Below are 120,679 nucleotides of genomic sequence, written 5' to 3' on the forward strand. Positions count from 1 at the left end.
CAATGCAGGGCTCAAACTCACAAACCAGGAGATCATGACCTGAGTTGAAGTCAGACTTAGCCACCCAGGGACCCCAATGTGTTGAAATTTTAACCTCCAAAGTAACCTATTAGGAGGTGAGGTCTTGGAGAGGTATTTAATTCATGACGGTAGAGCCCACATTCATGAGATTAGATTAGTGCTCTTATAAAAAAGACCCCAGGAGGTTCCCCACCCTTTCAACCATGTGACTATAGCTAGCCGGTGCCAACTATGAACCAGGAAGAGCATGTCCCTTGATCTTGAACTACTAGTCAGAACTGTGAGAAATAAATTACTTCTATAAGCTACCCAGTTTGCGCTATTTTGTTATAACAGCATGAATGGACTAAGACAATGGGTGTGCACATGTCAAAACAGATCAAACCAGACTTACCTGCTTTATCTATATGCAGTGTAGTGTTTCTAATTTAAATATGAATGGTTAATTTTTAATGAGGAATAATAGTAATATCTTCAGGCTGTTGTAGGAGTCATTGACTGTGCTAAGCATTTTATCATAATACCTGGCTCCCTTAGTTTGGTGCTACTGAGACTTAGACATTAAACGTCAACCTCTACTGAGCTCATTAAATTAGAGTCTAGGGGTAAATGAGTGTTTAAGACTAGATCATATGTTTTAGGGAATTTTTATTTATTTTATTATTTTTATTTTTTAATTTTACTTTAAGTAGGCTTCATGCCCAGCACAAACGGAGCTCAAACTCACAACCCTGAGATCAAGATCTGAGATCAACAGTCATACCTGGAGCTTGCTTAGGATTCTGTGTCTCCCTCTCTCTCTGCCCCTCCCTGCCTCCTTCTCTCTCTCTCTCTCTCTCTCTCTCTCTCAAAATAAATAAACATTAAAAAAAAAAAAAAGCCATTCAACTGACTGAGCCACCCAAGCACCCCCATATAGTAAGGAATTATTAAAACATCACAGAATTTGGGGGGTACCTGGGTGGCTCGGTCAGTTGAGTGTCTGACTCTTGATTTCTGCTCAGGTCGTGATTTCACGGTTTGTGAGTTCAAACCCCATCAAGCTCTGTCTGTGTTGACAGTACGGAACCTGCTTGGGATTCTCTCTTGTGCTATCTCTCTGCTTCTCCCCTGCTTGAATTCTCTCTCTCTCCCCCTCTAAATAAATAAACAGTAAAAAATAAAAAAGATCATAGAATTTGGCAATTGGGAGTGTCACTAGAAAAATTCAATAAACTTATTATCCAAACAGAAAAATACCTGTCTGCCTGGCTACCTAATTCACTAGAGCATGTGACTCTTGAACTTGAGGTTGTGGGTTCGAGACACATGTTGGGTGCAGAGATTGCTTAAAAATAAAATCTTTAGGGGCATCTGGGTGGCTTTGTCAATTAAGCGTCTGACTTCGGCTTGGGTCATGATCTCAGTTTGTGAGTTCAAGCCCCTGGATAGGCTCTGACAGTGTGGAGCCTGGAGCCTGCTTTGGATTCTGTGTCTCCTCTCTCTCTCTGCCCCTCCCACCATTTGTGCTCACATGTGCACGCGCTTTCTCAAAAATAAACATGAAAAAAAATTTTTTTAAATAAATAGAATCTTTAAAAGTAAATAAAAACAAAAAGGAAAGAAGTCTTAAAAAAGGAAGAAAAATACACGTAAAGGAAAAACTGGGTTCAAAATTCTTTTTCTTTTTAAAAAAAATTTTTAATGTTATTTAATTATATTTATTTGGGGGGGGGGGAGAGAAGGGACAGAGAGAGAGGGAGACCAAGGATCTGAAGCGAGCTCTGTGCTGACAGCAAAGAGCCCAAAAAGGGGCTTGAACTCAAGAGCTGTGAGATCATGACCTGAGCTGAAGTCAGAGGCTTACCAGGCACCCCTCAAAATTCTTTTTAATTGTATTTTTTTATGTTTATTTATTTTTGAGAGGGAGAAAGAGAGGAAGAGTGCGAGTGGGGGGGGGGAGGGGCAGAGAGAGAGGGAGACAGAATCAGAAGCAGGCTCCAGGCTCTGTGCTGAAAGCAGGGCTCGACCTCATGAACTGTGAGATTGTTACCTGAGCCAATGTCAGATGCTTAACCGACTGAGCCACCCAGGCACCCCTTTTCCGTTGTATTTTTAACTTGGTAATTCATTAGAGATTGAGATCATCAGTTTTCCTTGGAGAGTGCATTGGTATAAACTAATGTATAGAAAAACAAGATTTACTAGGAAGTGAAACCCGCTTCTCTCAAAGCTTCATTTCTTTAATGTAAAATAAAGGATGATCATTCATGTACTGTCTAACTCTATTAGTCACTCCAACCCTTCATTTATCATTTATCTTTCCTTGCATTGTCATATTATGGTCTCCCAGTTTACCTCCTACTGCTTTATCTTCGGTCTCCTGCTGGTTCATCTTCAACCAGGTGTGGATTTTTCCCAAGGTTTCTCTCTTACCCTTTCCCCTCCTCAGTGTCTAGGCCACTGAAAGTGAAGATCTCCACTTTCAAACTTCCAACCCCAATAGTTTCTAGGAAAGAGTAAATGATAAAAAGTGCCACAGGGGCTCCTGGTTGGCTTAGTCCAAAGAGCATGAGACTCAATCTTGGGTCCTGAGGTCAAGCCCCACGTTGGGTATAGAGATTAAACAAATAAAACTTAAAAAAAAAAGTGCCACAGAAATCATATAGGATGAAGAATGAAAAAGTCATTGAATTTTGGCAATTGGGATGTCACTAAGTAAGCCATCCAAGGTTTTGAGGAGGGGTTTTGTACTTTTGTAACAAAGAGTCTGGCAGTACTCTGAAGAGTACTGAAGAATGGATTGGAGCCAGAGAATATTAGGAATATTAGCATCTAAAAGTAGATTTAGGGGTTTAATTATGTAGCCCTTGGATTTAAACATCATTAAATTCCTAATGTTTCAACTTGGCATTCCAGGCACTAAACAGTGGCCCAATTCCAACCAGGCCATTACTCTCCCTCCCATAAGCGTTATTTCCCTGCTCCTGTAACTGGGCTATTTTCGCTCTAACAAACCTGATCTTTCCTGCTTCTACATATCCTCAGGGTGATCTCTGCTGATAAAGCTGAGCAGCCTGACAGCATCTGTAGAAACTTAAGTGCTTTTCGCAGCTTTCTCTTAACTCCAAATACCATTAATCTCTCTAGGTTAACAATAGCTTTTGAGAGACAAGACCGATTTCTGACTCATTTTTACACCTCCCTCCTCCTCAACCCCATCCCCCACCCCGTCAATGCCTCGCCCAATGTTTACCACTCAGAATGCATCCGCATAATGAACTAACTCGAGTAAAGAGGAAAGAAAAGGCACCTAACACATACTTGGAGTACTCTACTAGTCGCTACAAGTACCGTCTCTCTTTTAATGTTCAGATGTTTTAACAGCCCAGCACATTTTCCAATCTTACAGCTGAATAAATTTAGGTTCAAACAATAAATCCTCCGGTCGTACCCTACAGCCGGCAGACAGAAAGATGTAACAATTGCATCGGAATCACATGGAGGAATAAAGTCCTGATCATCCTTCCTTACAGAGAATCTTAAAACTGAACTCAAGAGACGAAGGTACTTCGCAGAAGTCAGAGTCACGAATTCGCAAGCATATATCCATGCGAACCCTTCTTTGAAGAGGAGAAACTGGGCCCGCAGCCCAGATCCTAAAGCATAGGAACTGAACCTATAACCCCTTCCCCTGACTCCTAGATTCCCAGGGGAAATCTCCCGAGTCGGGAACCGGTAACCACCGAGGGGACCTCAGCGTGCACGGAACGTGCGGAACTAGGAAGAGGAATTTCCAGCCCAGCTGGGCGTCTCTGATTGGCTCCCGGCTCATCTTGGAACGCTGGGGCGTGAGGCGTCACTTCCGCCGGGCCCGCCATCTTGTTCCCAGGGGCAGTTGGCGGAAGAGATCGCGCTCCGTGGCCGCCGGCTCGCCTTCTGCCGGGAGTTCTCGCAGCTCGCGTCTCGGCGTTTGCTCTCGATCCAGCGTCCATTCGTCGGCGTCCTCGTTGCCCTCCCTCACCCAGCCGGGGGACAGCGAGGCGGTCCCCTCTCCCGACGGCGTTCCATGGAGTAGGGTCCCGGACCGTTGTCCCGAAGAGCGAGATCGAGCTTGGCCCCCCTCCCCCTCCCTTCTCCCTCCCTCCTTCCTTCCGCCGCAACATGGCTAACAACAGCCCCGCGCTGACAGGCAACTCGCAGCCGCAGCACCAGGCGGCCGCAGCCGCGGCCCAGCAGCAGCAGCAGCAGTGCGGCGGCGGTGGCGCCACCAAGCCGGCGGTCTCGGGCAAGCAGGGAAATGTGCTGCCGCTGTGGGGCAACGAGAAGACTATGAACCTCAACCCCATGATCTTGACCAATATCCTGTCGTCGCCTTATTTCAAAGTGCAGCTCTACGAGCTCAAGACCTACCACGAGGTGGTGGACGAGATCTACTTTAAGGTACGAAGAGTCTTGGCCTGGGGGGCCAGGGGGCGGTCGGGTTAAGCTCGGAGGAAGGTATACGGTTGGGCGGAGGCAGCCCTTGAGGTCTGAGCATTTGTAGGTGCGGGAAGGTGGGGAGGGGGAGCGGTGGCCAGTAGCCTGCCAGGGAGGGGTCAAATGGGGGCCGCCCTCTCATTTCTTTTTCAGATTTTTAGGGCTGGGAGAGCCCGCCGCTATCGAACTCTCCTCCCGCAACCTCCTGCCCACCCCTGGGGGGAGTTGGATGGGAGGGTAGAAAAGAGTAACCATCCTCTCCAGTTTACAGCTTTAAAATTATTCTTTTTGACGTGCATCTACTCAGCACCAACTTGTTGGTGCTTCTCCCGCTCACCCTGGGCCAGGGCGTGTATTGACTACAGTGTTGGCCTCGTGTTGTTGGTATTCTCTATCCGATCCAGACAGGGAAATGGTCAGTGCGTGTTGCGGGTGGGGGTGGGAGGGTTGAGGGTGGAGAGGAGCCAGTGCAAGAGGTGTGCAGAAGAAGGCCTGGAAATTTTCCCAGCAGGAAGTCAGGAGTAAGTGGTCTCAGTAACTTGTGCATTGGGCTTATTTAGAATTATCTGGGCCCTGGGCTTCTGCGGCAGGGTCGGTGCTGGCTTGGCTGTGCTGGGGAGCTCACCTGGCGCCTCCTCACTGCACTCTTGTCTCAGTTCTTGTTTCGTTAGCAGGATTGACTCAGTCTTGCAGCGAGGCTCGGAGCAGCCCAGGGTCGCAGGTAGAGGTATGCACTATTAATCATGCTCAATCGCCATAAATGCATTTCCCTGGTTAAATGAACGGCTATTTAGGTATTTTTTGGCCATTGGTTTTGGGCTTTTCTTCACCAACTAGATAGGTTTCCTCCACTTACCTGCAAATTATATAGTTTAAAAATATCTTCCAGGCCTTTTACGGTTAATTAATATTTTAAGGAATATTAATAATAGAATTAATGACCTTTAAATATTTTAGCTAGAGCATCTAATAAAATACCATCCATTTTGTTTATTTGACTCTGAAAACACTTGACAGACCACATAAAGTATTTTCTGTGGTCTGAACATATCTGTAGAGGTGTTAACAAAAGGAAATTCTCTTTATTTGCTTTTAGGTTATATTTTATCCACAATCTACCCCCCCCCCCCCCTTAAGTGATTAGGTTATCAAAGGATTTGAGATAGTAGTTTTTTTGTAGAAAACATATTTTGAGAATACAGTTCAACCTTGGGTATGTAAAATACACTGAAATTTTGTTATCCTTTTACAAGAGTATTGTAAGTAATTGTAATACTGTGAACTAGGTTTTTTTTAGCTTTTAAAAAGGTAAGGCCTTTTTCAGCATGAATACAGTATGGCGAATATTTAATTCTTAGCTTTGTGTAGTAAACTTCAAACAATTGAAAATTGGGTTCCTGCCCTTTTTGTGGCAGGTTCTGTTTAATAATACAGGCAAATGTTACTGTGATAGAGGAAAAGTTTGTTTTCAAATTTCAAATACTGTGTTTTGAAAACTTAAGATTATAGTAGAGATAATTTAAATTTAGTTGTAAAATTAAAGACCCAGGTTTTGTTATCAAGATGTCCAGATCAAATAATTACTGAAATATGTATGCTTCTAGTTTTAAGTCGGATTTTGTCTTGCATCCACCCCTTTGGCTAGCCGGGAAGGAATTGAAACATCTTTAATATAGCAAACTGGGGGAAACGAAATGAAATAGTAAAGCAGTGCTGAGGAAAATAGTGTAGAGCTCTAAATGCGTGCTTTTGTGTCTGAAGCCACTGAAAAAGATTATAAAATGTAATCATGGATGGGTAAAAATACAGTTTTAGAAATGCATAGTGAAAGAACAGGGTTTAATTTTGTTTTTATTTTAGACTAAATATGGATCTTATTTTTCCAAAACACCTTGAGTTATATGTTATTGAGTTAATATTCGTTCTTTGCTATTTTTAGGTAAAATATGTGGTTTTTATAGGGTACTCACTTCAACAAAGACGATATTGTATCGATTACACTTAATATAATGAATGACTAGTCACACTCAAGTTTTTTGGCAGTTTATATTATGGGGAAAATTGACTTGGTTCATGTAATTAGGCTGAAAATAAATTACACACTAACGAGAATGATCTGTGTAGGTGTGGTCCTTGTAATTTCATCTTTAATCAGGAATGAACATAATGCCTGTTCATGGTAAAAAAAACCCAAAACATACAAAGTTCCTTAATTTTGCATTACAAGTAATTTGTTACTGTTTTAACGTACATACTTCCAAGTCATTTGTTTTATAATGTAAAATTTTAAACCGCCATAAAATTATCAAGGGTGTTGAAGAATTTTTTTTGAAATAAATACTAAAACTTCATTGATTCTATTTATGTATTTATGTATTCATTTTATTTATTTATCTTGATCCTTTTTATTTAAATTGGAGCCTTAAATCCAATTTAAAATGAGAATTTTTATTTTTTTAGGCAACTCATAATAAGATACAAAGTTGATCTGTTATCAAATATTTTTTACAAGTATATGAGACTACTAGAAATCTCTTGGCTCCACACGTATCCACTCTCTACAAAGCTATTTTAATGGGATCTCTGCTCGTAAAGCTGTTGAGGTTTTGTTAAGCCCTGGCAGTTTTATTGGTGCTCTTTAAAATCTAAGCAGTTTTTAAAAGATGTTTTAAAGTTTAAAAGATTTTAAACAAAATACATGCATCATGTCAGAATACCCAACTTCCAAACATTTGGAAGAAGCTGCTCTGATATGGAATTGGGTTTACTTTAATCGTGGTTTAAAAAAAAATTCAAAGTATGAATGTTTGTTGTGTTCCTCTTTTCTATTTCAGGTCACACATGTTGAACCTTGGGAGAAAGGAAGCAGGAAAACAGCGGGCCAAACGGGGATGTGCGGAGGGGTAAGTAGAAGTACGTGCATTTTTCAGTTTTTCTGTGTCTGATAACTAAGTTGATATTTAGGAAACTAAAAGTCTGACAGTTACCCAAATGGCAGTTGACAAAGCTTAGAAGTTTGTTTTTTTGTTTTGATCTAAATTCAAGTGTCTGGTGAATGGGGTTAGAAAAGTTACTATTTATTAAAGCTCCATTCTCGGTTCTAGATTATATCTTGTTATTAATACCTAATGGGATGAACCATTGGTGTCAAATGTCTCTGTTAATTTACTATTTTATCTTAACTGTTTCTCCTAAAGGTTCGAGGTGTTGGAACAGGAGGAATAGTTTCTACAGCTTTCTGCCTGTTATACAAATTATTTACCCTGAAGTTAACTCGCAAGCAAGTGATGGGTCTCATAACACACACGGACTCTCCATATATTAGAGCTCTTGGATTTATGTATATAAGGTAAGCATGCATTTATCTACGTTTCTGTTAAATATGTCATTTTAAATCACATAGCCTAATCAATCTTTTGTTATTCTAGGTACACACAGCCCCCTACAGATCTATGGGACTGGTTTGAATCCTTCCTTGATGATGAAGAGGTATGTCAACAAGGGTAATAATTAGCTTTCTTCTGATTATTCTCATGTTTTTAATATCTTTTATTTATTGGAGGCTTAGTGTTTTTCAGAATTTTCTGTAGTTAAATTTATTTTACTCATACTTTTGGAATGAATGTCCTTTTACTAAGACTTCGTGGACTTTATATACCTTAGGTTAAGTTTCTTAAATTTATTTTTCTTATTTCTCAACTGTTTAAGTGTGTTTTGGTAACAATTGAAAATTTATTCTTTCTAATTACGTTTTGTATATTGCATTGATTTGACCTGTGCAGTTGATAGTGACTTTTTAAGTAGGCCATGCTCAAGATTGAGGCGTTAAGACCTGCGCATACAATACTAATTATAGCACTTTCTTCTCCTGGAACTTTTCAGTTCTTTATGCTCTAACTTCTTGCACATGTCAATACTCCCACTTGCATAGAAGTGCAGAGTCAAAGAGCTGAGTGGGAGTTAAATAGGGTGAGAATTTAGATGACTTATTCAAGATGATCAAAATATTTGAATTCTAGCTTTCTGACTCCTGATATACTATGCATATTTATAAAGCCAGAAAAAAACCCTTTTTTAAAATTTGTACTTTAGGGTTTTTTTTGTTTTGTTTTTTAATTTGTTTTTTCAACGTTTATTTATTTTTGGGACAGAGAGAGACAGAGCATGAACGGGGGAGGGGCAGAGAGAGAGGGAGGCACAGAATCAGAAACAGGCTCCAGGCTCTGAGCCATCAGCCCAGAGCCTGACGCGGGGCTCGAACTCCCGGACCGCGAGATCGTGACCTGGCTGAAGTCGGACGCTTAACCGACTGCGCCACCCAGGCGCCCCTAGGTTTTTTTAACTAAAAAAAATTTTTAAAGCAAGCTCTACACCCAGCGTAGGACTTGAATTCATGAGCCTGAGATCAAGAGTTGCATACTCTTCTGACTGAGTCAGCTAGGCGCCCCTTTTTGTTATTTAATTATAAATCTAGGTTACCATTCAAGCTTAACAAGGTTGAGCTTGTTACATACATTCAGAAAGTAAAAGTTACTTTGGGAATCGTAATTATGTCAGATTTAAATCATATATATGTGTATATATATATTGATATGCTTACACAGTGAAGTCCAAGATCTCAAAAGGTACTTAAAACATACCTGTATTGTCTATACATAAGCTCCCACCATTTTGTATTTTAAGGTCCATAAAGTAAACTTTGAGTGCTATGTTCCAGTAGTCCTATTTAAAACATTTATTCAAAGGGTTTATTAAAGGGTCATTCTAATAGAGATTTTTCTAGTGTGTTTTGTTAATTCGTGCACACCTAAAAAAAATCTCACTAGTGTAGATAGACAATGAGAATTTTTCTCTGCAGTTTTTTGATGGGGGCTGTTTACTGAATTGTTTGTATTTTTGGAGAAGCAAAAAACATACTAGGTGATAAATCACAATCTTTAAAATTGTTTTTCTTTTTAGATGAGATTTTTCAGGCCAAAGCACTTCTCCCTTCCATATTTAAAAAGCATGTTCCTCTTTATGATTGGTATTGTATTAGGTTTGTTTCTGAATGCTTCTATTTAATCTGTTTTTTATTGTATTTACAAACCTGAGGATCTCTATTTAAGCTAACTTATTGTTTTCTTCCTTAGATATCTGCAGCGATTATATTTGGAAATACTGTATATCTGAACACTTAAATGTGTGTGAGTGCAAGCAGTTTTACCTTTAGCTCTTGTTTTCCTGTTTAGATAACAAATCTCACTTTCCTTGTGTGCTTGCACTATAGGTTTGGGACTGACAATAGCTGACTAACATGTCCTGAGCTGTGAGAGGGCATAGCAAGAAGGCCTTCATGCGGTAATGACCCTTTTCAGAGACAATGGTCATCATGGATTATGCGTTTCCAATTATTTGTTCATTTATTTATTTTCTACATAACTCTAAATTAGAAACCTCACTGCTTCATGGCAGTTGGTTTGCTATTGCTTCCAGTTTTATTAGGGCTTCATTTTATATTAGAGCTGTTAAAAGATATCTTTAGACATGATTGTCTGAAGTAGTTCATACGTGTAGTTAGGCTACAGTGCTAGGAATGATGTGTGCAGACGTGTCCACAGAAAGAAATACGTACTTAGTAGGTATGTGGAATATTAGTTTAAGTTTATTGTTCCACGGAGTTTAGTAATCTAAGGGGCTGTTTCATACTCCTTTTAACTGAGTGAGCTCAGTGCTCTTTATGCCCACGAGGCTGCAGGATTTGTTCTCACCTGCATGCACACACTAAGCCCAAATATTTCTCTGTATCGTTCATTGCCAGATTAGTAGGGTACACAAATTAAAATTTTTCTGTTAGAATTTTTTGTATTTGAGATTCCAAAGATGGTAATATTTTTATAGTATTCACATACGTATTGAAATTATTATTTTTTTTGACGGCTAGGGTATCTTTTGTGTTTTTGTAGGACCTAGATGTGAAGGCTGGTGGAGGCTGTGTAATGACCATTGGAGAAATGCTACGGTCTTTTCTCACAAAGCTGGAGTGGTTTTCTACCCTGTTTCCAAGAATTCCAGTTCCAGTTCAGAAGAATATTGATCAACAGATTAAAACTCGGCCTAGAAAAATCAAAAAAGATGGGAAGGAAGGCGCTGAGGAAATAGACAGACATGTTGAGCGCAGGCGTTCGAGGTAATGTAACTCCTTGAATTACTTTAAAAATAGGCTTTATACAAAGGTCCTTGGAAATCAGTGGCAAATTCGTAGGAAATTTTATGCTGTTCATGTTAGTCAGCTTTTATGCTGTTCATTTTATGGGTTTGTCACTTTTAACCCCAAAAGGTCATTTTCTGCCTTTCAAGGCCTTTAATTGTTCCTAACGTGTTTGTGTAAGTCTGGGGATGTAAATAAATAACACTGATGAAAGTTAAAGTTTTAGGATACGTTTTATTCATTGAAATGTTTTTCTTTCCTTTTTAAAATATTAGGTCTCCAAGGAGATCACTGAGTCCACGGAGGTCCCCAAGAAGGTCAAGAAGTAGAAGTCATCATCGAGAGGGCCATGGGTCTTCTAGTTTTGACCGAGAATTAGAAAGAGAGAAAGAACGCCAGCGACTAGAGCGTGAAGCCAAAGAAAGGGAGAAAGAAAGGCGAAGATCCCGAAGTATCGATCGGGGATTAGAACGCAGGCGGAGTAGCAGAAGCAGGGAAAGGCATAGAAGTCGTAGTCGAAGTCGGGATAGGAAAGGGGACCGAAGGGACAGGGATCGGGAAAGAGAGAAAGAAAATGAGAGAGGTAGAAGACGAGATCGTGACTATGATAAGGAAAGAGGCAATGACCGAGAAAAGGAGAGAGAGCGATCGAGAGAACGGTCCAAGGAAAGGAGAAGTAGAGGTGAGGTAGAAGAGAAGAAACACAAAGAAGATAAAGATGATAGGCGGCACAGAGATGACAAAAAGGATTCCAAAAAGGAGAAAAAACACAGTAGGAGTAGAAGCAGAGAAAGGAAACACAGAAGTAGGAGTAGAAGTAGAAATGCAGGGAAACGAAGCAGAAGCAGAAGCAAAGAGAAATCAAGTAAACATAAAAATGAAAGTAAAGAAAAATCAAATAAACGAAGTAGAAGTGGCAGTCAAGGAAGAACTGACAGTGTTGAAAAATCAAGAAAACGGGAACATAGCCCCAGCAAAGAAAAATCTAGAAAGCGTAGCAGAAGCAAAGAACGTTCCCACAAACGAGATCACAGTGATAGTAAGGACCAGTCTGACAAACATGATCGTCGAAGGAGCCAAAGTATAGAACCAGAGAGCCAAGAAAAACAACATAAAAACAAAGATGAGACTGTGTGAAAATTTTTTTGTAAAAGTGGATCACATTGAATCCTATAAATGTTTGATTAAATCTGCTTTCTTTTTCTTCCTCCCAAGTTGAGATTGTGCAGTAGTTATGCACTCTTCAAGCTCCCTGTAGGCTGCATTTTCATTTCCTCTTTTGTGTAGGGAAGTGCCTTTGTAATCCCATTTATTGCATTGATGTTTTCACCCAGTTGTTGAGTTTGATACATGATGCACAGATTGTTCTTGCATTTTTATTGTTTAATTGTTTTTTGAGATGTACAGTCTGTACATACGTCCTGAAAATGTTTTAATTCCTTTGGCATGGTTGCCATGTTGGTTAAATTTGTATAAGGCAATAAACTGCCACTAATTCTATTTTTGTTTTGTAGGTGTGGGATTATGGTTTGTGTACTGAAGTTAGCATGGCTGTGCTTTCCATAATAGAATGCTAAAGACTTTGAGAATGGATCTTGGATGTCTTTTATAGGAGAATTTTGTGCTTTCAGTGTATATGAAGGCAGCAGTTGTAGGATTAACATTCTTGTCCACTGTATATTATCTTGGAAGGCTCTTGTTACTATGTTACACTTAATATTCTCCACAGTTAACTTTAGAGAGATTCATGACAAGTTTGTTTCTGATGCAGAGGTTTCAATTAGGCTGTGATTTGATCAAAAGTCCTTTTAGCATTCTACCTCAAAGGGACACTGTTAGTATGCCTAAAGTTTATTCACTTAGCTTTCCTTTTTTATTTGAAAAAATACATGACATGTAATCTTTTTTTTCTTGAATTTATCAGATTTTAAAGTACTATATTAAAGGAGAAAAATAATGTCTAAAGCCTAGCATTCTTGCAGCAACCCTGTACTAACGTGAAATTGGGAGAGGGTGGGGCAGATGAGTAGAGAAATAGATTCAAGCCTGAAGCTTCCAAAGCATTTTTATAAATGGGAAATACTTAAATTATGAAACCGCTTGATATAGTGTCCTTTTTTTAAAATTCAAAACTTTTTTTATTGATAATGAAGATTGCTGTTTGAGTTTTTAAACTTAATCTAGAACAGAGAAGTATTCAAAGTAATGCTATGCTGCATTATTTAAGATTATCAACAAACTATTTGATAGATTGTTCTTATGACTTGTATTCTGATTACAGAGAACGATCATGAGTGTGGAATAAATACTGGATTAAATCCTTTATTCTGGGTGTTGGCTTTCGCCCCACTTGTCAGCATTTTTTTAAGTATTTTTGTTGTGGAAATTGAAACAGTGTTAAGAGTCCCATTTTGTGTACAGGGCTAGATATCTCAGTGCCCAGATGACCAGTGAATTTTAAACGTGTAGACTAGAATTGGACATACCTGATAGTAACCCTTACTAGGTTCTAAATAACAGCGGTTCCCTTTGTCATTGGGTGTTCTCTGTGTCACTAGGTGGTTCCTTGGATTGGAGGATTACTTAGTTTTCACGTCAAAGGTGCTTATTGAGATACTTTGCACTTGGATCGCATATTAGAATCCTTTAAAATTTGGACTTGAAGTAACTTTTATAAGATTAACTCATCTAGTTTTTCTTAGAACAAGAAATGGAGGTGCAAGGTGATTTGTTCAGTCAGTGCCAAGACTAAAAGTGAGTGTATACCATATTAACATGTTTTATCTCACTGTTCATATTGGCCAGCTTGATGGGCACTCAGAAGCCACCTTGCAAAAGTGTTAAATGGGGCAAACAAGTACATTTCAATGTACAAACAAGTCCCTTTATGTATCGGCTTAACATTTGTACCTACCTAACTCCAGAAAAATCTCATTAAATGAAGGAATTCCTTTCTGAAAAATGCTATACTTTTTTCTTTTAAATAAGTTGTCATGCCTTTTCAATTGAGCTTCAAGTAAATTGGCATGACATAGAAATTAAAAAAGTATTTTCAAGTAATGAAAGGAGATGTACATTGAAAATATTTTTAGCATACCTAAATTATGGTGCTACTCCTGAATATAGTTCCTCCTGAAATATTAATTTAACCTTGTATTTTAGGTAAAATATGGGAAGAATTTATTTCAGATAGAGATAAAAGTACTATCAAGCTGTATTTGATTTCATATGATTTTTAATGTTAAGTTTACTCTTGAACACTTTGATAAGTGGTGGAACATGTTAATACTAATTGCTGCCAAATATGATGATTTAATTTGGAGAGAGGCTTCCTGAAACACTGGGGAAAAATGGCTGTGAAAAAGACCTCTCAAAATTTTCATTTTTTTAATATTTATTTTTTAGAGCGTGTGAGCAGGGGAGGGGCAGAGAGAGGGAGACACAGAATCTAAAACAGGCTCCAGGCTCTGAGCTGTCAGCACAGAGCCCAACGTGGGGCTTGAACCCACGGGCTGTGAGATCATGACCTGAGCCAAAGTTTGATGCTTAACGGACTGAGCCACCCAGGTGCCCTTCAGAATTATTTCTTGGAACATGAGCAAACTTGAAAAGCTTTTGATAGAATTATAAATAGCTTCCATCCAGTGTTCTCAGCTTACTGAAATGATTTTACCTTTTCATGTATTAACGTCTTTCACCTGTTTTCTAATGTTCCATTTGCAATTAAATACTATACATGGGCTAGTATATTCTCAGTCTTGAAATTTGAATGTAAAATCTTCATTTTGATGATCAGTTTATAATGTTTGGTGGGTTTAGTGCCTTAGCTCCTCTAAGGCAGTGTGGTTTGGGGGGAGGGGTTGGTTTTTGTTTTTGTTTTGTTTTTTGTTTTGTTTTGTTTGGAGAGAAAAATGAGCATGAGTTGGGGAGGGGCAGAGAGAATCCCAAGCAGGTTCCACACCCACAGCACAGAGCCAAAACCAAGAGTTCAACAACCTGTTAAGCCACCCACGCACTGTCCCTTTAAGGCAATGGTTCTTAGCCTTTGAGTTATGGGTTCCTTTTTAGGAATATAATGAAAGCTACAAATCCTGTCTACAAAAATAAAAGTACTCTTAAAACTTGCTTGTAATTTCACAAGAACTAAATTGCCCTAGGGCTTTTGTGATGTTTTCTTTTTAAAAAAAAACTGATCAGGTGAACAGTAGTTGGGAAGGAATAGTAAGTTTAAATTCCTGAGAGTCTACCAAAGGCAATAGCTTTGGGGTTGTTTTGTTACTTAAAAGGTAAAACGGAAAAAAGCTAATGGTACTCCCCCAAAGAGTTGTCAAATATGAATATAAATAGTTTTTAATTTGGGCAGGGATGAGCCCAGACAGCAGTTTATAATATTTTCAACTGATTCCAATGTGCAGCCTTGATTACACAACTGACTTAGTTGGCCAGTTCTCACTGGTTCTGTTGACCAATTAATGGACTTTAAATTGGTTCTGGTCCCAATCTGATTCCGTCATGGAAATGATGAAGTCAGCCTTGAGTAATCCAATTACAGGAAGAGCGTATTTTTATGGAGAAGGAAACACTTTCCTGATAGTCTCAGTCTCTGAAATTCCTTCACTGCATCCTGTGAGATCTTACAGCACTTTGTGAATACTATCGAAGTGGCATTTTTTCATTTTAGGATCACTGGCATTTGTTACTGTTGGAAGCATGACAGCATGCATTAAAGAAAATGTTATTCTCATAGCCAACTTAAAATCCATTGTTGCTCAGAGCATTCATAGTCAAATTTCTGTTGCACAGGTGGAGTATTCGGGTTAGGGGAGGTTGTCTTTTCAGCCTGTTGAAAGAATGAGTTATATTTGTTCAAATTGAACAGTTGACCTTAAAGCATTTCATATACACAAACCATGAAGTTTTGTTTTTTTCTTTTTTTAATCACAAGTACCAGGAAAAGAAAAGCCATCACAAGGAAATCTTCACTTAAGCTTCCCTGACATACAAATACCAAAAATCCACTAGTCTAAAGCTAGTTTTCCTTGGTCAGTACTTGTTCTGGCCATTCTGAAGCTGAATTATTTCTCCATTGGGTCCCTGAATTTAGTGGCTCCCCCACAAATTCCACCAGTCCTGGCCTCCCAACATCCCTAGTAAATATACAATTAAAGTGAGAAAACATGCTTGCTGAGCAAATGCAAGAGAAGTTCTCTTGCCCGCTCTACTTTCCTCCTATTCAGAAATTCTGAAGTCACAGATCAATGTTTTCACTCATATGTGGAACTTGAGAAACTTAATAGAAGACCATTGGGGAAGGGAAGGGGGAAAATAGTTTCAGAGAGGGAGTCAAACTATAAGAGACTTTTAAATACAGAGAACAAACTGAGGGTTGAAGTGGGGGGAGGGGAAAATGGGAGATGGGCATTGAGGAGAGCACTTGTTGGGATGAGCACTGGGTGTTGTATGTAAGCGACGAATCACAGGAATCTACCCCCAAAACCAAGAGCACACTGTATATGCTGTATGTTAGCTAACTTGACAATAAATTATATTTTTTAAAAAATTGTGAAGTCACCAGTGTCCTTAATAATAGTAAATAGATGACATTTCTTAAATGCTGGACTCAATCAGCCAGTCCAGCTACTGGGTCAGTGAGCATTCCTTCCTGAATGAAATGCTCTGATGTCTGACCCCAGTTCTGGGAAGTTGAGTTATGCTGAGCCTTGTTCAGGAACTGCACGGATTTGTGGTTGTACCAGTTACCAGTTTATTTCTTCTCAGTTCCTGAATCTCTGCTTGATGATACTGGGGCTCAGCGCTCCAAACATTTCTTTTTGCCTGCTAGCACAGTACTAAACTTGTCGGTAGAGGATACTAGAGGGATGCTGCAGAAGAAAAGCTTCTCATCCTGATTGTGTGTGTGTTCTTGCTTCGGCAGTGTGTGGGGCCAGTGGCACCTCGTGGGAGGGCGTTTCCCAGCGAGTGCACTGGTCCCCCAACCAGCTTCCCAGCAAATCTTAAGTGGGCCACTTGCCAGCAAGTCTCAGTGACAGCCTAGTGGGTTGCGTCTGAACTAGTTTTGTTGACACCCTCTCCTCTCCAGCCCTGGGCTTCAGTAGCAAACAGTGGGTCACAGCCACGCCCTCTCCAACAAAGTCAGACTCTCAGTCTTGCAAGGGAAACTGTTCCAAATTTGTTCCTTACTTGGGTCACTTGACTCAGCCCTAGACATATCGGCTTCTCCTATACCCACTACTGCTGTATTCATGAGCTCTCCTTACCCTTACTAATTAATCCCCTGTTACTAGGTACTAGTTCTCTATATCACACTTTCTCAGTTCAAATTCCCATGTCTCCTTTTTGGACTGGACCCTGAATGATACAATGGAATAAGATAACAGTCATAAGGGTGCCCACCTCATTCATTAGGTTGGTTGATAACCCCTAGTATAAGGGGCTCAGCCCATTAAGTTTGCTGGGAAGTTTCTAAGTGAATCAGACTGACTCCTTACAGAATTTTGACTGAGAACTAAGAATTGTCCAATCCTTAGAATGGATAAGACTTGTGTAGCTGTCATATGAGGATGAAATGAAAAAGATGAAAATGATGGCACACTAAATACCCTGAAGCACCCTTACTTTCTGCAGACTCCAGTTGGATTTTGTTTTTGCTTTTTTTTTTTTTTTTGGGTCTGGTCATTGGCTATCCTTGCAAATTCTTTTCCCCTTAAGATGGCCTGAGTTTCTCTACCTTGGAACCCACAAGCCTAACTCTGGTTTCTTTTATCATAACCATCAGAGATCCCTGATCAGTGGATGTCTACCTGACATTTCCTTGACATTTAATTCTTATCTGTGCTTGGCACCAGTAAGAAAATATCATCTTCTTGATTGGACTTGGCAAAGAAGTCAACAAAGCAGCTCTAAGTGCAATTGCTTTTCCTTGGTAGAAATTGTCTGCCCGGGGGCAGAAGGGGGATATATAGGAAAATGAAGTATGAACTAGGGCCACTGTAAATCTCACAGTGTCCAGTTTTTTCCTGTTCGATTAATCCTACTCCATGTCCCTTCTCTATCATGAAACAACTTTTTAATTTCTCCTATAAAGGCTATTTCAAATCCTCACTAGTTTCTTTTTAAAAATTTTTTAAATTATTGTTTTTTAATTTACATCCAAGTTAGCATATAGTGCAACAATGATTTCAGGAGTAGAGTCCTTAATGCCCCTCACCCATTTAGCCCATCCCCCCTCCCACAACCCCTCCAGTAACCCTCAGTTTGTTCTCCATATTTAAGAGTCTCTTCTGTTTTTGTCCCCCTCTCTGTTTTTATGTTTGCTTCCCTTCCCTTATGTTCATCTGTTTAGTATCTTAAAGTCCTCACATGAGTGAAGTCATATGATATTTGTCTTTCTCTGACTAATTTTGCCTAGCATAAAACCATCCACATAGTTGCAAATTGCAAGATTTCATTCTTTTTGATTGCTGAGTAATATTCCATTATATATATACCACATCTTCTTTATCCATTCATCCATCGATGGACATTTGGGCTCTTTCCGTACTTTGGCTATTGTTAATAGTGCTGCTATAAACATGGGGGTGTGTGTGTCCCTTCGAAACAGCACACCTGTATCCTTTGGATAAATGCCTAGTACTGCAATTGCTGGGTCGTAGGGTAGTTCTATTTTTATTTTTTGAGGAACCTCCATACTGTTTTCCAGAGCGGCTGCACCAGCTTGCATTCCCACCAATGATGCAAAAGAGATCCTCTTCCTCCGCATCCTGGCCAACATCCATTGTTGCCTGAGTTGTTAATGTTAGCCATTCTGACAGGTGTCAGGTGGTATCTCATTGTGGTTTCGATTTGTATTTCCCTGATGATGAGTGATGTTGAGCATTTCTTCATGTGTCGGTTGGCCATCTGGAGGTCTTCTTTGGAATCCTCACTAGTTTCTTAAGTCCCCTTCTCCACCTCCATACTCATTCTCCCTTCATCTACAGAGACTATCAGATTAAAAAAAAAAAAAATCCCTCAACTTGCTGTCCTCTCTTCCTCAAATGACAACATTAGCTGCAGTCACATCTATCCTGTTTTCCTCCTTACCTCTCTCACTTTTTATTCTTTGGTTAAATGTAAATTCTGCCCTAGACTTACACTTCTACATTCGTGTGGCACAGACTGCCAAATGTCCCATATCCATTCTTCCTTTTTCCACAGTGATAGAATTTTTTGACTGTGTACGCCTCTTTTTTCTTTCAGTTTGATGTAGCCATGAAACCAACTTTCTGCCCAATGGGATGTAAATGGCAGCAGGAACCTTCCTTAAGAGCTTGTTGGCATAAAGTTAATCTTTTTTCCTCTCCCCCTTTACTGAATTTTGCTGCTTAGAATTTTGATATGATAACTGGAACTTTAGTTTGGACCCAGAAAAGGAAGAATTCATCCTCAGAATGGCAAACTAAAAAACTGAAAGGATCCTGGGTCTGGTAGACCCCATGAAACAGAATTGCCATACCAGCTCTCAATGCTCTGCCTCCACTATTTTATATCAGAAAGAAACTTGTTGGGGCACCTGAGTGGCTCAGTTGGTTAAGCATCCTTCTCTTGATTTTGGCTCAAATCATGATCTCTAGGTTTGTGGGTTCGAGCCCTACATTGGGTTCCACACAAACAGTATGGGACCTGCTTGGAATTCTCTCTCTCTCTTTGCCCCTCCCCTGCTACTAAGCATGTTCTCTCTCTCTCTCTCTCTCTCTCTCAAAATAAATAAATAAACATTAAATAATAAATAAATAAATAAATAAATAAATAAATAAATAAATAAAAAATGTTAAACATCTGACTCTTAATTTCCACTTAGGTCATGACCTTACAATCCTAAAATAGAGCCCAATGTCACACAATTTCTCTAAGAAACGGAAAAAAAAAAAAAGATTTTCTCTCCCTCTGCCCCTGCCCCACTCATGCGTTGTCTCTAAAATAAAATGAAAAAAAAATTTTTTTTAAAGAAACTTCTGTTTAAGCTACTTTCTTTATATGTTTTTTTTTTGTCACTCTCAGAAAAGCATGATCCTGACATTACAGTTTTTATATCTGAAATTATATACCAAGTAACAAAGCCTAAAATATGTAACATTAGCTCCACAAAGGAGGTCGGATGTCAGGAGGCATAGACACAGGTATCATGGGCAAGAAAGCTGATGTCTTTTGATATGCAGCATCCTAACATTTTCTCTCTTTCATTCCAGACTTTTGTCTTTATTTTTTATTTTCAGCTCCTCTCCAGGCCTTTGGATTATTGGCTAATTTAATTTTCCTAGCATTACCCAACTGGTACACCGAGAATGTTTAAACAGACTCCCTCTTGTAGCCATTCCCCCTCTAGATGTCCTGGCTCCATACTCCTCAGGACCTAAACTCCAGCATGTACTGCTTTGCAGAATTCTGGCCCTGAAAGGAGAATTACAGACAGTTGGCAAATTTAGAAATGTGAAGTTTTAAAGTACATTTATGTTACAAAACAATGGCTTTATTGGCATTGTTTACCAGTGGAGTGTTCAGCAGTAACACTCATAACCCATTTCAACAACAATCAAGAAGTTGACATTAGCCAGAACCCAGTTGGTAACATAAAATCATTGTACCTCCAGATACCGTTTCTCCCTCTTGGAACCTCCTAGCTTCTCTCAAGTTCATGTCATCAGATTCTACCATCCACTATCCCTCAGCTTGTGTCATCCACAGACGTTGAGAGATACTCCCCTAGAATTTTAACACTTATGGTCTAACGTGTGTCTCGATACCTCTTTCCTCACTACTCCTGCCATGATTCTTAGTGATTCCAGTATCCACTGACCAATCTTTCCAACACTCAGGACTCTCAAGTTCTTGATCTCCTGGCCGCCAGTGGTTTTTCCCTCCACCCAACCTCAGCTGCCGATTCCAACATTTGCATCCAAGAACTGGCCATTATCAGTAACTGAAATTTCTCCGCAGCTTCCATTTCAAACATCCCATTCTCTAATTACCAACGCCCAAATTTTCTCCTTGCTTTCCTCTAATACCCTTGCCAACAATTCTTTGACTCCACTGGGGCCTCCTATCTGTTGTCCCTGCCAGCTCTTCACTCTCCACAGCACCCCCTTCAGCCTCACTTCCTCGGCTGCCACAGTCTGATATCATGCGTCATTTCCTCATAAACGCCCTCCTTTCCCTTCCTGCAGTCTCTCTCCATCATACTTGCCTAGATATTTCCTACTCCTAGTTGGATACAACCCTCAGTCTTCTCTGTTACCGAGCACCAGTGGCTGGACATGACTGGAGAAAATTTACGATCATGCTGACTGGTGTCTCTTAAACTCATGACCATAAACCTCTGGAACCCGGGGCTCATGTGAACCTGAGAGCGAGTGCCCTTCCAACCTCACCCTCGCCCAGCCCTGGGGGATGCTGTAGTGCTCCATTGCCGTCTCCCCTCCAGATATGTCCTGAATTCAGGCAAGGGGCACTTCTCTTCCTTCATCTCCCAGTTCATTGGATGTGGCTGCCCCAGAAGAAGGTGTGACTTTGACTTTTTTGCCAAGGGCAAGTCTGAGAGACTGAGCCTGAGCCGTGATCACAAACACTCCCTACAGCCAGAGGGATGAGTGCTCGCTTTGCTGTAGCCTAGCGCTCCTGCTCCTCAGGTCCTTTGCCCTTCTTTTGCCCTCTGCCTGGCATACTCTTTTCCTAGGTTTCCGAAGGGCTCATCCTCACTTCCCGGAGGCTCTGCTCAAGCGCCTCATTGTCAGAGAAGTCTTCCCTGACCACAGTAAACAAACTCTACCCCTCAATTTTCTTTCTTGTTGCTCTGCTTTATTTTTCTTCATAACATTTGGCAACACCCGAAATATTAGACATTTATTACTTTAGCTGCCTATTTTGGTCTTTCCTACTAGAGTGTATGCTCCATGAGTATAGGGCTTTGGCTTGTTAATGTTTATATCCTCAGGGTCTAGAATAGATCTTGGTATACAGTAAGTAATCAATATATCCTTGTTGAATGCACAAACAAAAATGCCTTGAATTCAAAGTAGCCAACTTGTAGATGGCAGAGTAGTTTAGGGGAAGGATCTCAGAGTGTTAGAGTTAGACTGGTTCTTTTTTTTTTAGTGTTTTTATTTTTGAGAGAGAGAGAGAGAGAGAGAGAGAGGGACAGAGAGAGAGAGAATGCAAGTGGGGGAGGGTCAGAGGGAGAGGGAGACAGGCGCCCTAGGCGCTCCCTAGACTGCTTTTTTGTAAAAAAAAATTTTTTTTAATGTTTATTTATTTCTGAGACAGAGAGAGACAGAGCATGAGTAGGGGAAGGGCAGAAGAAGAGGGAGACGCAGAATCCGAAGCAGGCTCCAGGCTCCAAGCTGTCAGCACAGACCCCGACAGAGGGCTGGAACTCACAGACCGCGAGATCATGACCTGAGCCGGTGTTGGACACTCAACCGACTGAGCCATCCAGGCACCCCCAAGACTGCTTTTTTAAACAACTTTATTGAAATATAACTCGGCTCTTCACTCAGCATAATTTTGCTGAAGTTCATCCAAGTTGCTGCGTGTATCAAGTTTATTTATTATTCCTTCTTATTGGTGAGTAGTATTCCATGTTTAATCATTCATGGGAAAAGTTTTTTTTATGTTTCAGTATGAAGTAATACCATGTCTTAGTCATATTCAGGGAATACCTGTATCCTAGTAGCCACTTATGGTATGCATCAAATAAACACTAAGGGACATACTTTTCCCAACTTATCTCTAAACATTGGAAACTTTTTCAACTCTCAAGTTTTCACAGTGGCAAAAACATGGGTTCAATTATGCCACAGCCGGTTTCGTTAAAAAAAAAAAACTAAAAACTTTCAAAATTAAGATTCCTATTAACCTTAAATAGTTCACTGGCCTCTTTAAGAAAGAAAATGTTGGTATCTGTGAAATTAAGTTTGCATAAAGAGAAAAGAAATTCTGGTAACTCCAGGAGAACTTATACCTGCTGGAAAACTATGAACTGTCTTGTAATAAAAGCTTTCTGCTTGATGTATGAGCTCACTTAAATAGGAATTAGAACAATCCCAGGTTTCTGGTAAGATGGGACACATATAAAAAGATCCACTCTCAGATTAATAGAACTGGATGGCAATTTTCACAAAAACAAACAAACAAACCTTTGTACGGTCATGCATCATTGTTAGAGGAGCTATCTTTTTTTTTTGATGTTTTATTTATTTTTGAGAGAGAGAGAGAGAGACAGAGCGTGAGCAGGGGAGGGACAAAGAATAGGGAGACACAGAATCTGAAGCAGGCTCCAGGCTCCTAGCTGTCAGCACAGAGCCCGACGCAGGGCTCGAACCCACAAACCATGAGATCATGACCTGAGCCAAAGTCAGATACTCAACTGACTGAGCCACCCAGGCACTGCTCCTCTTTCTTTCTTTTTTTAAAAAAATTTTTTAATGTTTTAGAGGAGCTATTGTTTCATAAATAAAAAGGAATCATACAGTTTTTCCCCTCACGAAATGCTCTTCCTTTACTTTCAAACAAAACAAACCCCAACTATCTCCTAGGCTCAGCTCCAGACCCTTCTCTACAATTCTTCCAAACACACAGCCCACTGTTCTTTCTCCAACTCATGACATCTGTGAGACAGCACTTCTCATGTACTGCCGCGTGAAAATTCTATTTGAGATTCTTATAGCTGAGCATCTACACTGAGTTCCAAGTTTCTATCTGTTGTTTATTGCCAGCTTGTTTATAAGAGCAAAATAAACCTGGGAGCATCTTAAACTCCTATAATGTAGCATTTGGTACATAAATTATAATTAGCACTAAAGAATGATAATATAGGCATGTAATTAATGTTGTAGAAAGATGTTCACAGAACATACTAATGTCTATTATTGTATTGTCACTGTCAAGCACAAAAAATCAGCATTTTCTGTATATGAAATTATGACAATAACAACAAAATATACATAAAGGAGAGAAATTAAAAGTTAGCAATCCAGGGTTATGTATTTTCCCTTTCTTTTTATTTTCTATTTATTTGGTTTTTTTTTCCCCAAAAGTTTAGTGATAAACACAAGCAATAAAAACAACAGCCAAAAAAAAATGCTTGTTTGTTTTTAATTTTTATTTATTTTTGAAGGAGAGAGAGAGAGAGAGACAGCATGAGTGGGGGAGGGACAGAGAGAGAGGGAGACAGAATCCAAAGCAGGCTCCAGGATCTGAGCTGTCAGCACAGAGCCCAATGTGGGGTTTGACGAGCTGTGAGATCATGACCTGAGCTGAAATCGGATGCTTAACCAACTGAGCCATCTAGGTGCCCCTCACCCCAATGCTACTTTGAATATTTGTGTGGAAGTTTTTGTATGGACATATGCTTTACTTTTTCTTTTCTTTTAATTTTTTAAAAGTTTATTTCCTTTGAGAGAGACAGAGACGGCGTGAGGGAGGGAGGAGCAGAAGGAGAGGGAGAGAGAGAATCCTAAGCAGGCTCCTCATGCTGTCAGCACAGGGCCCAATGTGGGGCTCGATCTCACCACCGTGAGATCACGACCTGAGACAAAATCAAGAGCCGAACACTTAACCAACTGAGCCACCCAGGTGCCCTGCTCATTTTTTTATTGAGTTGTTAGTTTTCTTATTAGGTTTTGAGAGTATATACATACATACATATATTTTTTTAACTTTTTAACTAAAAATTAAATATGTGATTTGCAAATATTTCCCCCCAGTCTGTGGTTTGTCTTTTCATTCTCTTACTAGTGCAGAACTACTTGATTTTATGAAGTCCTACTTATCAATTTTTTAAATGGATCATGCTTTCAGTGTGGTATCTAACAAATCTTTGCCTGATCTATGGTCACAAAGATTTTTCTTTTCTTTTTTTCTTCTAGAAGTGTTACAGTTTTAGGTGTTATATTTAGGTCCATAGTCCATTTTGAGTAATTTTTTATGTGGTGTAAGGTATGGATCAAATGTAATGTTTTTTGTGTATGGTTATTTAATCATTCCAGTATCATTTGTTGAAAAGACTACCCTTTCTCTCTTGGATTGCCTTTTTGCCTTTGTTGAAAATCAATTGTCTATCCATGTGTGGATCTATTTTTGGACTCTCTATGCTGTACTATTGATCTATTTTGTTCCATTGACGTATCTGTTTTGATGCCAATCCTTGTAATTATTTAATCCTGTCTTAATTATTGTGGTTTTATAATAAGCTGAAGTTGGGGGTGGTAAATCCACTCCATTTTACTCTATTTTCGACAGAAGCAGATGTCAGAGTGATGAGTTTTAGCCTCAGATCCACCATTTAATACTTGTGTGATTCCATACAAGTCAATTAACAATGTTGATTACTCATTTACATACTTTTTATTATTAGAATTAAATATTACAGTGTTTGGATTAAATGCTTATCGGGAGTTTGAACTAGATGATGGCTCTGGAAATAGGAAGTGCTGGAACTACAGGGTGGTGCTGTGGATAAATGAATGGTATTCATTCAGGGTATCTTTCTCTGCACAGGGACATCCTCCTGCCCTTCCATCTTTTTATTTATTTATTTATTTATTTATTTATTTATTTATTTGGGGGAGAATACAATCAGGGGGGAGGCAGAGAGAGGGGCTAGAGAGGATCCTAAGCTGGTTTTGCGCCAACAGGAGTGGGCCTGATGTGGAGCTTGAACTCACGAACCACGAGGTCGTGACCTGTGCTGAAGTCAGGTGTTCAACTAACTGAGCCACCCAGGTACCCCCCTCCACTTTTTTAAAGATATGATTGACATATAACATTGTGTAAGTTTGAGGTGTACGATGTGTTGGTTTGGTACATTAATATATGGCAATGTGATGACTATAATAGCATTAGTCAACACCTCTATCACATCATATACTCATCATTGTTGTATGCATTATGAACAATTAAGATTTAGTCTTTTAGCAACTTCGAAGTTCTTTAATACAATATTATTGACTATAATCACTATGTTGTCCATTGTATTTCCAACACTATTAAGTTTATATCCTTTTTTATGTTTATTTATTTATTTTGAGAGAGAGAGAGAGAGAGAGAAAACAGAGGAGGGACAGAGAGAGAGAGAGAGAGACAGAATTCCAAGCAGGTTCTGCATTGTCAGCACGGAGCCCCACGTGGGGCTCGAACCTAGGTTGAGATCATGACCTGAGCCGAAACCAAGAATTGGACACTTAACCGACTGAGACACCCAGGCGCCCTGTAAGTTTACACCCTTAAACAACATCTCCCCGATTCTTCTGCCCCTCAGGCCCCTGACCTTTCATCCTAGATATTGAAGCTTTGCAGCAAATTGCTCCTGACAGCAGAACTGATCACTTTGTATTGCAACAACCACAATAAGAACAACAAATAAAGATGAAAAAGAGTGAATAAAACCGGTCAGGATCCCCCAGTTTAAGATGATCATTCCCTTATATCAATAGTTTTCTATACAGCTTTGTAAAATTTTATTTAGAAAAAAAATTTTTAGGGGCACCTGGCTGGCTCAGTCGGAAGGGCATGAGACTCTTAATCTTGGGTTTGTGAGTTCAAGACCCAAGTTGGGTGTAGCAATTACTTTAAAAAAAGCTTTAAAAAAAAGTCTTTTAAAGAAAAAGAGAACATTCTACATATACCTCGGAACACAGATTACAGTAGTTTTTTGGCCAGTTTGGTGTGGTTTTTCAACTCTTCTTTTTTTCAGTCTTCGAAACACCTGTCCCTGCCAGCCTCCAGGTGCCCCCAGTTACGGGTCTGCTCGCACTAAAGGGGAGGAGCTACTTCCCAGAATCTGCTCCTAACGTTGCTGCCCAACAGCCCAGCCACTGGCAGTGCTGCCCTCCTGGGGACCAAAGAGGACCCTGATCACTCTGCTGTGTGCCATGTGAGTCTTATATTCACCAGGATGGCTGGCGGACCCAAGAAATGTTTGTCTTTCATTGGATTCAGCCTTATCTGTCTTAAAATGGTGAGTTCACCATTCCAACCCACCTGCAACTATTTAGGGGGGAACAAAGACATTTATTATCACTCTCTCTCTCTGTCTCTCTCTTTTTGAGAGATTAGTGGGTGGGGAGATAGAAAACAAAATAGTTTTGGACCATACCAAGATTGTATATGCTTGCATGTTTGAAATTTAATGCAATGTACTAGAGAAAGAAAACAAGATTATCATTATATTTTAAGAACAAAGATTTCTGAAAAATCTGTCAACAGCTACTGACTTAGTTCAATAGGCAGATTCAGGGAGAAAAATGAAATAGTAATGTGATCTGTTTCCAGCCTCTAAATTCTATTTAGGATTCCTTTGGGGTAGATTTGAGTTTGGGAAATAATTTGTGCAAATAAATGCTCTGTATGGATTCAGATATTGCTCGCATTACGAATGAAAATGTTGTGATACACTTATTACTGCTCCGATTTATGTTTTACATTTCCCCAAATGGCATTTTTCTTCATGGTTCTAATTTTTGTAAACTTTTCTTTTCAGGTTGCTTCAGCAAATACAGGTAAAAGTTTTTAAAACACAAGTTTTCCCTCCCCATGTTTGATTTTAATTTCCACTGTTAATTCTTGGGCTACCCTGAAATAGAAAAGCTATCTCGGAAAAATATTCAACATCTCCTGAGTGTTCACACTGTGAGTGTAACTGGTAAGACAAATACATGGACCAAACTTACAAGTCCTCATAAGACCTTCCTATTGAGTACTGAGATGTATAAAAAGTAATGTAGTGATGGATTTCTCAAATTCAGTTGTCATTAGTAAAATATTATGGTGATTATCATTCTAGCCAAAGAAATAAAGTTTTAGCCACAAGTAGTGAAAAGTCTAATTTATATAATTTTTCTTATTTGTATTCTGAAGAACTAGAGAAGAAAACTAGACATGTTTTTGAGTAAAAGCTTAGGATTCTCTACTTTTATAAGAAAGGATTTTACACTTGTAATAGTGCATCCTTAAAATACAGAAAATGAAAACTTAGGACTAGAAAAATTCTTTCTTTTAAAAAAATTTTACTGTCATTTTTGCTGAATAAATGACTAAAGCCAAGGATAATTTCTTTAGAGGAAATTTATAGTCAATGAGATTTCGATTATTTAGAGGACCCATGTAATATTGATCATATCACCAATAAGGTCTCATAGCAATTCAATGTAAATGAGAACAATTTTTATTTATTATTTTGTCTGCCACAGAAAAGGAAGTGCAATTAAGGCCATTTAAAAATTGGGCGGATTTTTAAAAATATTTTTAAAAATTTTATTTTAGAAAGTGGGAGAGAGAGAGCGAGCATGAGCAGGAGGGGGGGGAGGGGGGACAGAGTGGGGGAGAGAGGTGGGAAGAGAGAGGGAGAGGGAGAGAGAATCTCAAGCAGGCTCAGGGTGGAGCCCCACACAGGGCTCAATTCCATGAACCTTAAGATCATGACCTGAGCCAAAATCAAGAGTTGGACATGTAAAAGACTGAGCCATTCAGGTGCCCCAAAGATTTTTATTTTAAAGTAATGTCTACACCCAATGTGGGGCTTGAACTCACAACCCTGAGATCAAGAGTCACATGCTCTATCAATTGAGCCAGACAGGTGCCTCAATTTTTAAAATAAAATAGGGGCACCTGGGTGGCTCAGTCAGTTAAGCATCTGGCTCTTGGTTTCCGCTCAGATCATGATTCCCATGGTTCACTACTTTGAGCCCTGCCTCAGCTCTGTGCTGACAGTGCAGAGCCTGCTTAGGGGTCTCTCTGCAGAGAGAGAGAACCCTCTCCCTCCCTCTCTCTCTGCCCCTCCCACTCTCTCTCAAAATAAATAAATAAACAAAATAATAAAAATTTGACAGTGTTACAGATGGCTGACCCATAAAATCCGTGCATGTGCAATAAGTTTCCAAAAATTATCTCATGTTTTATTTGTATCCTTTACCTATTCTTGAGAAACCTTCACGATCACCAGGAAGCAATGAAAAGGACTGGTTGGCCATATACAAAGTGACTTTTTTTTAGAAGTGGCCTTTGGGTGAACAAAGAACTAGAACAAATTCTACTTCTGTGTCCTTAGAAGGTCGCAGGAGACACTGAGCCCTCAGGGCGGGGCCCTTTTTAGTCCCACACTATCCACAGTATTTGAGAGAAAGAATGGGGCAGGCTGAGATACCAATGATGCTATTAATTGATTCATCCTGGTTTTTCAATAAATGGCATGTGCTTTATTGATACTATGTAGGAGGTTCCATTTTGGGTCTGTGTATTATGATTCTCTTTGGGTTCTGGAATAGGTTTTTTATCTGTGTCTGGCCACTGGGGCTGCCTGAGCTAATTTAGATCTCTATGAGTTGGTGGAATGCACAGATACTGAGAAGCAAAGGGTCTCTTTCACTTTTGACTGATCAGAGTGGTTGATTGCAAATCTAGAGAATACAGTTATCTCTTTCGTCAGAGCAGTAAGTGGGCCAAACACAGAACTGAGAAAGAGGGGAGAACTCCTGCTAATTTATGGAGCCTTACACATCCCAGTCAGGCTTCTCATTTCTTTAAGGGAAGCGTAGTACAGAGGTGTTGATCTTTCACTGCTGTTACTGGTCAGATCCCACCCAGTGAAGCAGGCAATCTGTCTCTCCTGTGCTTACCCAGACTCCCCAGGATTTCACCTTCTAACACTTGTCCATGGCAGTGCCATGTGGTCTGGCTCTTCTAAACCTAAAAATTGCTCATCCTAGTACACACACACACACACACACACACACACTAGCCCTTTCCACCTATCAAAGCCCCCTCGCATGCAAAATTTAACTTAATCCTCACAACAATCCTGAGATGTAGATATTTTACATTTCAAAGTAAATCTTAAGATGTAGAAATTATTGGAAAAGGAGTTGAGAGACACAATCAAGTTAGTTAGAGGAAAGAAGACCTATAACACAGGACAAATAGCTGATAGCAGAAAGGGGATGATTGGGGGGTGGGGGAGGGGTGAAGAGGGGGGCCCTTGATGGGGCTGTCTATCCTGCCGTGGGGGAGAGCAGACATGGGTGCTTCCTGCAGTCACCTTCTGCTGGCCAATGGCTAAGATGAGCAGGTCTGCGACTTTTCCCCAGCATATGTAACTTTCAGAGTTTTCTTTCGGTGGCAAAAGAGACAGTCCTGGGTGACGTTCAAGGAATGTCTGGCCAGTGCACAGTGGAGACTTTGTTCAGTCTTGCAGATTGGCTATTTCTGAGTTGCTGCCAAAGCCAACCCTCTGGGCTATTGGTGCAGAAAGAGAAGTTGTCTATGCACATAGGGATTTGGCAGGTGGGGGTCTGCCGAGGAGAGGGAGTCGATACCAGTAAATCACACATTTGGTCTATAGTTACTCTTTCTCCTCTTTGCCCTATAGTTTCGTTTTGCCCTTTAGTTTTGAAGTTGGTCTATAGTGATTTTACCCGGCAAGTGAGGTACATTGAACATAAAAGGCTAAGTGCCAGTTCCAAACTTAAAACCGGCTATTTCTGTTTGACCTTTTCTTCCACTTGGACCTCCTGCACCCAGGGCATTTTTGTGCCTGTGGAGTTTTACAATGTTGTAAATCTTGTTACCATGCTGTATCTCTTACCCCTTACCCAAAGTGCAGGAATGCCTTATATAAACTCATGACATAAGCATTGATGTCCCACAGACAAACCATGGCCTAGCCCAGGTGAGGAGAGACCACGGCACCTCCTTCTTATGCTGGGGCAGATGTTTTGATGCAGAGTGGGACAATAATGTTTATTTTTGTTTTATATAGAAGAATCTAAAAATGGTTCCACTCTGATAACATGAAAGAAAGTACGATAGAGCAATCATAAAACAAAGAACTCAATGTTCCCTCTTCCTCCATTAGATTAGATACCTTGTGGGAAATGTGCAAGTGCACAAGATGGAGACATAGCCACAGCAGAGGTGAGACCCTGGCCTTCAGGTGGAGGCAGTGGAGCATAGGTGAGGGGCTGGGAGGGGAGATTGGTGGCAGCAGAGAAGGCCTGGGAATTCACAGAGTGCCAAACCAGTGTGGAAGCCTCTGGAATGAAGCCCCTCAATGACTCTCTCCTTCCTCTCAGAGTTCTTTCCCACAATCATTCCCTGTTTTGTTTTTTTTTTTTTTTAAAGTAGGCTCTATCCCCAATGTGGGACTAGAGCTCACAACCCCGAGATCAAGGGTCGCATGCTCTACAGACTGAGCCAGGCAGGGGCCCCACTCCCCACTCTGATTTCACCCTTTGAAAAGTACAAAAAATACAAATTATCCCAGAGGCAACTGGGAAAAACCTCTTTGAAATCCCATTCTGAATGAGAAGTTTGAGCTTTCTGGCTCTCTTTTGGAGAGTAGCTTTGCATTTCTTTTTCTCTGTTTTGTCTTGATCTTGAAAATGAGGGCAGGGGCGCCTGGCTGGCTCAGTCAGGAGAGCATGCGACTCTTGATCTCAGAGTTGTAAGTTCGAGCCCCACATTAGGTGCAGAGATTACTTAAAATAAAATTTCTTAAAAAAGAAGAAGAAGAAAAAGAAAACGGTGAAAGAAGTAATCTTCATAGATATCCTAGCTAATGTACAACTTCAAAATCTCTTCCAGCTCCTGAAATACCCACTATTGATCAGGCATATTCAAAAATCAGCACCAGCATCACTGTGGAATGGGCCACAGTGCCAGGGGCCACCAGTTATCTTCTCACGGCTGAAGATGGAGACACTGTCATTGAAACCATGGTGGCCAATTCCCCAGGCACTGTGACAGGCCTGAAGGCTGCAACCTTGTACCAAATCACTGTCAGATCCGTCAGTGCCACTGGGAGAAGCCCAGCATCGCTTCCAAAGCAGGCAAAGACAGGTAGCTGGATGCTTGTCCTCTGTCGGGCTATTGTTTGTGACCTGGATTCGTTATACTGAGGCTGCAAGTACATGATACAATTTTGTGTCATTTGAGTGCCTACGATTCAGGGCCCAGAGGTGAAAGCCACGAAATGTTTTGGGAATTCAGATATCTGTGGAGGTGGTGGTATTTAAATTCCAGATGCTTTGGAAAATAAAACCCATTTTGGGCGTCTTTACAAACATCCCTGCTTTTAAGGGCACCTGGGTGACTCGGTTAAGCATCAGACTTCGGCTCAGGTCATGATCTCACAGTTAGTGAGTTCGAGCCCCACATTGGGTTCTTGACTGACAGCACAAAGCCTGCTTCAAATTCTCACTCCTCTCTTTCTGCTCCTCTGCCCCTTTTCAAAATAAGCAAATAAACATAAAAATTTTCTAAAAAAATATTATAAACCATCATTTCCCCATATTATAATTACAGAGATATTTTGTATAATTTCTTATAAACCTCCAGTTGAAAGTCATGCCTAATATTAGAATTATTCTGTTCCCCATTCCTTTGCTGAGTCATTTATGATTAATACACATTTAGATAGTCACATTATTTATATATATTATATATTTTATTATTTTATAATAATGTGTATTATAATACACATTATTTTTGTTTGTTTGTTTATTTATTTATTTATTTATTTTAATGTTTATTTATTTTTGAGACAGAGAGAGACAAAGCATGAACGGGGGAGGAGCAGAGAGAGAGAGGGAGACACAGAATCTGAAGTAGGCTCCAGGCTCTGAGCTGTCAGCACAGAGCCCAACGCGGGGCTCGAACTCACAGACCATGAGATTGTGACCCGGGCCGAAGTCAGACGCTTAACTGACTGAGCCACCCAGGCGCCCCTATTTATTTATTTTTGAGAGAGAGAGCGCAAGTGGGGGAGGGTCAGAGAGAGAGGAGACAGACTCCCAAGCAGGCTCCATGCTGTCAGCTTGGAGCCCAGTGTGGGGCTCAAACTCACCAACTTCAAGGTCATGACCCCAGCCAAAAGCAAGAGTTGGACGCTTAACCGACTGAGCCACCCAGGTGCCCCTAGATAGCCATTATTCAGTGGAACTCTACCTACCATAAATCCTTTTGCAAAGCAAATAATTATTTCATAATATGGATGATCAACCTCAAATTATTTATTTCTAAATCTGAATTATCCTCTATTGGAGTTTCCTAACGCAAATGCATGTGTTTTTGTCTTCATAGTGTTGGCTGCACCAATTCTAGAAGTAAGCTCTCCAAGTCCAGACTCTATTCTTGTGCAGTGGGAAGCTGTATATATGGCAATTGGATTCTCTGTGTCCATTATGCGAGCCAATGGTTTGGGTAGAATATGGAAAGAGAATACCACAAACACCTCCTTGACATTCACCAGGTTAGATGCTGGGACTCTCTACACCATAAAGGCCTATGCGTGGAATGCCAATGGAACCCCTGGGGACGACTCCACCTGCAATCAGAGAACAAGTAAGGACTTCCCAGCTCAGCCTCAAGCAATCTCCCTTTTGATTAATGAGAGGCTATGCATCGTAGCCGTTGGAAGCGGGTGTTAACTGATAAGTACAGAGCAGCTGGCAGTAGATATTTAAATTTATTATGAGTTTATTTATAGTGCGGTAGTTTAAACGCTGACTGCCTGTATAAAGAAATGCTGCTCAGAATACACAGAGCATGGCTTCTCCGTCTCTGATATCTAACTTATTTCAAGCATACACATGCCGTATCACACAACAGGAGATGATTTTTGCTAGGTTTATGAGTCTCCCCGACCCTTCCTAGCTTCAGACCAACAGCATAAACAGAAAGAACTGGGACAAACAGGAATTCATTTTATTCAGTAGCCATTTAGTGAGTGTGAGCCAACTTTGAGCGAGCATTGCTCTAGAGATCCAGCAGCAAACGAAACAAAGTTCCTGTTGTTAGGGTACTTTATGCTGTGCTGGGAATCAGAATTTCAGATATATTGCCCCAAACCTCAGCTTAGGCCTGCTCAGCTTAGGCCTACTGCATAATATGTGGAAACCCAAACCGATCTGCTGGAGTAAGCCAAAAAGAATGAGAGGGAGAGGGAGGGAAGGAGAGGGATTTTTTTTTCCTCTCAAGACAGAGTAAGCCACCCACTGACAATGTGGCCTAATGCCAGACTCTCACCAACCAGATAAGCTGTTTCATCCCTTGGAGAGGACCAAGGAAAGGGAGGAAAGAAACCAGAGCTGTTCTTTCCAACATACCCTAAGTTTGAAGGGTGGGATGGAAGCCCCATTATCTGTGAGTGAAGACAGAAATTCAGGGAGAAAGGGTGTGCCTTTTGTAATACTTCTCTAGAGCAACATCATAGCAAGGTGGCCTTAAGGTGATTCTTGATGGGCCTTGTGAGTCAGGATGTCTGTGATAAACCAGTCTCCCCCGGCCTTTTTCTATGCATTCATTCATTCTTTCTTTCCACAAACGTTAACTGAGGGCCCACTATGTACTGGGCATCATTTAGCTGATGGGGACACAAAATCAATTAAAGTGTAATCCCTACACTTGGAGAACTGATTGTGTCTTAGGGGAGACCAATGCATAAATCAGTGGTTACAGTTCAGTGTAACAAGTGCTTTGAGAGAAGGATTTGCAGGCACAGAGTGGTATGAGAGGAAACCTCTCCATCAGGCTGGGGTCAGGGACAGCCACCTCCAAAGGTGACTGTTTTCTTAAAGCTTTCCTTTTTCATTTGTTTCTCATGTTTAAACATATTTTAGAGTATTGGGGTGCCTGGGTGGCTCAGTCGGTTGAGCGTCCAACTTCGGCTCAGGTCATGATCTCCCAGTTCACGGGTTCGAGGCCCGCATCTGGCTCTGTGCTAACAGCTAGCTCAGAGTCTGGACTGAGACAGAGTCAGTCTCGGATTCTGTGTCTCCCTCTCTCTCTCTGTCCCTCCCGTGCTCGCTCTCTCTCTCTCTCAAAAATAAATAAAACATAAAAAAAATTTTTTTTTTAATTTTTTAGAGTATAGATTTAGCTTCTCTATTAGTTTGCTAGGGCTGTCTTAACAAAGTGCCACAAACCTACTTAAACAACACAAATTTGTTGTCTCCCCGTTTTGGAGGCCAGAAGTCTGACATCAAGGTGTCAGCACAATTGGTTCCTTCTCAGGACTATGAGGGAAGGATTTGTTCCAGGCCTTTCTCCTTGGCTTATAGATGGTGCCCTTCATAATCACATGGCATTCTACCTTGAAGTGTATGCCTATGTCCAGATTTCCTCTTTTTATTTTTTAATTAATTAATTAATGCATCATGAATTTGCATGTCATTCCTTATGCAGGGGCCATGCTAATCCATATCATTCCAATTTTATTATAAAAAAATTTTTTTTTGATATTTATTCATTTTTGAGAGAGACAGAGACAGAGCATGAGCAGGGGAGGGGCAGAGAGAGAGAGGGAGACACAGAATCCAAAGCAGGCTCCAGGTTCTGAGCTCAGCACAGAGCCTAACGTGGGGCTCCAACCCACCAACTGTGAGATCATGACCTGAGCTGAAGTTGGATGCTTAACCAACTAAGCCACTCAAGCGCCCCGTGTATCATTCCAGTTTTAGTATATGTGTTGCCAAAGCAAGCACAAAATTTTCTCTCTTTCTAAGGACACCAGTCATATTGGATTAGGGCCCACCTTAATGATCTCATCTGCACTAATTGCATCTACTATGACCCTGTTTTCAAATAAGATGACATTTTGAGGTACTAGGGGTTAGGACTTCAACATATGAATTTTGAGGGGACTCAATTCAACCCCCCAACAACCCCCAATACTGTACTCATTTTTCCTGGTTCTCCCATCCCCCATGTGGAAAGAGCTGGTTGTCCTAAAATACTGCAGGTTACTTTTACTAGCCTTGAACCCAGAATTACTTCAGAGCAGAACTGCCTCTGCAGTCTAACCAGGAAGCAGGGGAAGGGTCCTGTAGGACCTCGAAGGCCTATAGAAGAAACATGGCAGGGATGTGCCCTGTAGAGGATGAGTTGAGTCCCTGTTTCCTCAAACAGGGCCTTGCCTGTATAACCCACGTGTGTCTAGAAGTTGCTGGTTTCTGCTCATATGCTATGCAAGCAGTTTTCTAATGCCTTCCAGGTGGGCCTTATTACAGCACAGATCCCCAACACAAAAGGATACTTCTCAAGCTTTCTCAAAAGGATAACCCTGAAAAGAGGAAGGCATATTTCTAAGAACGTAGAGGGAAGTTTTTGGAGACACTAAAATGACTGCTCTAATATATGACCATCACACTTGATACTTTCCTTTCTTCCCTTTGATTTCGAGTGGAATGAAATTCTGCTCTTCTAGAATCAGTTATGACCTAAAAACACTTACAGAAAAAGTCTTAGCAGGTGTCCGAAGTAAAGAAGGGAACGTGTCTGACTGTCTCAACTAGTAGAGCATATGAGTCTTGATTTCAGAGTTGTAAGTTCAAGCCCCATGTTGGTGTAGAGATTACTTAAAAATAAAATCTTTAAAAAAAAAAAGTAGGGGTGCCTGCCTGGCTCAGTTGGTTAAGCATCCAACTCTTGATCTCAGCTCAGGTCTCGATCTCAGGGTCGTGAGTTTAAGCCCTACATTGGGCTCTGTGCTGGGCATAGAACCTATTTAAAAAAAAAAAAAAAGTAAAGGAAGGATATTGTTGAAGCTACTCCGTTCAGCTTCATCTTTCGATAATAGAATATTTGACCTACCACTTAATAATAGCATATCCGTAGGGCCCTTTTAGCCCTTCACATTTATAATCTCATTTAATTATTCAATTACTTGTTGAGTTGTGTGTTCACTGATTCATTCAGTGAATGAATGAATACTTATTTAGCACCTAATATGTGTTAGGGACTGATCTTATTAGATCCATTTTACAGACGTTAAAAAAAAAAGTAAATAACATATTAAATAACATGGATAAGGTTGCATAGCTAGTTATGAGTTTGCATAGTCAACGGCAGATGTGTTACCCTAAGTCCCGATTTTATGCTCTAAACGCTTGCAATTATCCTACTATCGTGGTACGTCATCCTCCAAGCTCTGCAATGTTGTTAGGCCAGATCTTACTTGGATTTTCGAGGCTACTGCAAAATCTTAATTGTTTCTCAAATATCTAGGTCCTCGTGCCCCTGCCAGCATTCAAGTCTCTCTTGATGGTGGGGCTCTGAAGGCTTCTGTTTCATGGGCCCCAACGGAAGGAGCTTTCAACTATACTGTGATGGCTTTGAGTGACTCTTCGGAGCTGAGCTGTAGTACGACTCGCAGTGCCTGTACTATCTCCTCCCTACAGTGTGGGACTGAGTACCTAATTTCAGTTTTAGCAAGTAATGATGCTGGGTCTAGCAAGTCAACTTCATCAGAGGCCCTAAAAACTGGTATGTAAGCAAGAGTGACTGTGGGGCTGGTAAGCCAGTGTGACTGCCATAAGGGAAACAAATAACCACCTGATAATGTTGATAATGTTCCAGAACATTCTAGAAGCCTGGTCTAAGTGAAAGCATTGAATGGGACATTCTAAGGAGTTTTAATGTGATAGTAAAACTGGATATCACACATTGGAAAAAGCACATCTTTGAAAATTAGGAGTCCTGGCTCCTATTCTATTCTTTCATTAATTGATTTTCTTTATACTTTGTAAAGCTGTAAAAATTCTAGGATCCAGCTGGAGTTATACATAGGTTTAACTGTGCAGTACACACAGTGGCCTCTTCCTTACATCATGTTTTGCAGACCTATGCTGGGAGGGAGCTATTTGTTAAATAAAGGTGGGCAGTCTATAATTCTGAGTATGTGTTTAAATATCTTCCTATTTTCATCTTATCAGAAAAATGAAGGCTTACATATGTGGAGGTTTACTCCTCTATTTAGAAACATTTCTGTGTTTTGGTGATGGGAACTAACATTTAGTGAAGACCTACTATGTACCAGGCACTATAAATACATCATTTTATTTATCTTTCATGACAACTCAATGATGTAGGCTCTATTATTTCCTTTTTCAGATAAAAAAAAATTTAGGTCTGAGAGTGATGTAATTTTTCCAAAGTCACACCAATAATAAGCGTTAGAGCTAGGATTCAAGCCCAGGTTTGCCTGATTTTAGTCCTCTAAGCCAAAGAAAATGTAGATAATCACAATAATGTCCACTTTACCCAACAGAGAGAACTATGTCATCCTGAGTTTAAAAGGCTTCTGAACAGAGAGGAAAAGAGCCATCACCAAGCTGATGCAGTGTATTTTACAGGGAAAAAATAAGCCAAGCCCTCAGATACACAGTTTCTTTTTTTTTTTAACTTTTTTAAAAGTTTATTTATTTATTGAGAGAGGAGAGAGGAGAGAGGAGACAGAGAGAGAATCCCAAGCAGGTCCTGTGTTGCTGGCACAGAGCTCAACATGGGGCTGGGTCTCACGAACTGTGAGATCATGACCTGAGCTGAAATCAAGAGTGGGATACTTAACCAACTGAGACACCCAGGAGCCCAGATGCACAATTTCTTATAGTTATGTTAAATTAAGGTCACTGATAGCAAACCTGGTGATTTGGCCTCTCTTTTGACAGTTATAATTTGCTGCAGACAGCCTATTAGAAATGGTTATGAGGTTGGAATAGCTGAGAGTGAAGGAAAAGATAAGAATACACTTTCAAAAGCATAGCAGATCCAAGTTAGTCATTTAATGCAGGAGAGAACCCTCCAGTGTTTCCCAATCTTGGAGGCACATTAAGAGCATCTGGGGAGCTTTTTAAAAATCCACCTAAGGGGCGCCTAGGTGGCGCAGTCGGTTGAGCGTCCGACTTCAGCCAGGTCACGATCTCGCGGTCCGTGAGTTCAAGCCCCGCGTCAGGCTCTGGGCTGATGGCTCAGAGCCTGGAGCCTGTTTCCGATTCTTTGTCTCCCTCTCTTTCTGCCCCTCCCCCATTCATGCTCTGTCTCTCTCTGTCCCAAAAAAAATAAATAAAGGTTGAAAAAAAAATTAAAAAAAAAAATAAAAATAAAAATCCACCTAAGATCAACTAAATCAGAGCTTCTGGGAGTGGAGTCTGGTATGACTAGTTTGTAAAAGCTCCTCGCTTAATTCTAATGTGCAGCCAGGGTAAAGTGCCACTGAAATAATCCTGCATGTTTACAGTTGGGTGGCATCAGTTTGCGTATAAAACAATCAGTCATGGGACGCCTGGGTGGCTCAGTTGGTTAAGCGTCCAACTTACGGCTCAGGTTATGATATCACGGTTTGTGAGTTCGAGCCCCACATCGAGTTCTGTGCTGACAGCTCAGAGTCTGGAGCCTGCTTTGGATTCTGTGTCTTCCTCTCTCCCTCTGCCCCTCCCTCGCTTGTTTGTTCTCTGTCTCTCAAAAATAAATAGACATTAAAAAAAAATTGTAAAACAATCAGTCATGATCATGGGAACAGCCCAACTTACCAATAAAAGAACTATGTTTCGAAAGTGCTATGTGTTTCCTGGGTCCCAGAATTATGAAATATATTTTAGGAAGATTCCACCAAAGATGGCTAAAATTTTAAAAGCTTAGATCTTGAAAGAATAAACTTCATTTGAAGTCATCCCTTCATTCTATGCTGATCCTGGCATTGCCTTAACACAGAAATGAATGCAATGTTAACCAAGGTGATCCATACCTATTTCTTTTATTTTTTTAATTAAAAAAATTTTTTTAATGTTTATTTATTTTTGAGAAAGACAGAGTGTGAACGGGAGAGGGGCAGAGAGAGGAGCAGACGCAGAATCCGAAACAGGCTCCAGGCTCTGCGCTGTCAGCACAAACTGTGAGATCATGACCTGAGCTGATGTCAGACACTTAACCAACTGAGCCACTCGGGCGCCCCATCCATGCCTATTTCTGACATTGTCTAGCATGTATTGTGTGAGATAAGTTTTACAACATGTGAGAATGCCTTGTTGGTTTGCACATACTGTTTGATTTATTCCTTGTCCATGGCATGTGATATTCTCGACAATTGCAAAGGTATAAAGAAAATCTCTTGCAGGACTCTCATAGCTGTTCATTATTTACTGTTTCCTAGTTGCTTGTGCACCTGGAAGAGTGACCATCCAAGAAGATCCTCCGGGCCACCTGTCTGTGGCTTGGTCCAATGTAGATCTGGGTGATTACTATGTGGCCTTTGTGAAGAGTGATGATGGCTTGGAAGTCCACTGCAACACATCCCTCACCCAGTGCAATTTCTTATCTGAATGTGGCTTCACTTACTTTATTAGTGTTTTTGCCTATAACAAGGCAGGGCAGAGTCCTCTGGGTGATGTGTTCAATTATACCACAGGTAAGTTGCACTTGATGCTTGTGAAGGGAGTTCTGAGTTCCCTGAACTCAGCAGCAGCATAAATCACCTTTGCGATAACTGACTGACATAGGTTACCTGGGAGTCATTCCAGGGTCAAGAACAGAAAGAGAATCTCTCCTCTCACATTCTTTCCAGAGCAGGAAATTTTGGGTTCATGGACCCAACCTTAACAAGATGCAAGGCGTAGAAGTGAAAAGAGAGCAAAGAATATAGTCGTTCATACCTGCTCTGAAAAATTAAACCCTCCACCATGATCTACTGAGTGTTCAGCACCCTGTGCAAGGTGCTGAAGGGGACACAGTCCTCCTGTCTCAGGAGTTCACCCTTTCCCCGAGACCTGAAAACAGAGATGCCATGGCAAAGGCACTGCCTGGTGTGGAAGGCTCTGCAGCAGGACACCTGTCCTAACTTGTCCTAATTGTCCTAACTTGACCTCTAACTCATTTGAAAAATGGGGATGAAGACATTACCTTGCTAGTTCCTTAGTATCCTTAGTATGCAAAATGGGACAAATAATAATGAGAGCATGAATATGAAATAGGTCTTTGCATGTGGTAAAGCACAGTGCAAAGCATTTTTTATTAGCATCATTATTACCATTATTCTCTTCTACTAGGCTTGGATCTTCTAGGGAGCAGGGACTGTTTTATTTACCTCTTCATCCTCAATGTTTCTTATACTGTGATTGGCATATGGGAAACGCTTGATGTTTGAAGAATGAATGGAGTGAGTGATTTAAACTTAACCATATTTACAAATAAAAACATAATATCATTGTGTATAACTAGCTGGATTACAATAAATTTTACCAAGTTGAAGGAATCAAATAATTGATGCCTTTGGAAAATGGAATAAGAGGCTATCAATCAAGTCTCAAGAGCACAGGATGGCCTTGCAGAAGGAGTGAACTTGAACTGGATATTTAAGGATGAATGGAATGTAGGTGGGGCAAGGGCATCCCAGAAAACTCCAAGCCATGCTAGACATTTGTCAGAATTTGTCCATGACATAATATAGGGTCTGTTCTAAGATGTACTAATACAATGATCCTTCCCCCTCCTGCAGCCCTCAGTCTTATCTGGTTAGTGTCTGGAAAGACTGATAGGATTGGGAACTTAGACTAGGTATAATTTTTATCAGGCAGAAGAGAGGAACAGCATTTCAGTAGAGGGTTAGCAGTCTTCAAGGCATAAGGAAATGAGAGCACATGTAGGGTGGGGAATTGAGAGAATTGGTGAGGGGAGGCACAGCTGAACATGTAGGTTGGATGCAGCTTGTGATGACCTTGGACATCATGCATAGAGGATTTATCCTTTATGTAGTGGGTGTTAGGCCAAGATCACAGCTGGAAAGACCTGTAGGAGGTTCTTGGAGCAACTTGGGAGGGCTGTGGCAGAAGCTCTGGGCCCTGGGAGATCAGGACTCAATGCCCTCCTCTGACATCCTTGTTCCTTTACTGACCTCCATTTTCTCTCTCTGCTCCTGCTTTCAGCCCCCTGTTGTCCTAGCGATATTAACCCTGTGTTGGTGTCCAGTGACAGAGTAGAGATTGTCTGGTCTCCTGTCCGTGGTGCCGAACTTTATGAAACCAAGGCTGTAGATGGGTTCAAAGTGGTTGAGTGCAATGACACCGCTCCTGCTTGCACCCTCTCCGCTCTAGAGTGTGACACCAAGTACAACGTCACAGTGTATTCCTTCAGCGAAGTCCGGGGCAGCAATATGTCATGTACTTCCCGATTTGTAACCACAGGTACGATACAGCTATGATTTCCTTCACTGCTGTCTGAACTATTCACCCTAGCTATGGGCATGCCCTTCATGATGGGCATTCAGCAAGAACTGTAAAACCACTCTTTGTGGGGACCATCAGAGCCCCTCTCTTCCTACAGAAGGGCAGAAGAGTAGGTAGAACAAGGAAAGTGGGGGAAAAAAAAACAAAAAAGGAGATCATGGGGAGAGTGGAAAGCTTCCTCAGTAATTACTTCAGCCATTCAGTTCCTCTGACTTTTGGGGGGCGGGGGGGGGACAGGGAACTCTCCGTATTCACACCAGGAGGGTTAAGACTGCAAATGTTCATCTTAATTACTTTTGCTTTTGGAGTTCAAAATGCCCCTTAATATTTTCCAGTGAGTCTGATGCTAAAAGAACCTAATACCATGTTTCCACACAAAGGCTCTGTGAATCTGGCCTACATGCTCATTATGTTTGAAAGCAGGGATGATCTCATGTTAGGGCGGTGGGGGAGGCGGGGGTGGGAATCACATTTAGACCAGATGGCACACCTGATATTTTTGACTCACACTGTTTCAATTAATAATCTAAAATCGCTTAGCTCCTTGCAGTCCCGAAATAAAAAACGTTTCAAAGGATGCATTCTCCATGATTCGTGTGCACTGGCGATCCACTAATGACGATGCCACTTACACGGTGACTGCCCAGGGGGAGAAAGGGCTGTATCGGTGCAGCAGCACGGGAGAGTCCTGCGTGGTGGGGAGCTTGCCCTGCGGCTCCGTGTTCTCCGTCACTGTGGTGGCTGAAACACAGGCAGGGCGGAGCCTGCCCAGCTTCAGTGTGCCCCTGGAAACAGGTAGGTGGCAGCCTCTATCCTGAACGTTGACTTCAGTGTGGTCCTTAGAAATTGTTATGACATGAACTTTCTCATTTCGTTGACCCTAACTGTGATAGAAATACATTATACTCTCTGGCCTTTCAAACAGCCCAGTCTTAGAAAATAAAACTTGCCATGTTTGGACACAGTTTCTGTAAAAATAGCATCAAAAGACTCTAGTATATTCCTATGCTGACATCAAAGGAGGAATACATTGACGCTGCAAAACATTGATTTGAATTCACATTCCTCCATGACATAATCTCCCGAAACAACGAACAAGTAACCAAATAAGCTGGCTTATGTTTTCTTTCTTTGGCTCAGCCGTTTAAAACCTTTCTGTGTAAAATGCTTTCTGAGTTTCAGTTTTCTGGTAAAAGGGGAGAATGGATTGCTCGGGTGGTTGCGAATGTTAAGTTAGTTAATGCTGCAAGCACTTACTTAGCATGGTGCCTGATGCATACACAGTAAGAGCTTGATAAAAGAAAGCTGTTACAGCTTCAAAGCACTGTGTGTGAGTGAAATTTAGCAAATTACTTAAAGCTTTTGGACATTATTTTCTCTTATATACAATGGATGGCACTTTGGACTATAAAAGTTGAAATGTAAAAAGCAGCAGAATAGAGACCATGCCCAATACTCAGGAAGATTCTAGATATCCTATATCCTGTTTAACAATCTCTGAAAATTTGAGAATTGGCTGTGATATTCTTAGGTGGCTAAAAATATTGCAAGCTTTTATATCAATTAAGTACTATGAAATGCATGAAAAAGGCAACATACTTTTAATTGCAAAGGCTGTGAAATGTTACATTGTGAGAAGAGGTGAATACAGCCATTGCTTTGAAGTTTGCAACTGGAATTGTTAAAGTTGGGAAACAACAAAGGATTTCTTTCTTATTCTGAAAACATTGGGAGGAAACTCACATTACCCACAGCCAGTTAGTGCTCCGCCTTCTTGGGGAAAGCAACCCCAACGTAGAGTTGATGTTAAATGATGTATCAGAGGAAATGAGATTGCGCTTAACAAAAGGAGATTTTGCTTAATAATTAAAGATTTGAGAAATGCAGGATACTGAATGGTATACAGACAAAATACCATTCTCTGTCATTTTCCCACAAATAACCCTCAGTGGAAATAAATCCCCAATTCTTTCTCTTCTTCCCCACCTAAGTGCCGTGCTGTCCAGCTGGTCTGACAGTAACTCAGGTCACCCAATCAGTAATCAACGTGAGCTGGACTGTTGGGACCGGGGCCCAAACCTATGTGACAGTTCTGGAGTCACACACCGGACAGTCTAAGTGTCTCACCCATCAAAACCAGTGCCTCCTGGGATGTATCACATGTGGCGTCAATTACACAGTGGCATTAAAAGCGATTAGTGCCACTGGGTTGACTGCAGACTGCACCTACCAAAGTTATTTCTCTAGTAAGTGAATTCTAAATTCCAGCTATGGAGTATCAATATGGACTTCGACTATTTTTTTTTAAGTTTCTTTATTTATTTATTTACTTACTTATTCATACTTTTTTAAAGTTTATTTATTTATTTTGAGAGAAAGCATGAACTTGAGCTGGGGAGGGGTAGACAGAGGGAGAGAGAAAGAATCCCAAGCCGGCTCCTCACTGTCAGTGCGGAGACTGATGTGAGGCTCAAATCCACGAACCGTGAGATCATGACCTGAGCCGAAATCAAGAATTAAATGTTCAACCAACTGAGTCACCCAGGCACCCCTAAGTTTTTTTATTGTTTTGAGAGAGACGGAGAGAGCATAAGCAAAGGAGGGGCAGAGAGAGAGAGGGAGGATCCCAAGCAGGCTCCAAGATGCCAGTGCAGAGCCGACATGGGGCTCAAGCTCACAGAACTGTGAGATCATGACCTGAGTTGAAATCAAGAGTTGGAGGCTGGGCCCAACTGACTGAGCCACCTGGGTACCCCAGGACTTTGACTATTATCAATCCAGACGTAAGCCCATCCTTCTCATTTAAAAAGATCCTGCATCTCCATTCTGCTAGCATTATAAATTCAGATTATTTTCTAAAATGTTTACAAGTTTCCTCTTGACTTAGAACCTCAAAGCGTCAGAGGCTTCTGTTGGTGGTTGATGAATTGATTCCCTTGGTAACATGGTTCAGGTATACTTTTTCTGAAGGCAGGACGGATTTATATGGCACAGCTACCCGCTGCACAGAGTAACTCAGTCTGGCAGAGTTTCCAGAAAGCATTTAGGTCACACATTCTATTTGTCTTGAATTCTTTTCTTCTCATTATTATTATGCTATCACCTCTCTCTTCTAAACCACTCCATCTCCTTCAATGGTTTCTTATTTCAACAGGCTGAAAGAGCACTGTCTACTGACAGTATTGTATCTTGTTCTTCACAAAGAGCAAATCATTAGGGAATAGCAGGGGAAGGTAGTGGGTATGGGGTTAGCAAATAAGATTGATTCTCTTGTGTGAATCTAGTCCACTGAAGTGGCTGTTTGGGGCATGCTTTTGAAAAAAGAAAAGAAAACTCCTGAAAATGCTTTTTTAATGAGAAAGTACAATCATTAGTTCACCGTGTCTGCCCCAGGGCACGGGATGGGAGAGCTAAAATATAATTTTGCCTCCCCAAGGGCAGTAGAAAAGGTCTTCAACTAGGAGTCTAAAGATACAGCTTCTGGGGCATCAGGGTGGCTCAGTCTGTTAAGCGTCCGACTCTTGGTTTTAGCTCAGGTCAGGATCTCAGGGTTATGAGATGGAGCCCCACGTGGGGCTCCACACAAGCCTGCTTGACATTCTCTCTCTCCCTCTCTCTGCCTCTCCCCACCCTGACGCCACCTCTCACTCACACACTCTCTCTCTCCCTCAAAAAAAAAAAAAAAAAAAAAAAAGAAGGTTCTTATAAGCTTCGTTGCCTTATCTTCCCTACTGTTTCCTCATTGGTAAGAGAAATTGTAATAATTATAATGTGAAAGCATTTATAACATGCTACACATACGTAAGCTGTTTCATACTTTCTTTGGGACCATTATCTTTCATTAGATTTACTGCCTGCGTTCTTACCCTGATATCCAGTTCTGGGAATATGGCCCACTGCTTATCTTCACATGTAAAAAAACCTTTCTTTAAAAGAAAGAACAAATCAAATGAACCTGATTATCTATAACTGAATGTTTTAATCATCATACAACAACGTTTTAATTCTTATTCCTGAGTAAGCCACCATTCGGTGCCCTGCTTGACACCTGATGTGTGTAGCCTGCTCAGGGCATCTAGCAAAGAAAACAGAAGGACCTAGTGAGCTAGCATGGACAAAGTGTGGATGAGCAAAGCCTGGTCACTTGACTCTTGTGTAAGTGACTACTCCCCAGGTGTCATGCTACTCGGGTCAGCAAAATAGGTATTTTCAATTAAAGCTGATAGCAGTTAATGGGGCACCTGACTGGCTCAGTCAGTTAAGCATCCAACTCTTGGTTTCGGCTCAGGTCATGATCTGGCTTCATGAGTTGGAGCTCCTTGTGGTGTCTGTGTTAGCACAGAGCCCACCCGGGATTCTCTCTCTCCTTTTCTGCCCCTCTCCTGCTGGTGCTGACTATCTCTCTCAAAATAAATAAATACATTTTTAAAAACCTGAATGCAGATGATTTAAATTCAATCCCACTAAAATCTTGTGGAACTAGGGCATTATGAAAGATCTTAACAAGGATTCTATACACTTGGCTCACATTTGTATACAATACATATCTGCCAAGTGGAGATTTTTTGTAATGTTTATTTTTGAGAGAGAGAGAGAGAGAGAGAGTGCAAGCAGGGGAGGGGCAGAGAGAGAGGGGGTACAGAGGATCCAAAACGGGCTTTGTGTTGACAGCAGACAGCTCGATGCGGGACTCGAACTCATGAACTGTGAGATCATGACCTGAGCTGAGGTCGGAAGCTTAACCAACTGAGCCACCCAGGCGCCCCACCAAGTGGGGAGTTTTGTGTTGTTTTTTTTTTTATTTTTTTTAATGTCGTATTTATTTTTGAGAGACAGAGACAGAGTGCAAGTGGGGGAAGGGCAGAGAGACAAGGAAACATGGAATTTGAAGCAGGCTCCAGGCTCTGATCTGTCAGCACAGAGCCTAACACGGGGCTCCAACCCAGGAACAGTGAGATCATGACCTGAGCCAAAGTCAGACGCTTCACTGACTGAGCCACCCAGGTGCCCCAAGTGGGGACTTTTTAACTCACTGTTGTTCTCCATTAACAATTCTTGGCTCACCTCAGCATCACACATGGATTTCTAATCATGTGGCCCACCACAGAAAGAACTTGAGTACCCCTTCGAATAATGCTCTAATCATATATTATTTAGGTTACTTATCTTGTTTCCCCACTGTAATAAAGGCCATGTTTATCTATGGTGGAATAAGTGATTTGTGTCTGTTTTTATCCTCAGGTGCCTGCTGCCCTTTGGGAGTGAAATTATATAGGCTGAGCCCTAATGGCATCCGAATCTACTGGCAAGCCTCCAGGGGCTCTACCAATTATAGCACTGACCTCTACGGTTCTAAAGGCATTTTCACCTGTGCCCCAAGAGCTGGCCTCAGTTTTTGTGATGTCACCGAGATACCCTGTGGGGATGTATATACCGTGATGGTCTCACCAGTTGCTGAGACAGGACTGAAGCTTACTTTCTGTCCAAAAAAAATCTATTCAGGTAGAGCAAGTTACAACGCTTTATTTATCTGTCAGTTAAGACTCAGAGCAATCACACTTATTTGCTATGTTAGGAAGGTCAAAGAGGTGTGAAATTTCTATATGCGGCAGGCAGATTCTGGCTACGGGGATCTCAAGCTTCTTTGCAACTGTGATGTTTTCTTATTATATGATTTGGAGACACTCCTCCCTTCACTGTCCCTTTCTTTTTCAGAAAAAGGACCAGATGCTTGCTGTTGAAATAGTAAAGCAGATTTAAAATGATTTTTTGCTTTGAGATTTGGGAATCGGTTTTTAACATAGTCTCAGAGATCATGATAAACACCCTGAAATGTTGGAAATTAAGAGACTTGAATCTTTATCTGCACAGGTTCGAGAAGTTGGAGAATCAGGGGAAAAAATGAATTTATAAATCAGAAGCTAGCTTTGGAAATATGAGTGGGCAGGCAGTCTGTGGTCACAAAACATGACTGTCAGCAGCTGCCATCTCACCAGAGCTGGCAGAAAAACATTAGCAATTCCCCTGTTCTGTCTTCCAGCACCTTCTGCTACCTTGCCCAGAGCATAGACATATATTTTTCATATATTTCTAAAAAATAAATTTTAAGAGAAGAGATAAGGCCCTAGAACTTTATAGGTGATCACAGGAAGAAGAATAAATACTGACTCAGAAACCTTTACTGATAACCAGAATCTAAGAATTTCTAATTATGTATAGGTAACAGGAAGGCTCAAATGGCCCCTGGAAAGAACCAGGCCAGGTCTTCTTAATACTGTTCTTGCTGCCCTTGGCTGTCATGCTCTGATTCCTTGTATTTTCATTATCTTGTCCACAGAACAAGCTGGCCCAAAGTACTGCCCTATGGGAAGGGACAGATCTTAGGAAAAAGAGACTCAATACCAGTGTTTCATCATGTTTGTATTGTTTTGTAATTTATCAAGTGTTTTCACATTCAGTATCTCATTGAACGCTCAAAATAACTCTATAAGGTAGATTCAACAACACGTTTTATTAGCTCCAACGTATAAATGAGAAAATTGAGGCTTCCAGCCTCTCAAATCTCTTATCTATAACTCTTCTAACCTCTAAATTCATATTCAAACTTGATACCTCTACCTGGAGGTGCCCCAAGGCATTTCAACTCCTCAGGGCAAAAGGGAACTCCTGATCTTCTGCAGTTTCTAATCTTCCTCCCTGCATCCTTATTTCAGGTACACAAGCTAGAAATCCTTCAGTCAGAGGTGCTTGGGTGGCTCAGTCCGTTGGGCCTCTGACTTCGACTCAGGTGATGATCTCACCATCCGTGAGTTCAAGTTCTACATCGGGCTCTGTGCTGACAGCTCAGAGCCTGGCGCCTGCTTCGGATTCTGTGTCTCCCTCTTTCTCTGCCCCTCCCCCACTAGTGCTCTGTCTCTTTCTCTCTCTCAAAAATAAAATAAAAACATTAAAAAAATGTTTTTAAGAACCCTGGAGTCAGCTTCAGCCTCTCCTTTACCCTCCATATTTAAGGGGTCTCCAAGTCCTATCCTATTCACTTTGTGATGTTTTGGGGTTTTTAAAAATATTTTTAAAAAAGATTTTAAGTAATCTCTACACCCAGGGTGCCTGGATGGCTCAGTGCATTGAGCATCTGGCTCTTGATTTCAGCTTAGGTCATGATCTCACAGTTTGTGAGTTCGAGCCCCACCTTGGCCTCTATGCTGACAGCATGGAGCCTGCCTGGGATTCTCTCCTCTCTCTGCCCCTCCCCTGTTCTATCAAAATAAATAAATAAACATTTTTTCAAAAACTTAAAAGAAGAAGAGTAATCTCTACACCCAACATGGAGCTTAAACTTACAACCCCAAAATCAAGGGTCACATGCTCTACCGACTGAGCCAGCCAGCCATTTAAAAACAATGGTTTTTAAATCTAACTTCTCTTCTCTCCTACACCTACTGCTATATGATAGGCCCTCACCACTTCTCCCCGAGACTACTGCCCCAGTGTTGTCTTCTGGAGCTCATGCCAGCCTCCATGCTATTATCAGAGTTGTCATTTCCGGACACTGATCCAATTATGTTTCCTTTATGCTTCAGAATCCTCAAAAGTGTTCCATTGCCCCATGGATAAAAGTCAGTACTTAGAGCATGGCATTCAAAGCTCCTCACAGTCCATCCATAGTTAGTCTTCCTACACTTGCACTGTTCAATAGATATTTAACACAAGCCATGTATGAAAAAATTTAAATTTTCTAGTAGCCACATTAAAAAATTAAAAACAAATAGGTAAAATTAATTTTTTAAGTTTATTTATTTATTTTGAGCAGGGCGGGGCAGAGAGAGAGAGAGAGAGAGACAGAGAGAGAGAGAGAGAATCCCAAGCAGGCTCTGTGCCATCAGTGCAGAGACCAACATAGGCTCGATCCCACAACCCTGAGATCATGACCTGAGCTGAAATCAAGAGTCAGACGCTTAACCAACTGAGCCACCCAGACTCCCCATGTAAAATTAATTTAATTATATGTTTTAGTAATCCAACATCTCCAAAATATAATTTCAACATGAAATCAATGTAAACATTTCACATTATTTTTTTCATACTAAGTCTTCAAAATCTGGTGTTCATGTAATACAGCATACCTCAGTTCAGACTAGCCACATTTGGAGCCCTCAGGAGCTACATGTTACAGGTGCCTGCTGTGTGGAACAACACAATTCTAGGCTCATTCCACAATATCTGTCCTAAGAGGACTCTATTCTCTAGTATAGCCGCATGGAATCATTCCCACACACCTGCCCTCACCACACACATATACCGTGCCGTACCATGCTTCTGAGCTGATGTAGTACTCTTCTCTTTGCCTGGGATTCCACCTCTGCCAAGGGAATTTCCTCTTCTCTGTTAAGTCTTCTCCAATTTTTAAAAAAATGTTTATTTTTGAGGAAGAGAGTGAGCATAGGGTGGAGGAGGGGCAGAGAGGGGGACAAAGGATCCAAAGCAGGCTTTGTGCTGAGAGCAGAGAGCCTGACTTGGGGCTTGAACTCATGAACTGTGAGATCATAACCTGAGCCGAAGTCAGACCCTTAACTGACTGAGCCACCCAGGTGACCCAAGTCTTCACCAATTCTTAGAGGCTGATTAGTCTTTGTGCTGCCTCTTTTGTGGCCCCATATCACCCTTATCTTTACCCCTCCATACAGCTGTGAGTTGAAAATGTGTTATTTCCCCTAATAAATAGTAATCTCTGGACTCTCAACACATAGCACATAACTATCTCCAATATATTTTAAATTAAAAAATGAATGAGTTTATGTGTTTGCCTATGATCCCACAGCCAGTATGTCAGCCACTAGAAGACCTTGTTATCAGAATACCCTCGGATTCGGAACGCCTGGGTGGCTCGGTAGGTTGAGTATCTGACTCTTGATTTGGCTCACAGTTCGTGAGACTGCCCCTCGTGTCTTGCTCTGTGCTGACAGCATGGAGCCTACTTGGGATTATCTCTCTCTGTTCCTCCGCTGCTCGTGCTCTCTTTCTCTTTCTCAAAATACATAAATAAACTTAAAAGAGAACTCTATACCCTCTGGCGGGGTGCCATCGCAACCTGTAGCCATTCCATATTAGGAAGGATGGGTGTTTAGACTCAGGAAATCTGCTTTTGCTCCATTTCTCTGGTAAAAATCAGGCCTCTGAGGAAAGTTCTTTCTTTTTGTTTTTTGCGTTTCTTTTTTTCAATGTCAGTGATGCCTTCCTTTGATTATTAGGACGATATTATAAATGATAATAATGACCAATATTTATTGAGTGTATTGCCAGGCACTGTCCTATTAACTCAATTGATTCCTATAACCACCTTATGAGGTCGGTGCTCTTATTCTTTACCACTTTACAGATAAATTAAGGCACAGAAAAGGAAAGTGACTTGTCCAGGGTCATACTGCTAGCTGTATCCTCTTATCAGCCAAGCCGGTTCTTATTCATTCTTTGGTTCACTTTTCCACTATTCTTTTTTTTAATTTTTTTTTAACATTTATTCATTTTTGAAAGACAGAGAGAGACAGAGTGCAAATGGGGGAGGGCCAGAGAGAGAGGGAGACATAGAATCCGAAGCAGGCTCCAGGCTCTGAGCTGTCAGCATAGAGCCCGATGCGGGGCTCGAACTCACGGACTGTGAGATCATGACCCAAGCTGAAGTTGGCCGCTCAACAGACTGAGCCACCCAGGTGCCCCACTTTTCCACTATTCTTAAAGCTTCACCATCTTTTTTTAAAGTATCTTTAATATTTTAAATATGTCAGTTAATACATAAAAATGCTTTTGTTGTTATTCATTCCAGTAACCTGCTCTGGAAGTACACTTGGAATGGGTAAGTCCTTTTTCTCATGGATGAAATAGAATTTTTGTTGTTGCTCTTTAGGGTGACTCTTTCTGTGATGTGAGTGGTTCCTGCCCTCCCCTCCCATAACCGTTTCCCCCTATTAGAATGCCTCCCCTCAGATTCCACCAGTTGAAATGAATTCCTTTGCATTCGGAAGTCTTTTCAGTCTCCCAGGATCCCACGGGAAAATGTAAATACGTGTCAGAGAGGCTGCCGCTTCCTCCTTCATTTCAGAGACTGGTTCCCAGCCCTGCTATACGTTGAGTCATCTTCTGGAGAGCTTAAAAGTAACTGACGCCTGGGCTTTATCCCCAGAAAGTCTGATTTAATTGGTCTGGGGTAAGTCTGGGCATCAGGATTTTTCAAAGCTCCTTAGGTGATCCTACAGCGTAGCCAAGCCTGAGAACTGCAGCTTTAGAGCAGGCCTTCTCAGACTTTATTGTGCATGCAAATCACCCGGGGTCTTGTTAAAACCAGATTCTGATTTGGTAGGTGTGGGAGGATCAGAGCCTTTGCACTTCTAACAAGCTCCAGGTGATGCCGGTGACATTGATGCTGCAGGTCTGACCACCTAGTAGCCAGGTGTTAGAGGGAAACTGTTAACAGCCTGCAAAGAGCAAGGATGTCTGCTTTGCATTTACATGGGTGGCTATGCCAGTGGAGGAAAAGAGGGTGCTGAAGGGGGAGTTGGAGTAAGGATACTCTCACTACCTCCTTGGCTATGCTCAGAACTGACCGTCCCTGGGCTATTCTAGGTCCCACATGGAGGCTACTCTTGGGCAGGGCATGACCACAGAGCTGTGTGTGCTGGCCCAGTGAGTAGCATGTGCTGCTTTAAAGGAATCCTTGCCACATCTTCCAGGGGCCTGCTTGGTTTGGGGCTTTGAGAAAAACCCCAGGGAGTATTATCAACCCCAAACTACAGATAGGACATACACACACACACACACACACACACACACACACACACACACACAGAGTCACATGCCCATTCAGATATGGCTGACTTTAGAGCGTATGAGTGGAAATGAAACCTTCCCATCGGTAAACACCACAGGAAAGCCTCCCAGACTGGGCCAGCTCCCCATCCAACACTTCCTTCCATCGACAGGGATTGGGTCTAGAGTCTCTCTCCACTGCCTGTTCTCCAGGTCCAATGCCTCTCTGAGCACAGCAGGACGCATGCTTTCCAATTCTTGTCCCACCTGCAGATCTGAAATAAGCACAATCCCTATTAATTTTTAAAAGTGTTCTGTCTCCAGCAACTATAGGGAAACCTGCCTGACTTATTAAAAACAAACTGTGAGTGGGCACCTGGATGGCTCAGTTAAACGTCTGACTCTTGATTTCAGCTCAGATCATGATTTCACCATTTTGAAACTGAGCCCCGTGTCAGGCTCTGTGCTGAGCCTCTGTGCTGAGTCCTCATGACCATGAGCCCTGGTCTTCAGTGAAATGTACACAGGCCTGGATCTGCATTTTTGGATCCTATATTCAGTATTATGGCAGTATTTAACCAGTGTTTCCCTGAGACCCAGAGGGGTGGTAGAAGGGACTTGGGGGCCTCTCGGAGGAGAGGAGTGGTATGTTATAATACTGGCCTTTCCTAACATTTTGTTAAAGAAAGAGTTGCAATGGCTCTTTAAAAAAATGCTTGAAAACCATCATGCTTCGACTTTGCTACTCATCAGCATCACCAGAAATCTTGTTCAAAATGTAGTCTCGGGGGTACCTAGCTGGCTTAGTCAGTAGAGCATGTGATTTGACCTCAGGGTTGTGAGTTTGAGCCCCACCTTGGGAGTAGAGATTACTTTAAAAAAATGTAGATGTCTAGGCCTGTTGAGGTGGGATAGGGTCTGGGCCTCTGCAGGTCTATCAGTTTCTCAGGTGATTCTGATACTCTGGAATTTGAGCAGTGGTGCTCTGGTCAATACTCTCCCTCCCCTCTTCCTCTGTCCCTCTGGGCTGCCCCAGGTTTTCACTTCTCCTTCCTTAGTGAGGTTCAGGCTTGAGCCTGAAATCTGACACTCTCTTCAAGTAGATCCTGAAGCACTCTCAAAAATAAGAGTAAGGCAGATCACTTGAGAGTCTCTACATCATACAGAATTCATTATTATCTAAGGAGGAATTACTGTTGTCTCTCGGTTTGGCATTTCTCTTCCTTATACACGGGACTAATCAGATTGGGTTGCTGGGGGACATGGGGCTCCCAGATACACTAAGGGAAGCCTTGGGAATCTTGTTGGTCTAAGACTTTTGGTCTTCCTTGGCTCTTGGATTACCCTGAAGTTTTCTAACAACATAAATGGATTGTTTAAGAGACAGATCTGGGTTCAAATCCCACCGCTATCACTTACCCTTCGGCAAGTTGCTTCAACTCTCCCTCAGCCTAGGTTTCCTGAAAATTGGAATAATTAATTCATCAGATGTTATAAGGATTAAATAAGATATAAACTGTTGGACACAATGAGAGTTCCATAGTAAGCACTTACTTAATAAATGGTCGTTATTTTTTTAATTTATTAAAAGTTTATATATTTTTGAGAGAGAGAGTGTGCACACGTGTGAGCAGGGGAGTGGCAGAAAGAGAGAGAGTGAGAGAGAGAGGATCCCAAGCAGGCTCAGCACTGCCTGTGCAGAGCCCAACACGGGGCTCTGAACTCATGAACTGTGAGATTGTGACCTGAGCAGAAATCAGGAGTCAGACACTCAACTGAGCCACCCAGGCGTCCCTAAAAGGTAGTTATTACTAATTCAAGATCAGTTCAAGCTCATATCATGCTGCATTATATTATGTGCCAGTTATTAACATTTTAATGTGCTTCTTGTAAGATATTTGTGTTGTAACCTCAATCCTCATAATACCCTAATTGATTCATTCTCAGAGTATGGTCCCAGGGCCAATAGCATGAGCAACATCTGGGAACTTCTTAGAAATGCAATTTGTGGGGCTCCACCATAGACCTAATGAGTCAGAAATTCCAGGGTTGGGGCCCAGCAATCTTTCTTTTAACAAGCCCTCTGAGTGATTCTGATGCACACTCAAGTTTGAGAACCACAGCTCTAATTCAAAGCAGCCATTCTGATGCTTGAAATGTGATGCAGGTTGGAAGGTAAGAGGGAAAACCACCTGGGGCAAGGGGGCTCTAACAGGAAGTAGTTTGACATCCCTCCATGGAGGCATTGTTTGTCCTCAGCATCCAACCTGCTTCCTTGTCACTCACACTTTGGGGGGAATTTTCCTCCTGGAAACTCCCTCAGCAGTTAAACAGATTTATTATGTTGTCCCTACACAGACCCCCGAATCAATAAGATTACGTAGCTGTCTGAGAGCCCAGCAAATTGGCCTGGGGTAGAGGGGGAAGTGGAAAGTTCTTTGTCCTGAGTCAGGAGTCTGAACTCCAAGAGACCCTGGGCAGGTTCATTTCCTGAAGCAACCTGGTTAGTTAGAACCTGCTGGTTCGTTTCTTCTTGACCTTTGAACAGTTCAGACCGTCTTAATTTCCGGTTAACTTGCTGTGAAGTGCTATGAAAACAGCCTTTCAAGTCAAAAGACTAAGCTAGATTTCAGAGATATTTGAGGGCTTTTTAATTTAAGAAAATGTCTGCATATTTAATGTATCTTGTGGCTTCTTCCCTTCCTTGCCCTTTCAGTGATTTACCGAGGGAAAAGAAATGCAGAATAACACACTGAGCCACAGACAAAAACAGAGGCTGGACCTAGTGAGTAACTTCAATTGAAATGGTATGATTCCAAGGCAAAATTTTTTGGCTTTGTTCAAAAAAATTCTTCCCGTATCTTTTGCAGAGTTGACTCAATTGTTAGTGCGATTAGAGGTGGAAAAGCTCTATTACAATACAAAATACCTCTAGGGTAGGATAAGCTCTTTTGGCCTTTAGACTGCAACTCAGACTCCACTTCCTGAAGGCAAGCAAGGTCAGGTGTGTCCTCACCTGTGCAGGAGTTCAAGCTCTGATGTGGAGAGGACTCAGTTGAGAAATGAATCTAGAAAGTCCTCTGGAAGGCTGCCAGAGTGAGCTAGCATGCTGGGAAAGTTCTGGAAACGTGAAAGGTCTGCTGAGAAGGAACTCTTTCTGAAATTTCACATCCAGACACCACACAGACTTCAACACATCCACTTTATAGGTAGTTCACAGACACCCTTGCCAAGCATCCCTCTCTCCGTTCAAAGGCTGCAAATGTTCACTTGGAGAGCTTGAAATCAAGCCACCACACAGAGACACTGCTCATCTCAAGACAGACCCCCAGCAGGACCTTGGCATAGTTTGGAGAGCAACAGCTGCCAGGGCAACCTGTAGTAACAAACACCCTCATCTTAAGTTCAGAGGAAGCCAAATTGCTGGTAGTGTTCGCCGAGACGAAGCATCGTGTGATGTTACCTCTGCGCAAGCATCTGGGAAAGCCAAACTGCCGGCCTGTTGCTAGGAGGATTGCAGTCATGGTTTTGAGTGAGCAAAGACTTCGATGGAGGAATGGCCAAGGCAAAGCCTTACACTGTGGCAGACTGACATCCATGCATCTTTTTCGGGGAGGACCATCGATCTTGCTGGTGGTATCCCCCACTCACACTGTGCTATTTTCACCTTTGGAGAGGAAAGACAATGATATATAATATAAATTTGTCATACCTAGAAAAATGTTTGTCCTTTGAATGTCAATAACATTATTAAAAAATAGTGTGAGTGGGATTGCATAACACACACGACCATAGTGCTACTCCCCAAAAGCATAGCCATGGAGCCAAGAATGTCTGTAGTTAGGTACAACCGTAAAACTCTGCCCAAAGGGAAGTGGGGCATAGAGTTAAGGCTTGAGGTAAGCTGGGGGGGGGGGGGGAGTGGGGAAGGAACTTTTTTTTTTTCTATGCCTCCTTTCCCTTTCCCTGTAAGACTGATGGGAGATACATAATGTGACACTGATAAGAGATACTCCCCAGGGCATCTGCTCTTGAAAAGGAGGCAAGACACAGGTCTCAAGAAATGGAGTTTGCTGCATCAAAGAGCACCAGAGAGGAGAACTGAGTTTAATTCACTTTTGTTCTTTTTTTTTTTTTTTTAATTTTTTAATGCTTATTTATTCTTGACAGAGAGACAGACAGAACGTGAGCAGGGGAGAGGCAGAGAGAGAGGGAGACACAGAGTCCGAAGCAGGCTCCAGGCTCTGAGATGTCAGCACAGAGCCCAACACAGGGCTCAAACTCACGAGCTGTGAGATCATGATCTGAGCCAGAGTCGGACACTCGACTGATTGAGCCACCCAGGTGTTCCTAATTCACTTTTCTTAAAAAATAACAATTCCCTTTTGTTATTTTTAAAAAGCTTTATTTACTTTGAGAGAGAGAGAGAAAGCATGCAGCAGAGGGGCAGAGAGAGAGAGAGAGAGAGAATCCCAAGTAGGCTCCACACTGTCAGCACAGAACCCAATGTGCGGCTCCATGAGGTACTCAAACCCACGAACCTTGAGACCATGACCTGGGCTGAAATCAAGAGTCAGACGCCCATGGGGCACCTGGGTGGCTCAGTCAGTTAAGCATCCAACTTCTGCTCAGGTCACGATCTCATGGTTCGTGAGTTCGAGCCCTGCATTGGACTCTGTGCTGACAGCTCAAAGCCTGGAGCCTACCTCCAATTCTGTGTCTCCCTCTCTCTCTGCCCCTCCCCCACTCGTGCTCTGTCTCTCCCTCTCTCTCAAAAATGAATAAACCTTAAAAAAAAAAGATGCCCAACCAACTGAGCCACCCAGGTGCCTCTTACTTTTGTTCTTAAACACCAGTATATGAACAGGAGCCATCCACATCACTGGGAGAACTCATTGCTTAATAAAGATTCCCAGATATCACCCCTGGAAATTCTCATTCAGTATGTCTAGGACCAGGCTTGGGAATCTATATCTTCAACAAACTCACCAAGTAACACGTGGCCAGGTTTGGGAAACTTAACAGGTTTGCAGTGGTGTGCTCTTCCTTGAAGCAAAATTTCAGTGATGAGAGTCTGAGAAGTGTCAAAAGATAAACTGAGGCATACTAATAAATTTGAGAGTTTTAGCAGAACCTGATTCTAATTCAGCACCACCAGAACAGAAGTAGTTAGGAGTACTCCACAGACAGGATCTCAAGAAAAGACTTTCATAGAGAAGAGACAGGAGCATATCAAGCGTATTGTTTAATTGGCTATAGCTTAAGTGGTTTCTGTATTTGGGAAAGCCTAATTGGCTGTTTGGTTGTCCTTAGACTTTGATTTTTTAATCTTGAGATGCTTACAGGCTTAGGTTTTGGTTTGCTTATACAGGATGTTAAGGCATTAGAACCACCTTGCTTTAATAGATTTCTTGTTTAATTTAACACAAGATAGAGGGATGTGGCATGTGAGGAAAGATTTGGTGAGAAGATCTAGAAGGGTCCATGAGGTTCAGAGTGGTTCCATGCCCTATGAGGGCACCATGAACTGGGGCAACATTCTGAGCTGTGGTCCAGGGCCCATGTGAGACTGTGTGTTGATCCCAGTTGCCAGCAGGGTGTTCTGAGTAGAGTTGTGTCCATGGCTGATTGAACATGGCCAAAGAGCCAAAGGCCAAGGCCAAACAAAGGTCAGAATCCCTGATTTTAGGACACCAGGGAACTGCATCCTATATACCTATACCTTATGAATACCAGGACACAGAAAATGAAATGGTTATCTATCAACTATTTTATTTATCTATTTTTTAAGTTTATTTATTTTGAGAGAGAGACAGAGACAGAGAGAGAGAGTGAGGAAGGGGAAGAAAGAGAGGGAGAGAGAGAATCCCAAGAAGGCTCTGCACTGACAGCCTAGATACGGGACTCAAATTCACGAACCATGAGATCATGACCTGAGCAGATATCGGACACTTAACTGACTGAGCCACCCAGGCGCCCCATCATCTATTTTAACTAGGCATCTGAGGCTGAGGTGCTTCAGTCAGAATTCCACAGAAGACAATGGGGTCCACACTGGTGAACATAAAACCAAAACATGGATGTGGCACATATCATGTGCTTCTAGGTGCTTTCCACATACTCATTTCGTTCTCAGAACAACTCTATGAGCTAGATAATATTCTTTCATACAGATAAGGAAAATGAGACTCAGAAAGATCAAGTAACTCACTCATGTTTACATAGCTAACCAGTTGAAACACAAATTCTCAGGGCACCAAGTAAAAGTCCATGATTTTTTTTTCATGATATTTTTATGGAGAATATTTCTCTGGATTATCATGATTAAGTCATCAGTTATTGATAAAGAAGACCTGAGAATAAGATGTTGGGTGAATGATCTACCCTAATTCAGCCCTTGGTTATTCTGGCTGTTTTTCTGCTTTTTGGGTTCTGGTGGTTTTTTTGTTTTGTTTTGTTTTTTTCCTGCAAAGCAAATTTTTTGCCTCTGATCAGTGTTGTTGGATTTTACCTGTAATTCTGCCATGTCATGTTCAGGGAATTCAAATTCCCTGTTCAATTTGTTTAGGCAAATAAAGTAAAGGAGACTAGAGATATAGCTCAGGGAGGTTATGTGAAATTAAGGCGGCAAGGGAGGGTACGCAATATGGTACAATAGAAAGGGCAATAGTCTTGGAGCTGTCCTGAGGTCTTGCATGATTTATTTAACTTCTGAATCTCAGTTTTCACATCTGTAAAATGGCAATAAGTATTTCATCTTGTTGGGCTGTTGTGAGGTTTTAGATATTATACTCATAGTTCACACATAAATGCAATCACACTGCTACTGAGAGGCAGAGCCAGGATTTATAGGTTGTGGACCCATGTCTTTGTGCAGTTTGGACCACATTTGTTCTCCTATAACACACTCCCACCTTGGAATCTTCAGGGGCATGAACCACAGCTGTACTCCATGTGGTCCGAGGCAAACTTCCAGCCCCAAAGGGCTGTACTGTTTCATTCTCTGACACTGGGTCATTCTCCTCAAGGTAGGAGGAGATGGAGGAATTTTACCCCCTCACTCCTCTGTCTTGGTTTGACTGTCTAGGGCAAGGAGCTCCATTTTAGAAGGATGAGTCGGCAATGTGATGTCTTTCTCTGATGGCTTGGGGCTCTATCCTGCCATACTAAGCAGAACCTGATTTTAAATTGAAAAGGGAGAGGAAAATAAATGCGTTCATTTGTTTAAAATTCTGAGCAGCTGAGTTCATTTAAAGTAGGTTTAAGAGGCCAGAGCTCCAGCTTCCATTCCCATATAAGCCATGAATGGAAAAACCATTCATGCCACATGTTGTGCTTGAACCTATTTTATGGCTGCTTTTATTCATCATTCTCTTTCTCTCCTTAAGAGCAAATACTGCAGCTTGTTCCACAGACTACTTTATTGCTTTCTGTGTAGCTTATGCCTTATCCTAGTTCCCACTATACCACAAGCTGAGCATCCTTGGGAAGTTATTTCACTATCAGTTTCTTTATCTTTAAGGGTTATAATCCACTTACCATAATACCTTGTATGTAGTAAGCACTCAGTAAATATTAGCCATTATCATTAAGAGTATATTTCCACTTTCCTATGTGACCAACTTGAATTAAGACCATTGATTCTTTGCAAATTTCTGACAGTGTAAATGATGGTTAGTGACAGATGGGGCTCTCAGCAACTAAACTGATTTCATTCATGATTGATTACTGTGATTTCACCTCAAAAGCACCATCTCAGGAAATAACTCTGCTTAAACTTGTTAAGTCTAAGCTCAAATCACCTCTTTTGTGAATCCCTTTTTAACAATAACCCCTTCTTTTAAATCCTAAAGCATTGATGTCCTCTCTCACACAATTTTGCACATGAATTTATGCTTGTTGAGTAAATAATTACTGTTTTATTGGTTCATTTACGTATATTATCATCATGAAGACATTCGCTTTTTCAACCAACTTTTGACTATCTTCAGCATACCAGGAATTGAGTTCTCCAATGAGATTTATAATTCTTCAGAAGTGGGTCTCTCACTTCTTTGAGTTTCCTGTAAGTTCTGCATAGGTCGGGGCACACTGGAGGGAACCTCAGAGTTCTACACAATTACTATGTCCTTGAAAAATGAATACAATAGACTTTAATGGGTAAATTTTCTATTCAGTAGTTGAGGGGGCTGCTGAGTGGAGTCTATTATGAACGGCTTCGCCAGGTGAAGAGTTCTTTTGCAAAGTGAAAGAATGACCCATTCCTTTTTCAAATACCATCTGCGTGCATTCGGAATTTTTTATATCAGGTTAACTCGTAACACACAGGCACGACTTCGCTTTTTGACGTCACGGGTCCTTGAACTTCGGCTGACAGAGTGTCCCGCTAGGGGGCTCACGACTGCCCACACAGATTCCACCCGCACTGCGCAGCCTCCGTCCAGGCGTGGGCGGGAATCCCCTGGCGGTCGCGCGTGACGTTACCGGAGGGCGCGGTCCGTGAGTGGGGGCGGGGCCACTCCGAGCTTCTTTCTCCTAAAGTAGGTTGCCAGCGGGAGGCGGCGGCTGCTCCTCCGCAGTGTTGGGAAGATGGCGCCGCCGGTGACGGAGCGGGGGCTGAAGAGCGTGGTGTGGCAGAGTGAGTGCGGTGGGGCAGGGGCCGAGAGAGGGAAGGCCAGGAGGCCGCCGCGTCGAGCCTTGCTATCCTGCCCCAGACCAACAGTCTCTTGGGAAGCCGCCGCGGGCACTTGTTGCTTTGGGACCCAGGTCCCTGTTAGGACTTTTCCGTGCTCGCCTTCCTAACCCTATTTCCTGCTAGCCTCAGGGATGGGCAGGGTGCGGGAGCGTGTGGCCTTCTAGCTGTCGTCTGGCACCCCGTCGCCTCGGCCCGGCTCTGGCCCCGAGGCCCCGCCCTGGGTGAGCGGCCCCCAGCCCGGATTTTTCTCCCTCGGCCCTTGTGACTATCCTCGGCGTTGCTCTCGACGCTCCTTGGTTCCCCCCCGGGAGCCCCACCAGTCGGTGATGTCTCTGCACCCAGTACGGTCTGGGCACTGTGTTTCTGTAACCCGCTCCTCCCCTTCTCCTCACACTTGTTTCCAAAGACTGCTTGCTATGTTTCTTCATTTTAGTACCAAGCAGGGTTCTGGAACTACACTTTTCAATGTCTTCTAATAGAAGAAAAAAACAAAACAAAAACAAACGCCGACCGTTGAACAGATCCTTCTTCCTGTGTTTCTAGAGAAGCTCACTTTTCTAAAGAGTTCATGAGAAGGAGCCATTTGGATGATTAAATTTCAGGGCAAAAGCTGCACCTTCACATCTCTGTCTATATTCTGAGGGCCACTCACTGCTGTTAGGGCTGTACTACTGCTTGTTGGTTGATATTCTGCTCTTCTGCCATGTCACTTACGACTTTCATAAAAATCGCTCCAAACTTAGGTCAGCTAGGTTAGAGAAGGAATGAAACCACCAAACCGGAAGAACCATCATTGTTTGGCAGCTGGGTTGAAAGTAATTATGGTCTAGTAGTGGAAAGGGAGTGACATCTAATTAGTATCTCTGACTCCGGCTTGTTGAGCAAAGGAAGAAGTGACTGAGTCAACAAAATTTTGGGAGATACAGTTCCTCGTGCAAGATTAGAACTCCACATCAGTAACTGTCATAGTGCTGAACGTACTAGAACGAGTGTATAAATAAAAGGGGGGAAAAGGTTATGAGACTTCTTTTTAAAAATTTGATAATTATAAGGTTGGCATTCTGTTTTTTAAGATTTGCATGGGTGAGTTTTAAGATTTGGTAAGATTTTTATTTGTTACATATATATGTTTATTTTTGAAAGAGAGAAAAAGTGCAAGCAGGGGAGGGGCAGAGAGAGAGAGAGAGACACACAGAACCCCAAGTAGGCTCTAGGCTCTGAGCTGTCAGCACAGAGCCCCACGCAAGGATGGAACCCATGAACCCTGAAATCGGGACGTGAGCCAAAGTTGGACACTTAACTGAGCCACCCAGGTGCCCTGTAAGATTTGGTAATATTTTTAAATCACAGTCGTACTTAAAGTACATTTCTTTGAAAATGGGTAGTGAATTGCATTGTGTAAATAGTTTGCAAGATGTACATGGTCCTTAACATAAGTATTTATGAGGAAAAAAGGTTAATGATAGTAACATCAGTTTTGATAGCATGGAAACTGGGCAAGAGGGAGATTTTAGAGATAAGAAAATTTCCATCTAGCTATTAACTTGAAGCAGCACCAGGATGTCAGATGGAGTGTAAGATAAGACAGAAGAGTGAAGGGAAGGAAAGCAATGTTGAGGTTAAAAAATAGTTCTTTGAATCTTTGTATAAATAGAAACATGAGCAAAACACAAGATGACATTCATTCAGCATTTAGGGAGTAGAAAGAGAGAAAGAAGGGGGACTGTGAGTTCTGTTAGCAAAAGATGACAGAGTCTGTAAGAAATGATGAAGGAATATCCTAAGAGGTAGGAGAAGCATACATTTGACTGGGGAAAGGTTTTGCTAGGTTGAAGATAGTACAGTTGAGTCGTGGTAGAAAGATAAATTACTTAATCTTCAGTTTACCTAAAATGTAGGGACAAGGAAACTAATATTTCTTGAACATTTATTCTGTGCCAGGCATTATTCTTTACATCTTTTAAAACTTGATAAGAATTATTATCTTTATTTCATAGACATTAAAACTGATACATCTGTTATCATAGCTGTGTTAATCATAATAGCCAAAAAATCAAACAACCCAAATATCCACAGATTGATGAATAGGTAAATAACAAGTGGTATATCCCAAAAATGGAATATCAGGCAATAAAAAGGAATGAAGTACTGATACATGCTACAGTATTGATGAACCTTGAAAAAGTTGTGCCACATGAAATAAGCCATTCACAAATAACCACTGTGTGAGTCCATTTACATTAAATATCCAGAATTGACAATATATAGAGACAGAAAGTAGATGAGGAGTTGGGTATGTTGGAAGGTGTAGGGGATGGGGAGATTCAGGGATAATGGCTAAGGAGATGGTTTCCTTTTGGACGAGTGAAAATATTCTAAGTTGATTATTATGATAGATACACAACTCTGAATATACTGAAAACCATTTATTTAATTGTACGCTTTGGGTTAATTATATGCTATGCAAATTATATCTTAATAAAGCTATTTTTTAGAAAACTGATAGAGGTATTAAATATAGACTTAGTATTCCACACCCAGATCTTTCTTCTTTTTTTTTCCCCACACCTAGATCTTTCTGACTGCAGAGTTAACATGTCATGTGTCTATGACTTTCTGTAATGTTTAAACCTTAGTTCAGAGCCTTATGCCCACTTTGTTGAAGTAACCTCCTAACTAAGCCTCCAAGCACCTATTCTTTCTCACTCCAGTCTATCTGGCCAGTCGCTGCCAGAATAATTTTCCTGTAACAGTGCTGTGCTGAGACCATGTTCAACTGTTTGAAGACCTGCAGAGAGAGACCCCTCCAGTTGTGTAGAGATAATTTCAGATGCTTAGACTGCTTTTGAAGACTTACAACCTGACAGTAACCTACCTTGTTATCTACCTTTCCCTTGTGTGATCTTGATGTTCAACTAGTCACTCTTACTGAAATCTTCTGCCTCTACATCTGTATGCCAATTCCTGTCTAGAATGCTCGCCTTATGCCTGTTCTTCACCTATCCAAACTCTAGCTAGCCTTCAAGTTTTGGCTTAAATGGGGCTACTATCACCATAGTGACTTCTTATTTTAACTCAGCCTCTTATATTTCTGTAGCATTTGATTTATCCTTCCAAAATGGCACTTCTCACTACTGCCTAACGTGAGCATCTTGATAAGCTTCCTAAAGGTGGGTCCACCCGTTTTTCTTCTAGAGCTTTAAATTTGGAACAGGCCCTAGAAAAATGGAAATGTTTGTTAAAAGTAAACAGTAGATCAGCTTTATAATTTTCTCCATTTTTTGCTACCTAAAGTCCCCATTTACTCAATAAATATTACTGAATTCCTGTGGAAATACAGCAATAGAAGGCAGACAAGTTCCCAGCCTTCTTGAAGCTTGCATTCAAGTGGAAAATAATAGAAAATAAATCTGTAAACAAAGAATAAACATTATTTCAGTTTGTGATATATATAGAGAGAGGGGGCTACTTTGGATAGATGGATCAGGAAAGGTTTTCTCTGAGTAGGTGATATTTGAGCTGAGACCTAAAACCTGAGAAGGGATCAGCCTTTAGGGACTATCTCAAAACACTTAAAAAAAAAAAAAGAGCTTTAATATTTTCAGTGCAGAGGCTATATTTATTTACAAAACGAATTTCCATACTTAAAATCAGTGAAGTTTCTAGTGCTCGATATTGCTCCCTTGCCACTTTTTACTACAGGAAAGTGGTAGCAAAAATATCACTGATAAAAGGGTTTAAATAAAAATTTGATGAAGTTTATTTAAAAAATAACAAGAGTAATGAAATCAACTACAAAGCAAGCTCAGGCCACCTGTGGCATTTTTTCCCTCTTAGTGCAGTCTTTTTTTTTCCCCTTATGTATAAACAATAGTCTAGTGTCTGTGATTCATACCACATATTTGACAAATGTTAAGAGAAAATTAACCCAGAAAAATTACAAGTAAAAGTAATCAGAATGTATTTAAGCCAGTTCTTTACATGTTTCCCCCTTTTCCCCTTTTTTCACATTTTCTTTTAGTCCTTGTATAGCTACAGATATATTTTTTTATTTGTCATTCTGTGATTTCCTTTTTAAAAATATCTAATGTTGACATGGCATTTTCCATGCCATTTCATAGTCTTTGTAATGATCATTTTTAAGTACTTAAAAAAATTTTTTTAAGTTTATTTATTTTGAGAGAGCAAGTGGGGTAGGGGCATAGAGAGAGGGGAGAGAGAGAATTTCAAGCAGGCTCTATCAAGCAGAGCTTGATGCGGGGCTTGAACTCATGAACTGTGAGATCATGATGAGCTGAAATCAAGAGTTGGACGCTTAACTGACTGAGTTACCAGGCCCCCCTTAAGTGTTTTTAAATACCTGACTTGGCAAAGAAATTTAGATAGCAGAAAAGATTACACAGCCTCCCTTTTCTGACACAACTACTCTTAGGTTTCTTACAAATTCTTCTAAAGTTTTCTATGCAAATATAAGCATGTGTAAAGGATTTTTGTTTTAATTATTTTAGTTTTATGTGTTTTTTTCATTCTGGTCACTTCTTTAAGTTTATCTTGTTGATCAAAATTGTATACTTTAATTTTTGGATTTTTCCAGTCCCACATAGTTATTTAAATCAGTATTTATTGAGTATCTACTCTTTGCTGTACACTATTTCAGGTGCATATCCCTTGACTTCCTGCAATTCATAGTTCAGTGAGAGGAGACTGTACACAAGTACTAAGTACTATATTAGCATTGTGGAAAGGGAGAGGAGAAGAAAAAGGAATTATTTCCTCTGTGGGAGTGGATCAGGGAAGACTCCCAAGAGGAAGTGCCATTGGAAGGTGGTAAGATTTTGGCAGACATAGGGAAATTTGAGCCAAATTTGGCCCAAAGAGGAAAAATTGCATGAGTTTTTTGGAAGAGGGAATAGTTCCTTTTGAGTATAGGGTATTTGTTGCAAGGAATAGGGTGATGAAGACTAAAAGGTAGGTTGGAGCTAAATAGAGTAGACATTAGGCAGTGGGGAGCCAATAAAAAGGAAAGGTTTTTTTTTTTTTTTCTTTCAAATATCAGTCACTACCATTTTTGAGATTCTGTTGAAACAGTGCTGAAAGGAAGTCATTTTCTTGTTTCTGTTTTGAAGGGAAATGACTCTAAGATTTCATTAAGTGTAATGGTAAAATGCACTACTGCTAAGCGTACAGCTGGATGAATTTTTATCCATGTTAACTACCACCTAGATCAAGTTACAGAACGTTTTCAAGTACTCCATAATCCTTCCCTCTCCTCTAAAAATCCTACATTTTTAGATAGTCTAAAATAGTCTAAATAGTCTAATAGTCTAAATCCTACCCTCTCCTCCAGAGTAACTACTCTTCTGACTCATACTGTCATTATGAATAATTTTCTAACAGTGGCTTTTTATTTTACACTTTTATGTTTATGAGAGAAACCCTCTAAACCTTACATTGTTATTTTCTTTACAGAAGTAAATACAGAATTTACTAACCCCCTACCAAGAAATATTAGCTCTTTAATGTTTGTCTTTGTATACATTTTAGTAGGTCTTCTATTAGTTCTCAGTTTTCATATGTTCTACTTTAATACAATTTTTATTTTTATTTTTATTTATTTTTATTTTTTCATACAACTTTTAGTGTACCTTGATAGCCCTAAGTGGTCTTTTTCATGCACAATTCAATTTGTTTTTATTAAGCTGACTAATAATGAGTATTGCATTTGTCTTTGCCCCAGGCCTCTGGCTTTACCTTCATAAAGATTCTTACCTGTTCACTAAATAACTTGGGCCACAGGCCTGCAGAATCTGTTGGAATCATAATTAGGAATTTAATAATATATTTTGGTTTTCTGAGAATGTAAACTCTTTGTAGCCTACAAGTCTGCTTTTGATTTTTGGCTTTTTGATTTTTCATTATGCATTACTTATAAAAGCTGGTTTATTATTTCTCCTCATTGGACTAATAGTTGGAAGACTTGATTTCCACTCCAGATTGTACTTCACTTTCCTAGCCTAAACAATGAAGAGTTTGAATTACATGTTCTCTAAGTCTTTTTCAACTTGAATTCTTCATGATTCCATTTTTTAGATCTTCATTTTGTTATATTTTCTTTATTTCCACGTAGATTCCTGATAGTTTTCACTTATGCCATGGTTTTCTTTTATGCCATGGTTGTTTTGTTTAGGTCATAAATATTTAATATTAGGTTTTCGTTGTTTAATGACATTTTACAAATTTTTGTCTTAAGGTATTCTGACATCTACTTAGCATGATTCTTTGCTCCTTATTTATTTACTTAGGCATGATCTTAATCCAACTTTAGCAAGTTAAAATGAATTCCATATGTATTAAAGATCTAAAATGTAAAATAAAACAATAAAATGGGGAGAAAATATAGAGTAACATGGGTTACACTTTTAAAAAAATTGATAACCCAAATCCCATAAAAAATTTGTTAAATAAAAATTATAAATTCCTATATGGTAGAAGACACCATTAACAAAAAAATCAAGAGCTAAACTCTAGATTCAAAGAAAATATTGACCACATATAGAAGAGAAAGGGTCAATCTGTAGAGAGTATCTGCGCATTGATAAAGGGAAGATAATGACGCAATAGAAAAATATAGGATGTGAACAGGTGACTTGCAGATTAGGACATTCAGTTGATTGTTTTTGAGTGGAAATGCAAATAAAGACCAGTTCCTCTTTTTAACCCATCAGACTGACATGCTATCGTTGGGAAGTTTGCTGGTGGGAATGTGAATTGTTAAAAACTTTTGACAAAGCATTTGGCAATGTATAGTAACACGACAGACGCATCTTTTGATGCCAGCATTCCCACTTATGGGAACCTTTGCTTCAGAAATAAAAGTCTGGGCACTTGGGTGGCTCAGTTGTTTGAGACTAGATTTCAGCTCAGGTCATAATCCCAGGGTCATAGGATCGAGCCGCAAGTTGGGCTCTACACTGACCAGCGCTGTGCATGGAACCTGTTTGGGATTCTCCCTCTCCCTCTCTCCCCCTCTCCTTCCTCTGCCCCTCCCCGTGCTCTCTCTCTCTAAAATGAAGAAATAAAAGTATTGATAATAAAGATATATGTGTAAAGATCTTCACTGCAACATTATAGTGGCAAAAACGGAAACAGGATGACTGCCTCTCATAGAGGAGAATAGTTGAATAAATAATGGTGTGCCTGCACTAAGAAATATTATGTAGCTATTAAAAAGAATTATTTAAATCTATATGTTTATATGCTGTATAAAGGGTATCCATGATGTATATTTATTGAAAAAAGCAAGTGATAGAGTAGTGTATATATGTTGATTATCATTGTTGTAATAATTTGATTATTAGAAAAAACTCAGATGTTAGAAGCAGGGGTGCACTTGGGTGATAAATTGGAGTGGGTGGCAGAGACTGGTACTGTTATGGTGTTGGTCCAAGGAAGAAGGCCAAAATGTGGCAAAGGATGGCAAAGGATGGCTGAGAGTATGAGAGCAGTTCTGGAGAAAGAATAAATAGGATTTAAGCTGGGGGAGAGTCATCCTAGACTCGGATTCAGGTCTAGGAGACTAGGTAGTAGTATCTTTATTGATAAAGGGAAAGAGAAGGAACAGTTTTGGAGAGAAAAAATAGTTTAGGTTTAAAATACAGTGAGTATAAGTGCAAGTTGAGGTATCTAGAAAGCAGATGGAGATACATAGGTATAAATTACAGAAAAGGGAGCTGAATTTGACATCTGGATTTAGATAAGGAAGACCAGATAAAGAGAAAAGGGTACCTTTTCCAGGTCCCTGTTGAGATTGTCTTTAGTACTAGATTTTTTTCCCCTCTTATTTCCTAATTTATGATTTAAACATTGCTAGGCATTTTTGTTTCCTAAAAAACTGTTATTTACAGATGATTTACTATTTTCCAGACAAATCAGTTTCTCTTACAATGTTACCATGTTTATTAATACTTTCTCTGTGGTTTAAGATAGTTGTGCAAGCATACTTTTTGCATTGCTGATGCTGCACAAAACTTGGTTAGCTCTGTTCTCATTTTTCTCTTCCATGTTTTCATTTCCTCTTTGGCATTAGTTTTTTGTTTTTTTTTTTGTAATGTTTATTTTTGAGACAGAGAGAGACAGAGCATGAGCGGAGGAGGGGGAGAGAGAGAGAGGGAGACACAGAATCCGAGGCAGGCTCCAGGCTCTGAGCTGTCAGCACAGAGCCCAATGCGGGGCTCAAACTCACGAGCTGTGAGATCATGACCTGAGCCGGAGTCGGACGCCCAACTTACTGAGCCACCCCGGCGTCCCATCTTTGGCATTAGTTTTAAACACATTTCCTTTTGCATTTAGGAGAAACAGGATGAGCAAAGAGAGTAGTTGTATCTATTAGTTGTATCTATTAGATACTACTAAGGTAATAGTAGTATCTATTAATAGATAATTATTTGGATATCATTTGGACTGGTGGAAGATCAACTAAGAGAGTAGGCAGAGGCCACTTGGTACAGGAGGTTGAATAGTAAAATCTAGATTTTACTCTGAGGCAAGAGTGAGCATTTGAGGGAATTTAGGTGGGCATTGATTAAGAAATTTGTGCTTCAGGAAGATCACTGACAGCAATGTGGAAAATGGATTGAACAGGCAAAAGCATTGGAGGTAGAAAGCAGGAAATCCAGGGGCACCTGAGTGGCTCAGTTGGTTAAGCATCTGACTCTTGATTTTGGCTCAGGTCATGATCTCGTGGTTCATGAGTTTGAGCCCTGCATTGGGCTCTGCAGTGACAGTGTGGAGCCTGCTTGGGATTCTCAATCTCTCTCTCTCTCTCTCCCCCTCTCCTTCTCTCCCTCTCTCTGTCCCTACCCTGCTCATGAGCTCCTTCTCTGTCTCTCCCTCCCTCCCTCCTTCCCTCCCTCCCTCCCTCTCTCCCTCCCTCTCTCTCAAAATTAAATAAATAAACTTAAAAAAAATTAAAAGCAGGAAATCCGGATAGGAGGCTATTATAGTAGTTGAGTGAGAGATGATGAGAACCAAGGCAATGCTGAGGACTGTGGCAGTCACCAGAAAGAACAATCAACACTGCATGATTATTGGATATGGGAGATGGAGGAACTATCCAAAGACTATGACTAAGAAAATGTCACTAAAACTCTTAGAGAAGTCTAAAGCAGTTTTTAGGGAACTATAATCTCAATTTGAGGCAGGTAGGTGCTTAAACCTGTACTGTATAATTGAATGATGGAGAGTTAGATTTGCAAAAAATTGAAGACTGATGGGGGTTAGGGGGAAATGAGGAGAAGCTGGTCCAAGAGTACAGACTTCAGTTGGTAGAGGAGTAAGTTCTGGAGATCTAATGAACAGTATTGTGATTACAGGTAGCAGTACTACTGTACTATATACTTGGAAAGTTGCTAAGGTAGATCTTAAATGTTCTCACCTTTCAAAATTACTAAAAGAATGGTAATTATCTGTTAACTAACATTACGGTGGTAATTATGTTGCAGTATGTGTATCAGATCAACACATTATATATTTTGAAGTTGTGTTATGTGTCAGTTGTATCTCAGTAATGTTGGGAAAAATTGAAGGCTAGATCTAATAGACGAAACTTTTAAGGACAAATATGGTTTCTGAGAAAGAGACTAGAGCAAGCAGAGAGTAGAGAATTGAATCAAATATATCCATATTTGGGGTGCTAGAGAAATGGATGTAAGGTCAAATAATTTTCATTAGTATTTGGAGGAGATACCTTTTTAAAAAGTTGTCATATTAGTTGATGTGATTTCCTTTGACTCCCCTCCAAACATACCTTACCTTTGACCATATTACTTTTTTTGGATGCACCTAATTTCTAGTCCACAAAACTGGTTGTTTATCATTTATTGGTTTTTTTTTTTTTTTGAAGTTTATTTATTTTTGAGAGAGAGAATCCCAAGCAGTCTCCATACTGAGAGCATGGGGCTCTATCCCAGGAATTGTGAGATCATGACTTGAGCCTAAATTAAGAGTTGGATGCCCAACTGATTGAGCCACCCAGGTGCCCCTATGTTTTGTTGTTAAGATGCTAACACTAACACTGTCTAGGTATCTTCATATTCCAAGGCAGCACTATCCAGTAGAAATATAATGCAAGCCACATATATAATTTAAAAGTTTCTAGTAGCCACATTAAAAAAAAGAGAGAGAGAAACGGATGAAGATAGTTTTAATAATAAATTTTTCAAAATATTTATTTGGGGGGAGGGGGCAGAGAGAGAGAATCCCAAGCACTCAGTGTGGAGGCTCATGCGGGGCTCAGTCTCATGACCACAAGATCACAACCTGAGCCGATATCAAGAGTCAGATGCTTAACCAACTGAGCCAACCAGGTGCCCCTAATAATAAATTTCTAAAATATTCTCATTTAAACATGTAAATATAGAAAATTAATGATATTTTCTATTCCTTTTTTTTGTACTAGGTCTTTGAAATCTGGTGTGTATTTTATACTTACAGGACATCTCAGTTCAGGCTAGCCGTACGTTAAGTGCTTAATGGCAACATGTGATGAGTTTTTACCATATACATCAGTGCAGTTTCTAAGGGTCTAAAGACTATAATGAGATGAGTTCTTCCTAGGGAACTCTTCAATCTGCTCCATCATAAATTCCATGAGCATTTATTTCTTTGATTTTCAGCTTGTTTGAGGTATACAGAAATAAAGCAAGCTTAGAAAGGGAAGTGGCATAGTATTTTAGTGTCTGAACTCTGCCTGAGAAAATCCTTTATCTCTGCCTATAGAGTAGAAGAAACCAGTGCTTTGGGTTTAAATTCCCAAACATTAAACACTTTAGGCTTTTGCTGTAATTCTCATTTAACATTATAATCTTCCTGGCAGGGGCGCCTGGGTGACTTAGTCAGTTGAATGTTTGACTTTGTCTCAGGTCATGATCTCACAGTTCCTGAGTTTGAGCCCTGCATCAGGTTCTGTGCTGACAGCCTGGAGCCTGCTTTGGATTCTGTCTCCCTCTCTCTCTGCCCCTCCCCCACTCGTGTGCACTTGTGTGCGCACGTAGTCTCTCTTTCTCTCTCTCAAAAATAAATAATAAACATTTAAAAAAGCTACAATCTTCCTAACAAACACATATAAGCACCTTAACTAGTATTTCTTAACACTTTCAAGCCTTCCCAATCAAATAAAACCTTCCAGATCACACTTCTTATGATGAGTATTAGTAATCCTTATTAAATATACCCTCTGCTTGAACATGTCATTTAATGTGACGCCAAAAATTGATGGTATATTTCCACAAGCATTAACTTAAAACAGTTAAAGTTTAGGTATTAAATTACGAAGTAGAAAAGTTTATCTTTTAATTTTTTTATTATTTTTTTTTAAGTTTATTTACTTATTTAAGTAATCTCTATACTTTCCCTGGGGCTCAAACTTACAACCCTGAGATCAAGAGTTGCATGTTTTGACTGAGCCAGCCAGGCCTACCCAAGAAGTAGGAAAGTTTAAATGAATTATATAAACATCTCATTACCAGGAATTAATGAAATTAGAAGTTACTATAATTTACATTTTAATTATATTTTACTTGTTACATACTACATATCAGTTTTCAAAATTGAAAATTAGTAAAACTTTGTGAGGAATTGTCTTATTATGAGGTAGAACAACAGATATTTGTGTTGATTGCCTATGTGTGTTATTTAATACATCAGAAAAAAATTTTTGTTTATCAGTGAACTAATTTAAAAAATATGTTTAGGGGCGCCTGGGTGGCTCAGTTGTTAAGCGGCCGACTTCAGCTCAGGTCACGATCTCGCGGTCCGTGAGTTCGAGCCCCGCATCGGGCTCTGGGCTGATGGCTCAGAGCCTGGAGCCTGCTTCCGATGCTGTGTCTCCCTCTCTCTCTGCCCCCCCCCCCCCCCGTTCATGCTCTGTCTCTGTCTCAAAAATAAATAAAACGTTAAAAAAAATTTTTTTTTTAATTTAAAAAAATAAAAAATATGTTTAGGTTAATTTTAAAAATCATTACAACAAACATGTTAATATTTATCGATTATAAATCAAGACTGAATATCTGTATCCTAATGTTGTAATATAAATTGTTGAAAATTGTAATGCAGTAAACCAGGAAGAAAAGTGCTTACCCAATTTTGATTGTCAGATGTAATATAGCAATGGGCTAGTTAGGGATTTTCCTTTGAGTTTTTTTGTTTTCATCTTGTTTACTTGGGGTTTAAGCAGAATAGGAAAAAGCAAATCAGATAATAGTTTCAGAAATATTTTCCAGATATATTTATATACTTATATTAATATTTTATAATACTTTTTTTTAAATTTTTTAAAAAATATGTTTTTAATGTTTATTTTTGAGAGAGAGAGAAAGAGACAGTGTGAGTGGGGAAGGGGCAGAGAGAGAGGGAGGGAGACACAATCTGAAGCAGGCTCCAGGCTCTGAGCTGTCAGCACAGAGCCCAACACGGGGCTCGAACTCACAAGCCATGAGATCATGACCTGAGCCAAAGTCAGATGCTTAACTGACTGAGCCACCCAGGCATCCCTTAACTTTTTTTTTTTTTTTAATGTTTGTTATTTATTTTTGAGAGCAGGAGAGACAGAGCAGGAACAGGGAAGGGGCAGAGAGAGAGGGAGACATAGAACCTGAAGCAGGATCCAGGTTCCGAGCTGTCAGCACAGAGCCTGACTCAGGGCTCAAACCCAAGAACTGTGAAATCATGACCTGAGCCGAAGTTGGACGCTTAACCTACTGAGCCACCCAGGTGCCCCTATAATACTTTAATTCTCAAAAATTTAAAAATATATTACAGTTTAAATATAGGTTAGGTATTAAAGAGAACTGAATTTTTACTTAGAGTTTAACAGGTATATATACTTTTTATGTAAGTTAGCAGATTTTCAAATTGGGTACTTCCCGATCTTTTTGCTCTTTCAGTAGTTATTATTATGTTTCTAATTGTTGATTTAAATTTGTAAATAATTGTGTTTTTTGTGTTTTGTTTTGTTTTTTTTTTTTTGGCAGAGATAAAAGCAACAGTGTTTGATGACTGCAAGAAAGAAGGCGAATGGAAGGTAGAATGCATGTTTTGCCCTTTAATTGAGGACATCAACCTATTGTCCTTATTATACTTCTGTAAGAGTGTAGAGTCTGGAACCATACTGACTGCATTCACATCATAGCTTCACCACTTGATAGCTGTGGCTTCTTAGGCAAATTGCTTGACCTCTCTGTTATTTGTCTCTAAAATAGGGATAATCTTACCTCATAGCATAGTTGTAAAGATTAAATTAATTAATCCATGGAAAATAAGAACAGCACCTGGAACAATTATTATTTTGTAAGTGACATTTTATAATTGTAAGAAATTTGATGTTAAACACAAGATACATTTAAAATGAACAAGTTTTCTGCTTCAAAATGGAAATGTTTCTATTTGCTTATGTATAATATTATATGTATGTATATTGAGAAAATAAATCTCTAGGTCATACAAGTTAAAAGGTGAATTGAGATAATTTTGTTTACTGTCCTGATATTTTCATTTTATGTTATAAAAGGTTTATGTTTGAGTAAGTTTAAAGGATTAAATTGTGTCTATTGTGAATTCTTGACAATCAGGTACTTACACTATTTCTTAATATATATTCATTTTAAGATAATGCTTTTAGATGAATTTACCACTAAGCTTTTGGCATCGTGTTGCAAAATGACAGATCTTCTAGCAGAGGGTATAACTGGTAAGTGTTACCAATACTCATCATAAAAACTTTTTTATTGTGATTAGGAAAGTTTGGAGTAATAATAAATTTTAGTTAGTCATTGTGTTTTTGAGGGGGTTATATTTCATTTTTTTTATAACTCTAGCCATAATAATAACACTGGACATTTGTCTGTGAATCTTCAGAATAACCCCTGGAAGTTTTTTCTTAAGCTTTGATTGGGGGAGGGGCAGAGAGAGAGGGAGACACAGAATCTGAAGCAGTGTCCAGGCTCTGAGCTGTCAGCACAGAGCCTGACGCAGGGCTCGAACTCACAGACTGTGAGATCATGACCTGAGCTGAATTCGGATGCTTAACCAACTGAGCCACCCAGGTGCCCCTCTTAAGCTTTGATTATAAATCAGTGCCTCTGACCAAGAGTAAGTCAATTGCCTTGTTGAGTTTGTTACTTAAATTTTTATTCTTGCATATTTGATAAGGATTTTATATGCTGACACTACGTTTACCTCAGTGTTTTTACTAATGTTGGTGGTTTTCATGTATTGCTTTTAAGTAGATAGTAAGATTTATGTTATAAAATCAATTTTTGTACATATTTACAAGTGTATAATACTGACTTTGTAAGTTTTTCTTTATTACCTAGAAATGAAGCGGTTAATTACAAGTTTAAATCCGCTTTATGGGGCGCCTGGGTGGCTCAGTCGGTTGAGCGTCCAACTTCAGCGCAGGTCATGATCTCACAGCTTGTGAGTTCAGGCCCTGCGTCGGGCTCTGTGCTGACAGCTCGGAGCCTGGAGCCTGCTTTGGATTCTGTGTCTCCCTCTCTCTCTGCCCCTAACCCACTTGCATTCTGTCTCTGTCTCTCTCAAAAGTAAATAAAACATTAAAAAAAAATTGTTTTTAATCCGCTTTAGAATAACATTATGAAAAAAAACATACTGCCATAATCTTTCATTAGGGCAGAATTGTTAATGAGATTTTAATCTCTTTGGGGGATGATACCAATATTTTATAACATTTATAATCTTACCATTATCCTTAAACTCCTCATCCTTTCACTCATTTATTTACATTTGATCTTCATGACAACCCTTTAAAGAGATTTTAAATACCCCCACTTGTAATGAGGAAACTAAGACTCAAAGTCGAATACAATTCTTTTATATTTTGGAATTTAGTGTAGTATGTGTACTGTCTCGTCACTGCTACTTGTGAGGTTCAAAAGTACACTTGGGGTGCCTGGGTGGCTCAGTTGGTTAAGTGACTGACTCTTGATTTTTGGCTCAGGTCATGATCTCATAGTTTGTGGGTTCGAGCCCCACATCGGGCTCTGCAGCTGGCAGCTTGGAGCCTGCTTGGGATTCTCTGTGTCTCCCCCAAATGTCTCTGTCGCTCTCAAAATAAATAAATAAACTTAAAAAAAAAAACTACACCAGTATTTTCAAGAAAACCTGAGCAGTGTATACAAAGGGAGGATTATCTAAAAAATTTTGTAATAATTATTTTGATACTTATATATAAAATCTTTGCTATATGATACTTTATTATTGATCATATATTCAGCTTGTTTTCCTGGTCTTTATGGCCTTCTCAATAGAAAAACTCTCAACTAGACATTAAAAGATTGAAGCCTTGATTTTTCTGACACTGGACAAATATAGTATTGATTAAGCCACGAAGTTTTTTTTTTTTTAATGTTTATTTATTTTTTTTGAGAGAGACAGAGACAGAATGCGAGTGGGTTAGGGGCAGAGAGACAGAATCGGAAGCAGGCTCCAGGCTCTGAGCTGTCAGCACAGAGCCCGATGCGGGGCTCAAACTCACGAGCTGTGAGATCATGACCTGAGCTGAAATCGGATGCTCAAACGACTGAGCCACCCAGGCGCCCAAGGCCATGAAGTTTTTTAAGTTCCAGAGGCCATTCTAATTAGCAACTAAAGTGAGAACCATTTTTTTAAGGTTTTTTTTTTTTAAATGTTTGTTTATTTTTGAGAGACAGAGACAGAATGCAAACAGGGGAGGGGCAGAGAGAGAGAGGGAGACACAGAATCAGAAGCAGACTCATGCTCTGAGCTGTCAGCACAGAACCCAACACGGGGCACGAACTCAAGAACTACAACATCATGACCCAAGCTAAAGTTGGACACTTAACCAACTGAGCCACCCAGGTGCCCCTAGAACCATTTGATAATATGTATGAAAATATAATGAAGCTACAGAACCATTTTGCACTGTAAGGAGGTTTTATTTCATTTTTGTAACCATTGTTTATTACTGTGTGTTTGGTGTTGATAGATACTCTTCAAGGAAAAAATTCTATTGCCAAGTAAGTTGGGATATAGCATTAGACAAAGCTAAACAGGTTTCTTTTCTTTTTTTTTTTTAATGTTTGTTTATTTTTGAGAGACAGAGCAGGGAAGGGGCAGAGAGAGAGGGAGACACAGAATCCGAAGCAGGCTCCAGACTCTGAGCTTTCAGCACAGAGCCTGACATGGGGCTCGAACTCCAAACCGTGAGATCATGACCTGAGCCAAAGTTGGACACTCAACTGACTGAGCCACCCAGGTGCCCATAAACAGGTTTCTTGAGGACTTTCCAGAGTTGTTTTTTTTCCTTAATGTTTATTTATTTTGAGAGAGAGAGAGGAGAGCATGAGTGGGAGAGGGGCAGAGAGAAAGGGAGAGTGAGTATCCCAAGCAGGCTCCACACCGTCAGCACAGAGCTCAACTCAGGGCTAGGACACAAGAACGGCGAGATCATGTCCTGAGCTGAAATGAACAGTCAGACACTCAACCGACTTAGCCACCCAGATGCCCCTGACTTATTTAACTTCTGAATCTCAATTTTCACATCTGTAAAATGGCAATGAGTATTTTGATCTTGTTGGGCTATTGTGAGGTTTTAGATTAATATTTAACAGCCATTCAGGCATCCTGTAAAAACCTTTTTGTTAAATCACTTATTAGTATATATCCATTTTTCAGGGAATTGAAGAAGTGGCACTTTCTGCTATTAATAACCAGACATTTCAGATTATTTTCAAAGTCTGTGTTCTAATAAATCATACCACAATATTTTCACATTTTAACGTACATTACTCACCAAGCATAATAGTATGTATAGCGTAAGATGACTATAAGGCACTTGATTTTGAGTATTAAGTAATAAAAGTAAGTTTGCACAGATTTAACTAATCTTTTAAAGGTGAAATTACAATAGTTGGGAATGGAGATTAAAATTAAATATTTCCTTGGAAACCTTATTTGATATCCTGTCTAATAGAAGCTGTGATAAGTCTATACTTTATTAATATAAATGGAAGAATGAGAAGGCGAATCACCATATTTACCAGAGAAGTTCAACAGTAGCCTTCCTTGCCTATCAGGTTAATCTTTTTAATTCTTTCCAGGGCTTTTGCCAGCATTAGTCTTGAAAAGTGGTTCTCTTGATTTGTAGAATAATGCTTAATTTTTTTAAAATATAGCTTTAATAATTTGACAATTTAGAGTTTACTAGTTTTTTGTGTTTTTTGTTAGTTTTTAATGTTTTGGGGTTTTTTTAAGTTTATTTTTTTGAGAGGAAGAGACAGGGCAAATGCAAGCGTGGGAGGGTCTGAGAGAGGGAGAGAGAGAATCCCAAGCAGCCTCCACACTGTCAGCACAGGGCCCGGCCCGATGCAGGGCTCAAACTCCTGAAACTGTGAGATCATGACCTGAGCCGAAATGGAGTTGGATGCTTACTGAGCCACCCAGTCACCCCTAGAGTTTACTAGTTTTAAATTCACTTTGTTTTATATTTGTTAATTTTATGAACTTCTTAATTTCAATAATAAAAATATAACAGTAAATTATGGCGATATTTCATTGTTAAAAATACTTTAAAAATATTGCGTAGTTTTAAAAGAGTAAGAGTTAATTGGCAGTTTATTTAAAGAATGTTATAGAAGTTAAAAACTTGGGTTCTGGAGTCAGACAGATCTGGGTTAGAATCCTACCTGTTCTACTTTCTAGCTTTCAAGTTACCTAATTTCTTTAAGTCTCAGTTTCCTAATTTGTAAAATACTTATTTTATCAGTTTGTTATATAATAATTATTAGAAGGTTTAACAGATAAGTAATGTTAAGGACTTAGCCTGATATCTGGTATTATATTTGCTATTACATTAGAATATTTTTAAAAAGAAATACAAATTTTAATTTTTAATGCATTTTCTTGCTTCATGGCATGTTGATTGCTTACACTGGTAGATGTAACTATGAAATAGCTGTTTCATCCTTTTTTCCTATGATGATTACTTAGCCCACAATTTAGGTTTAGGGAAGATACAATTTTGGGATTTTTTAATTTATCAAAGGGAGACCAAAAAAATGTTAAACCCAGGATATGTTAATGTGTTTCCCTATTATAAATAAGTATAGTTTTATTTTAAAATTGTTTCAAGTGTATAAATACTTGGTTATATAAAATGGACTTTTTTTTTTATTAGTTGTGGAGAATATTTATAGGAATCGAGAACCTGTCAGACAAATGAAAGCTCTTTATTTTATCTCTCCAACATCAAAGGTGAGTATTTTGAATCTTTAAAAAGTATCTTCCTCATTTATCATTGACATCATTTTCTCATAGGCAATTCAAAGCAATAAAACATCCTTTATTAGAAAAATAGTGCCATAAACTAGTTTGCTTAGGAAAGTTTTTCTGTGTTAGAAAATTGTTTCATTTGCACTCTTAATGAGAATGTATAAATGAAAGAATTCTCCCCTCATATCTGAAAGCAGAATTTAATTGTATTAAAATGATGAAGTTTGAGTAGTTTGTTACTCATGCTATTCCTATGCAACCATATTTTTGGAGGATAGAAATGTACATAAAAGAAATAGTCTTGGATTAATCCTTTATCGTAGTTACTTCCTGTAGCATACATGTGTGTATATACACATATATGCATGCATATATGTAAATATATCTTTTACGTCAAAGGAATTAGTTTATAATCTGTGATTGAATGCATATTAATGCCAAACTTTTAGAGCCAAGTAAATATCAGATTCCTTTATTCTAATTTTTTTTTTTAATGTTTATTTATTTTTGAGACACAGAGTGTGAGTGGGGAAGGGGCATAGAGAGAGGGAGACACAGGATCCAAAGCAGGCTCCAGGCTCTGGGATGTCAGCACAGAGCCCGACGCAGGGCTCAATTGTGCTACCCAGGTGCCATGTCAGATTCCTTTATTCTGTACAATATTTGAGAATGGATTTTCTAATACATTCTTTGGCTGTTACATTCATCCAGAATGTTAAGTTGGCAATTGCAGTTTCATTTCTTCTGATTCTAGCAGACAGCAGGAAAAAAAACAGATATTCACTATTTAGTTTCTATATGCTGGCTGCTGGTGGGTTTTAATGACATTTTATATCTTAATGCTAATTCTTATCATTAATAGATTAATAGTAGGAAAGACTGTGTGTCCGTTGAAAATGAGATTTCTAGGAAATTTTAATGATTTAGGTAAATGTTCATTTTTAATGTTAAGTGACAGAAGCAGGATACAAAATTGTATATTCAGTAAAGGAGCAAAGGGCTCAGAGAAAATAGTACCTGAATGTGACTCTTTTTTCTACTATAACCAACTCCAGTTTCTCTTTCTGTCCTGAATCAATTACCTATTGGGCCCCATAGCCCTATGGGTACCAGCGAGGGCTTGAGCTTATTGGATAGTAGTGGAGAAGGCTAGTGAGAGACTTCCTTCCTTAGTAGCTGGGTAAGCACCTTAGACACCAGCATGAGAGTGTTCCCAGCCAAAGTCATAAAATGACAGATTTCTGAAGAGTTTAGCTGTAAGAGATCTCTGAACCCCAGGGGAAAGGTCATTTGGTGAAAAAGCAAAGCCCTGGTGGTTTGTCTGCTTATATACCTACAGCCCAGAGAAGGAGAAATCTTTTTGCCTTCCCCTCTTGTAGAACTGCCTGTATTTAGGATTCTCCAGAAACAAACCTAAACCTTCAGTGAGTTAACAAAGGAAAGCATCAACACATCTAAGTGAGCCAAGCTGCCAGAAAGAGGAAGTTCAGTAAGAATGAAGAAAATACAAAATATAGCTGCTTAGAGAGAAGGATGATGAACTGAACAGAAAAATGATAACACATAAGAAGAGTCTAGTACAGCATATAAAAAACTTCCTGAAGTTCAAAAGTATGTGATTTCTCCGTTAAATGGTTAATTGCATAAGAGGATAATCACTATTGAAATTTGAATTAATAGCCGAGTTAAAATGGAATATCTCAAAGCAAAATCCCAAAAAACAAAAAAAACCCAAAGTCATGGAAATCATGGGCGAAAGATAAGAGACTTGCTGGATTGATCTATGAGGTCTAACAGAAATAGTTCTAGAGTTCCAGGAGAAAAAGGAACAGATGGAGGAGAGATCATTACATTCTGTATTCCTCATTTTTGCTTTTAGATCATTGTATCTTTAAAACTACCAGCACTGAGGCATGCAAGAACTACCAGACTTTATTACCTGCCATTCCCCTCCTTGCTGTCGTCTACCAACCTCTGGGTCTTTCATTATCCCTTAACAATTTTACTCCTAGCTCACTGTCACTCTATTCAGCACTTTCCCAGTTACAGTCACAATGCTTTCATCATCCAGGTGGATAACATTTCCAGTATGCTTATTGGCTTTTCCGTTCCTTGATTTGTTATCTTCTAATGGTCTGTGTGGCTTCAGCTTCCCACTCACTGGATCGTTCCTGGATCTTCTCATTGCCAAAACAGTACTCTCTTTATACATATTACCTTACTACTTCTTAGGTTTTTAGCTGTTACTGGCTAGACAACATAGCATTTTAAAAAAATCAGCTTATAAAGTAAACTTTGAGATAGTTAAGGTTTTGTTTTATTATTGAAAAAGAATAATCTTAGTTATTTCAAAGCTAGCATGTTTAAATTAGTATTTTGTTAAATGTGTATTAACATCTAACCTTTTTTAAGTCTGTAGAATGTTTTTTACGTGATTTTGCAAGTAAGTCCGAGAACAAATACAAAGCAGCATATATATACTTCACTGACTGTAAGTAGCTTTGTAAAAGTATTGCTTCATTGTTTAAAATCCTATTAATTATAAAGTATTTCTTACAGTACTATTATAATATTAAGACTTTCTATTTGTTGCTTGTTCTAATTAGATTAGAAAAAATCTAAAAATAAAAGATCATATCTGTCCTAATTCATATTAAAGTGATAGAAAATTAAATTCTGAACCAGTCATTTTTGCTGGTATACAATGGTGAGGGGTTGGTAGTGAGAGCTCTATCTCAAATTTTATGCTGATGAAGGAGGAATGCTTTTTTAAATCTAAGTTTTAATTGGGGATTTGATTATGTAATCAAAAATAAGACCCTTTGGGAGGGTACTGGAGAAATTGCCATCTGTTTGGCAAATATTAATGGAGAGAATCTCTCACATTTCTCTTGCAATGCCATATGTTCAGATAGAAAGCAGCTAAACAAAAGCATCACAGAGAAGTCCAGACACACATATAATTCTGCTTTATGTTATATCTTACATAATTATTTTGCAAAATAAAAATGCTGTTCATCTAAGTGTAGTCTTAGTCTGTGCTATTAGAAATTCATTTTAAGCAGTATATTGTTTTTCCTATAAGTTATTATTTATCTCATGCCTGGTAATAGTTTCCATTTTAAATATGTCATGCCATAAGTATTTGTGTTTTAAATAACTGTATTACACAGAAATTCATGTTTATAGAAGTTATAAAATTTAATGAATGTGAAGCCTCTTTTAACTTAAGGAATCTTGAGGCTGAAGAACATCATGTTAAAAGACACTAGGACCCAATGGTTGATGTTCCAACCTAGATTTAATAGAGATATAGACAGGTAAAGGGAGGGTGGAGAGAACAGGCTCTGGATTAGTCTCAGGATTTCCTGACATTAGAGAAGGTCTTGAGATACAAGGAAAAACTAACAATTTGTGTGGGATGGTTGCACTTAGTGCCACATTTAGAAAAGCAGTATAAATTCCTAAGAAATTCTGAAAGTCCTATGAAAGTTTATTAAGCCATGAGTTTGGATCTGATTTTCCTTCCTAACAATTTTAGTTTGCTGTGTAAGCAGCTTTCTAAGGAAATAATCATAAGTTATGGTGCCTATGAATGGGGAAAATGGAATTTCTGTTACAGCCCTGTTGGCTAGAATACATTTGCTGTGTAAAGTGAAGAAAAATATTTACATTGTCTCTGTCCTCATAGTAAATTGCTTTGTGAAAGTCACTAATCATATGTAAAAAATAAATATTCTTGCATGTTAAAATGATTTATTCCAAAGAATAAAAATTTAGATGGAGTTATATGCTTTGATTTTCCCCCCCCTCAGTTTGCCCTGATAGTCTCTTTAACAAAATTAAGACTTCTTGCTCCAAATCAATAAGAAGATGTAAAGAAATAAATATTTCCTTCATTCCACTTGAATCTCAGGTACTTTCTTGTTTTACTTTTAATTTTAGTTTATAATGGATTTAAAATTTTGGTTTTATGAGCTTACTTATTGTTAATAAGGTATATCTTAAAGATGTTTTAGATGAAGGAAAGGAGAGGAGCATAAATTGGAACAGAACATTATGAAAGTGGAGCTTAAATTTCACAGCTGCCACTAAGTGCTGTGCATGTCAAGTTTTACAGAACTATTAGATTATGAAATGAAAAGATTTTGAACACAATGTTAGATGACTCAAAAGAAATAACCTTTAGCTTCTGTAACCATTTGTGATGTTAAAACAAATGTTCTTCAACAAATTTTTTCTATAACATTATATAGATTGCATTAATTTATAAAATGAAGGGTTTTAAAAATTCATTTTGATTTTGGAATAGTTATGATCCTTCAATTAATAATAATGATAGTGATAGGAAACACCTATGTAGTATTCTCCATGTGCCAGACACTTTCCTAAATATTTTCCGTAAATATATTCATGTAATCCTCATGATAGTCCTATGAATGGATGGTAATTCTGTCTTCATTTTAAAGATGGGGAAATCAAAGAAGTTAAGTAACTTGCCCCAGATCACACAGCTAGTGCATTGCTCAACTTTGTTGTGCTCTGTTCTCTGTGTTTGGATTCTAGCATTTCATAGAATTCTAATAGTTTACTGTTGTTTGGAACTATAAGGTCAATATTTTAAGAGAAATAAGGGTCCTAGAAGAGGAATTTTTCTTTTTATTTTCTTTTTAAATGTATGTTTATTTTTGAGAGAGAGAGAGTGCAGGGGAGGGGCAGAGAGAGAGGGAGACAGAGGATCCTAAACGGGGTTCTCCCAGCCTCGACCTCACAAACCATGAGGTCATGACCTGAGCTGAAGTGGTCGCTTAACTGACTGAGCCACCCAGGCACCCCAAGAGATTTTTCTTTTAAGCTATTGCTATTTTGGGCAAAGAAAGATTATAATCCAAATTGTAAAATTTTAAGATATCTGTTTAACGTTACACTATTGCCAAAGGTTAACTTTAGGCCTGTTCCTTTTAATGTGATATGTAAGTTTAAAATAGGGTGAAATGGGCTTTCTAAATGATGTGGGATATGAATAGTAGTGTGATAAATATTATAAACTGATCCAGAGCATCTGCTGTACAGATGGTAAATATAGTTTTAGCCTCAAAATTCATCAAAATTCTGCAGTTGCTCTATTTGAAGGAGAGATTTGTGTAGCTATCTGACCAATTTGATTGGTGATGAGAATAACTTGTTTTTGTCTATATAGAGAAATCTCATGAGAATCTTCTTACTGTGTCTTTGCAAAATGTGATTATTTAAGGTCCTGTCTGGTTTGTTTTTCCCCCGAAGAAGTTTTTGCTTTTATTTCCTTGATAAGCATCTGAGAGTTTACTAAGTAACTATAACTGTTACAGAGAAATTACAGTGAAAATGTTTTCAACTTTGTTTGCAAGTGAAGATATAAAGGAAATACTACTAAGTGCTTTGAGCTAAGAGCAAAGGCCTATGTGAGCATTTATCAAGGTCTTGTGCAGTGGATACTGTCTGCCAGATGCAAAGTCAGATAGGATAGTGCTCCAAAGAAGACAAGTTGGACGGACATTAAACACATTTAGAAGTTGCATGGAGAGGAAGGAGGTTGATTCACTCCTGAATTTATGAGTCCAAGAGATTAAAGAAACCTCTTGCTTTACTTCTTACAGGATTTAAGATAATTAGTGCTATCACATATACATTAAGGCAATTAGAGGGAAAGCATTTAAGAATGTAGGGAAATTTGATTACAGTGGATCTTACAGAGTACAAAGAGTCTGGTGTAGTTAGTAGGGAGGTGTTTAGGTAGAAATAGAGCTAAGCCAGTTGTAGATTAGCAAAAAAAGTAGATGAAAGTGGCGGGGGTGGGAGGAGTCTTTATTTAAGGAGCTGATTGTGGGTCATAAAGTTGAAGAAAATATTTGGTAATGGTCTGAAGGAACATGTATGGTGGTAATGGAAAGTGGAGAGGAAGAGGAGGAGGGAAATGGAAGAATGGAAGAAATGTGAGAGTAGAATGAAAATAAGCTCTAATATTCTCTTTGGTTCATTGGAGTATTAGCTTAGGTTAAACTGTTGTGATAACTCCCTAAATCTCAGTTCATTACTGTAGCCAAGTTTATTTCTCATATTTTTGTCCATTGTGGTTTGTCTGGGGCTTTGCTGTATATTCTCTTCATTCCGGAACTGAGGCTGAAGGACTAGCCCTTGTCTGGGACATAGCAGAAGGAAAAGAGAAATCTTAGAGACACACAATGGCTTTTAAAGCTTTTGTGGGGAGTAGCACGTGTCACTTCTACTCATCTTTGAATACCCATAGCCAAGGCTGACTTTAGTGAGTGGGAAGTATACTCTTATAGGGAGAGGCCCTTAGGGAGGGGCAGTAAGTATTTTTGAACAGATAATATTATCTACTGTAGTGTAATAGTGTACTAAGAGAAGTGCTTGTTGGCAGTTAATATAATAGCCAAGATTTTGAGCAACACAGACATAAGTGGATTAGCTATGGCTAAATCTGAATCCATGTGCAGCCTGCTGCTGTTGGTTATGTTCAGAGAAATGAATGTACAATGAAAGGAAACTTTTCATAAGCAGGTTTATTCATAATGCAATAGTTTAGCATGTAATGTTTATTACATACTTACTTTTACACTCAATACATCATCCTAGGCTAAGAGAGATTGTTATCATTGTTTAAGAAAAATAAAAATTGGTTTAATGAAGAACTAACTCCCAACCCTAGTAAAAGAGCTTCTTCTTTTGTATTCATTTTTTAAAAGTTTATTTATTTAGAGAGAGAGACTGCGTGAGTATGAGTGGGGGTGGGGCAGAGAGAGAGGGAGAGAGAGAATCCCAAGTAGCCTCCACACCATCAGCACAGAGCTGATACCACTATCAGTGCGATTGTGACCTCAGCTGAAACCAAGAGGCGCTAAACCGACTGAGCCACCCAGGTGCCTCACTTTTGTACTCTTCAAATAACATAATAATAGTAAATTTCGAATGCAGTTCTTTTTTTAAATATTTATTTTTGAGGGAGAGAGAGCCACACATACACAAGCGGGGGAGGGGCAAAGAGAAGGGGAGAGAGACTCCCAAGCAGGCTCTATACCATCAGCACAGAGCCTGACACAGGGCTCGAACCGATGAATGGAGAGATCATGACCTGACCTGAGATCAAAAGTCAGTTGCTTAACCGACTGCGCCACCCAGGCACCCCTCTAATCCAGTTCTTTGCACATAAGTAAATGTTTTTGTTAGTTGAAAAAATGTGTCTTTGAGGTTTCAGTGTGGTCTATGATTAGACCAATTACTATGTCTGGCACAATACTGTGTCTTTTTGGGAAACATATCTCTATTTTAAGGACATGAAGAATATAAACCAAAGAATTGAAGATACATATCAACTATGGAAAATTTCTAGGTTATTCTCTAACAGATTAAGATTTTTAATGTATGTCAAATATATAGACCAACTTTGGCTTTGTTGTATTTCTTTGTGTCAGGTATTAGATTTTTAGTTTAGTTTGACTACCTCAAATTCCTTCATCTGTTGCACAGGTAGTAAGAAACAAATAGTACAGTATGAAACAAGAAATGAAGACGAGAGGTAGACTAAGCAGGAAAGGAGAGTGGGAAAAGAAATAAAGGATGAAATCGAGATGACTGAGAGAAAATGAGATTTGATTAAGGTAAAGACACAGTGGTCTCAGGAAACAGCCTGGTTAAGCAAGTAATTTTTTTAATGTCCCAAATAATAGCCACATTTTTCTGTGTGTGTGTGTGTGTGTGTGTGTGTGTGTGTGTGTGTGTTAAACCAAATCACCAATTGACACAGTATGACCTTATTTTTTTTTGGGGGGGCCTAACTTAGGTTTATACTCTTGATGTACCGGATGCATTCTATTACTGTTACAGTCCGGACCCTAGTAATGCAAATGGAAAAGATGCCATTATGGAAGCAATGGCTGAGCAGATAGTTACAGTATGTGCTACCCTGGATGAAAACCCTGGAGTAAGATATAAAAGGTAGAACACTCAATACTGTCTGTATATGTTATGCTTTCTATTTGATCTCAATATAGAGGTAATATCTCTGTGCTAAAGTGTATTGGTTTGCAGGGTTTACTTTGCAAACTCCATGTAAAATTATGCTGTTCAAATAGCAGATTTAAAGTTTAAGGTTGAAATTTCCAAGCAACTAATAACCCCCGGTTACTAAATTTCAGAGCTTAAATTTGGTATAATTTGCAAGCACTTTTTAAAAAAGCACTTTTATTTTGCGAGAGAGCACGTCAGTGGGGAGGAGGTAGAGAAAGAGGAGAGAGAGAATCCCAAGCAGGTTCCACACTGTCAGTGCAGAGCCCAATATGGGGTTCAAACTCATGAACCCTGAGATCATGACCTGAGCTGAGATCAAGAGTTGGACACTTAACCGACTGAGCCACCCAGGTGCCCCTCAAATAAATAAATACATTAATTAATTAATTAATTAGTTATTTTAAAAATTTACATCCAAATTAGTTAGCATATAGTGCAACAATGATTTCAGGAGTAGATTCCTCACTGCCCCTTACCCATTTAACCCATCCCTCCTCCCACAACCCCTCCAATAACCCTGTTTGTTCTCCATATTTATGAGTCTCTTCTGTTTTGTTCCCCTCCCTGTTTTTATATTATTTTTGTTTCCCTTCACTTACGTTCATCTGTTTTGTCTCTTAAAGTCCTCATATGAGTGAAGTCATATGATTTTTGTCTTTCTCTGACTAATTTCACTTAGCATAATACCCTCCAGTTCTATCCACATAGTTGCAAATGGCAAGGTTTCATTCTTTCTGATTGCTGAGTAATACTCCGTTGTATATATATATACCACATCTTCTTTATCCATTCATCCATCGATGGACATTTGTGCTCTTTCCGTACTTTGGCTATTGTTGATAGTGCTGCTATAAACATGGAGGTGCATGTGTCCCTTCGAAAACAGCACACCTGTATTCCTTGGATAAATGCCTAGTAGTGCAATTGCCGGGTTGTAGGGCAGTTCCATTTTTAGTTTTTTGAGGAACCTCCATACTGTTTTCCAGAGTGGCTGCACCAGCTTGCATTCCCACCAACAATGCAAAAGAGATCCTCTTTCTCCGCATCCTTGCCAACATCTATTGTTGCCTGAGTTGTTAATGTTAGCCATTCTGACAGATGTAAGGTGGTATCTCATTGTGGTTTTTTTTTTTTAATTTTTAATGTTTGTTTATTTTTGAGAGATAGAGATACAGAGTGTGAGCAGGGTAGGGACAGAGAGAGAGACATACACAGAATCTGAAGCAGGCTCCAGGCTCTGAGCTGTCAGCACAGAGCCTGACATGGGGCTCGAACTCAGGAGCGGTGAGATCATGCCCTGAGCTGAAGTCAGACACCCAACCGACTGAGCCACCCAGACGCCCCTCATTGTGGTTTTGATTTGTATTTCCCTGATGGTGAGTGATGTTGAGCATTTTTTCATGTGTCGATTGGACATCTGGATGTCTTCTTTGGAGAAGTGTCTATTCATGTCTTTTGCCCATTTCTTTACTGGATTATTTGTTTTTTGGGTGTTGAGTTTGATAAATTCTTTATAGATTTTGGATACTAACCCTTTCTCTGATATGTCATTGCAAATACCTTCTCCCATTCTGTTGGTTGCCTTTTAGTTTTGCTGATTGTTTCCTTTGCTGTGCAGAAGCTTTTTATTTTGATGAGGTCCCAGTAGTTCATTTTTGCTTTTGCTTCCCTTGCCTTTGGAGACGTGTTGAGTAAGAAGTTGCTGTGGCCAAGATCAAAGAGGTTTTTGCCTGCGTTCTCCTCTAGGATTTTGATGGCTTCCTGTCTTACATTTAGGTCTTTCATCCATTTTGAATTTATTTTTGTGTATGGTGTAAGAAAAGTAGTCCAGGTTCATTCTTCTGCATGTCGCTGTCCAGTTTTCCCAGCACCACTTGCTGAAGAGAGTGTCTTTATTCCATTGGATATTGTTTCCTGCTTGGTCAAAGATTAGGTGGCCATACGTTTGTGGGTCCATTTCTGGGTTCTCTATTCTATTTCATTGATCTGAGTGTTATTTTTTAATGTTTATTTACTTTGAGAGAGAGCATGTGTGAATGAGCGGGGGAGGGGCAGAGAGAGAGGGAGAGAATTCCAAGCAGGCTCCCTGCTGTCAGAGCAGGGCTCAAACTCAAGAATAGCAAGATCATGACCTGCGCAGAAATCAAGAGTCAGATGTTCCACCCTGAGCCAGCCAGCTGCCCCCCAGTGGCCATTTTAAATAGATTTTCTCTTGTTTTTTTTTTAAAGAGCTAAAGTTTGACTTTAATACCGTGTACCTTTATTTATTTGCTTCTTTTTAAAAATAGCAAATTTTTAAAAATTTGCTTCTTTTTAAAAATAAGATTTACTGTGAGGCACCTGGGTGGCTCAGTCGTTAAGCATCTGACTTTGGCTCAGGTCATGATCTAACAGTTCACAGGTTTGAGCCCCACATCAGGCTCTTATGCTGACAGCTCAGAGCCTGCAGCCTGCTTTGGATTCTGTGTCTCCCTATCACTCTCTACCCCTCTCCTGCTCGTGCTCTCTCTCAAAAAAATTAACATTAAAAAAATTTTTTTAATAAATAATAATAAAATAAAAATTTACTGTAAAGTGCATAAATGATATATATATTGCTTGATAAATCATTCCAGAGTGAACATATCCCTCTAAACCTACCAAGGTCAAGAAATAGAACATAAACAGCATCTCAGAGGTTCTGCTCATGATCCTTCTTGATCACTACCCCCTTTTTTCTCCCCAAAAGTTACTACTATCCTGACTTTTAACATGTATTTTAGTTCTGCCTGGTGTTGAACTTGGTAAAAATGGAATCATATGAAATTTTTGTTTCTGCCTTCTTTGTTCAACATTATGTTTTGAGAGTCATCCATATTGTTTTATGTAATCTCTGCTAATTACTAGCTGTGTGACCCTTCTGCCCTCAGTTTCCTTATCTATGAAATGGGAATGATAGTACCCACCTTATTAAGTTGTTGTTAGAACTCTGTAAAGCATTCGGGATAGTACATGACACTAGTAAAATGGTAGTAGTAAATATACTGTGGTATTACTAGTAAGTATTATCACTCATTTCTTTTTTAAAAGTTTCTTTAAACATTTGCATGTGTCATGTTTGTTGGCTGAGCTGTTTAATTTTAAATTCATGTACTTTATATTTAAGTTACATTAAAATCCTACTTGTAGTTTCTCAAAGCATTCCTTTATGTCTTACGGACTGTTAAAGTGTAATTCTGACATAAAATTATTTCCTTTTGAAAATACTCTAAAGCTAAACATGTAATAAATTTTTCTTTATAGTTGCTATTTTATTTTTAAGGTATAAAACCTAAAGAGTCTTTCACTCTTGGAAGCCGTCACAATGAGATTTTTGAGATTGGTGTGCTAATTGAGGAGCCTTTCACAGAAGTTTTCCCTGTAGATTCAGAAGTTATGCTAATGCCACTGGTCATGAAGTTGTAATTTAAACTATGATTTTATCATTTTAGAAGACTGATATACAAGACTTTATGCAAAAGATTATACTGGAAAGCTAATTAGATGTTAGCACATTGGGAAATCTCACACTGCTAGTAGGAAGGATAATTGGTCAACTCATTTGGAGAGTAACATGCTAGTATCTAGAAAAGTAAAAATGTTCTTCATGATTCAGCAATTATACTTTTAGATGTAGAAAAACATACATGGAGATATATTTACAAAGATATTTGTTTCACTTTTGTTTGAAATAGTATAAAATTAAGAATGATTTAAATGTCCGTCTTTAAGGGGAGGCTGGGTGGGTATCTGACTTCAGTTTAGGTCATGATTTCACAGCCCATGAGTTTGAGCCCTGCGTTGAGCTCTGTGCTGACAGCTCAGAGCCTGGGCCCAGCTTCAGATTCTGTGTCTCCCTCTCTCTCTGCCCCTCCCCCCACTCATGCTCTGTCTCTGAAAAATGAATAAACCTTAAAAAAATTTTTTTTTAAAGTCCATCTTTAAGGGGATGAATACATAGAATCCAATATAATTATATGATGGAAAATTGTGTAAAACTAAAGTGAGTAAATTTGATATGTGTATGTCAACACAGATATCAAACATATATAACATATACTGTTAAACATATAAAATAGTAAATATATATAACAGCATTGACAGGAAGAATACACACCAAATTCATGACAGTGGTTGCTATTGGAAGTGGATAGAGGTAGAGGAGAAGATTAGGAATTAGGAAGGAAATAAAGGGACCTGCAGTTTTATTTATAATATATTATTTTCTTTAAGAAAATTTGAAGCACATATGATAAGGTTTACATTTGTAAAATCCAGACAGATTGGTATAATATTTGATGTATTATTTGAACTTTTCTGTGTTTATAAAGTCTTTTAAATTAATAAATTATTGCATGGTTTAATTTTAGAATTCAGCTTTATTATACTATAACATGTGTTTTGAAAGAAGGATAATTGTTTGAACATTTTTTCCACTTATAGTAAACCTCTAGATAATGCCAGTAAGCTTGCCCAGCTTGTTGAAAAAAAACTTGAAAACTACTACAAGATTGATGAAAAGAGCCTAATAAAGGTAATGTGTAAAAGGCAAATAGTGATTATGAACAAAGTCTGTCTTATTTCTTGATAAACCAAAAAAATTGTTCATTTCCAGCATTGATTTGGGAATTATTGATATAGATTCCCAGTATTGATTTAAGAATAATTAATATAGATGGTAGAGGGAACCTTAATAATGTTGTGGTCTAGTGGGGAAGATAAGAGTTTTGAAGTAAGGACTGTGTCCAACTCCTGGTTCTGCCATTTTTAATTCATAGATATGTTAGTTTGGACAAATAATGTAACTTCTCTGTGCTTAAGTTTTTTAAACTGTAAAATGGGGATAATAAGGATACCTATTTTATAAAGTAGAGGGTTAAATGAGTTATTACTTTTAAAGTTCTTACAATGATGCCTGCTGAGTAAACATTTAATAGTTATTCTTATCTTACTGCTAGCTCTGTGACTTTATACAAATTATTTACTCTGAGTTGTATTTTCATCTATAAAATGGATGCGATAAACATATAGCTTGCTTGGTTGGCATGAAGATAGGTGAATTAACATGTTCAGCACATATAGGAGTTTAATAAATGGCAGCTGTTATTATCTTATGAAGACAGTATAAAGTAATCAGAGACTGAGGTTGAGTCCTGGAGAATAGCAGCATTTAGGCTTGTGTTGGAAAATGAAGAGTCTGAGGAAACTGAAGGAGGTGGGGCCAGGGGGCTCGGAAGCCATATTAAATGAGCAGAAGAAACTGTTGACAGTTTAGAAGAGGAGATGGGCAAGGGAAACCACTGATACAGTGTTCTTTAATAAGTGAAATGAAAAAAATAATACATAGAATGTAGTGGGAACATAGGCAGTGGATTAATATTCTAACTGGAGTCTTGGAAGGCATCCCAGAGGAGGAGGCTCTTGAACTTAAAGAATGAGTACAACATGATGGAAGAAGGGGTTTGTTGCTTGGATAACAGGTATTCTTTGGCAGAGGCATAGTGAAACAGGGAAATTCACAAATACCTGCACTGGATTAGGAGGGTATAAGCTTAGATATAATGTTAGTTTACAACTTTTAAGAGTTGCTAGAGGTCTGGTGAAAGCTGTTCTGGTGTAGTGATGAAGACAGTGGCTCAGTGTGTAGCATAGTAATAGTCAATGTATGTTGAATGCAGGAAGAGATGGGTATGTTAGTAAATATCCTTTTTTCCTTTATGATTTCAATGAAAAAAAAAAACCAAAAAACGGCAAGATCCACACAAAAAAACAAACTTGTGCGTTCCATTTTTCTGCCTGGGAAATTATACATCCTTCAAATGCTTGGTATTTTTCCTTCATTTGAGAACATGATGAAGTGTCACATTCTTTTTGAAGCATTTCGCGACTCTTCAGGTCAAATGATACTTCCTCTCACGTATTGTCATAACCCCAAGCCCTGATATAACACTTATATTGCACCATCTTTTTCATATTTGTATTTTTGAGGACCTATAACACTAAGTGCACTAAGTGTTTTATGGTGTTACTACATTAACTCTTTTTCTTTTTTTTAAGTTTATTTTCGAGAGAGAGAGAGGCGGGGGGGGGGGGGGGGGAAGGGGAAGGACAGAGGATCCAAAGTGGGCTCTGTGCTGATAGCAGAGAGCCTGATGCGGAACTCAAATGCACGACCCGTGAGATCATGACCTGAGCCCAAGTCAGACCCTTAACCAACTGAGCCACCCAGGTGCCCCTACATTAAGTCTTTACAATAATCTTGTACAGCAGAGGTTCTGGTTATATTTTGTTTTACAAATGAGAATACTGAGATATTTAAGTTAAGCAATTTTTCCAAAGTCATTTAGCAAGAAAGTGGTCAAGACTGGGCTGATACCTGGATCTATGTGATTCCAGAGCCTGTATTCTTAGCCACTGTATCATACTGTCTCAAGGTTTAAATGAGTAAATGTTAAAACAATTTTTAAAGGTCTTTCTCATGTAATTTACTTATATCTGATATATGTAAATAAATAGGAAGTATTTATCTAATGAGTTGTAGTTATTTCTGACTGCTTTAAATAATAATCCAAATAATTTATCATTTTCTAAAATGAAGCATATGAAAGATACTAGTATTAACAATACTTTTCCTAGCACTGTTATTCACTGTTTAATAATTACTGCTGTTTGTGAATTAATGATAACAAGGCTTTCATTTTGATTTGCCATCTTAGCTGGTATCAGTATAATCCTTTTAAATAGCATAATGGTTAAGAGCATAGGCATGGAATGAAACTGACATGGGTTTGAATCTCCATTTTGCTACTTACTAGCTATGTCATTTAGTCAGGTTGCTGACTTTTAAGCTCTAATGCCTTCCTCATATGGAGATATAATACCTGCCTCATGGGGTTGCTATAAGAATTGAGTAATATATATTTTTTTGCTTAGCACATGTGTAATACAAAGAGCCTAAGTAGTGACTGCTGTTCATAATTTATATCAGTTTTAATGTTTATGGAACTAAATTCCTAAGAAAATGGGTTTAGTTCAAGGCAGATGTTACTTTTTTAAAACAAATTTTCACAATATTGTAATGTCAAGTTTGGCTCCTTAATTATAAGTTTTCAGTTTTGTAGTCTTGGTTTTTCCCCTATTGTGCCACTCCAATTTTTCTGTTTTAATAGAACTTCACATTCTTAAGAATGAGACAGAAGTTAGGAAAAGTCTGCTTTTGTTTTCTGAGATATTAACAAGGTGTTCACACAAATTGAAGTTTCTGAAGATAATTTTATCTTGTTATTCCAGGGTAAAACTCATTCCCAGCTCATAATAATTGATCGTGGCTTTGATCCTGTGTCCACTGTCCTGCATGAACTGACCTTTCAGGCAATGGCATATGATCTACTGCCAATTGAGAATGATACATACAAGCAAGTATATTTTGAAGGGCATATAAAGGGCATATACAAAGAGCATATAGGATATGAGCATTTAATGATTTGTGTAGGCGCCAGAAATCTAATGCCCCTGTAACTTTGTTATTCAGAAACTTTATTATTCTCTTACCCCTATAATCATAGTGTATTAAAAAATACCTTGACCTTGTAAGTTAATGGGTAATTTGACTGCTTTGAAGCTTCTTTGATGTAGTTGCTTCCTTAACTATGTCTACAACAAAGCTACATTTAAACCGGTGGAATTTGGGCTTCTTGCTTATGTTAAGAGTAAATACCTGGCCCACTATTATATTTATTGAAGTGGAAACCATATTCAAACTTATTAGGCTGTAATTATTCTGAATCACCCACCCAAAGGTATCTGTGTGTATGTCTTGTCAACGTAATATCTTTAAGAAGATTAGAATACTGGAAAACTGAATAGGATAGCTATTGAGAATAGACATAGTCTTAACTAATTTAGTACCTATTGACTTAACTCTGATATAAGCATATTTACTTTAAAAGTGAGGCCAAATAGCTAAATGAAAAGTGAAATAATTTTTTTATTAGGGAACCATTTTACTGTATTTTTGTGAGTCATTATGAGTGTATATATATATATATATATGTACAGGCATATGTGTATTACATGTTATTTGATATCATAATCTCTAAATCCAAATTGGCGTTTTTCAGCTAAGATTTACTGCTTGAGCATAGTAGTAAAAATGAAAATTAGTTTTCTGAAATTTTGTGTAAATTATTTCAGTAATTTTAATAAATTAAAAAGATCTTTTTTCTGTTGTATATATTTATGTATTTTCTATTGTATGCTTATTTGCATTCTGGTCAAATCCTGGCTTCTGAATTTCCTTCCTGTAATTTATATTACATCTGGTGACATAGAGAAATCAATATAGCTTATTTTTCTAACATAAAAGTAGTTTCAAACAGTTTATTGAGAATTTTCAGGAGAGAATAATACTGTTTACCTCTGTTATCCTTTAGGTCTGTAAGCCTGCACTGCTCCAGAGATTAGAAAGGAATGAAACTAATAGACACTGAAGGACTTGGCTCCAGACATTTCAGGCAGTTCTAACCTAGTATTTAAAATATTCATCCCCTTTAAATTTGCTGGCAAGGAAAGAAAGTTTTAATTTTTTTAAGAGTAAGGGAGAGACCTATTAAACAAACAAACAAAAAAAAAAAAAAAACAAAAACACCAGCAATACTCCCTTTTATGAATCAAAAAAAGTCCAGGGATAAAATGAGATGAAAGTTTGAACTCCCTATGGTTTGTGCTCCATTACAATTGTTAATGGAGACAGTACAAAGCAGGAAATTCAAAGTATCCATACTCTGTTTTTTATATTGGTAATTTCTTTAAATGTACTTTTAAAATGGGGTTGTCATCATCTTTTAGTATTGTCAGGCTTGCTGTCTTAATCTTTGTTTATAAATCAAAGGTTAAAAGAATTATGTAAGTACAAAGTTATATTTTAAATGGCAGATAGGCTGCTGTGTCCTTAATGTATCTTCTGATTAAGCTCTCATTCTACCTTTGGGTATTTGCAATTAAGACTGCATAGGTAAATGGTTTTATACATGGGGCCTGTAATTTTTGGAGCTATGGAAGTGGGATTATATTCATATAGTAGAAATCTATATTTATTATCTGCAGTTTAGAGCTGGGAAAGTTCAAAGCTGTACTTCCTAATCTTGGCTCAGGAAATTGACAGTTCCAAGGATGATTGAATCTCCTTAGCACTATAGATGGAAGGAGGCTATCTGCATTAAAAAAGAAGGGAGATGTTACATTTGGGGAGGCAGTCAAGAAGCCCATTTTGAGTAGTTTCATGAACCTCTTGAATTTCTACTCACCTCGGTAGGACTTACTAAGGCAATCAGAATTTTTTATGACTGCGTTAGTTTTTCTCTCATATCCTTTGTCATTCTTCATTGGAGATGTGGTTATAGGATTAGGGAAAAATGTAGAAACAGATGACACGTGTTTATGATTTTACATACTTGGATACATGTTTGTGAAAATGTGAACTGAAACACCTTCAGTATTTAATAGGCTACATTAGGGGTGACATTTAATAGGTGTTTAATAGTTGTGCTGATGGTTATTAGCACATCAAAATAGTATTTTAAGCAATTAGAACACATTGTTAATATAAATTCAGTCTTGTTCTTAGAGTTGATTGTAGAATGTTTAATATTTCATAAAGTACCATTTTGCTGAGCTAAAACTCTTTAATGTAGCTGAATCTAACATTTGAAAGCAAAAATGTCTTGGTAGACATACAACTTTGATTTTGAATGTAAGGATACCAATATGCCTTACTTTATTCATTATCCTCCTAAAATTAATGGATTGAATATATATATGTATTGTTCAGTTTCTTGAGCTATGTCTTAAAATTATTGTTTGTAAAGATGTTTCTTCCACTTTAGGTGGGAGATAATCCAAAAGTTTTATATTTCTGTCTGCTTGTAGATACAAAACAGATGGGAAAGAAAAGGAGGCCGTCCTTGAAGAAGATGATGACCTCTGGGTCAGAATTCGACATCGGCATATTGCAGTTGTATTGGAGTATGTGAACCCATTTTAATTCTTATTCCATATTTTTTAGGCACTAAGTACCTGAAAGTACATTTTGTAATGTTAATATATTTCTGTAAAGAGTTAAACCTTAGAAATCTAAATAATTTTCTCAAATTTGACAGGGAAATTCCCAAACTAATGAAGGAAATTTCATCAACAAAGAAAGCAACAGAAGGAAAGGTAAGAATTTTATTTAACATTCAAACTAATGATGGTGAATTTTAAAGTTTGTTTAAAATGTATATTTTAACTATTTAATTTTCCACTTTGGGAAATTTCTAACACACACTAAAGTAGAAGAAATGAACTCCCATGTACCCATTACCTAGTTGCAACAGTTGGCAACATTTCGTCTGTCTTGTTTCATTTGAGTTTATTTTTAAAAGGCCATTTGGGGCACCTGGGTGGCTCAGTTGAGTGTTCAACTTCAGCTCATGTCATGATCTCCTGGTTTGTGGGTTCAAGCCCCTCATCGGGCTCTGTGCTGAATAGCTCAGAGCCTGGAGCCTGCTTCGGATTCTGTTTCTCCCTCTCTCTCTGCCCCTCCTGTGTGCACACACACTCTCTCTCTCTCTCTCTCTCTCTCTCTCTCTCTCTCTCTGTCTGTCTGTCTCAAAAATAAATAAAAAATATTTAAAAAAATTAAAAAGCCATTTAGTCAATTTCATCAATGCATTCTTGTTGGATTTTTTAATAATGAGGTGTGATTTACCCAAGTGCACAAATCTTAAGTGTATACTGAGTAACTTTTTACATATATATATGTATACACACACACACACACACACACACACACATAAATATATATATAAATATATATATATGGAACCACCACCTAAATCAAAATAGAGAACATTTCCATCATTCCAAAAGAGTACACAATAATATCATCTGTGAATAAAGAAAATTTAGCCTGACCCTTTTCAATTTTATACATTTAAAATAGTTTTTTTAAGTTTGTTTATTTGTTTTGAGAGAGAGAGTGCACGTACACGCCCAAGTGGGGAAGGGTCAGGGAGAGAGAGAATCCTAACCAGGCTCCCTACTGTCAGCACAGAGCCTGATGCGGGGCTCAAATCCACAAAACCGTGAGATCATGACCTGAGCCAAAACCAAGAGCCAGACATTTAACCAGCTGAGCCATCCAGGTACCCCGACAATTTTGTCTTTAATTGAAATGTTTAGTCCATAAATATTTCATATAATTATTGATATAGTTGAGTTTATGTCTACCATCTTGTTTCTATTTGTTTTGTCCTTTTGTCTTTTTCTTTTCTGTCACCTTTATGTATTGTATTTTTTTTTAATGATTCCATTTTATCTCCAATATAAATTTGTTTTATCTTTTAGTATCCTTTTTATAGTCATTATGCTAGGTATTACTAAATGTATTATCACAGTCTACCTTAAAGTAAGTATACTTTTGCCATGTCCTGAAGAATTCAAGAGCCTTGTAAAAGTTTAACTACATTTTCCTCCTTCCTCTTTTGTGCCATTATCGTCGTGTATTTTACTTTAACATGTGTTTATAAACTGAAGTTGTTATCATTTAAATTCTCAATAGACTTTTATATTGCCCTCATATTTATGAGATGTATTGTTACTTATTCCTTATAACTCTTCAGTTTTTCCAAGGGCCAGATGAATTCTCTCAATTTTTGTTTTATCTGAGGTTATCTTTGTTTTGTAAGCTTTTCAGCTACACTTTTGCTGCATTTAAAATGAAAGGTTAGCAGTTTTCCTTTCAGCAATGTGAAGATTGTAAAACATCACCTTCTGGGCACCATATTTTATATTAAAGAAAGCAGCTGTCATGTTATCTTCCTGAAGATAAAGTGGCTTTTTAAAGATTTTCCCTTTATCTTTGATTTTTAACAATTTAGCCATCATATTTCTTACTATAATGTGTATAATGTATATAATATATATATATAATATGTATCTTCCTTGGGTTTGTTGGGCTTCTTAAATCACTGATTAATAACTTTCATCATATTTGTAAAAATTCTTGGTCATTATTTCCTCGTGTTTGTCCTGATCTTTCTCCTTTCCTTCTAGGACTCCATTCACTTGTGTTTTAGAGATTTTTTTTTTTTTTTTTTTTTTACCATATTCCACATCTTTTACATTCTGTTCTTTTCCCCCCATATTTCCCTCTCTACTTTAATTGAATATTTTCTGTTAACCTTTGAGTCTCCTATTTCTGTCTCTTTTGTGTCCAGTATGCTGTTAAACCCATTCTATGTATTATTTTTAAATGATTTGTAAAGTTTTCTCTCTATAGTATAAAATTCTATTCGTTTTGACAAATTCATACAATCAAATAACTACAGTCAAGTTATAGAATAGTTCCACCACCTCCCCCAAATTCCCTTGTGCCTCTTTGTAGACAACCTCTGTATACAACTCTGATCTCCTGGCAACCACTAATCTGTTTTCTGTCTCTGTAGATTTGCCTTTTCTAGAATGTCATCTAAATGGAATAATACAGTATGACTTTTCTCATTTACGATAATGCACTTGACATTCATGTTGGCTGTAACAGTGGTTTTACCCTTTAATGCTTAGAAGTACTCCACTGTGTTTATCTATTCCCATCTTGCTGAACATTGAAATTTTTTTCAAGTTGTTGGCAATTATGAATAAAGCCACTATAAAACATTCAGGTTTTGTGTAAAAAGATGTTTTCATTCTCTTGGGTAGACAATTAAGGGTGAGATTGCTGGGCCATAGAGTGAATATATGTTTAACTTCATAAGAAAATTCCAAAATACTGTGGCTGTACTATTTTATAGTCCCTCCAGCATTGTAAAGGAATCACTATGTTTTTGATTTCTAATATCGCATTTAGTTCCAAGACATCCATTGAATTTTTTAAATAAATTCTAATTTTCTATTGAAGTACTGTATCTTTTTATCCATTTAGTCCATCTTTTCCTCTGTTTTCTTTAACATAAATATGCTATTTTTGAATTCCTTGTCTGCTAACTCCAACATCTGGATTGTCCTGGGTCTACCTTTTTTTTTTTTTTAATACCAGTATAGTTAACGTACAGTGTTATATTAGTTTCAGGTATACAATATAGTGATTCAGCAATTCCATATATGATTCAGTGTTCATCATGATAAGTGTACTCTTAATCCCTTTCACCTGTTTCACCCATCCCTCCACCCATGTTCTCTCTGGTAACCATCAATTTGTTCTCTGCAGTTAAGAGTCTGGTTTTTTTGGTTTGTCTCTTCTTTTCTTTGTTCTTTTGTTTTTTAGATTCCACATGAGTGAAATCATATGATATTTGTCTTTCTCTGACTTATTTCACTAGCATCATACCCTCTAGATCCATCCATGTTGTTGCAAACGGCAAGATGTCATTCTTTGTTTACATCTGGTAGTATCCCATTGTGTATATATACCGCATCTTCTTTGTCTTGAGTCTACTTTTACTATTCAATATTGATCACTTTTTTTGTCTTATATGTCCAGTAATATTTTCGTGCATGTTAGACATCATAGATTACATTGCAGAAGCTCTAGATGATGTTCTCCCTGCAAAGAGTATTGAGTTCTGTTCTGGCAGGGATTTAATTTGCTGATGAATAATCTTAATTTTGTTGCCACTTCATGTCAGGCACTGTTATGGTTAGCATATTTCCTTTAGTTCAGAGACATAGTCCTAGACTAGAACTTAATCTCTGGGGATATTCCCTTAACACTGTCTTCTTCGGATCAGAGAATGCCAGTATTTTCTTAGCACTAAGACCCCTCTGAAATCTCTGTTCAGCATTTAGGCACCCACCATTGTTCTCTGGTAGGCCTTTTTTTTTTTTTTTTTGAAGTTTTTTTTTCACGTTTTATTTATTTTTGAAAGACAGAGACAGAGCGCAAGCAGCGGAGGGGCAGAGAGAGGGGGAGACACAGAATCTGAAGCAGGCTCCAGGCTCTGAGCTGTCAGCACAGAGTCTCACGTGGGGCTCAAACCCACGAACCGTGAGATCATGACCTGAGCCAAAGTTGGATGCTTTTAGCCAACTGAGCCACCCAGGTGCCCCTCTGTGTTAGACCTTTAAAAGTTTTGCCCTTTACATGTGCAGGTTGGTGTTTGGCCAGGGATCCAAAGACAACCCTTCTTTGAGTTATATCTTTGAGTTATGTTGTGACTGGCTCTTTCCTAGCACCCTGCCCCCTAAACCCTATCTCACCAGCCCCAAACTCTGACCTCTTTTTCCTCTGCCTGGAGAGACTAGTGCTTTTTAGTTGAATTCTATTTCCTTTCACCATTCTTTCTAAAGTGCTCAAGGGAAAAGCTAGGGTAAGTGTAGGGATCACCTTCAGTGCTTTCTTCTGCTTACGTATCTTAGCTGTGAGCAGTTTTTCGTAGCCATTGCCTGAGAGTTGTCTTATTTACTTTGTCCAATTCTATTTTTGTTTATGGAGGTAGAATAATTTTGAAATTAGCTACTTTATTGTGACTGAAACTGGAAGCCTCTTGAATTTTTTTAATTTGCCAAATACTTAGAAAATTAACAATAAAACTACAAGATTTAAAAATTTTTATGTAAAATACCAGAATTATAAGTTTGCTTTAAAAATGTTTGATTTTTTCCTAGACATCACTTAGTGCTCTTGCGCAACTGATGAAAAAGATGCCCCATTTCCGTAAACAGATTACTAAGGTAAGCAGTATTATACATGAGATACTTTATCATTTTTAGTTTATTAGTCATCCAGTTCTATAGTCAGGTTTAGTAGTGGGTGTCATGGGATAGTGGGTGTTAGTTAACCTCTAAAATTTTAGTCTAGGTCTGGGAAATTTTCCAAATACTTAAGCTTCTCAGTAGTATTCTCTGTATATAATGTAGATTCATCCAAATCCAGCTTAAACTTTTTATACCTTTGTCTTGAACAGCCAGACAGAGAATTTTGTATTTATCAACTTAATAAGAAAATTTAATATTGGATTGACCATTGGTTGTTACTCTACTTGGTTCCTTAATAGTTATGTGTTAGTAGTTAAGAGCAGTTAAGCCACGTTGGTAGGTAAACTTTTGTTGTTGTTGGTAGTGGTGTATCATTCTTTCTTATGAGTCATTATCAGAATAATTTTAACTCATTTTTTATCATATGGCACCCTAATCAAGAACCAATAATATAAATTCAAACTTTAAGGACTTAGCTGTTTTTCTTTCTCTGCTTCTTTTTCATTACTCTTAAACCCAACACATACTCAACCCTTCTGTTTTTTGCTGTCTGTTGATTGTCTCCTGTGGACCATGTTAATTGTTACTTTTTTCTTTTTCTTGAGCTATTTTCCTTGCTTTACACGGTACCTACTTTCTGCCTAAGCCCATAATTTCCTTCAGGCCCATCTTACAAGTTTAGTATTATCAGTTGCTTAAAAAGAAATTAAAATGATTTAAATGATTGATTTGTTTTTCAGCAAGTTGTCCATCTTAACTTAGCAGAAGATTGCATGAATAAATTCAAGCCTAATATAGAAAAGCTCTGCAAAAGTGAACAGGTATGTGCAGAGTGAGAAATACATATGTCCTAATACATTTCCGGAATGAACTTTGTAAGGTGTGCTAAACCACAAAATCTCTCTTAGAAGGGGACTCAACTAGGCAGTATTTAAATACATCACTATTCACCAACATTATCATGTAGCTATAAGTATCATAGTAAGCAGTTCCTCCTAATCTGTGATTATGCGTTTTTGGTTAAATGGAATAATTTAAGTATTTAGAACATTGTTTCAGAGTAGCACTGTTGGCAGGCCTTTCTCAGTAGGTACAACATTTAATGCAGCATCCTGCAGAGTACTGCATTGGCACATTTAACTTGTTTTAGAGGCCCCTCTTTAATGCCAAACTATTTAGTGCAAAGAGAAATAGAATGCAAACCATATGTGATTTTAATTTTTTTAATGTTTATTTGAGAGAGAGAGAGAGTGGCAGTGAGACAGGGAGAGAGGGAATCCCAAGCAGACTCTGCATCATCAGCACAGTGCCTGATGTAGGGCTCAAACCCACAAACCGTGAGATCATGACCTGAGCCAAAACCAAGAGTCAGATGCTTAACCAACTGAGCCATCCAGATACCCCATGTAATTTTAAATATTATAGTACAGTTGACTCTTGAACAAGGATCAGGGGCGCTGACCGCCCACACAGTAAAAAAATCCATGTATAACTTTTGATTCCCCCAAAACTTAACTACTAATAACATCTGTTGGCCAGAAGCCTTTCTGATACCATAAGCAATTGATTAATACACATTTTATATGTTATACATATTATATACTGTATTCTTATGATATTGTAAGCTAGAGAAAATGAAATGTTTCTAAGAAAATCATAAGAGAAAATACATTTAAAGTACTGTGCTGGGGTACTTGGGTGGCTCAGTTGAGCGTCCAACTCTTGATTTCGGCTCAGGTTGTGGTCTCTCTACCCCTCCCCCACTCATGTGCCTGCACATTCACACATACATTCTCCCTCTAAATTGATTAAGTAATTAATTAAAATGAAATAAAACAAAAGTGCTGTGCTAAACAGGTGCAGCCACTCTGGAAAACAGTATGGAGGTTCCTCAAAAAGTTAAAAATAGGACTACCCCATGATCTAGCAATTGCACTACTAGGTATTTACCCACAATATACAAAAATACTGATTCGAAGGGCCACATGCACCCCAGTATTTATAGCATGTTCAACAATAGCCAAATTATGGAAAGAGCCCAAGTGTCCATCGACTGAGGAATGGATAAAGAAGTGGTGTGTGTGTGTGTGTGTGTGTGTGTATACGCACACACACAGGAATATTACCCAGCCATAAAAAAAAGAATGAAATCTTGCCATTTGCAACAATGTGGATGGAGCAAGGGACTATTAAGCTAAACAAAATAAGTCCAAGAAAGACAAATACCATATGATTTCATTCATATGTGGAATTTAAGAAACAAAGCAAATGAACATTGATGGGGAAGGGAAATAGAGAGAGGCAAACCAAGAAACTTAGAGAACAAACTCATAGTTAACTGGAGGGGAGGGGAGTGGGTGGATGGGCTAGATGGGTCATGGATATTAAGGAGGGCACTTGTTATGATGAACACTGGGTATTGTATTTAAGTGATGATGAATCACATAATTCTACACCTGAAACTAATACTACACTGTATGTTAAATAACTGGAATTTAAATAAAAACTAAAAAAAATAAAATAAAAATAAAGTCCTGTGCTATATTTATTGAAAAAATCCAGGGTGCCTGAGTGGCTCAGTCAGTTAAACATCTAACTCTTGATTTTGGCTCAGGTCATGATCTTAGGGTTTGTGGGTTCAAACCCACAAACTGTGTCAGGCTCTGTGCTTTGTCAGCACAGAACCTGCTTGGAATTCTCTCTCTCCCTCCCTCTCTGTTCTTCCCCCACTCATGCTTGCTCACTGTCTCTGTCTCTCTCTCTAAATATAAATAAACTTAAAAAAAAAAAAAAGGAAAAGGAAAAGTCCATGTATAAGTGGACCCACACACTTCAAACCTGTGTTGTTCAAGGGTCAGCTGTAATCATGTTAAAACATAAAAAGAAACACGTATAGTTAATTTTAGTAATATACTTGACCTAACATAATAAATTCAAAATGTTATTTCAACATGTAATCAATATAAAATTATTAGTGAAATATTTTACATTCCTTTTTAAAAACTGAGTCTTCAGAATCTGGTGTTTTCACTTGTAAGCACATCTTAATTTAGTCTAGCCACATTTCAAATGCTCATTGACCACATGTGGCTCAAGGCTACCATATTAGCATAGGTTTAGATTAATGAGTTTCTTTGAATTATTTTTTGACTTTTTATATTTTAGACAGTCAATAGTTTACAAGTGATGCCTGCTTTTTTGTGAAGTATCATCAGTGTTACATTAAAATTTGACATAATTTAAGGTATTTTTTAAAAGATTTTATTTTTAAGTAATCTTTACATCCAACATGGGACTTGAACTTACAACCTCGAGATCAAGTGTCTCACACTCTACTGACTGAGCCAGCCAGGCACCCTTGGGTTTAAGATGTTTTTAATTAAAAAAATGAATTTGGATTATAGGCCGCTGACTATATTTAATTTTCATTAAGGACCTGGCACTTGGAACTGATGCAGAAGGACAGAAAGTGAAAGATTCTATGCGAGTACTTCTTCCAGTTCTACTCAACAAAAATCATGATAATTACGATAAAATAAGAGCGATTCTACTTTACATCTTCAGTATTAATGGTAATTGAGACTTTATTTCACGAATATATTGAAATACTCAGCTCTAAAATCACTTTATAATTAAGTACTTCACTATTCATCATAAGAAGGTCTTAGAAAATTCAAAGATAGTAGCTGAAGTTGGTTAAGATAAACATAAAGAAAAATAGGAAATTGGGAGAATACCAAAGGGGGTATGTAATTAAACATTTGTTTTTATTTAAAAAGCTTTATTAATGGGTACTACCTGAAACCTAGAGATGATTGTGGTAGCAATTATGTGACTGTTTACTCATATATTTTTATCTAAGGAACTACAGAAGAAAATTTGGACAGGTTGATCCAGAATGTAAAGATAGAAAATGAGAGTGACATGATCCGTAACTGGAGTTACCTTGGTGTTCCCATTGTCCCCCCGGTAAGAAATCTTACATTTGGTATATATTCATATACATGCATGTGTGTGTTTACATTAAATATGTTTCCTCATATGGGAAATCCATGTGGATAGTCTTAATTTCACTCGATAGATTTGGTAAGTAGAAAAATTTTAATTTTATTTTCTGTATATGAGTAATTTGTACAAGTACATTTTCTAGTGAATTTGTATCTTTTGTTTTCTGTTGTAATTTGCTCTTATACTTTTCTGTATGATTCATTTATAGCAAATTTTGAAAGAATTCTGTTTAGACTCCCAGTCTTTACCATCAAGTTTTATAGCACTTTTGAGTAAATATAATTTCTGATACTATTACATATTTTATCATGAGAGCACAAAATACTGTGAAATTCTGTGACCACTCCTATTCAGATTTTTTTTGAGTAAGCATTTCCACTCTTAGTTCTAAGTCAAATACACATAGTATTTGCTGTAAATTATGTATGTTTTTAAGAAAATGTAATAAGTGAATATTACTAAATAAAATTACTGATTTTTAATTTTTTCCTCTATTTGTATTAGTCTCAACAAGGCAAACCATTAAGAAAGGATAGGTCTACAGAAGAAACTTTTCAACTCTCCCGATGGACACCTTTTATCAAAGATATTTTGGAGGTATAATTCATTAAATTTTACTTATACGCTAAGCGCCTTTCTGTAGAGTATTCTTTACTCTTTGTATATTTGTCAGTCTGAGCATATCTATGGGTCAGGAATTTTCTGCACTACTGGGAGAGTTCACAAAAGAAGGCTGTATCTGGGGTCAGGGGAAGAAAGGAAACTTGAAGATTCTTTCTGTGAAGATATCAAACAAATTTACACACTAATGGCCTCAAGATAAAAATAAGTACACATAACTGCCTTATGAAAAAAACTATTGTTTTAATAACTCTATGTAGCATAAATATAAATAATTTATTTGAATGAAAGTTCAACAAAATAACATTTGTATGTTACCACTGTTAGAAAGTGTTAGACTCCAGGGGTACCTAGCTGGCTCAGTCAGTTAAGCCCAACTTCAGCTCAGGTCATGATCTCACTGCTCATGAGTTCAAGCGCCACGTCGGGCTCTGTGCTGACAGCTCAGAGCCTGGAGCCTGCTTCGGATTCCGTGTTTCCCTCTCTCTCTGCCCCTCTCGTGCTCACACTCTGTCTCTTTCTCTCAAAAATAAACATTAAAAAAAAGTTACACTCTAGTATTCTTGGAAATGTATTTGTGATATTAAACTGTAAATTGTAAATTGTAGTTTGCTGTTATATCCAACAGATGGTTTATGCCTTTAATACTGTTTCCTTTTAGAAATTAATATTCATTTATAGGAAATTAGAAAATGAACTAATAAAAATTATATTATGAACAATAAAATCATGGCATTGATTCTTCAGTTATAATCATATAGTTCTATTTATTCCAATTTTCCTTTGACTTAAACCCCAATTTCTATTTTGCTTTGAGAACTAAATGTTTATAATTTATTACTATGATTTTCCTGTTTTGCTTGGCTAATTTTATGTCATTCATACATGTTTAACATAGATGAAAAGTTTAAAGAATTTAGACTTTGTTATATAGCATACGATTTTTTTCCCTATCCATAACAAGGATGTAGAATTAAGTAGTCTTTCTTGGCTAGTACTTTAAAAAAATATATTTCTTAATGTTTGAGAGCAAGAGAGCATGAGCAGGGGAGGGACAGAGAAAGAGAATCCTAAGCAGGCTCGGCGCTGCCAGCAGAGAGCCTGACAAAGGGCTTGATTTCTTGAACCTTGAGTTCATGACCTGAGCCAAAATCAAGAGTCGGACACTTAACTGACTGAGCCACCCAGGTGGCCCTTGGCTAGTACTTTTAAAATGAGAATTGACTATCCTGAACCCTGTAACAAGGATTTGCATGTTAATTTAAAAATGGTCTATTTTTGGCTCAGTGACATTCTAAGGCCTTCAAGATTTCTCCTGAAACTTGGTTTCTTTGCTTCTTACAATCTTTTTATGTTTGTATTTATTTATTTAGTTACTTTACTTACTTAGTTACATGCAAGCTAGGCTTCTTACAATCTTAATGAAATATTCTTGGACTACTCAGTACCTTGTGCTCATTCCTTGTGCCCACCTACTGATACCTATTATACTACCATGCTGTAAAGCAGTGGTCTCCAAACTGTTTTAATCATGTACACTTAACCATAAAAATTATGAACATGAGTTAGCATATGAACTATTTGTGAAGTATGCATTACTGTACTGATAAAGCATAATGTATGTATATAGTATACCCATACATATAAGTATATCATAAAATGTAACCCTTAAAAAAATTTTTTTAAACATAAAGGAAAACTTCTCTCATCCCCTTGGATTGTCTTGATTACCCCTAGGTCAGGAGCGCACATTTTATTTTAGAGCCATTGCAATGAAGGGCAAAACCTGGACTCTCCAGTAGCCTAAGAGGTATGTTAGGACTAGGATGGTATTTAGAAACCTGTAGTGCTCTAGAGATAAAGGTTTTGATAAAGTCTCTGTAATCCTTACACCAGTAGACCCTCCAAATGAAACTTAGACATTCAGTAAATGTTAATTTAATAAGTAAATAAAGGATTGCATTAATTTTTGAAGCAAGTAAGGTTTGTAAGTTTCAGAGAGAAGGTTAACCTTATTTTATTAAATATTTATATATCTTGAGGTTCCTTAATTGTTAACACAAATTTTGAGTTTTATGTAAAACATACAAATAAAAAATCCTGGAGGGGGCACCTGGGTGGCTTAGTCGGTTGAGTGTCCCACTTCGGCCCAGGTCATGATCTCATGGTTCATGGGTTCAAGCCCCGTGTTGGGCTCTGTGCTGATAGCTCAGAGCCTGGAGCCTGCTTTGGATTCTGTGTCTCCCTCTCTCTCTGTCCCTCCCTGGCTCGTGTTCTGTCTCTGTGTCTCTCAAAAATAAATATTAAGAAAAAAATCCTGGAATTTACATTTTTTTGATGGTGTTAATTTTTTTCTTCCCTAGGATGCCATCGATAATAGATTAGATTCAAAAGAATGGCCATATTGTTCCCAGTGTCCAGCAGTATGGAATGGCTCAGGGGCTGTAAGGTAAAAGCTATAGAAGTATGATATTATAGACTAATAATTGAAAGTACTCTTACATTGAGAAGTACTCTTATTTTGAGAATTCTTCTGGAAGAATAGTGACTTAAAAGACAGTTTTTCTTTAACCATGACCTGTTTTAAGTGAGTCTAGGTAAGCAATATGAAAACATACCATACTGTAGAACAAATGAATGTCATGATCTTATGTAATGCAGGGGTCTCAACTCCCAGACCCTACTTTGCACAATACCTAAGGCTTTGTCTCCTTTGTTCATTAAACTGGTAAACATCTTTGTTTGCCAAGATTAAGCTAACATTCATTCTACAAGGCAGACCAAGCCTCAACTCAGTTTACCAGCCTAGTTTTTAGCTTCCTTTTTACTGCTGGCCTTTGGGAGATTTCTCTTACTTGTTTACTTTCAGCTGTGCTTTTAAAAAGAGTTTCACTCTTATTTTCACGAAAGCTTCTAGATGCTTTCTAGAGTGAGATTTTTAGGATCTAGGGATTTTAATTACTATTTGTTTAATCTATCAGAATGTAAAACACTAGCACAGCATCTTATACATATATGTGAAACAAATTAAATATAATCCCTCAAAACTGCTATTCAGAAGTTTAAAAATTGTTAGAACCACATAATTGTTTTGAGCAGCATGATCCCATTTTTCTTCCTTTTTTTTTTTTTTTTCCTTCCTTACTCTAATTCTCTTACTTTGGAAACAGTTTTTAAACCAAAATTGCACTTTTAGTATCTGCTTGATGTATCTTATATGGGAATCATGAGTGTATCTTAATTCCTGTTTCATCTTTCAAAACCAGTTACTGATTCTTACTTTTTTTTCTGTTGTTGACGCCTTCGTCATTCCTTAAGATGTCAGATGGAAATGATGTAGACAAGAACATTATTAAAAGTTTACTATGGGATCCTACATTGCAGGATCTTAGAGGTCCTCTAGAACATGGTCTCCAAAGTGGGTGACAAGATGATTTGAGGGTATTTATTTTTACAAAAGAGGGAGAAATTAAAGCTTTATTAATATGCACCAATACACATATAATTTAAAAAAAATTTTTTTTAATGTTTATTTATTTCTGAGAGAGAGACAGAGCATGAGTCGGGGAGAGCCAGAGAGAGTGGGAGACACAGAATTAGAAGCAGGCTCCAGGCTCTGAGCTGTCAGCACAGAGCCTGATGCAGGGCCTCAAACCCACAAACCATGAGATCATGACCTGAGGCGAAGTCGGACACTTAACCAACTGAGCCACCCAGGCACCCCTAGGTGTACAAAAATTTTATTTTGAAATATTTACGTTTGAAGTAAAAGCTCAAAATTTTTACTAGTGAAGTGTGGGAACATGATTCCTGTGAATAGCAGTGCTATCCAGTAGAACTTTCTTGCAGTAATGGAAATGTCATATATCTGTCCTCTATAGTATGATAGTCACTAGCCACATATGGCTGTTGAGCACATGATATGTGGCTAGTATGACTGAATTTTTTATTTTATTTAATTTTAATTACATTTAAGTAGCTTTGGGGCACCTGGGTGGTTCAGTCGGTTGAGCGTCTGACTCTTGGTTTTGGCTCAGGTCATGATCTCATGGTTCATGGGTTCGAGCCCTGAATCAGGCTCTGTGCTGATAGTGCAGAGCCTGCTTGGTATTCTCTCTCTTTGCCCCTGTCCCACTCACGCTCGCTCACTCTCTTTCTCCCTCTCTCTCCCTCTCTCAAAATAAATAAATAAACTTAAAAAAAAATTTAATAGCCTCATGGAGCTAGTGGTTCCTGTATTGACAGTGCAGATCTAGAGCAATCTGGGGGAGGAAGTGACATATAAATAATAGCTATTATTTATTGAGTGTTTCCTTGGTACCAGATTGCATACTTTGTGTATCCTGTACATTTTTTCATTTAATCCGGAAACAACCCTTGAAGTTTAGAAAGAAGTTCCGTAACTTGCTGAAAAGTGCAACTGAATTAGAAAGCAACAGAATCAGAGTTGTAACCCAGGTCTAACTCCTTTTATCTTTTTTTTTTTTTTAAACAACTTTATTGAGGTGTAATTGACTTAGAAACACTGTATATATTCAAGATCTACAGTTTGGTATTTTGATACATGTACATTGTAAATGATCACCACAAGCTAATTAATGTGTCTATTACCTTTACAAAGTTATCATTTTCTTTCACATGCGTGTGGGGGGATGGGGGGGTGAGAAGGCTTAATTTAATAATTTAAGATCTAACCTTTTAGCAAATTTCAATATACAATATAATTTTTGTTAACTATAGTCACTAGGCAGTACATTAGGTCTCCAGAATTAATTCATCTTGCATAACTGAAACTTTGTGTCCTTTGATCAACACTGCCTCATTTCCCTTTCCCGCCCCCAACTCCTGGCAGCCAGTAATCTATTCTCTGCTTCTGTGAATTTGTTTCATATTCCACAGAGAAATGAGATCATGCAGTGTTTGTCTTTGAGTCCAATGTAATTTCACTTAGCATAATGCCCTGCAGGTTCATCCGTGTTGCCATTAGCAGAATTTCCTTTTTTTTTTTTTGTTTTTGTTTTAAGGCTGAATAATATTCCACTGGATATATACACTACATTTTCTTTATCCATTTCTCTACCAGCAGACATTTAAGTGTTTTCTGTATCGTCGCTATTGTGAATAATGCTGCAGGTAACACAAAAGTACAGATATATCTTCAATATCTCCTGCCATCATACTTCAGTGAGTTCCAGCATAGAATGTCCCAGTACCACATCAACTGCAAATCCATACCTGTGCCTCCCTCCCTATACCTATAAATACAGCTGACACTCTCATTTATTTCATATGAAGAAATAATATACCTGAGAAGTCTATGACTTTGTGAAGTTAAAAAAAATGGGGAAAGTGGCACTGAAGCAAGAGGGTTTTAAAGACTCCAGAAAGTCATAGACTTTTCAGGTATATAGAGTTTTATTTTATTTTTTATTTTATATTTTATTTTTTATGAGAGCCCTCAGAGACCACTCTTTTTAAAAAAAAAAAAATTAATGTTTTTTTTTTTATCTATTTTTTGAAAGAGACAGAGACAGAGAGAGAGAGAGAGAGAGAGTACAAGCAGGGGAGGGGCAGAGAGAGATGGAGAGACAGAATCTGAAGCAGGCTCCAAGCTCTGAGCTGTCAGCACAGAGCCCATTGCAGGGCTTGAATGCACAAACTGCAAGATCATGACCTGAGCTGAAGTCAGGTGCTTAACCGACTGAGCCATCCAGGCATCCCCCCACTTTTTTTTTTAAGTTTATTTATTTTGAGAGAGAGAGTGAGCAGGGGAGGGGTAGAGAGAGGGAGAGAGAATTCCAAGAGTTGCACCATCTTCCAACTGAGCCAGCCAGGCACCCCTGATCAAAATTAAACTTGAAGTGGGGCTGTCCTATCTAATTCTTGATCCTCCAGTCATACCATAGTTAAGTCATTTCCATAAAATCAGTGTAGTTGGTGCCAAATTTGAGTTTGCTTGAATTAGCCTTTTTAAGAAATCTACAAGCACTATGGTTTTGGAAATGTTTTTAACATGTTTGTGTTTATTTTTTAGTGCTCGCCAGAAGCCCAGAGCTAATTATTTAGAGGACAGGAAAAATGGCTCAAAACTGATTGTTTTTGTAATTGGAGGAATTACATACTCTGAAATGCGTTGTGCTTATGAAGTTTCTCAGGCACATAAATCCTGTGAAGTTATTATTGGTAAGTCTTTTTTTTCCACTTTTCAATTTTATTTTAAACAAACTCTAAATGCAAGAATATATATGTAAAACTTTATGTTGTATTTTATATGTAAGACTAATTGTTCAGTGCCAAAAGGTATTAATCATAGTGTGTTTTATGTGATGTACTAGTTTTTCCTGGTTGACCTTTTTGATAATTTGATTTTTAAATACTCTGATTTTGAAGGAATAAGCTTCAAGATACTATATGATTTAAAAATTAAGTATCTTTTAAAATATTATGTTCTGCTCTTATGAAATAAATTTTGAAACATAAATACATTTTTATTACAGAAATATTTTGAATGTTTTTGTGGATGTGACATTGGCAAGTCTTGTGTGGAATTTAGTTTTAAGAATTTTATCAAAGCCACTGATATATAACCTCTCCTCGTCTATGGAATGCAACATTTGTACACCAGGTCTAAATCTAGAGCACTGCTTAATGATCCTGTGGTTGAACAGTGACTATCGTGTTCTGCCACAGGGATAGAATAACTTCCAGTTTTGCTGTTCAGCATATCAATGTATAGCACAAAGAAGACAGAGCCCTAGGAGTGAATTATTAAGCCTACTGTTCAATGAAGAGGAAGGACGTGAAATATTGTGGTATAGGCAGATTTCGGGAACGTGTCCTATAGAAATTTTGCTAAATTGCTCCAAGCTATGGCACTTTGCAAATTTGAGGGACAGGGCAATATAATTAACCAAGAAGAATCTATTTAAGTGCTGGCCTCTGAAAATTTATCTTTTCTCCTACCAGGTTCTACGCATATTTTAACACCCAGAAAGCTTTTGGATGATATAAAGATGCTGAATAAACCCAAGGATAAAGTCTCCTTAATTAAGGATGAATAGGGATTTTTTTTTTTTTTTGGAGATTCTTATTAATATGTTCAACTAAAATAGATCAAGACAAGGTTGCTACCATGTAATTTAACACTGTAAATATTTTATGGAATAATGATTTTTCAAACATACTTCTTAAGGGACTTTATGATTACATATCTTTGGATTTGCCATGTTTAATAATTTAAATAGTGTTGTTGCTTTGTAGATGATGAGAAGAAATGTTAAAATGCTTTCTAAAAGGAAATTTTTCACCTTTGGAACTGAATATATTAGAATTGTGGGTAATTTTTCACAACTACCTATGTACATATTAATTACTTACCATATGCTTATCTGTCTTATACTGAAATATAGTTTTTTGGGAAAGAATTATTTTAAGTGAAAAGGTAGTAAAAGTAAAAACTTTAAGTGTGTGTATGATAGAATGATTTTCTATAAGTGCAGGTTTTTTTCCATTTGAAATTCATAATTTCTTTTATGTATAAAATAGTATTGTCATTAATAGAAATAATTTCACAGTGTATACTGTCTTCCCAGATACTTCTAAAGAACACAATTTTATGTAATTTCAGAGTCATGTATGTTTAAATTAGAAAGCCAAAATTAATTGTGAATATTCTAAGAGAAAATAAATGTATAGTTACAAAAATTATCTTTTTGGGGGCAGGGGAGGAGAGGGAAGTTGGGAACTTAAAAATTCTAAATCAGAATTTTACAAAAAAAAAAAAAGAATGCACCATAATCTTCCCATCAAGATAGCCTGGGTTGATATTCTATAAAAACAATGTAATATTTGTATAGGTTGGATAATATAAGGATGTGTTTGCACAGGTATTACACAAAAGGAATGTCTTCATTTCAAATACCTCTTTTAGCCTGTCCTCCTAGTGTTGTCACATTAGGGACCATAATTTTATATATTACTCATCTTTAGAGTTTTGCTTATATATAATGCTGCATTATTTGGGTACATAACCTTTGCAAACACTCAAATTTTTATAATATAAATTTCTAGCAATGGCATAGCTGGTCAAAGTATTTGTGCGTTTAAAATCTAGCTGACCCTGGGGCACCTGGGTGGCTCAGTCGGTTAGGCAGCCGACTTCGGCTCAGGTCATGATCTCGCGGTTCGTGAGTTTGAGCCCCGCTTTGGGCTCTGTGCTGACAGCTTAGAGCCTGGAGCCTATTTCAGATTCTGTGTCTCCCTCTCTCTGACCCTCCCCCATTCATGCTCTGTCTCTCTCTGTCTCATAAATAAATAAAACGTTAAAAAAAATAAAAATAAATAAATAAATAAAATCTAGCTGACCCTTGAACAACATGGGTTTATGGACACTGACCCCCACCCTCCCCAACCGCACAATTGAAAATCTGCATTTACTCCTCAAAAACTTAACTACTAATAGCATACTGTTGACCAGAAGCCTTAGCAATAACGTAAACGGTCAACACACATTTTGTGTTATATGTATTATATACTGTATTCTTACAATAAAGTAAATGAGAGGAAAAATGTTAAGAAAATCATGAGAAACAGGGAGCCTGAGTGGCTCAAGTTGGTTAAGTGTCCAACTCTTGATTTTGGCTTAGGGTTCAAGCCCTGCATTGGGCTCTGTGCTGACAGCACACAGAGCCTGCTTGGCATTCTATTCTCTCTCCCTCTTTCTCTGCCCCTCCCCTGCCTCTGCGTTCTCTCCCTTTCTCTGAATGAATGAATGAATGAATGAACGAATGAATGAATGAAAATCATGAGAAAATAACTTACAATACTGTACTGTATTTATCTAAAAAAATCTATGTTGTTCAAGGGTCAACTGTGCTGATAGGTATGACCGTTATGTAGTAAATCCATCACTTTTCCTTTATGGCTTTGGTATTATATGTTGTACTTAGAAATACTTCTTACGCTCAATATTATAAAGTCATTCACTCTTTCTTCTGGAACATTTCAATAAGTTCATTTTATTTTTACAGATAATTCATCCATCTGGAATTGACTTTAGTGTGAGAATATATGCTAGGTACGGTCTCTTAGCACTTGACATTATGTCCCATGCCTCCCCATCTCATACCAAAGGGGATGAAAGGCCAAAAATGAAGTTTTGTAGACTCCAAGGTAAGTAGGGTTTGTTCTGAACAGGTTAGGTTCTGCCAGAGATTTGCATTTGGTCAAGATTTGGAAGGTAGAGACCATCTACCACGGCTGTGCTAGTGGATAAGCAAGCTCCTGCCACCTGAAGTTTGTAGCAACCAGACTCCATGTTTTAGTGTCTGTCACCTGCTGCATGGGCATGAGGCAATGCTGGTGGCAGTAGCAGCACTGAATTTATATTCTCTGGATCACAGAAGGTGATATAACCTTGAGTCTAAAAGCATGTTGGCCGGGGCATCTGGGTGGCTCAGTCAGTTAAGTGTCCGACCCTTGATTTCAGCTCAGGTCATGATCTCACAGTTTGTGAAGTTGGGCTCTGTGCTGACAGCTCAGAACCTGCTTGAAATTCTCTCTCTCTCTCTCTCTCTCTCTCTCAAAATAAAAATTAAAAAAAAATTTTAAATTAAAACATGTTGGCCCCCACTTTCTGCCCCTGCAGCTTTTTCTCTTGATTTTTAAGTACCTATATTCAGTCCCATTCTTTGAAATACCTAGCAGAGTTTCTGTTCCTACAGTGAACCCTGACTGATATATTATTTAATAGAGATCCAGCTTTCTTCTTAAATACCCAGATATTGTACAGATTTTATTGGGCAATTTCTCCTTCCCCAACTAGTCTGAAATACTACCTTTATCATAGACTTTATTTGCATTTTGGTCTGTTTCTGAATTCTGTTTTATTGACCATTAGTTTGTATTTTTCCCTATTTTAATTCATGCTGTGTTTTAATGTGTGATAGATATAATCTCTACCTAAATCACTGTTACTTTTCAGAAATTTTCTGGCTATTACATTTTTCTAAATGAACTTTAGTATCATTTTGTTAATACCACAAGTTATTTTGGTATTTTTATTAGGATTGCAATAAATTTGTAGGTTAATTTAGGAAAAATTGACACCCCTATAATATTGAAATTTGAAATTTAGGAATATATAATGTCTTTCTATTTACCTAAGTCTTTATAACCTTCAGAACCTTTATTTTCCTCATATAGGTACTGTATATTTCCATAATATCTTTCTTTTGTGATTCCATGTGAATTGGATCTTTTATGTTATTTTCAAACATTTTTTTTTTAATTTTTTTTTTCAACGTTTATTTATTTTTGGGACAGAGAGAGACAGAGCATGAACGGGGGAGGGGCAGAGAGAGAGGGAGACACAGAATCGGAAACAGGCTCCAGGCTCTGAGCCATCAGCCCAGAGCCTGACGCGGGGCTCGAACTCTCGGACCGCGAGATCGTGACCTGGCTGAAGTCGGACGCTTAACCGACTGCGCCACCCAGGCGCCCCTCAAACATTTTTTATATAGGAAAGCTATTGTTTTTATATATTTCATAACTTGCTGTTTTACTAAGTAACAATATGCAAGTGCTTACTTAGAGCATTATATGTGCCAAGCAGTGTTTCGAAGTGCTTATATTACCTCATTTAATCTTCTCATTTAATCCTATGAAGATAGGGACTATTATTATCATCTCCATTTTAAAGCTGAGGAAACTAGGGCACATAAAGGTTATGTAATTTAACCTCGATGTTTATGTGGAGAGGAAAGGCTTGACATTTATAAACAGCTCTCTTTGAATATCAAGCGTGGGAACAGTACTTTGTCAGTGAAAGGGCTGGTTTTGGGTGTCTGCATTTTATTTGTGGTCCTTGTAAGCCTTGGTTACTATCAGTCCAAGGTTAGTACTTGTGTGGAACAGAGATTTAGACTAATCCAATGCCCTGTAACAAATGGAACCAAGAGTGTGATGACAGCAAACACTGGCCCATTCATTGAGTCACTTAACACCTCAGTGATGATTTTGTCCTATCACAATGATGTGAGATCCTTTGAGGCCTCCATTTTACCTGTATTTTAGTCTTAGAATTGGAGTGATCCTTTGTTTCCTAAATCTCTTACTGAATTTGAAGATGTAAGTGTTCATCTCACATAAATTCTTAGTATAAGCTAATTCCACCTTCAGAATTAGCAATTACAGATTCTGATACCAAGACCCTGAAGAAGACATTTCACTGTTACAACTAAATGAAACCATTTATTCAGTATCTCTGAAGCCCACATTAATTCCTGTTGATGTGTGCTTGGCTTATAAAGTATAGTGGATTCACATTGTTCAACCATATTCACAAAAAAATAAGAAAAATATCAGTTGTTCGCAAAGACAAAAATTCTTGGATTTGAGCCCAAAAGCCCAGATCCTGGCAGTTTATTTTTGTAAGATGTGATGCCTCCATAACTCACTTCACCTATAGATACTTGTAACTTTCTGTGAATTCTGTCAGGTTGCAGGCAGATTTCTTTTAAAATCAAAGGAGCAAAAAAGTCTTCATCCCACAATAAAATTTCTGCTACCAAAACAACAACAATTTGGGCATTAAATATATTCATATTTAATATGAATTAGGTCTGTTTTAAATCTTTAAGATTCAGGGGCACCTGGGTGGCTCAGTCGGTAAAGTGTCTGACTTCCACTCAGGTCATGATCTCGCAGTTTATGAGTTTGAGCCCCGCGTCAGGCTCTGTGCTGACAGCTCAGAACCTGGAGCCTGCTTCGGATTCTGTGTCTCCCCCTCTCTCTGCCTCTCCCATGCTCATGCTCTCTCTGTCTCTGTCTCTCAATGATAAATGTTAAAAAAAAAATTTTTTTTTTACATAAATCATTAAGATTCAAATCAGTAAGATTACAGTAGAAAGGAGTGATAAAAAGATGAGTTTTCATTTGTATAATCTAATAGTTAAAGTGGATGGCTAGAATTTTTTTTTTTTTAGGATTTTACTTTTGAATAATCTCTCTACACCCATCCTGGGGCTCAAACTCAAAATCCTGAGATCAAGAGTTGCATACTCTCCCAACTAAGCCAGCCAGGCGCCCCCTAGAATTTTATTTTCATTTAGTTTTATAATTTTAGAGAATGCAAGCTGGGGAGAGAGGCAGGGGGAGGAGAGAGAATCCCAAGCAGGCTTCATACTCAGCACGCTCTCTGACGCTGGTCTTGATCCCATGACCCTGGGATTGTGACCTGAGCCAAAATCGAGTCACTCAGCTGACTGAGCCACCCGGGCACCCCTAGAATTTTTTATTAAAGAGATAAAAGCATTCCCCCCTCATCCTGCTTGCTTGCTCCTGGCAACCTGAAGCAGCCAGAGCACAGCTACACATTGGAAGTAGACATGAAGAGGCCTCTGGACAGTGGAAGCTGCCAGATGTTTTTTTACCACACCGCTGCCCTCAACAATGGTGAGTCCCTTGACTCAGCATTGGAAATAAACAGTTAACGAGCTCGTTTTTCTGGTCTGTTACTGCATCAGAATTAAGAGAGAGATCTGTCAGAATTTACACAAACAAGGGAGGAGACAGCCAAGGGTACATGATCAGTAAATATAATATTACCTTTGTAAATCAGAGCTTAGCACTTTTCCAGGACTTCTTAAGGACATAGCCCTATTTCTGTTTCTTGGATTAAGCATGTCACAGTGATTGTTCATAATGATCCTCAGTCATTAAGGAAATATAAAATTAACATTTAGAATATAGTTTAATAAAGTAGAGGTGGGCCATATTTTTAAATGATTACAGGGGTTAACTTTCTATAAAGGTTAATTGAGGGCTTAGGAACATTCACTTATGGTGGTCCTTTCTAACTTGGATTGCATGGATTTGCTTCAGGTGTCTTTGAACTTTTAAAAATTGTGTGCAAAATTGTGCGTTCTTACATCCCTTTTCCCTGCAAGAGTGGAGTATGGGGGAGGGAGACTCCATAGCTTTCATCAGATTCTCAAAGAGGGTTGAACTCAAAAAAGGTTAAGAACTAATGAATCATATAAGAACCCTTCCAGCCAGAGAAGTATAATTTTAAACTTGAGGACAGGATAGGGATGCTTGGCACATAAAACAGGTTATCAAGTGGTGATTAAATTTAGGTAAGTGCTGAATCTAAAAGCCTCTTGAAAGAGCATATACACAGTTTAAACTCCCTTTTTTCTCTTACAGTGCTACTACCAGTGTTCACTATCTTCCTTATAATGCCACAGCTTAAAGTACCTGTAGCCACAGAGTCAGAGGTATCTTCAGGCTGGCTCTGCTTTATCTCTTCTAAGGCACTCTTAACCAGTTTCCAAGCTCCAAAGTTAAAAATAGCCTATTCTCTAGCCAGCTCTAGACAAATAGCAGCTGCCTTGGCCACCGCAAAGATCTTCAAAGTGGGAATGGATCCAACTCTCTTTACCACTAAGCAAAGCTCTGGGGGTTAGGAAACCATTTGTTGACTGTTTTGAGTGAATACAGGCCTCAGGAAAGAGGGAAAGAGCCAATGATGTGCTGCTCTGTCATTAAAGAGGTTCTAAATCAGCCTTAAAGAAGCAAATCAGAATCTTGTTCTGGCATTCTACATGAAATGTAGTTAATACCTGGTACATAGTTGTAATGAATTGTCTTTACTTTTGTCCCAAATTCATTAATCCAGGACTAACGTGTTTGCATATTTCTGACTTTAAGACATCTTCA

The 120,679-nt window shown here is 38.6% G+C and overlaps 3 protein-coding genes and 1 pseudogene across 4 annotated transcripts; 3 read left to right on the plus strand and 1 right to left on the minus strand.

Moving 5' to 3' along the window:
* The first annotated feature begins 3,862 nt into the window (after positions 1-3,862).
* Positions 3,863-12,993, plus strand: PRPF38B (pre-mRNA processing factor 38B). Its single transcript, XM_015075064.3, has 6 exons — positions 3,863-4,443; positions 7,314-7,382; positions 7,677-7,828; positions 7,908-7,968; positions 10,425-10,648; positions 10,945-12,993. The coding sequence occupies exons 1-6, from the start codon at positions 4,165-4,167 to the stop codon at positions 11,804-11,806; spliced, it is 1,647 nt and encodes a 548-aa protein (XP_014930550.2). The 5' UTR covers positions 3,863-4,164; the 3' UTR covers positions 11,807-12,993.
* Positions 12,994-26,618: 13,625 nt separating this feature from the next.
* Positions 26,619-56,318, plus strand: FNDC7 (fibronectin type III domain containing 7). Its single transcript, XM_015075804.3, has 13 exons — positions 26,619-26,681; positions 27,204-27,222; positions 31,301-31,555; positions 32,798-33,058; positions 36,722-36,979; positions 39,645-39,899; positions 41,413-41,670; positions 42,253-42,507; positions 43,704-43,958; positions 46,954-47,214; positions 51,533-51,562; positions 55,229-55,297; positions 55,383-56,318. The coding sequence occupies exons 1-12, from the start codon at positions 26,619-26,621 to the stop codon at positions 55,258-55,260; spliced, it is 2,202 nt and encodes a 733-aa protein (XP_014931290.3). The 3' UTR covers positions 55,261-55,297; positions 55,383-56,318.
* Positions 34,855-34,948, minus strand: LOC113599660 (uncharacterized; annotated as a pseudogene).
* Positions 56,319-60,999: 4,681 nt separating the features above from the next.
* On the plus strand, positions 61,000-116,975 carry STXBP3 (syntaxin binding protein 3). 2 transcript variants are annotated; one of them, XR_008295118.1, is made up of 19 exons: positions 61,000-61,150; positions 74,236-74,285; positions 74,870-74,951; positions 79,419-79,495; positions 81,926-82,004; positions 83,329-83,429; positions 87,354-87,508; positions 92,042-92,132; positions 94,889-95,013; positions 97,526-97,621; positions 97,756-97,813; positions 102,242-102,307; positions 103,072-103,152; positions 105,765-105,903; positions 106,194-106,300; positions 106,844-106,936; positions 108,698-108,770; positions 109,324-109,409; positions 112,995-113,018. XR_008295118.1 is itself a non-coding variant. In XM_027058450.2 (19 exons), the coding sequence occupies exons 1-19, from the start codon at positions 61,102-61,104 to the stop codon at positions 114,019-114,021; spliced, it is 1,779 nt and encodes a 592-aa protein (XP_026914251.1). In that variant the 5' UTR covers positions 61,001-61,101; the 3' UTR covers positions 114,022-116,975. The 2 variants fall into 2 exon arrangements, 1 of the variants encoding a protein (XP_026914251.1); XM_027058450.2 differs by lacking the exon at positions 108,698-108,770 and adding an exon at positions 113,927-116,975 and having other exon boundaries at positions 61,001-61,150; positions 112,995-113,143.
* The last annotated feature ends 3,704 nt before the right edge of the window (positions 116,976-120,679 follow it).

Source organism: Acinonyx jubatus, chromosome C1 (genome assembly GCF_027475565.1).
Source record: "Acinonyx jubatus isolate Ajub_Pintada_27869175 chromosome C1, VMU_Ajub_asm_v1.0, whole genome shotgun sequence".
In the NCBI taxonomy this organism is placed as follows: Eukaryota; Metazoa; Chordata; class Mammalia; order Carnivora; family Felidae; genus Acinonyx; species Acinonyx jubatus.

Bases quoted from the DNA above. Each gene is read 5' to 3' on its own strand.
- PRPF38B (XM_015075064.3), top strand. From the start codon at position 4,165: ATGGCTAACAACAGCCCCGCGCTGACAGGCAACTCGCAGCCGCAGCAC. The intron at 7,969-10,424 runs GTATGTCAACAA...GTGTTTTTGTAG, and splicing joins CCTTCCTTGATGATGAAGAG to GACCTAGATGTGAAGGCTGG. The intron at 10,649-10,944 runs GTAATGTAACTC...TTAAAATATTAG, and splicing joins GTTGAGCGCAGGCGTTCGAG to GTCTCCAAGGAGATCACTGA.
- FNDC7 (XM_015075804.3), top strand. From the start codon at position 26,619: ATGGCTGGCGGACCCAAGAAATGTTTGTCTTTCATTGGATTCAGCCTT. The intron at 36,980-39,644 runs GTATGTAAGCAA...ACTGTTTCCTAG, and splicing joins ATCAGAGGCCCTAAAAACTG to TTGCTTGTGCACCTGGAAGA. The intron at 41,671-42,252 runs GTACGATACAGC...AAAATCGCTTAG, and splicing joins TTCCCGATTTGTAACCACAG to CTCCTTGCAGTCCCGAAATA.
- STXBP3 (XM_027058450.2), top strand. From the start codon at position 61,102: ATGGCGCCGCCGGTGACGGAGCGGGGGCTGAAGAGCGTGGTGTGGCAG. The intron at 83,430-87,353 runs GTACTTTCTTGT...GGCCTAACTTAG, and splicing joins TCATTCCACTTGAATCTCAG to GTTTATACTCTTGATGTACC. The intron at 95,014-97,525 runs GCAAGTATATTT...GTCTGCTTGTAG, and splicing joins ATTGAGAATGATACATACAA to ATACAAAACAGATGGGAAAG.